This window comes from Sebastes umbrosus, chromosome 1, assembly GCF_015220745.1.
Source record: "Sebastes umbrosus isolate fSebUmb1 chromosome 1, fSebUmb1.pri, whole genome shotgun sequence".
Classification (NCBI taxonomy): Eukaryota; Metazoa; Chordata; class Actinopteri; order Perciformes; family Sebastidae; genus Sebastes; species Sebastes umbrosus.
The window spans coordinates 29,671,719-29,805,122 of NC_051269.1; the positions used below are offsets into that span (position 1 = coordinate 29,671,719).

Sequence of the window (133,404 nt, forward strand, 5' to 3'; positions counted from 1 at the left end):
TCATTCAGATCAGAAATGGACTGAACTATCTGTCGGATCTCCCTCTCTCGTTCTTCCACCATAACTGTGTTCTGTTCAACCAGCATCAGCTGGTCGTCTGTGAACCCCTGAAACCAAAGAAATAATAAAAGTAGGTGATTTTACAGTAACACATTTATTGCTCCACATGCAACAACACATGTAGCCACAGCCTCAGCTGACACTACTCCAAACCAAATGTCAGATCAATTTTCATTTGATGTCAAAATTGAAAGAAAAACAATACAGTAGTAATGCTGCATTTAATTAATTATGCCACTCAGTAGATTTTAGCATAGTCTGATAGCAAAGATAAAAAGACAACAAGTTGGGCACAGGTTTAAACCATCTTAGCATCATGTTTAGGACTGATTTCAAACTACTAAACTAAACTAAATAATGATGATAATACCATGCCAATGTGTTTTAAGTTTTAAAAATCATCTTAGGAATCTCATGAATAAGTCAATGCTTTAATAGCATTACAAATATATTTTAAAACAGCTTAATTATAGTTGGAAAAATTCATCAGTGAATTTCTTCTTTTTTTTGCCCAGTTTCACTGCTTTGTGACAGTAGAGATATTTTTTTTACTGTTTTATTTCACCAGACAAACTTTATTATGCCATTTCCTGTCTTCTAGTGGGGATTAATAAAAAGTGACAAAAACTGATGTGAAAAATGCTACAAATTTAAATTACACAGTGGAACCTGCAACATTATGTGAGTGTGCATCCTGAAATGTAATGGATGTCTGTTTTTCTTGTCTCATCAGAACTCGTGCTTATATGCTTATGAAGTATCTTTTATTGTATTGTATACAGGGTGCCTGAGCCAATGAAAATGGTGATGGATTTCAAAAAGCCGGTCACCTTGTCATATACAGCTAAATCTTCATCCTCTTCCATTAACGGTCCAGAGTCGAAAAAGTGCTTTGATCTCTCCTCACGATTCTTCATACCTGTGATATAAACCAATGATGTGATGCTTAGATGGCATGAAAAACAAACAACTTGAAGATAAAAGAGATGTAACCTTGGTAATGGTTACAAATATGTGAGAAGCAACAGTGAAGAATGAGACCAATCGCAGCTTTACTGCAGTTCTTACGTTTTAGGTAGCCGGACTGTGTGTGCCTGAAATTGGTGGACAGCTCCTGCAGGCTCTGCGCCAGCGACGAGACCACGTTTCTCAATAGCCTCTCCTCCTGCTCGGTACAGTGGCCACAACGAGACTGCAGACCCGTCACGGCTCGCTGGCATCGATGAAACATCTGCAATGAGCACAAAATTAGTGAACAAGCAGAAACAACCTCCATGTTTCATTTCAAACTCTTCAACATGAAATATTGTCAAAAGTGTTAATATCAACTCCCTCAAACATTCAGCTGTATCAGGCTCTATCATGCTCTCATGAGTTTGTGCTGAAGTAAAAACATCTGCCCATTAAAAGGTGTTTGTTTAAAATGTTTTTATCTATAAAAATAATCATTATATCTATTAACTAAACTGGTAAATGACTGTACCTGTGTAATCTCCTGAGTAGTGATTTCTATGGCATGCTCTTCCTCACTACTGTCATCAAGTGTGGGTCGATTCATATGCTTGTCATGAAGTACGGCCAGATCCTTCATCTTCTGCCGAACCCGTGTGATTTCATACTGGATCTGAAAGGAAACACTTGATGGTTAAAAATGTGTACACAAATTATTGGGCTCATACAGAAGATTTCACTAGTTTAAGAATACAGGATTCCAAACAGATGCATTTGTGAGCTTTCGGTCTTATAAATAAATTATTTAAAATATTTGTATGGGTCAGCCTTTTACAGATAGGTCTCTATATTTGTGTCCCAAGTGTTTGTTTCACCTCATCAACCCCCTCTATCCATTTGGGGGGCAGTTTCTTGGTGACTCCAATGGCTGCTTCAGGATCCAGACTAATCCCTGACACCAGGGCCATCCGATCATCAGCCAACTTAAAAACACAAACAACAAAATTTGATTAAAAATGTTTATATAATAATTCAACATGATGATGGTGGTGTACCATTTTATGTGTCTTAAGTAATTCTACCACGAAGGGAAACAACAGTACCTCATCAAGTTCCTAATGTGATTGGCAGATAGCAGATTGGTCCCATCCAATAGAGAACAAGGAAAAGGAGAGAAAGACAGAAGTAACAGAAAGTGAGCCCCAGAAAAATCAGCACTGAATAGTTACCAAAAAAGTGTTTTTGCATCCACACTCCCCCCTCAATAATTAATCAATTAATTAATTACTGTACAGCAGAGGTACATAAGGTTTGGCTGTTGAAATTAAATCTAATCATTTATTAAGTGCAAAAGTGTAAAACTAGAATGTGAATGCAAAAATAAATCATACTTAGCCAGAAACTAGTTTAACAATAATTTCACTTTAAACAAATCATTAGATGTAAGAAACAGTGAGAATAAAGAGAGAAAAAATGGTCGAGCCTCAAGATCACCTGAGATGGCTGAGTTTAACAAAAAGAGACATTTTTTTAATGCAATTTAAAATGAAAGTGAAATTATTATGTAATAGGAAATTTCAATAGACACTGTGCCTTGTTTAATAATTATGTCTCTCATGTGTCTTGTTTGAACTGGCAGAAGCCCTGCTGCCTTCTGGCAAAGTCAGTTATTTTAAAACAGCTTCAGCGAGCTGAATGTGTGTCTTTCTAAATGCAAACAAAGTAGCTTTAGTCGAGTAATTGCCTTCAAGTCAGTGCAAATATAATTCAGCCAGCGGATATGTATGCACATCATAATTGCACTACTGTAAAATGAAATGAAAGTGGCATACTGCTGGACAACAAAAAAACATCTGTTACATATTTTTTCAGTCTTTACTCTGCTCTAAAAATAAAGAAGTAATTAATTCAGAGTTTCAGACAGAATTTTCATGTACCAACAGCTTCTCTGGCAACACAGTTTTACAACATGGATGAACATATGGATGAAGTCTGAGGGACAATGGGACCAAACATACACTGAACAGACACAGTGCAAGACAAGTAAGATATTAGACTATAAACGTTATTTTTCATGTAACATTTTACATCTCCATTTGATCTACATGACACACAATGCGGTTGGAACAGTGTAAGTGTTAAACCCGCTGGAGACTGTCTACAGATGTTCTTAGAGATTTTTCACTATTCTTCACCACACTTTTTAGAATTTACTTTTTAGCTGACAGCTAAGGACCTACTAAGCAACATGATGGAGACCCGTTGGGCAAAAACACTTAAGGGTTTTTTCTATTAAAGAATATATGGAATGATAATGTATGTACATAGAGCTGAAGATAAAAAAGCAGGAACTGACAGCTTTAGAAACATCAATTCATGAGCCAGGGAGATCTAGCTATAACCAAATTGCTGGGCTGGTCCATGATAACTGCATCACCTACTGATGGAGAGCTCTAGTAAAAATGCAGGTGACTGAGTAACAATCAGTAACATGTTTTGCTCTCAGTAGGAGAAATTACAGACAGTGTATGAGCAGTGAATCTGCTGAACACAGCAGTTGCACCATCGGGCATGAATCACTTTTCACAAGATGTTCTCAGCTCTGGAGGACCAGGCCACAGCATCACTATTGGTTTTCTCTACTTTGAGGTAAACCCCAGCACACTACTCTACACTGTGTCATACACAGAGATGCACTAACAGACTGTGTCCGTCCAGGAGCCTCAGCCATTTAAAAAGGTTTCCACTCTGTACTTTTGGTTGTGCTGATTTGTTTGTGTGAGTGAAAGGTCAGCCTCTCCGAGGCATCAGGAACAGCAGATAAAAGAAAGAGAAGTCAGCCTGTTCAGTAGCTGAAATTCAGCAACATATTTTGGGAAAAATCATCCTCAACTGATGGGATTTCTTTGTGTTCAGTGCCTCTGCGTACAAGTTGGCACAAATGAATCTACCTCAGCGAGCAGAGCAACTGGTTAAAATGTTCACAACTGCACGTGAATGGTCGCATACACCCTACACCTGCTTGCTGTGCGGTGTATCCTGCACCTGGCCTCCTTTACTGGAGACGTAAGGTGAACTCCAGCGCAAACACAGTAGAGCTGTAACCTGCTCAAGCTTTGCAGCACTAAAAAACTGCAATGGAGCTGACAGTGCACAGGTAGATAAAGACAGGATGATTATATAGGGGTGAAGCATTCCTTTAAAAAAAAAAAAAATACTTAATGTGAATAATTTGCAGAGAACAATGTGACATTTTTGCACCAATTCCATCCACTGGATCTGTATCAACCCCGACACTGTGCCTTATCATGTACATTGGGTATTTGGCAAGATGTGACTGATCAACATAAACCAAATTCACCTTCTTAGTTTTCATATTTGGCTCCAGTAGTGATAAACCCAACTCAAGGATTATTAGTGTTTCTGAATGACAAGCAGTAGTTTTCAGGGTTTTCCTTACCTCAGTTTGTGTCACACATGTTTATATAAATACAAGAAAACACCAGCTACATTTTAGTGGAACAAGGGATTACAGGTTTACAGGCACAATTTCATCCAGGCTAAATCAAATGACCATGTAGTCGCCACAGCACACTTTTTACTACACTATGTGGACATTAACAAAACATGCTTTAACTTTCAAAACCCACCCAATCTAACGTTACACCATTTTATGACTTGTCGTTCTTTCAAAATCAAGCATAATGGCAAGCAATCTCTGACTGGTATTGGCATGATAAGTTGCCATCTTTGTCACAGCTGTACCTGTTTCTGACATGAATCCTCCTTTGTGGTGGAGTAAATGATATCCCCTGGTTTTAAAGGTCCCATATCATGCTCATTTTCAGGTCCATACTTGTATTTTGTGTTTCTACTAAAACATGTTTACATGCTGTAATGTTCAAAAAAACCTTTATTTTACTCATGCTGTCTGCTTGAATATACCTGTATTTACCCTCTGTGTGAAACGCTCCATTTTAGCGTATTTTGACAGAATTGCAACAGAATTGTGTTGCTAGGCAACAGCTTGGGTCCATGTGTACTTCCTGTCAGCTGATGTCATTCACATACACTGCAACCAGGAATAAACTGGGACACATTTAGAATGTTTACGTTTAAAATTGTGTCAAGGGTCTAAATATTGTAGATTCGTGACATCACGAATGGGCAGAAATCCTGACAGCTTGTTTCAAACGCACAGTTTTCTGAATACGGGGCTGTGTGTATTTCCCTGTGGATTGAATGTTTCGATACGTTCACAGTATTTATATAGGACTTAAGCCTGCTTTATAATAAAGAAACATGAAAATCGCACTTTTTTATAATATGGGACCTTTAACTGGTTCCTTTTCTAACATAAATTATTAAACCATATATTGTGTATTCAGAATGTAGAGATTGAAAGCTGTGTATTATGTATGCTTCTTAATTGTCATACAGTTTTGTCATACAGACGTGTCTTATGTTAGAAATGAAAAAAAAAAAATTATTTCCAGTGTTTACTGTAGACATTTAGCTGTTACAACATATGCCCTCTCCATCCTCCTACATCACCCCACTGAGTCACATAAAAACAGTCAGTCCTGAGGTAGAAATCTTCCTGAGTAAATGAATGACTAGCAGCTACTAACACACACACACCTGTATCTAATCTATCTACCACAGCTCAGTGCCTGTCTACATGCAAACACACACACAGTAACACAGTAAAATGTCAAAACGATGCAGACCACTCACCGCAGCCTTGCTACGTGTACTCAGACGGGGGTCGTATGTACTCACTTGCTCAGCCAATATCTGCCGGTTTTGGATCGCATTGTTCCGCATTAACAAGAAGGCATCGGTCAGACGCCTTGTGGCCATGACTGCCTTGTTAGATATCTAAGTTAACACTGAACTAAAATGCGGATCAGGTGATGATTTATTAAATGATGTCCAACCACCGCAGCTGACCGACACTAGCTTTAGCGTACTTTAGCTTAGCCTGCGATGAAAGAGGAAAACTCGCGATACAGCGCCTGTATTTGACAGCAAACGACCTTATTAATACTTATCTGTCAGGCTCTAATACTTAAGATAGAAATGAGAAACATGACCGAGGTTTCTTCTCAAATGTGGGATATTTAACGTTAGATTAGTAACGTTATACCGCTTTGAGGCAGCTACGGAAGTAGGAAAACGTAAACATCTGCGTCACACGATTCTTCTTCTACTACTCGTTTTACTGCAGCTGTACTGGAGCCCGTTATCACCATGGTGATCACCATGGTTATCACCACCTGCTGCCCTGGAGACAGTGTGTTGCAATACAAGCCAATATAAAGTTAAAGTACTGTGATTATCAGGGATGTTTTATAAATTATCACTTGTTTAAGATAAGATAAGATAAGATAAGATTAACCTTTATTAATGAGCGAAATTCAGGTGTCAAAGCAGCAAACATCAGTAAACATCAGCAAACAGAGTGAAACACAGGAGAGGTAAAGGTATACAAAAATGATAAAAACAATAATAGAGATATAAAAGATACAGAGTGAATGGGGGAACATAGTGTGTGCAGTCCGTCAATAAATAAATGTAGTATGTACAATAAATAAATGTAATATGTACATATGTGCAGTCTATAAAGTGGTATATAGGGTGTATAGTGTATGTTGTGCCGATGGGGGATGAGTCTGTGGCTGAAGGTGCTCCTCATCTTGACTAGCTCATCATGGAGGGGGTGGGAAGGGTTATCCAGGATAGAGTCCAGCTTATATAAGCATGAAAGTTCATTCTTAAAGGTCCCATATTATAAAAAAGTGAGATTTTCAAGTTTTTTTTTATTATAAAGCAGGTTTAAGTCCTATATAAATACTGTGAATGTATCGAAACATTCAATCCAAAGGGAAATACACACAGCCCCGTATTCAGAAACTGAGCTTTTGAAACAAGCTGTCAGGATTTCTGCTCATTCGTGATGTCACAAATATACAATATTTAGACCCTTGACACAATTTTAAACGTAAACATTCTAAATGTGTCCCAGTTTATTCCTGGTTGCAGTGTATGTGAATGTCATCAGCTGACAGGAAGTACACATGGACCCAAGCTGTTGCATAGCAACACAATTCTGTTGCAATTCTGTCAAAATGCGCTAAAACGGAGCGTTTCACACAGAGGGTAAATACAGGTATATTCAAGCAGACAGCATGAGTAAAATAAAGGGTTTTTTGAACATTACAGCATGTAAACATGTTCTAGTAGAAACACAAAATACAAGTATGAACCTGAAAATGAGCATAATATGGGACTTTTAACATTTGAGACAGTAATCTGACAAAACAATTCCTGTGCAGTGTCCACTTTCTGGCTTTTTTCAGAACTTAAAACCGTTTTAAACAGTCTTTATCAACAGGTCACTGGAAATTAGCCACTTCAAAAATACATTAAAAAAAACGATGAATTCAAGGCATTTTTGTTTTTTATAATTTGCCAAAAGTGAAAAACTTGAGATGTAATATTTAGGCCTTTCAAGATAAAAAGAGATCTTGAAATTAGCTGGGAAAACTAATTTTGAACTTTATTTCACTAGTATTAGGAAGTGTTGTGTGCTCAAAAGTAGTACTTTCTTCAGTTAAAGGGACTGTTTGTAACTTCTTACATGTATAATTCAATCCGAATCAGTGTCCTATGCGCGCTCGCGTGTGGCTACGCTGTTCAGACTCAGACTCCAACACAAACTACACGGAAGCACCAAAACCGCAAAGTTATATCTAGTGAAGCCCGTCTTGTTAAACAGTGTTGGCCGCGGTTGGAGGACGCGGGGGAGACCGTAGCTTTGGTCTACAGGGCCGGAGTCTCTGCCGTACTCTGCTCCTCTGATCCTCTGCCTGCCTGCTTGCCTTCACTCACACACCGCGCTCGTTCTCGCTCTTTCGCTCCACTCTCACGTGCATGCGCGCTCACTACACACTGCAGTAGAGTTAGTTTAGCTCTGAGAATATCTAGTGAATGTACAGTGGACATTTGTGCAGAAATAACTGCTGCAGCTCCTCCAGACCAACAGAGGTTTCCCGTGTCTTGTGAAGTGACGGGGCTCCGCAGCGAGTAACGTTATTGTCTCCGACCGGGTGCCGGTGACTCCCTCCGGCTACTCTGTTAGTTACACACAGGTATTTGGAGCATGATACCGAGTGTCACCGTCTCACCAGAAATACTTTGACCTGCCAACCGGTCCTCCACTTTCAGTTTGTGGTATTTTATCTTCATTGCATTCACTGCCTCATCATATCTTATCTGTGCTTCATGGACCTCAGCCTCCCTTAATAAACAAAATGAGCTCTCAGTTTGATTTCATGTCCTTCTCAAGGCTTGTTCAGGTATAGGCTGTCAGACATGTCCTCTAATAACAGATGAGGAAAAACTATTTACTGTCTCTTGTTTTGATCATTTAAAATTAAGATTAAATTTAAAAAAAAGAAAAATAAGTTTTATGAGCCATACATATGCTCTCATTCAGTCTGTTCTAACGCTGCACCAGAGAGCCTGAAACCTCATTTTGAGGCTTAAAGCTGCAGTATTTATAAAATGTGCTGACTTGTTGGCAGGGTGCAGTGAATCAAACAAGCGCGCGTGCGTGTCTATGGTGTGTGTGAGTGCGTGCACGCGCGAGGCGGTGCCACTAACAGTAATTATGTCAGTAAACTCCTCCTACAGGTCCTAATCCCTTATATCCGCTAATACCAACACAGACATTTACTCAGAAGCACCAGCTGCCGTCAACCAGCAGATCAAAGCTGTGTGTTGTGAAGAAGCTCCGAGTTTGGGACAGATTGTTGTTTACTGAAAAGTCTGAGGAAAGAGGAAGGAAGGAAAGAAGGAAGGAAGGTAAGGAGCCTGTAGAGTCCTCTTCTTTCTGTGTGGATAGACAAGGTGTGCTCCCCTGTGCAGCGTTTAGAGAGCAATGTAAAGTATAAAAGTGGTGCCTGTCACTCTGTCTGTCAGATACCCTGGTTTCAGATTATAATCCTGTTTGATGGACGCCCCTGTTAAAAGGTTGGTCTTAATTGATTATTTGTGATTTGCTTCACTAGTTGTACAGTGTGTCTGATTAAGCTGATGGGATATTACAAAGTGTTTTTGTGAGGTGTTGCAGAGGTGGACACCAGCAGCACAATGAATATTTCTGCAGGCTGGTGTTAGAATAGAATAGAAATAGAAAATACTAATATTGTCTGCTTTTTGTGTACAAAAGACAGAAATTTGTATTTTTTTTATTTAAATTTATTTTATTTTATTTTGTTTTATTTTAATTCTTTGGATTGTTTAAGTATGTGTCCTCCCTTTTTCTCTGAATTTGATTGAAATTATAGTTTAAGATGAAGTCTTGTTTTGTTTTTATGTTTCCTCTCCCCCCCCTTGTTTTAAATTGTGAAATTTGGTGTAAAAACAAAGAGACAGCTGTAAAATGAAAATACAGTAGGAAAGAATGTGATGATGATTGTATAAATTGCTGGAACTGCCATAAAAACTAAGTAAAAAAAAAAAAAAAGAGTACATTAAGACAACATATCACATCCAGACAGATCACATTAAAACACATTCACATAAAAACTCAATACACCAATAGAAGCTGCATTAAAAAGGAGCACCAGGTATCCAGGACTGAATCTAGGTTAAAATAATAAATAAATAAATATAAAGTGCTGTGTGCTGAGGTAGCAAACTGGCTTCAGAAAGTGGCTGTTCTCACAGATTAAGATGAACTTTATGGCAACAGGGACAAACAATAGACGTTAGATCCATTTTTCTTTTATGCCGGTGACGATTAATTATCCATAATTGGAGGGTGAACCTCTGCTACAAACAGCCTGTTGTTGTGTTATTACTTGTTATTACTTAACACCTGGAGGGCAGATCCTCAACTTGTCAGTTCTTGTCACAAACATTTGACAAATTTCCAGGTTTCTAAAGGTGTCACCTAAAATTTGCATGATGAAATGTCCTAAACTCATTGACTGTGGTACAATAGGTGTGATTGTCATGATTAGGATTGCTCACCCAGACTGTCTGAATATGTAGAACCAGACTCTGTGGTTGATCAGTGTCCTTACAGAGGGGATTGTTTGACTTACTACTAGCATTTGTAATCTGAGGAATGGAGGCAAACCAGTTCTTGTGAGTCACAACCAAAATAGTGCGTGACCTATCCTTCACAGTAAGACCTAAAGACATACCTCCATGTTTCTGCAGCTTTTCCTGAGCTAAAAACGGTGTTGTTCTCCTCCCTGTCCCCCGTCTCTGTATCAATGTTTTCTCTCTGCTCAGTCATCTGATCGGCATGGCCTCGCCCGACGATACTGAAGGGTCTCTGACTCCTGTGGATTTCATCCAGCTGCAGCATTACATGGAATGTAAGTTTCACCTTCTCACTTCTCACTTCACTTTATTTCAACAATTATTACAGTTTTCTCATTCGCCTTGGCTCAATTCTCGAATGAGAAAACAAATAGAAAATAGAAAACAATGAGCTCAAATCTCTGAACAATTAATTTGTTGTTCACAACAGGTTCGAATTTCTCATTCATTCAAGCAAATTGCATGTGTTTTGGCACATGTGTGCGAGTAAGTACAATTGTCTACATTAACCACAATAATAATAGTAATAACAATAATGATAATGGTTGGAATGGTTATTGCTGTTTTGTTGTGTATAGATGTGCGTGTGTGTACAGTTGTGCGGCAGCGGCACTGTCCCGAAGCTTCAAATACCTTCAAATATTTCTCACCGAAGCTTTGAAGCCCAAAAAATGGTATTCGGGACAGCCCTTGTTGAATCTCAGTGAAATTGTCACACTCTTCACAACCTCTATACATTCCTCCATCGTTTGAGCCGTCACATGCAAAATCTGTCAGATATACATGTATAATCCATAAATATCTATGACATAATATTACGTACTGAGGGGAGGTACAGTTTGTTGTTTTTGTACTGAACTATTGCAGATTCTTTCATTGTTGCAGGGTTTTAAATTATTTTTTTTATTTGCATGGACGTTATTTTGTGGCAAATTTTCTGTTCAATGTACATGACTTAACATGAAAGGTCAAAGATGATTTTTTATAATACATGTAACAAATTGCTACTTTAATACATGTACTGTAAACACAAATGTGAATATCCTGTTTCTGTGTACACAGTACTGTAAGACACAGTATTGACTTTTCCCAGTAAACTTTGACCTGCTGTTGAAACTGACATTCTTGTATGGTAAAGTAAGCAGTCAGTGTCAAGAAACATTACCAGGGTTGACTGCCGTGGTGAAATAAAATCTACAATAACTGTAATATTACAGGCATGTCAATACTGCACGTAAAACATAAAGAGACCAGCTGAAGAGGTAGTTTTCCTCTCAGTGTAGCAAAAACACAATCTCTCTTTTGGGAAAACAATACAGAGTCAAAATATTTATTACTGCCTTTATATCCACTTGACTGAATAGCTGTATATAAAGAATAATAATTTGCATTTGTGGACTGTAACTAAGTATATGAACTCAACTGACTCAGTGTTACTTGATGCTTCTAGTCCTCTACATTTCTGAGGCAAGGCAAGTTTATTTATATACAGTAGTACATTTCAGCAACGAGGCAATTAAAAAACGCTTTACATAAAACACAAAACAATATAAAACTAAAAATAAGATAAAATAAAATACATGGAATGCATGAGGAAAACAAAACCCACTGAATAATATAAATACTGTAGTTATACATAATCTGTAAAACACTTTTACTCTAAGACCAAGAGTGAGGGAAATATTGTACTTTTTACTGATAGATAGATAGATAGATAGATAGATAGATAGATAGAAGTACTGTATTTACTACAAATTTTAGTTACTTTAGTCTTTTCTTTTTCATGCCACATTCTACTTGTACTCCAGAAATAAATTGTGTACTTTTGCTCCACTATAATTGTTTTACAGCTTTAGTTTCTTTACAAATTGAAATCTTTACCTACAGAACATATTAACAGCTTATAAAATATAATGTTTTGATATAAATTTAACTAAACAACAGTATATACAAATACAGCTGGTTGGCTGCTATTTTTTTTTACAGTGTGGTGTTAGTACTTTTACATAAGCATAACAATGTGAATACTTCTTCCAACACTGATGATTTGAAAGTTGTGAGGAAATGAACACACACTGGTTGGATCAGTGACTTATGAAGCTAGAGGATAAATCAATCAGAGCACTCTTTTAATCTTATTATTTTAGTTTATATGTTCAGCACAGGAGAGTGAAGGGGAGTAAAAGGCTGAAACATCTTTGCATGTTACTCCTGTGTGCTCAATATATAGAAACTGAGATTTAAAATTGCATTCTGGTTGATAATGATGGGTGTGCAGACTTTTCTTATACCTGATGGACCACTTTATCGTGTTTCCAGCTACTTTCAAACTCGAGAATCTCTCCTTTGGGAGGTCAATAGATTTTCACAGAAAGTGAAAGCAGCAGTTAGTCAGTAAGCATCGGAGATCAAATAAACGACTGAGGAAGTTCCTCAACATTATACAGATCCTCTGAGGATCGTTCAGCATCAACTCGGAAACACAAACAACAACTCCAAACTGCAAGTGTGCATAATAAATGGGCCAGGACTTTGAGCTACTAGAGAATTGGTTAGACCTGTTGACAGGAAACAAAAAGTGGTACGGGGCTAAAAATATGCTGCTGTACACTCAGAGGCTTTGAAAGAAATGAAATGGGTCTGTAGGCTTTTAGTGTTGGGAGGGAGGGGGGTATTTGCACTGTTGGATAATGGATGAGAGGATAATACACTCGCTCCTCTCTGGACCTGAGAACAGCACATCTGTGTTGTACCTCTGACAGCACGGCCCAGATTTAATGTACACAGTGTATGTCCATGTCCGCAATTAGTGATGAGCTCACAGTTGTGTCCTGTTTTAGCACTCAGGAGCCATGTAATTAATGGCAAATAGACAAAGACCTGAATTAGTTACTAAGCTTCTCTGCTCTTAATTTGACTGTTTTTTCATCAGTCATGTTTGGTACAGACAGAGAGCAAAGATTCATATCAGAAAAGTGTTAATGGCATTCAATTTTTAGTATTTTTTTCGTGTTCTTTTTGATTTGTTAATTTACTCATGTTCCGATGTTCTCTTTGCAGACAGCAGTTTGAGGGTGAAAGATGTGATTAAGGAGTTTCACCCCAGAGGTCGGCTGGCCCAGCACAGCTTTGGAGAGGTAAGTCAGTGAGTTTGCAAACAATAACTATTTAATTCGGTATTAAAGGTACAGAGTGTGTAGGATTTTGCGATATCTAGTGGTGTGGTTGCAAATTGCAACCAACCGAGTACCCCTCCGCTCATTCCTCCCTTTCCAAGACTGCGGTAACGTGAGCCGCCGAGTGCAAAACCGTGGTAACGCTGTTCACCTCGCTCAGAGGCCATCCTTACCATAATAACATTATTTTAGGAGCAACGGAAGTCAGACGGCAGCTGGTGGTACCACGGTTTTGCACTCTGCGGCATATGTTTCCGCAGTTTCACAAGCATGTCAGAGAACTACGGTGGCCTTCAGGTAACGTAAAAACGTGAAAGGCTCTCTCTAGAGCCAGTGTTTGGTTTGTCCGTTCTGGGCTACTGTAGAAACACGGCGGAGCAACATGGCGGACTCCATGAAGAGGGCCCGCTCCCTATAGATACCAACGGCTCATTAGCTAAAGAAAACACAAAGATTCTTAGTTTCATTTGATTATACACTATTGAAAACATAATTATGAACATTATATTCCATTTCTGCTAATAGATCCCCTGAAATGTTACACACTGTTCCTTTAAAATATAGAGAAAACAGGAATTTCTTCAAAAGAACATCTTCAATTAAAACCATGTTTATATTAATTTATTATTCATTTGATTTTGGAACTTTTACTCTTCATATATGTTGAATTGTCTGCTTGACTGTAGACACATTTCACATTTTTGCGCTCTCTGTTGTGCCAGTTATATGGAATTTATTTATTTGTCTCTTTTTTACCATAATTGGTACAAAATGAAATAGCTTTATCAAGGAAATTGTTAGGAAATTATCTAGAAATTACAGTTGTGGTAAAACCTTGAGTCCCCTGACGATGAGTTTCATTTCCTTGCAGTCCGTCGATGCAGCTGGTTTCTGTCTCTTTCTCAAGACCTACCTAGAAGTGGACGACTTCCCTGCAGATTTCGGCCAACGCCTTTATCGCTATTTTCAACATGTGGAGCAGGATGGGTCCACAAAGAGCCCTCTGCCCAAAGGAGGTAAATCATTCTGAAAGCCTGATTTTGTTTTACATAATAGCATGGAGCAGGTGTTGAGAGGACACAGTCATGTAGAGCATATATAACCTGCAGGAAATAATCAAAGAAAGACAGAATGCTGCAAAGAGTATTTCCTGTTGGACACTTTGTCGAACGCCCACCTGTTTGTTTTTCTGTTGTTTATTTTATCTTGTAGTGCTGCGTCACAGGAATGAAGCCGTAGGCGTTTAGAGGAGCTTTGGAGATTAGAGCACCTGTTCCAATAACCAGCCTTTGATAGCATATTTGCTTTTATTGCTGCAGTTCTACATTTTCATCCAGAACTGAAAATAAAACATGCTATTTTAGACCTCAGTAATGTAATAAAGGTTCATACTGTATTTCTTTATCTTCAGGTGGCGTCTTTCTACGTGATGTGTCCTGTTACTTCTCAGTGCTGGAGGAAGGACAGCCACGGGAGAAACTTGAATGTTGGTTTCATCTTTTTGTGACATGTTTATTATAGTGCAACTGCCTTTAATGCACATTTTTACCACTGATAAATAATTAAGATTGATGATTTGTTAGGTCTGAGAAAGTGAAAACACAACGGATAGATCACTGACTGACTTTGTTTTGTTTCTAGTTACTTTCAAACTTTACGATAAAGACTGCAACCAACTCCTGGACAGCTCTGTAAGTTATTCACAATCACTGAACTAACCGCTCTGTGTTTATGACGTGTGTCTAAATTAACAACATTTAATCTAATTTTTTTATTCACTTACAACTGTTGACACATGTACATTTATTGTTTGCAATTAGTTCTGCAAAATGTAAAAAACATTTAATTTACTGCTTTGTTTTGTTGGTCCTGGACCCCAGAAGTCAGATTATTGAGGGGTCTCAATAAGTAAGGTGATTATTCTCTCACTATATGTAGGCTACTGTAAAGTTTATTTGTAAGTTGAAAGATGAAGGAGCAGCACAGAAAATGCCTCTGACAGTGAACATCCAAACTGTAAATAAAGGCTAATTAATACATTTAACCTCTTCAGTCCTGCTCCTTCGCTGCATATTTGAAAATATCTTTAGAGTCATAATAGTCAAATAATCATAAACCAGTCCATTTACAAAACAAAGGAAAAGCCAACCCATCCTACTACCAACCTCATCACCAAACAAACAAATATAATCAAATAATAAGACCGCTACTTGGATTTTTAGCTTCGTGTAGTTGTATACCTACTTAGATTGAGAGGCTGGTTTTTGGATGTACAGCACACAGTGGAGGTAACAGTATTTTGCATATTGATTCAGATGAATTTGGTTACCATGAATGTTGTCTCTCCATCAGGAGGTGGATCGTATAATCACCCAGATGATGCGAGCGGCTGATTACCTGGGCTGGGACGTGACTGAACTCAGACCAGTATGAGTCTCATTTTCACGTTTTTTTAATTTTTAAGCTTGTATGATTTGATGAAGGAATCTATTAATTTTCATAAAAAAACTGCATGAGGGATGTGATAATTTCATATTTTGACAAGTAGGAGGGTTAAAGTCTGTTTTACATCAGAAATAGAGTTTAATTACAGCATCTGAGAGATGCAGGTATGCAGAAGTTAGACAATAAATAACAAGCAGATGTTTTTTTTAACTGGACAGGTGCTCCAAGACATGATGACAGCGATCGATGTGGATGACAGTGGGACTGTCACTCTGGATGAATGGGTGAAGGGAGGCATGAACAACATACCTTTATTGGTTCTGCTTGGACTGAAGGTGACAGAACAAACGTTTGACTCCACATATGACACTTAAATTTCCCTACAACACCCACTTGTTTTGTTAAAAAAACAGGAACCACAGTAGAAAAAAGTTACCATTTCCAGTTGGTTTATTCTAAGAATAAACCAACTGGAAATGGTAACTTTTTTCTACTGTGGTTCCTGTTTTCTTTTATTTAGTGTTTTTGTCTTCTCCTCACCCACAGATGACAGAGAGGGATGGACAGCACATTTGGAGGATGAAGCACTTTAACAAGCCGACGTACTGCAGCGTGTGTCAGAGCATGCTGCTCGGCCTCGGCAAGCAGGGACTCTGCTGCACCTGTAAGAGCTCACAGCCGCCAGCAGGGAGCAGCCACGCTCCTCATACACAGTACAAATGAAGCGGAGTTCACTTGTACCATTTATTATTTGTCTATTATTACATATATTTTGCCTTAGAATCAATTATATTTTTTAGTGGAGTAAGCTCTTGAACTCATTCACCTGTACTATTTGTTCTTCCTCCTCAGGTTGCAAGTACACCGTCCACAATCAGTGTGCCAACAAGAATCCCGAACCCTGCGCTCGAACCTTTGTCAATACTAAAAAGGAGATTGGTGTAAGGACACTCACAACAACCCCACTTCATTTCCATTTCCTTACATTGGATTTATTTCTGTTGTTCAAATTTACAGTTACATTTACATAGAATTTGTTGACAATAACAACAATGCAGAATATCACCGGACTTATCCTTTAAATTAGAGCTCAAAAGCTCCTGTAAATGTAACTGTAAGTTTGAAAAACAGTCAAAATCCAATGTAAGGATTAAAGGATAACTTTGGTATTTTTTAACCTGAACCCTATTTTCCCATGTGTTTGTGTCTAAGTGACTAAACTTTGCCAACACCGGCACTCGTCTCTCCAACTCTCACTCACGTTTCCACCGAAACAATAATAACAATGATAAACTTTATTTAAAAAGCACTTTTCAAACAAGTGCAAGTGTGTGAGTGCTTTACATGGTTGAACAAGGATCAAAACATTTCTGGGAAAAAAAATGTAGTTCTCTGTAGGGTCCTTCTCATAATGTTGACACTTATACTGACAATCTCAGCCTGTCAGTGGCAAAAACAACCACCTTTAGTGAATGTAAAACGACAGGTTGCCCCAAATGATTACATTACAGCTTGTTTAGCGGCTGGCAGCTGCAGCGTTGTCCCTCAATACCGGGCCAATTTCAAAAATTGTTGTTCTCATTTGTTACTTAAACACAAAAACATGGGGAAATAGGGTCTAGGTTGAAAAATAACAAAGTTGCCCTTTAAGTTCTATGTTAAAGGATAAGTACAGTGATATTATGTATTTTTGTTATTGTCAACAAATCCCATGAAAACCAACCAAAAGACCCAAACCAAATATGCAACTTCCTCACTCCCTGAGCCAATTTGTTCTTACTGTTAATCTTCAAAAACATGTCACAAATATATTGTTTCATTTTTATTTTTTTTTTAAAAAGGTAAAAGTTATTTCCTAAAGCAGTGGGGCACAGCAGTTTTACAACACATAACAAGGAGTAAATAGTGAATTTCTTGGGGACTATTTTCAGCTGCGGATTGGTACACATTTGGTGCTCTAGTGAATATTTCCAGCAGCAGGATGGTGTTTGTGGGATTGAGTAAAAATAAACTACAGTGTAAATCGTAATTAAGGTACATGTCAACCAGTGCAACGGTGTGTCTCATTGGTGTGGTTTTGGACAACAATGGAGCTCTACTTTTAAAATTAAATCAGCCTGTGGATAAACAGATATGTTAGGGATCAATTAATGTTGGTTTTGGTCATTTCATTTGCTGACAAGAGGAAAAAAAAAAAAAATATATATATATATATATATATATATATATATATATATATATATATATATATATATATTATTTTTTAAAGTATTTTTGTCAAATCTAACAAGCTAGTAAGTGGACCATTTATTTATTTATTTATTTATTTATGTATTTATTTATTGTCAACTGTTTAAAAGGTAAAGAATGAACTTAAGGCTCATGCTTGTCGTGTGAATATATCCATGTCAGTTCTCTCTTTACTGACCAAAAACCAAATGGCAGCAACAGTAAACCCATTAACGACGGGGAACATCACAGTGCATTAATCGGTAATAAGTGCAGCTCATCAGTGTTTTTTAAGTGCAGATTACAGCCGGCACAGTCCGTTCTGCACAGCTGCTAAATGTCCTGATTTTGCACAAATGTACACAACGATGTGATCACTGTCTATTTCAGATTTAGTGTCACAACCACAACCCACAATCTGTAATAGATCACTGAACTGGCCAAGTTTCGCCAGCTGCTTCCAGAGGTTTGATGTGCCAGTTTGTGTGCTTTAGGGATATTTGATCTGTTGGTGCACGTCTGACCTGTCAATGGTTATCATGTAGCGCTGTCTGGATCTCCCACAGCTGCTCTACGGAGGGTGTGATCTCTGCTGATTCTTCTAAAGTTAACATAATTTGTCCTGAAGTCATTCAGGGCTGTGTTGTGGTTTGGCACCACTGTATTGGACATGAACATCGGATATCATCTTAAGACTTGCCTTGACAAGATAAGTAATAGTAGTGTATTACACTTTTTCTTAATAGCTCCTTTTCGGCTCCTCTTTGTCTCAGGTACCAGCTCACGACTGGATCAGAGCTGACTGTAAGTCCACCAAGTGTCAGGTCTGCCACAAGAAGATCAAGACTTCAGCGGGGAGGCATTGTGTGTGGTGCCAGGAGATGGTGAGCAGTGTGTGTGTGTGGACATTAATGAATGAATTAGAGAGGATCTCTTTGTTTTATATTCACTGAGTCTTGTCTCTTTTTAAGCGTCACGATGAGTGTATTTTGGGTGGCTTATCGACCTGTGAGTGTGGGCCACTAAGAGATCATATACTGCCTCCGTGGGCCATACACGCCGTCTCTAAGGTAAAATAAACAGCACCATAAAATTGACTCTAGTAAACTTCGATTTTTAGGATTACTGTCAGTTAATTGCTTGTTTGTTGGCTAATTGTCCCGTGTTTCCTGCAGGAGGAGGACACCAGCTTGTTAAACGTCACCCCTGATGGCCACATCCTGCAGGTCTGCTGTTATCAAATCTTCCTACACACTTATATTCCTTTTCCAACTGTACACCCATGTGTTTTCTCCAGGAGGTCTCTTCCAAGTTGCCTTCTCAAACTACCATCTGCATATCATTGCTTTTGGGAGAATCTCCAATTTTAGTGATTCGTCATGTTTTTTTTAAAAAAGATTTTTATGTCAAAAAAGGACTCTGCCAGGGTCATGTAATCTGTTTGGTTCTGTTCAGTGTGTTGGATGAAGTCCTGGACAAATACGTCATGGTTATGTCTGCTTCATCTGGGACAAGCCCACTGATCCAGTATTTCAATTTAAAGTACCAGATATATTCACCTCCTGTCACAAGATTGAAATCATGTTGGTTTCAATATATTCCAATGGTAACAATGATAAAAAGTACCAAAAGTTACAGAGAAACTTACTGCAGCATAATCCACTTCTTAAGGGGAGACACTACAGGGGAATGCGGTAAATAAAAATAACTCATAGATATCGCAATGAAACTTCCACAGTTTATTACTTACATTAAAATAATTGTTTTTTGTATTACAAGTTTTCAGTTTAAATATGTAAATTATGCATTATCTTATTAAATATGCACTAATTTGCATACATTTCCAGAACAGAAATATGAACATGGATAAAGCCAGCTTCAAAATACTTGTTTCGCGTTGTTGACATATTAGAGTCAAAGGTTTTCACAGAGGGGGTTTTCAATGTCTCTTTTTATCACTCCATAAGTCAGAAAATACTGTCAACAGCCATAAAAAAAACAACCATTTTCGCCATGTTTTTAGGAATAAAATGTTCTATAAAACAGACTATGAATGATATATAAACAAACCCCTTTGTAAAAACCTTCAGAATATAGATAGGAATGAAACTGGAAAGTTTGGTATATGTAAGTGCTACTGAAGTGGAGATCTCTGGCTCAGAGTGAGAAAAAAAACAGCCTTTAAAAATATGGATTGTACAATTCCATACATTTTGTAAGACACTACAGGTGAATAACTAATAGATATCAACATGAAACTTCTCCAGTTGATTACTTTCATTAAGGAAATTATATTTGTATTACAAGCTTTCTGAAATTGTATGTTTAGATATGCAAATGATGCATTATCTAATGCTAACTTTTGGTGAATTTAGGAGAAATCTACAGACACAAATAGACAAAGTGTAGTAAAATAAACACCTTAATGCTTAAAGATGTATTTTGGATGTTTTCTTTCCACTAGTCTGAAAGAAGACATGTTATAGAAGCAAAATAGCCCAAAATCAAAAAATTGGCCAGTGCATGAAAACACAATGTTTCTGCCTGAAGTGTCTTGCCTTAAAATATGGCTAAATGCACTGCTTCTGTTTGTAGTATTTCTCAGTTAGCTCTGTCTCCTTGTGTATGTACATTAAAGTACACTTTTTAACATTCACTGACACATTTTTTCCCTTGAATATTCCTAAAATCTCTTAAATATCTGCAATGTTAATTACAATATGTCATCATAAACAAATCAAACTCTTTTTTTTAGTGCTAGACAGGACACAAGAAATCCTGGTGGTCATGTATAAACCAAAGCTATTTCCTTGAAAAATTCCAAATCTTCTTTATTTGACAGCAGCAGAAGTTTGAATGATGCTGCCTCAAAGTCATTATATTTCATCTATACAATAGCCTGGCTCACAGCATGTGTCCATACACCCTTACATATCAAATATGTGTTTTTCAGATGAGTTGCATAATGCATCAGATCTTAATCTGTCATGTATTCTTCTTCAGATTGTTTCGCTTCCAGACATCCACCCTCTGCTGGTGTTTGTGAACCCAAAAAGTGGAGGGAAGCAGGGTGAACGGTGAGCAGCTTAAAGTCTTGATATGTTTGCGTAGCTTTCTTTTAGTGTAAAGGTATTTGTTCATCTGTGTGTGTGCTTCTCTGTGTTTTTCCACAGAGTGCTCAGGAAGTTTCAGGGCCTGCTGAACCCACGTCAAGTGTACAACCTTTGCAACGGCGGTCCTGCACCAGGGTACAGCACACTTTCACTACTATAACTGTACACTTTACACTACACCGTACATTAACACACTTTTGTTTTTTCAGACTACACCTCTTCCGTAACCTGCATAACTACAGGATCTTGGTGTGTGGAGGAGATGGCACCGTCGGGTGGCTCCTGGACGCTATAGGTACTGTGGATCTTTTTTGGGTTTCACAGAGGTGATTAAGAAAACCATCTGTAAGGCTAAATAACGTACCTGTGGTTTCAGACAAAGCAGATCTGCAGGTGCATCCTCCAATAGCTGTGCTGCCTCTGGGCACCGGGAATGACCTGGCTCGCTGCCTACGCTGGGGAGGAGGTAAAACCATCAGCGCATTAACTCTGAACAATCACTGAGATATTGACACTGACTGTGTTTACCTTTTCTGCTTCTTCTGTAATCCCATGAAAGGCTACGATGGGTCAGACTTGAGAGAGATCCTGAAGGAGATCGAAGGTGGCGAGTTGGTTCCCATGGACCGCTGGAGCATCCAGGTGATACCAGACGACCCCCAAGAGGCAGGAGACCCGGTGCCCTACGAGATCATTAACAACTACTTCTCTGTTGGAGTGGTGAGTCACACCGCCTCAGCAGGAAGGAAGGATAACATCACACATGGTTATCGACTGATTTCTTTAAAGAGGACCTATTATGCTTCTGTGCTTTTTCCCTTTCCTTTAGTGTGTTATATAGTTTTTTGTGCATGTAAAAGGTCTGCAAAGTTATAAAGCCCAAAGTCCCCGCCAAAGGGAGTTACTCTCCCCCACAGAAACACTGCTCCTGAACTGCCTGAAATGCCTTAATTGAAGTCCCGACTTCTCTTCTGTAACATGGTGATTTCACCAAGAACACATTTGCAAAATACCTGCCTGCCTACATGCACAGCCAGTATGAGAAAAGTAAAGCGTTTTTTGAACATTAAAGCATGTAAACATGTTCTAGTAGAAACCCAAAATACAAGTATGCACCTGAAAATGAGCATAATAGATCCTCTTTAACAACAAAAAACACAAAAAAAGTCTTGTAATTTCTTATTGACGTACATAGAAACGTGAATACATTACCTAAAATATGACTTCGACAGGATGCCTCTATCGCTCATCGTTTCCACTCCATGAGAGAGAAACATCCCCAGAGATTCAACAGCAGGTGAGGATTCACGCTGACTGTATGAACTAAGAGTCTTTTCTAATGAAAAGTGTAACAAAGCTTTGTGTTTTTTTCAATCAATAAAGGTGAAGTTGTTTTTGTTCTCTGTTGTTTTTAAGGATGAAGAACAAACTTTGGTATTTTGAGTTTGCCACTTCTGAGACCATCTCTGCGTCTTGCAAGAGGCTGAAGGACTGTCTCATGATCGAGGTGACAATATCTAATGCAGTCATGTAGCTGCAAAAGTAATTATTTGTAATTAACATAATTTCCATAATTTTTCATGCCAATATCAGATTGGGCTGATACTGATTCTAATAGGTGGATCAGGTATCGGTGACAATGGGGCCGATCTCTTCAATTCAGTTCTATGTGTATATACTATATACATTATATACTGGAATTTAAACTCCTGTTTAAGTTTTGACAGATTTGTTGCTGCATTTAAAAGGTTTACACTTGAATGTAATTCGGATTCGTTTTTGAAGATTTTTTTGCCAAGTTGCATGTGTACAATTTATTATTTTAGAACAATTCAATACATTTATATCTATGCATTTATTTATCAGTGGTTCCCAAACCTTTTCTGCAGGGCCCCTCTTTTGTAGGTAAAAAATAGTTGCATAGATGCATCATTGATATTTAGCCTCGCCGCTCCCCGGCTTACACATAAAAGAATGATCCCAGTCACTTCCACACAGTGAGGCATACAGCTTATTAATTAAACACTGGTATCGGATTGGTACTCGATATCGGCCGATACCCAAAGCCCAGGTATCGCTATCGCTATCAGGACTAAAAAAGTCAAATCGTTGCATATCCTAGTTTTAAGTCTTGTTTTTTTGTTCTGTTGCGTAAACAACTTGTTGTTTTGCGTCCACCAGTGCTGGGGGAAGTCTGTGGATCTGGGCAACGCGTCTCTGGAGGGCATAGCTGTCCTCAACATACCCAGCATGCACGGAGGCTCCAACCTCTGGGGCGAGTCCAAGAAGTCGGATGACGTGCCAGAAGTGGAGCCCAGTGAGGTTATCACTGACCCTGAACTTCTTAAAACAATCTCTCAAGGTCTGTACTCTCCTGAATCACATTTTTGACCTGCCTTCTTACATGCCGATACCGTCGAGCTGTTTGTTTGTAATCCTGATTTTAATCTTTTACAAACTCTTTGAACTTGATCTGTGTGTGTTTCGTCACTCCGCAGATATGAGTGATAAGCGCTTGGAGGTGGTGGGGCTGGAAGGAGCCATAGAGATGGGACAGATCTACACGGGACTGAAGAGCGCCGGGCACAGACTGGCACAGTCTTCCCAGATTACCATCAGGTTGATTACTTTTACCTACAGGCGGATGACAACAATAACAAGAATACCTGACGATATAAGACAGCAAGGATGTATATGGCTATTGCTTTGGATTGCATTTTATTGTCAGGTGTTCCTGGTATTGTATCCCTCTCTATGTAGTCTGGAGTAAACAGACACACATTTGACATAATGTTCACAAACAGTATAAACAGTGCAGTATAATTAGATCCCACTTTCTCTCCTCCCTTTGTGCAGGACAATCAAAGCCCTGCCCATGCAAATCGATGGGGAGCCCTGGATGCAGCCTCCGTGTACTGTAAGTGTCATTAGCCAATCTAATTCGATGCCAAGAGAGGTTACATATTAGATTCATTCAAGCCAGACAGTGGTTACAGCATCGTAGTGTACAACATTTATTCATAGATTTATTTCGATTATTGTGGCAGAGACACGTTGCTACAGATACTACAGCACAGATAAGAGCGATAATATCTATATATACAGTTAGCAAAACAACAACTGTGTGAGCCAGTAAAAAAGGGCTAAATCTGTGAGGGCTCAGGGCTGTCACACTGGGAAATCAGCCAGCGTTTGAGGGCACTCGTTTTAAACATCATAGCAATGATTTTATCCAAAGTGACTTACAGTTAGCGCACGGATACATTGCGGTTTAGTGGTCGTTGATGAGATGGGTGTACTACTAGGTAGATGGGTAGGTTACAGTGGAGGAAGTGCGTATACTCTCCTATATATATTTCAATGGCTTTTTGGCTGATAGGTGGGTATACCCAATATACCTGCGTATACCCACCACTACACCATGATACATTGTGAGCCATTTGAAGGCTATGCTTTGCTCATGTGGACAGGGGAAGCTTGAGGATCGATGCACCAACCTTGTGATTTATAGCAAACTACCAACTGAGTCGCCGTCCGCCAGCTACCCACAATTCACAATGTCCTAATATTAAAAACAATGGTAGGGGAAATCTTAAATCTTAAAAACAAAACAGGAACAGGTTTACATGCAAAATAGTATAATAACTCTACCCTCATTGATAAATATTAGAAACAGCTTTCAATATGACGCAATACAGTTCAACAGCAGCACAATCTGCAGCCTCAAAAATGACCATACAGTTAAATCAACACCTCTGTAAAACAGTTTGTACAACATTATAACCTTCATGAAGGGAGGATCTATTGAAGGACTGTTGTGTTAGACTTCATTAGTTTTAACCTAATAAACTGGCAACTGATTGTTTGGAGCCCTTGCACCCTTTTATACTCACTGATCATGCATATGACGTCATATAAACTCAGATAGGATTTGGTGCTCAGGGCTGAGGGTGGATAATGCAGGAAGTGATGTATCTTCAAAGTAAAAGTACAAATTGTATTTATTTTTGAATAAAGGGAACACTCTTGATTTAATAGAAGTGCAGACAATTTGGAAGTTTTTTTTTCTATTTTATCAAAGTTTTTTGGGCAGCTTATAAATTAGTTGATCAAATATGCATCAATTTAAAGGAATTTGAACACAATAATTATATTGTCATTCACCAACTTGTTTTATTTTTTTTTTAAATTTATTATAGATCCACATTTCTCACAAGAACCAAGCTAACATGATGATGGCTGCACCAACAAAACCAACCGGCTTCTTTCACCTCAAATAGATTAACGTTTCTTCTACATCCTCCGGTCTGCTGAGTGTCACAACACAACACCTGTATCATCGTGAATGATGCAGGATGAGTATTTAATCCATCGCTGAGTGTGTAACTGTGTGTTTCTATTAATAAGTATTCATGTGTATGTCTTTTGCACTTAATCCCTGATATAATTCTGCAGACAGACCAAGTCAAAAGTGAAAATTTCACTACTCAGTCTGATCGTTGCTATTGTGTGCCAACTTAAATGTAATGCATCCATTTTTTGTTTTGTTTTTGTAAATAGAAGAGCCGAGATGTTGTGTGTCAATATAATACAATATACGGATAAGGAATATATTTGCTTATTTTATGTTGTGATAGCTTTTTTTGTGGATAATGAAATGTATTTATTTAAAAACAATTTCGGCCTTCAACAACAAGATCCTACCTGTCTGTTCTCGTGTCTTTCACTGTCAGTGTTCATCCAACTGAAAGAATATTAATGTAATTATTTCAGTGTTGTTGACTGTTTCTTAGATAGGTGAAGAAATGATGTGAGAAACACTTGATTGAATGTGACCAAATATGGTTTTCTAAAGATTTGCTCTACAGTTATAGTCCTGAAAGTGCTGGACAGAGGGTGTGTGATTGAGCTTTTACCAAGTTTAGTATAAAAACTAAAAACAGCATTCCTTTGTATTTAATACATTAAGTTGCACACTGGAGTTATGTTAGTTTCCTAGATGTTGTTGTCCTGTAACTTTGCTGACAATTTATGTTTTTGCATCATCTTTGTAACAAGATTCTCGCATTGATTAGGCTTCTTAAAAACACAAAATATGCAGAATTCTAATGAAATAAGATATATCCCACCTAATAATACATTTCGTGACTGGATAAATGTTGGAGAAAATAATGCTGATAAGATTATGTTTCAGTGATTGTGCATTATGTGTCTCTCAGGAGTCAGTAGTCTTGTTTTGAGTCTGTCAGTGTACATTCATGCAGTATAGTAATTCATGTTTACATGCAACCCGTTTGCATGTTCATTTATTATGTTGTCTTAATGTCAAATTGTGTGGTTGTCCTCTGCATGTGTGTCTTGGCATCCGTTTCAGTGAGGCTCATACAGCATCATATTGACAACTTTTATTGAATTTTCCTCAGAAATAATTACATTCTGTCGTTCCACTACAAATCCCTTTATAATATACAGTGTCCTGTTTATATTAGTGCAGATCTTACTGTGTGTTGCAGCTGAATATGAAGCTCTTAAAGGTTTCGTCACACTGGAATGAGACAGACTTGTACCATAATGCACAACAGTATTTATTATAAGGATACAAAACCCCCATTTTCATCTAAATCTTAAACTCTTTTAAAGGACAAATGGCAGCATACCAGAATGTTTACATGGTCTTATAAATTACAGTTCTTGATAACATGCTGCTTTCACTGCTTTCAAAGTAGAAAAGAACACAAATTTGCCTGTAAAAACATCTATAGCACAGTATGAAGTGTACTCCCATGCTTATCTGTCATAAAGAATATGTATGAGCACTTAACAATGCTTATATTTCAAAGAGTTTACTTGTGTATTTATTTTAAGTATTGTGTGTATGCATGCAGCCCACTTATGGAAATTTGAAATCTAAGTTGCTTAAATCTCCCTAAATCCAAAGCATGACAGCGCACAGTGAGGCCGGCTTTGCTTCGATGTGGGAGGGAACGCAGGAGGACTAATCCAGCGGTGGTGAAGAGAGAGAGAGAGAGAGAGAGAGAGAGAGAGAGAGTGTGTGTGTGTGTGTGTGTGTGTGTGACACACTTAGGCAAATGCATCAGACACAAGGAGTGAGTGATACTGGATGATGGAGGGAAGAACAGAGATGGGAGTTGGTGGAAATGAAAGTTTAAACAAAAATATGTATATGTATATATAAAATCAAAATGCTAATCTAAAAAAAGTGGAATAATCATATATAATCTTACAGACAATGGATGGAAGGAACAAGACGGTCCATTCAGTCACGTGCCGGTTCTTCCCTCTTTGGAAAAACTCCCAACTGCTTCTCACCCTGAATGATCCCTCTAGCTTTCTTCATACTGAAAAGAGAAACCAGATCACTCCCAAAGATCCCCAGAGGGGTTTCAGTGTTAGCGTGTGTTGGGTTTTCTGGTTGTTGTGGGGGTATTAATAAGGGGTATTAGGTGATGCTTAAAGTGATGTTGACAAATAGACACATGCAGCTGTGGCTGTGACATAGTGCAAATTGCCTGATGATGACATGACGATGTAAAAGGGTTTGTGATTTCACATCTCTTGAATCTCTCTCTTGAAGTGTAATTGACATAATTTGTGGGGTCAGAATAAACATCTCAAAGCCACTCTCAGGATGTTGACAGATGGAAACGAGATGCAGTCTATCTGGATTGGAGGGACTCCTGTATGTATGGAGCTGGATTTTATTTTGTGATAATTGTCAATTGTGAAATTTACACAACATAATTGAAGTGTTCATTCATAACCACTCAAAAAGTGATACTTTGTCACATCGGCCAGCATTACTGAATTCATTGTTAATTGCTCTAACTGGATCGTAATCTTATTATTAGTCATTTTAAACTGCAAATTGCATATCATTTTTAAATGAAAATATTGCATTAAGTTGAGGAACAAAACACAGAGTAAAACATTTCAAAGTAATAATGAGTAGCCTATATATAACGTAAGACAATAAACAACACCATTTAATAGCTGTTTTTGAACTTTTGATCATATCACATTAGGTACATGTTAAAATTTCCATTCATTTGATTTATTAATGAGTCCATACTTTTTGATCATGTGATATGAGGGAACTTTAACTCTACATGGACAAGAAGCACTCAAAAGTACTTGGAAATTTGTTTACAATCCCATGCCAAATGGATAAACTCCATCTGCTGGTGAACATCATGTGATAGGATTGAAGGCCCCAGAAGAACTATTAATAGACCTTGAGATAAGATTGTTTTGTAAAAAGTAGGGCTGTCAATCGATTAAAATAGTTAATCAAGATTTTTTGCAAACTAATCACACATTTTGTATCTGTTCAAAATGTACCTTAAAGGGAGATTTGTCAAGTATTTAATGCTCTTATCAACATGGGAGTGGGCAAATATGCTTACTTTATGCAAATGTTGGAAATCAATTAACAACACAAAATAATGACAAATATTGTCCAGAAACCCTCACAGGTACTACATTTAGCATAAAAAATATGCTCAAATCATAACATGGCAAACTCAAGCCCAAAAGGCAACAACAGCTGTCAGTGTGTCAGTGTGCTGACTTGACTATGACTTGCCCCAAACTGCATGTGATTATCATAAAGTGGGCATGTCTTTAAAGGGGAGACTCGTGGGAACCAATAGAACCTATTTTCATTCACATATCTTGAGGTTAGATGTCAAAGGACCCCTTTGAAAATGGCCATGCCAGTTTTTCCTCGCCAAAATTTAGTGTAAGTTTGGAGAATTATTTAGCCTCCTTCACGACGAGCTAGTATGACATGGTTGCTACGCATTCCTTTGGTTTTGTAGTTTCATATGATGCCAGTATCTTCACTCTAGCTTTAAAACTGAGCCCGCTACAACCTCAGAAATATGGATTAAAGTGGCAGTAGGCAGTATATTTTTGGCATCATTGGGCAAATAATTCATAATAACCTTTCAGCATATTGTCCTTCAAGTGTTCTGAGAGATAACTAGACTTCTGCACCTCCTCATGGCTCTGTTTTCAGGCTTTAGAAAATCTAGCCTGTGACAGGAGACTTTGACCAATCACAGGTCATTTCATTGAGAGAGCGTTCCTATTGGTTGTGCTCCGATCATGTGACCAGAACTTGGCGTTCCTTCACCAGATTTCAAAATGGCGGTGGCGTCACAAACTTTCTCATTTTACAGCTAAACCGTGCACTACAAGATGATTCTGAAAACATTTGAGGCGAGAAATAGACATTACAGTAACAGAATATTGATTCATATGTGATCAGCGCTGCATAGTTTGACCGTTTGGTCGGAGTTCGAGAGTGATTGACAGCCGGCTCTCATAGACGGCAGCTGGACAGCAGACCTCAGATCAGCTCTTACTGCTTGTTTTCCTGTGAAATCTTGCAGATGCTGTTAGGAGCACCAAAGGACACAGAGGCACATGATTTTTTTTAGGTTACCTGTCTCATGAACTATTGTCATGATATAGAGACCGTTTTATCATATTTGCTCCAATCTCGCCTACTTCAGCTTTAAGTTAATGCGTTAAAGAAATTGGTGTTAAAACGAATGTGCATTATTAACTAGTCCTAGTGAAAAAGTAAAAATATGAACTACATTATTATGTAGATCCAAAGTGTTAAATATCAAACAAATAATAAAACATTATTAAAATGAATAATCATATGAATAAAAACAAAAATCAAATAAATAGAAACAAATAAAGAAATACATTTAATGATTTCAACAAACCCGAACATTATAACCATGAAGGAAGGATTTGTTGCAGGGATTTTGTAGCTAGGTGTATCTAACAAACTTGCTACTGCTACACAAAAAGGGAGGCTGATGCACATATGACATCTCTAAACATCATTTTCCATTAAACTAATCTGAGTATAATGTGCTAAATGTGAATGAAAATGGGTTCTATGGGTACCCACGAGAAAAATCAAACAAATAGAAATAAATAAAGAAATGCATTTAATGATTTAGATGGTGAATAGATGTGTGCTCATGTTACCTTTTCCTCCAAGAGGTTAGTTGAGGCTAGTAGGGAGTTTCTAGCTATTCTATGAAAACAAGAAATCCTATTTAATGAAAAAAACACACAGGTGTTTCCTGCTCTGTCATGTGATAACACACCTCCCCTGTTGTAAACGAGTATAACGTCTATATTTCCAGTCATAAAACGTCTGCACCTCCAAAGTGCGGCTATTTTTAGCACTTTTCATCCAGTAATAGCCCCACGTGAGCGCCTCTGTCGTGCTCGGGTTATATTTAGAACGCACGCTACCCCCGTCGAGTGCGTCAATGGAATCCCGTGTGTGCGTCACACGGAAGAACGTCTGTGTCGCCGCACGCTGATTGGCTCCCGACCCGGAACGTTCCACCGCCCCGTTTGCCATATTTGGGCATGACACGCCCTTTTTGTCGACGCAAAGCCAAAATAAAACAAGAGAGTATGGATCCTCCTGCGTTGGTCTGACCCAGTACAGTATGTGTGTGTGAGAGTGAAGTGTGTTTGAATGAGTGTGTGTTCTGACAGCAGCTGGCAGAGGTGACATTCATCAGTTTTTACTCGTTTGGAAATAAATGAAAAAGCTTCAAAATCCGGATATTTACATGAACCAGGTGAGTGAAAGTGAACTGTTTTATTATTATTATTGTATTAATATTTATTTATAACGGGGGGCCACATTAAGCTGATGTATATGCTTGCCTTTATACTTCATTATAGTGTAAATCTTTTTATTGAATTTTTCAAAGTATATAGAGTCAAAACAACATAAGGTGCACAGCACATCAAACAAGTACATAGGTAAATAAAATAATAAAAAAGTAAATACAACTAAGGTACAATACTAAAATAACATACATTTATACATCCATACTCGTGTGAATGTGAATAATTTCATAATAATATAAGCTCATAGGATTAGCTGACTGGACTGCTGATACAACAATTAAACATATGCACCCTTATACTCAGATTAGTTTGATGGAAAACAATGTTTACAGATGTCATATGTGCCTCAGCTTCCCTCTTTGGGTAGCAGCAAGTTTGTTAGATACACCTAGCTACAAAATCCCTGCAACAAATCATGTTTATAATGTTCAGGTTTGTTGAAACTATTTTAGAGAAGTGTTGATTCACCTACCTTCATTAAAGTAAATGGAGTGGACAACATATTACAAACACAGCCTCCAAAATGACCATAACGTTGCATCAATACCACTCAAAACTGAACATCAGTTTTAGTTCTGCAACTGTACTATAACTACTTTCCTAAAAGTTTTCATCCTGAAGTTTATAGCTGAGAGCTTTAAGGCAGTTATGTTTTCATCTTTACATGATTTCACATCATGTATGTTCTATATGTGGGTCTGTTGCCATACGAGAAGACGTATAGAGTATAGGGTATATTTATAGGACATATATAGGAGTGTGGGCCCCCCATATGTCAAGTTTAATAGCAAGTTTACGAATAAAATTTAACAATCAGGTTTTAAGTTTGAACAATGTTTGGTAGCGTGATCATCAGGTGAGATGTGCTTCACTTTTGTGTTGAAAAAGCCCACAGAGTGAGGAAGTTTACGCTTGTTAATACACGCCCATTCACCCTGCACACACACACACACACACACGCATACATGCAAACAGGCTTTGCCACCTTTCCCATTTCAGCTGGCATTTAGCCCACCCTGAAATACAATCTGCAACACTCCCTGGTACAGCCCTTGTGAAAGAGGGTTGCCCTCCAGTGAAGGAGGTTTTCAAAGCATTAGCAGCCAGTAACACAATATCTGACGGTATCTGATTGCTCCACTGGACCTCCCTCCGCATTTTATAAAAGAGGACCGCTTGGCCCTGAAGCCAGAGACATGGCATGTAGGGGGAAATGAGACCGTGTGCGTTCAAGGTGTTAATGTAAGCTACTGTTTTGGAAGGTTACAGAGGGTGGATTAAAAAATGCTGACTTAAACCAATATCGGAGTTATTGGGATGTCTGAACTTCATTGCATGCATTGCTGTATCACAGACTCCTTATAAGTCCTAGTTATCCCCAGTGATTCTTTATTTTACAATGCATTTACATACATAGAAACTTAGTTTTGAATTATTAAGACATCTGCTTAGATGTAATGACACATTTAGTGCATATAAATGTAAACAATATTCATCTTACAAGGGCAAACATTGAGGTTTATTTTCATCCGTAATTAATTATTGCTATCCTCTCTCCTAGCGATGCCCTGTGTACAAGCCCAGTATGCATCCCTGCCCCATGACAACTACTTCAGCTCTGAGTTCTTGAATCCTGACCTCAGTGCCAAGCTGATGATGGACATCAGTGGCCAAAAGGACCAGCTGTCTACGTCTTCGTTGCCCAGCATCAATACCTTGGTGGGAAATGGCTATGCGGGGGAGTTTGATGCTTATTCCTGCAAGATTACCACCTCCCCTCCCGCCTCTACGGTTTCCTTCGGCCACGCCGGGGTAGCTGAGAGTTCCTGCCCTCAGATGCAGGGCCAAGCCTTCAAGCTGGATGATCTCCAGGTGTACGGCTGCTACCCAGGTTCCTTTGCGCTGAGCTGCCTTGATGAGACGCTATCGTCATGTGGTTCCGACTACTATGGCAGCCCGGTTTATGCCGCCGCTTCCCCTCCGACATCGGGCTTTCAGGCCCAGTCTGCATCTGTGTGGGATTCCCCTTTCAGCCCCTACCCCTCAACGCCACAGTCCTCTGTGGCCGATAAGGCCGCCATGGCCCAGCAGCTCTCCTTCTTCACCTTCAGCTCTCCAGAGCAGCACTCTCCCCCGGGGCAGCATCAGGATGCTCAGCAAGGCCATGACGACCATTTCTTCCTGCCTCCTCAGCAGCAGCATGTCTCTCCACTTCATTGTCCCCCCATGTCCCTCGATCATGGAGCCCTGGAAAGCCCCAGGATAGTGGAGGGGGCCATGACCTCTCCTTCAACCCACAACATGGGATCCAGTGAAGGCCGCTGTGCAGTTTGTGGTGACAACGCATCCTGTCAGCACTATGGAGTCCGCACCTGTGAGGGCTGCAAAGGTTTCTTCAAGGTAAATAGCTGAAAAGCATTTCACAGGTTTATTCTATTGAGTAGATCAGATTTTAATTATATGATTATTGTGGCCAAAAGAATTCATTATAACGATATTATCCCAATAGGCCAAATAGAAAATAAAAAAATAAAAAAGAAAGAATAATGCCAGGTCAAATTCATCTTTAACTTTGTTTATTGTGCGTTTTTGGCAAATGAATTACACTGAAAATACGAGTGTAGTGATGTGGAGAGAGAGTCTGTAACCATAACTGTACAAAAGTGTACAAAAACAAAACTTATTAATGGATATTGAAGAAGCAACCAGGTGAACTGTTAAACAAAAAATCCATTAGGCCTAACATCTAGCTTTTTGCGCGTGCAGGTAAAGTGTCTAGCTCTCGTCCGCCATCTCCTCACACATGATTTTGCACCATCTGTCCTTTACAGTACGACCCTCTCATCGGATAAGGAAAAACTGTAAAATCTGAAATGTGTATTATCATCATGATATAAATATAATTTTTTTTAAATGTCACGGTTATCGTCAGTATATAAATTATATCGCAAAACCCCTAAATGACGCCATGCAAAGTTTGTCCACCGGAGAGCATTGACAAGTGTATTTTATTTTTTCAACTGTACAATGTGCCGCAAAGTACAAATCTTGGTCACAAGACAACTTTAAGGAATCCTTATTAGAAATATTTCCTTATGTTTGTTGTGTTTGTTTAAATTAGTTATTGGATTGTTTGAACTCTCAGATATCGAGTATCCGCCTCAAAAATCTAGTATGCATTTCTGTCATTTACATTGTGTGCAGCATTACAAACCCATATTGATGTATTTTTTTTTCCGTTTCACAGCGAACTGTACAGAAAAATGCAAAGTATGTGTGCCTCGCCAATAAAGACTGTCCTGTGGACAAGAGGAGGAGAAACCGCTGCCAGTTCTGCCGTTTCCAGAAATGTCTCGTTGTGGGAATGGTCAAAGAAGGTAATGCAATGTCAGACTCGCTTCAGTGACTAACGTATGACGACGAGAAACCCGGGCTTGTAATGACAGTCTTGTGAAACCAAAGCTAGGAATGACAGACATATGTAACCAGAGCCTTACAGTGCCAGCTGCAGAAAAAGAGAAACTGAAACAGATACAGCAGTTGTTTTTTTTAAATTGCGGGGTGCAGCAACATGTGACTGTCACAAACGTGGGCTTCAAGTGTTCCTCTTTTCTGTCCCTCTCTTAGTTGTTCGCACAGATAGCCTCAAAGGTCGCCGGGGTCGTCTGCCCTCCAAACCGAAGACTGTGGCCGAGGCTTCATCCACGACCCCCAGTGTCAACATCATAGCCTCTCTAGTCAGGGCCCATTTAGACTCGAACCCAACCATCGGAAAGCTCGACTACTCCAAGGTAAATCTAAAAAAAAGACTTGCAGATTGTCCTTTGTACCAATCAGATCACTTACAATGACCTCTACACAGATGAAGAATGAAAGCATAGACGGCGAACAGTTCTTTCCAGTAGCATTGACCTTCCCTTCTCTTCCTCCTCAGTACCAGGAGACAGTGGACAACCTGAAGGAAAAGGAGGACGCTGGTGATATTCAGCAGTTTTATGACTTGCTGACTGGTTCTCTGGATGTAATAAGAAACTGGGCTGAAACCATCCCGGGATTCACAGATTTCTGCTCAGAGGACCAGGAGCTGCTCCTTGAATCAGCCTTCGTTGAGCTCTTCATTCTGCGACTCGCATACAGGTCAGCTTCTTTTACAGTTAAAAAAATGCCATGTTAAAGGTCAGGTTGGTAATGCTGAGAAACCAGCAGGAGTACACTAGATTTTAAAAATAATCCAACCGAAAAAACTACCTCAGTCTTGCCAACCCTTCTCCAATGAAAGTAGCTTTTTTTTGTCAGAGCATTTGATTTATTGATTGTTGTCGGGATGTAAAGATAATTTCTACAAATATAACAAAAACAATTATTTGAACAGCACTACCAACCCTACCTTGAACTTATATGTCACCAGACTAATGTGCACCTTTCAGTTTGCTGATTGTACTGTTGGTTTGAAACTGCAGGTCAAATCCTGAGAAGAACAAGCTGGTCTTCTGCAACGGTTTGGTCCTCCACCGACTGCAGTGCGTTCGCAGTTTTGGCGATTGGATTGACTCCATCATGGATTTCTCCCAGAGCCTTCACCGCATGAACTTAGACGTGTCCTTGTTTGCCTGCCTCGCAGCGTTAGTTATCATCACCGGTAAGAGCTTCTGCTTGAATCTCATTGCATTCAAATTTGATGTTTTATATTCAGGACTGTGTTTCTCATGAGAACATGTTTTGCATCTAGATCGCCATGGCCTCAAAGAGCCCAAACGAGTTGAGGACTTTCAGAGTCATCTCATCACTTGTTTAAGGGAACACGTGAGCGGAAACGGATCAGAACCGAGCCGTACCCAGCCCAACTATCTTTCTCGTCTTCTGGGCAAACTCCCCGAACTGAGGACTCTCTGCACACAGGGCCTGCAGCGCATCTTCTACCTGAAACTAGAGGACCTCGTGCCCCCGCCACCGATAGTGGAGAAAATCTTCATGGATACTCTGCCGTTCTGAAAAAAACATGAACACAAATGTATTATTTGTGAAATGATACAGACAGTATATGAGGTTATATCATTGAACTCTACTGATGAACCTCCTTTTATCACACCGACTTGTGTGCTGACAAACGTCTGACATCGTTCAAGAGACCATTATTTTTCTAACATTAAGTTTTAAAATGGAATATGGTACCTGTGTGAGTACCGCATACAGATTTATTTCAGTTCAATGAAACTGTCACAGACAGAACTGAAATGGTATCAACAGTACAGTTTATATATATTTTTGTGTGCATTTGTAAAATGACTTTATTGCTGTGCTGGATGTGTGAATGTTGTCCTGCTATGCAGCTAGTGAGACATGGATATTTGGGTAGATGCAATGCATTGTCACATACTCAACAAAAGAAACACACTAATCTCTTAAAAAGTTTTTAAAGTTGCTTTCTGATCCCACAAAGAAGCTGAGATAGTAGATTGTTTAGTAGGAAAAGGGCAGGCAGAATCACAAGTCCTGTTTCTTTAAAGAACGGCGGAGTCCTACTTTACGAAATATTTACTAATTTCTTTGTATCACAAAAGATAGTTTTAGTCCTAATCGTACTCCTGTGGAAGGTCTCGGACCAAAGTTTACTCCTTTTTTGATACTATATCACTTACAAACCTTATTGCCTTAAGCTAAACAAAATGTTCTGCCATAACTCGATGCTGCCGTTTTGCAACGCCTTGTAAAGGCTGATGCTGGCAGTGTTCCTGTTGAACAGCATGTCCCTGTAACAAACCACTTTGTGGGTTATTAAGAACAAAAATGAACTAAATACAAAGTGCCTTTTATAACGCCTCACTCCTCAAACCGTAATAAGTGACACTAAGTGGATTTTCATTCCAAATATCACATACAGCGATCCCCATTTATTACAGATGTGAAATAATCATTTTCAATGATTTCAGATCGGTGCCAGATTTTGATATGAAGTGCCTGAAGCGTGCGATCGTCAACACACTTTGACAAAGAGAATACAATACTTGGAACGCACACTAAACTGTGAGGGCATCAAGTGATGACAGGCGGTTTAGGGTCTACAAGAACTAAATCCTGTTCACATGTTCCCGAGGCAGCGAAATTCATAACCGCAGCAGAGCCGTCCAGTTTAAGATTCAATTAAGTCAAAGCACATTTTCAGTCTCCTTTTATCCACAGTTAGATACAGTATACCCTTTAAATGATTTGTTTTTACCCAACAACACTTGAAAATCCACATGCATAAGCAGACATTTCAACTGGTTTCTTGTCTTTTGCTGCAGATGCATCACCCTGCATGTGTTCGTAAAGCTCTCCTACTGTCTTCCACATTCTTCTGAGTTTTTATATGTTGGATTAATTTTGTATTTTCACCTAAAAATGAACTAAAGAGATATCTTAAGGAATCACAGTGAGATGTGATGAGAAGATGAGCAGCTAAGACACAAACAGTGTTCAGACAATATGAAGAACACTTCTTTCTCCTACTGTATGTGTGTTTTGTTTGGGACGTGTGTGTGGACTTTGAAAAACACTGCCAGGGCTTTCGTAACATGGTGCAGAAGTGTTAAAAGACAGAGAATATTTGATATTAAATCCTTTTTTGAAAAAACACCACTGGCTGCCTTTGTTTAAATGTTGGGAAATGGAGCGATATACTTCTTGTACGCCATGTGGCATTTATTGATTATAGATTCTGTGCTGTCAAATATAGTATATCTTTAGTTTCCTCTGGTTTCTATTGGGGATTGTGTTTCAGTTCATCGAGGTATGATATTTACAGGGTGTATATTTGATATTCTGTCCTTGGAAACATTATGAAGGAAGCATATGGCTGGCAATATTCTATATCTTGTTGTCAACAAACCAAAACCAACACTCAATGCTTTCCAACTTCCCTGCTCTGGCTCTCAGCCCCGAGCCCACTAGTTCTTACTGAAGATGAATCTTTAAAGTATAACTACGTCCCCAAATCTGAGGGCCTTAACATTATTTTTTTAATATAAATTTCATGACATAGATTAGACCCAACCAGTCGTTTCAGGGCTGATTTAAAACAGTAGAAGGCGTGTTAAGACATTTTCAACCCATGAAATGCCGATTTTTCTAAATTTGGTAAGAAATGTCAATATTAAAACCAGCATTTATACGTTTCATCACAGTAAAGTCATATCATTTAGTTTACAGCTCAAAAAACACAATTAATTGTGCAGTATCTTTCAAAACAGGCCACTAACATATACATTCATTTTCAAAAATATGCTAAATAATTTCCTAAAACTGCTGGGCACTGTATCTTTTAACAAATGTTACTCAAACAGGAGTAAACTCTGTATTTTATGGAGACTTCTTTCAGCTGCGGATTGGTTGTGCTAGTGAGTATTTACAGCAGCAGAACTGTGTTTGTGGGATTGTTACGCCCCACCCTTGGGCAGCCCTATTGGGCCAAATCAACCATAGAAGACACCTTCAAAACACTCAAATCCACAAACAAGACAATACAGAATCATAGGCTGAGGGGCAGCATGACTACCTGTCTCCACACCGATGGCTTCCCCCGTCTGGTGGAGCTTTTAAGCACCTCCTCCCCAGGCCAGGTGCACCTGGTTGAGCGATGCAGCACACCTGGGCAGAGCTACTGGAGGGGGAATGCCAGCCGTAACAGGAGCGACTCAAAATAAACCGCAATGCAACATGTCACCCAGCGTAACAATGGGGATTATTTTGTCCCTAACATTTTCTACATTCATTCATCCCAGAAGATAATCCCAATGACTTTGGGGATCCCCTGACTTTTCCTTTAGCGCCACCATGAGGTTGACATTTGTGGTTTTGCCTGAAATGTCTCAACATCTGTCTGGTGTATTGCCATGCAATGCGGTACAGACATCGATGCCCACCCCTTCAGGATGAAGTGTAATGATTTAGTTAATCCCCTGACTTTTCATCACTGGTTCAAAATATTTATTTGTCCACGAAATGGACCAGCTAACACGCTGGTGGACAGGGTAAACATCCGCATGTTAGCATTGCCATTGTGCACATGCCAACATGCTGACATCAGCATTTAGCTCAAAGCACCACTGTGCTTCCTGATATAGAGTAAGCTTTATCAGGCACGACCTGTTTGTAAGATAAATTGATGTTTCTGGTCTTTTTATAGGGTTTGTTGACATAATTAAATATCACCAGACCTATCCTTTAAGAAGAGTTTATAAAATGTTCCCCAGTCAGTTGGTGCAACGCAGTAGACAAAGCTTCTGGCGTTATTTAACGCAGTTCTCAGCGTGCTGCAGCTTGTTACATATTAATGATGTGATGAAAAGTGTCCAAAAGTAGTCCTTCATCTCCTTTTCACCGAGTCTGTGTTGTTCTGTCACACATGGCGTTAATGTTGGCAGCATCCCCGACCAACGGTAAGACGACACCGTGCCACTCTCAGCCACAGCGGACTGCAGCACCGACTGCATTCAGGCGCTCGACACCCGATCCTACTGTACACCACGTTCCGGTCATCTGGATTTTAGTGTTGGCAGACAGAGTGGAAAAAAGGGACAAGGGGAGAAAAGAGGAGGAGGCAATATGAAAGCTAGCTTGCACTGAGGTGTTCAGTGTGTTACAAAATGGCAAGCACGCGGCCCAAGTCAGATGTAATGGGAACAGCAGACGAGTACAATTTCATAAGAAGCTCTCATAAGAAGGGTTTAGCTCAGAGAGTTCCTCTGGTTCAAACTAAAACCTTTTTTTATCAGATCTAACTGTGTTAATCCCTTCTGACTTTCAGTGTGACTTTTCATTCTTTATGGTCTTGTATCCATGACAGGTCAGACGTGTCGCCTCCTCACACTGCCCGAACCCAAACTCAAAATACATTCCCCTGTCAATATATCTCATCTTTGAACTCCCGGTGTTTCTTGACACCATCTTTTTCCAAAAGTGGAAGGTACCATCTGGAGCTGCCATTGACCCCTTTAACTTCTGCCCTGTGCCCTGACATGCAACACCTTGCACGAACGAGACATCATGTGCTGACCAGTAATATGTGGCTCACTTGTCATGGTGATTTGTTGCACGGATATGCTGAGCTCCGCGTTTTATGCTTTGCTTCTGCACCACCTCCTACTTTACGGGAAAGGTTTGAGAACATGTTACTAACATGTTAATAAAGTTCATCCTATGTTATCCCACCCTACACAGTGAAATGTTTGCTGCATGTATCTCTACAGGTGATAATAAGTACATTTACTCAAGTAGGCCGAAGTACAATTTTCGAGGTTCTTTTATTTTACTTGAGTATATCAGTGTTCCTTTCTACCTCAATTTTACTACTTTTTACTCCATGACGAACTACAACATTAAAATGCTGCTTAAATAAACTTTAAAGGGACTGTTTGTAAGATTCAGAAATGCTTGTTAACAGCGACACCTGTGGCCGCTAAGTCAACGAAAGTCAGCGTCGGGCTCGAGCTTGCTCGCTCTACATAGACATGAACGAGCATCGCTCAAAACAGTGAGGCGACACACGTCAGCTAAAACCACAATATCACTCTATAATTCACCTGCTTGGCAGTAATGTTAGCTGACCAGACGAAGGTCTCTCCATGAATCAATACAGATCCTAGTGTTTGCTTTTCCTGCTTCAGCCTCCGGGGCTGAAGCACGAAGAGAAACGTTATCGTCTCCGACCGCAGCTGCAGGGAGACACCGGCACCCGGTCAGAGACGATAACGTTTCTCTCTGCGGAGCCCCGTCACTTCACAAGACACGGAAAGCCTCTGTTGGTCTGGAGGAGCTGCAGCATTTATTTCTGCACAAACGTCCACTGAACATTCACTAGATATTCTCAGAGCTACAAAGTCTTCTGCAGTGTGTAGTGTGCGCGCATCCACGTGAGGTGGAGCGAGCTGAGTGAAGGCAGGCAGGCAGAGGAGCAGAATACAGCAGAGACTCCGGCCCTGGAGACCAAAGTTACGGTCTCCCCCGCGTCCTCCGACCGCGGCCTACACTGTTTTGCAAGACGTGTTTCACTAGATATAACTTTGCGATTTTGGTGCTTCCGTGTAGTTTGTGTTGGAGTCTTGTCTGAACAGCGTAGCCACATGCGAGCGCGCACGGGAAACCGACCCGGTTGATTTATACGTGTAAGAAGTTACAAACAGTCCCTTTAAATACATCGGTAACAACACAAAGAGGCTAATATAATGTTTATAGTACCCTTTTCACAACAGCCATTGTGACATGTCAATGCAGGGTGAACACAGGTGTAATTAATAACATTAATTATGGCCTTGTTCCATTTAGGTGGGCCAAGGATCTTTACTATTGTGCATGCTGGCTCACTGGAATGGCTGTGACACACTAAATAGAACGGGACCATAATTAACATGCTTGTGTTTACCCTGCTATGACATGTCAAAATGGCTGCTATGACAAAGGGCTTATTAGCAATAAACACAAAGTACAGCTGAGGCAGATGGGAATGCCATTAGTTTTTTGGCTATTTTGTCAGAAATGAAAGTATTGGAAAAGTTACAGGAAAAGTCCTAAAAGTTATTACAATTCATCCTGACTATCCAATAGTTGTTGTGACATTTCACTCAGAACCACAAATTTAAATGTCATGGTGGCGGACTCAGGCTGTCTGGGGGGGGCGGGGCCAATAATAACAAATAAATACCAGCTACATGCCCCAACATGCAGAAAGTGTTTTAACATGTAAGCAGTGGCGGAAGCAGAGCATTATTTTTTTTTTTACTTAACTAAACTAAACTAAACTAAACTACGTTGGGGCTACTCCTTACAGTGGTGGGGCTCAAATCAATATCAGAATTTTCATAACACAATACAATATACAATACACAATAAATGTCATGGTGGCGGACTCAGGCTGTCTGGGGGGGCGGGGTCACAAATAAAAAATAAAAATGGCACCAGCTACATGCCCTAACATGCAGAAAGTTTTTTAACATGTAGGCAGTGGCGCAGCAGAGCATTTCTTTTTTTTTACTTAACTAAACTAAACTAAACTATGGTGGGGCTACTCCTTACAGTGGTGGGGCTCAAATCAATATCAGAATTTTGATAACACAATACAATACACAATAAAATAGCCCCCCCTACACCACCACGCGTTAAGCTACTGTTAGAATCTAACAGTAGCAATGCAATCATCTAACAGTTAGATGATTGCATCGAGAGCAACAGACGTGGACGGTCGCTACTACTGAGCTCAGACAATACCATTCATGCTATTTCAACTCGTTCACATTGTCAAGCACACCCGTCCACTACAAACCCCACATATTGTACATTATGTTCCACACTCCTCACACACACACACACACACACACACACACACACAGAGAGAGAGACAGTTAACAGAGCACAACAGGTGGATCCGAGTGAAAATACACATAGGCGATGTGAATGTGTTATGTTGAGGCGCTGTTGGGGCAACGGGAGAGAGTAATGTTCAAAAGTATAGGCCGAAATGAAAATAGAACGAGTTGGCTTATTCTGCTCGGTAACTTTCTTGGTTGTTCCTGGTGGGGCTATAACACAATTCTTGTTGGTGCTGTATCCCAACCAACCTATTATGTGGCACTGCATCGTGTTTTCTACACTCAAAGGGCATCATAGAAGGCACTTTATCATATTTCTGACACATCGGGCCAGTGTCTAGATGTCACAGTCCCTCCTCCGTGACACCTGCCTGCCTGGTGTGAGTGTGTTTCTATTATTTATTATTTATGAGTGACGTGTGATTGGTGTGTTTTGGTTTTGTCTGTTTGCTCGTTTCCCTCTCTGTCCTTCTCACTACTTACCTGGACATAATCTGCAATCTGCGCCTCCTGCCCACCAATCAAGCAAGTTCACTTCATAAACGGCCAGTCTCTGCCAGATCATTGCGATTCATGATTTGTCAATGTGCCACGCTTCCAGCTCCTGCTAGTGATCTTGTCAGTTTGTTTCCTGTTCATCTGTTTGCATGCCTGCTCACCTCACCTGACTGCTGCTCTCCACCCTCCAGGAAAAACCTACCTGCCTCTTCAGCTCTCTTCCTACCCGCCTGCCAGCTCACATCCCAGGAACCCCCCTTTCCCCTTACCACCGCCAACACCAGCCTGCAATATCAAAAACTCCTGTAAATAAAATACTTACCTTTTTACCTACCTGTTGTCCAGTGTCTGCGTTTGGGTCCAGCCACAGAAACCCTGAGAGTACATGGAACCTTATCATGTTTCATGTACCATGGCAATATGTCCAATAGTTGTTTAGATATTTCGATCTGGACCAAAGTGGTGGACCAACTAACCGACCGTCATTTCCATCTATAGATCTGTGACGCTAGTTCTCACGATCTCATCCCAACTAGTCACATACTGACACTTTGTCAGACCCCTCGGCATCACTTTTTGGTCACACTAAACACGTGCTTAATGTTGTGAATTAAACAAAAACACTTGCTTAGGTTTCGACAACAAAACCACTTAGTTAGGTTTTGGAAGAAACAACATGGTCTGGCTTAAAATTACTGCGTTTTTACAGTGTAAATGTGACTTGACATTGTGAACACAGGACACGAACGTAAAGCCTTGGACCCGTCCGCCCTGTGTGTCTTTTTGCTCTATAAACTATGTCACCACAGCATTTTCCCTGCAGAGTTTACTGTTGCCGTGGATGGGTTTACATTGTAGTTAATGGAAAGCCTTGTGCAACTCCTACCACCGTGGTAGGGTGCTTCATACGGCGGTCTCGAACGCCGATGGCCGTTACAAAGCGTCGATGTTATGCATGTTATATTGATGCCCTTGGCATAACAATATAACACGCACAGGGGAAATTTTTCCACAAAAAATAAGAACTTCTGAACTTTTGGCACTGTGTGTATACAGTATTTTGCTCTGTTAAAGCTTACGTACTCAATTTTACCAGCAGTTAAGTCATCAACATTGTACATATTGGCCTGTCACAAAGATGAGTCACAAATGAGGGAGAGAGAGGGAGAGTGTGTGTGTGTGTGTGTGTGTGTGAGCAGCTGATTGCTGGAGAGGATATTGTTCCAGCGGGTGGAAAGCTAATAGGTTTGTTTGTGAGGATGCTGCACCTGTCGTTTATTGATGGATTGAGCTGTAAATAACTTTGTGAAGCTGCTTAGCGCTCGGTGGGGGCTTCTGTGTTTCCTTCTCCGCTGTTCTTCCTCTTCTTTAATGCAAAAGGACTTATACACAGGAGCACATATTTTATCTTATTTTTAACTTATGTATTTTCCAGAGCATCTTATAGTTCAATGCTGAATCCCTCACTATGAAAGAGAAAACTGAAGGTGTCTCAGAGAAGTTGCCATGATCATCTCATTCCAGTGATGACCGCAGAGTCTCCCATGTTCCAAACACATTAATTTGTACACGTTACTGTATATTTGTGCAACAGTTCTTGTGTGGGTGTTCTGTTGAGTGTGGAAAACCCTCCGTGAGTATATTTATAGCCGGCCATTGTTGAGCCCCTAGAAACCTCTGTAATTGGATCTAGTCTATCTTGCTAAGGGAGTCTGGTGATAAATGAGTTGACAGATGTCGTTGGTCATGCCGTCCCTGTGATAACGGTACGCCCCACATCACCGTCTTAAGCTCTTAGTCTCCGCTGGATTAAATTCATAAGTGAATGGTGAGCCGGCTGAATTATCATTCTGAGGAAGGGATGCTTTGCTCAGTGGACATTTAATGGCTGTCTTCGTTGTGTCCTTGGGTATTAACTTTATCAAGTGGCCACTTCAAAGACGGATAACATGCTTCAATGCTGTTTTTTTTGTTTTTTTTAAAGGACCAGTGTGTAGGATTTAGTGCCATCTAGCGTTGAGGTTGCAGATTGCAACCGAATACCCCTCCACTCACTCATCCCTTTCCAAGCTGTCGGAGAAGTGTTGTGGCCTTCAGGTAACATAAAAACGCTAAAGACTCTCTCTAGAGCCAGTGTTTGGTTTGTCCGTTCTGGGCTACTGTAAAAACATGATGGAGCAACATGGTGGATTCCGTGACGAGGACTCCCTTTGTAGATATGAAGGGCTCATTCTAAGCTAACGAAAACACAATGAGTCTTAGTTTCAGGTGATTATACACTAATGAAAACAGAGTAATAAATACTATATTCCAACACAGTCTCATGGCAGTTTGTGAAATAGTCACAACATTTAATCGATTCATGTACATAGACACGAATTTACCCTTTTTTTGTGACGCTCAGCACGACTTTCAACAAAGGATTTTTTGTGCTTTTTCCTACGAATGTCCAGCAACACGTGACGTGCGTGTCAATTTCCGCTCCCGTCTTTTCAAAATAAAATTACTTTGTACTTTTGTGAAGGTTCTGAGTCCAGGTCCAGGTCATGGTATCCGAGTAAGGGTTAAATCAGCAGCAACAGGACTTGGTTAAGATTCTTGAAGACGTTTCACTTCTCATCCAAGAAGCTTCTTCAGTTGAACTGAAGAAGTGAAACGTCTTCAAGAATCTAAACCAAGTCCAGTTGCTGCTGATTTAACCCTTACTCGGATACTTAGTTAGGTTTAGGAAAAGATTGCGGTTTGGGTTTAAATAACACCGCAAGTGTCTTAACTTAAGTACGGAAGTTATGTGACAAATAAATCAACGTTGACTTCTGGTTTCACACGGGGTATGAACGCTGGTCTCCTGGGCGAAAGTCCAGTGTTTTTTGAGTCACAATTATGTGGATTACATATGAATTGATTTCGTGGTGACCAACACGAAAAAATATGAAATTCATGTCTATGTACACGAATCAATACATTACATTTTTAAACTGCTGTGCGCCAGGCTGCATATTCACACGCTGTTCCTTTAAGATTGCACGGGTAAACTTTGGCTCTCTCTAAAATAGTTTGAATTACCTGGAAAAAAACAACTATATTGTGTTATGTTTCATACACAATATGCAAAGAGTTTACGGCTCTTTATTCTGTTTGCCTTGAGTCTCCTTTTTTTATTTATTATAAAACAAGAAGCAACACAGGTAAAAGAAAAAAAGACTGAAACAGTGAATGCAAACATAAACTTTATAAATCTACAGCTTTAAAAACCTGATTAATAGGATGTGAAGATGTGTGTGTCTCACTATGTTGGAAACTTGTCCGTGCTCAGCCAGAGAATATGAGAATGTTACAATTATAAAACAAGATTGACAGGATGGATCGTGTTGCACCAGCAGATGACAGCCCCTGGCTGCATGCCTGGAAGTTATTCACAGCAGAGTCCCCCCCCACCACACAAACACACACACACACACACACACACACACACACACATGCACACACACACACGCGCACACACACACACACACACAGGGATCAAGTGTAAAGGGACGGCGTTAGAGGAGTGGGGCCGGTGGACAGGGCGTGTTGTGTTCATGTGCGTGTGTTTGTGCGTGTGTGTGTGTGTGAGTGTGTGTGTGTGTACGTGAATGTGCGCGTGTTTGTGCGTGTGTGTGTGTGTGTGTGTGTGTGTGTGTGTGTGTGTGTTTATGGTGCGAGGAGTTCAAGGTCAGAGCAAACACATGGTGCTAACCAGCAACTAGTGCAGGCTGTTTGTATAAGGTACAACATAGATATAAATAACTGCATCAATCAACGATTCACACTCTGACTGCTAAACGGAGGCAGATGAAGCCTCTTTAACTGCGATGTGTATTAAAGTAAACCTGTTAGATTCATAACATTACGAGAAGAAACATTTCCCGAACACTTTTGGACACTTGCGTCCCATTAAGAGCTGCGGACGTGATAAAGTGTCACACATGTCCTTGGACACATGAGGAGCAGTTAAAAATAGGAATAAACATTCAGGCTTTCACACAGACTGTAAAGACGGAGGGTTATTTACATTTGTACATTGTACATTTTGTTGCTGCCTATTATTGTTGTCAACTTATTTTGGCTAGAAAACATCAGGATCGGTATGTTTTTCTTTGACATTGTCTTACCCTCGTTCTCACTGTCGTCTTGTTGTATCATTGGACTCACATTAGGATTAAATTATGTCTTTAACTGTTAAAAATCTTCTAAAAATCAAGGGTACAGCAAAGTAGTTTTGGGTAAAACATCTCAAAGAAAAGGGGAACAAATAATGGAATAATGAGGGACTTATCAATCATTTATGGAAATCAAAATACTTATATAGGGGACAGTTAAACGCTAGCACACTGCATAGGAGATTTATCTGAATTTACTACAGTGTTGTTCCTTATTGTGATTGATAAAGTACGATAAAAACAAATTCTTTAACCCATTTACTCATTGGAGTTGCCCCAACAGAAAATCTGCTCGCTATAGTTGTTCAAGAGGCGTATACTGACTCGCTTTTATGTTCAGTCACAATACAGCAATAATAAGTCACTCATTAAGATATTAGTACCTTGTTCGTGCTGTTTAATTAAAGAGTAAAAAGAGGAGAACCATCAACACTTTATATCATAGCCCGCATAGTTTGTTCCTTACTGTGTAAATACAATAATTAACAATAATTGGTTCTTCATGAAACATTAAAGATTAGCATCCATCTACATTTATCTAAAATACCCATTTGTTATTGTCGTTCTCGATAGTTGTTGTCTTACCTGCATTTAAGTGCCAGAAAGAACCTGTAGGTGTTTTATTGGTATTTGATTCATACAACAAAATTACACTTTAAACCAAGTGCTGAAGTGTTACCATACTGTTCCATGTCAGCAAGCAGATAATAAGTTTAACAACACAACGAGATGATAATAAGAAAGCACATACTGCATATTAGCAGCTGTTTTTTCAGCCAAAAATAATGCAATGACACGAATGGCTCCTCTTGAGGAGAAGCGATGTGACAAAGACTCGGTTATCAGAGAGATGAAGGCTGCCCATCCCTCACATAGAGTTACATAACCAGTCTGAAGCAAAGGGAGCTGGCACCCGTCACCAGATCACAAGGTGCTGGCTGTGATCTCAGCTGTCAGGGGTTGACATTGAGGGCAGAAACTGCTGCTCCCCCTGAGTGGATGGATGGATGGCATTGAAGGAGGTCTGCCCCCCGCAGGACTCTGCTGACTTAATGTTGGACTATTTATAAATCAATATCAGCTACAGCCCAACACATGACTGAACTTCCAAAATGCCACGCACGCACATACAGTGAATACTCCCTGGGGCAACAGTACTAAACATGACTAAACATTTTCAGAGAGAGCTCTCGTCACAGCGGCTCTAGGGACTTAGAGGGAATTATCTCAACTATTATTTCATGGATTGCCATGAAATCTGGTACACACATCCTCTCAGAATGATAACGGCGACACCTGTGGCCGCTAAGTCAACGAAAGTAAGCGTCCTGTTACTCGCGCTTGTGCGCACTCTACATAGACATGAACGAGCATCGCTCAAAACAGTGAGGCGACACACGTCAGCTAAAACCACAATATCACTCTATATTTCACCTGCTTGGCAGTAATGTTAGCTGACCAGACGAAGGTCTCTCCATGAATCAATGCTTATCCTAGTGTTGGCTTTTCCTGCTTCAGCCTCCCGACCGCGGTCGGAGGAAACAGGGGAGACACCGGAGTTTTGGTCGGAGACGATAACCTTTCTCGCTGCGGAGCCCCGTCACTTCACAAGACACGGGAAACCTCTGTTGGTCTGGAGGAGCTGCAGCATTTATTCCTGCACAAACGTCCACTGTACATTCACTAGATATTCTCAGAGCTATGAAGTCTTCTGCAGTGTGTAGTGTGCGAGCATGCATGTAAGAGTGGAGCGAAAAAGTAAGTGAGAATGAGCGCGGTGTGTGAGTGAAGGCAGGCAGAGGAGCAGAGGAGCAGAGTACAGCAGAGACTCCGGCCCTGGAGACCAAAGCTACGGTCTCCCCCGGGTCCTCCGACCGCGGCCAACACTGTTTTGTAAGACGGGCTTCACTAGATATAACTTTGCGGTTTTGGTGCTTCCGTGTAGTTTGTGTTGGAGTCTGAGTCTAAACTGCGAAGCCACACGCGAGCGCGCATGGGACACCAACCCGTAAGATTTATACGTGTAAGAAATTACAAACAGTCCCTTAAACTTTTCATCTATAGTGCCATCATCAGGTAAAACAAATTATTTGTCCAATACTTTGGCTCTAAACCAAACACATCCAAACCAATGCATTGTGAAGATCATGTCCTCTGAAAATTTCACCTGGTAAAATGTTTCTTCTTTTTCTACCTGTTTCACAGATGAAAAAAGGAACAAAACATTTTTTTTCACCTGTTTTTAAGTCATTAACACAGGAGGGAAAACTATTTATATCTGACTTAGAAAATGGATCACCAGATTTTTTTCATCATTTTTACATCTAAAATTGAGTACCAAACAAACAGACAAACAAAACGAATAAAGACTTAGTAGACAGTATTTTCCAAACAGATTGTTTTTTTCCTGGCAGTGTGGAGAAGGCTTTGAAACAGAAAGAAGACTTTCATAAGAGGATATCTAATTTACAGAAGATATAATTGAACTGTGAAAATAAAATATGCAAAATCCAAATTATTATATAAAACAGACTTTTCTGAAGGGTGTAGGGTTGGGGAGACTCATTACCTCAGTATTTCTAATCTGGATATTAGCATTAACAACAACAGTCAAAGTTATTATTATTTTATAATAATAATATTATATAATTTGTTTTCAATTAATGTTTTGTTTTGAATTATGTATTTATTTATTTATCTGTTGATACTTTCCAGTGCATATCTTTAAAACCAATAAAATTTGATCTAAAAAAACAACAAAGTTATTATTTATTATTTTTTTATTCTATTATATAATTTTTTTTCAATTAATGTTTTGTTTTGAATTATGTATTTATTTGTCAATAATTTCCAGTGCATATCTTTAAAACCAATACAATTGTATCTAAAAAAAACAACAGTCAAAGATATTATTTATTATTTTTTTATTCTATTATATATATATATTTTTTTAATTAATGTTTTGTTTTGAATTATGTATTTATTTATTTGTTAATAATTTCCAGTGCATATCTTTAAAACCAATATAATTTGATCTAAAACAAACAAACAGTCAAAGTGATGTGTTGCCTGTCTTTTGTCATTATAGTTTAGTTTAATGTTGAGACCAACTTTCCATCTAAAGTCTTTTATTTAGACTTTTGTTGCATGTCCACCAAAGTGTGTGCCTTTTATTTTGAAGGCAGTTTAAACAGGAAGTCTTATTTTGGCAGGTTTGTTGCTGTTTGACGCAGGTGATCTCGTGTTTTGGGTCGAGACGTCATCCTAGTAAAAAATGCGGATCTTGTCCAGGAGGAAGGAATCTGCATCATCATCATCATCATCATCATCATCATCATCAGTAGCTGCACTTCCTGCTGGGAATGATCGACCACTGACAGGGTGAGTAAATTATTATTATTACTTATTAGAATAAATGATTCTCTGAGGAAACTGAACTCACATGATTTAAGTCTCAAAGCAAATCTCGAGTTTGAGTTCCGCATTTTTTTTCCCAGTGAAACTGAGCAAACAAGTTAAAGTGTGACTTCATTTCCACTTGACAGAGACAATTACACAACAACAGGACTCCTGTAAAAGGTCGAATAGAGGCGAGAAAGTTAAACATCTAGAAACGGATTCTGTACTATTGTTCACACAGTTACAGTTATGAGTGTTGGAAAAAAAGGGAAGGAAACAAGAGAGAGAAAGAGCAGATCTGTTGAGACTGTCTGGAGACATGGAGTCATCTTTGTGTGAGACTAGAATATAAAAAACAATTGCTGCAAATATAGAAAACAAAATATAGGTTATAGTTTTGGACAGTCAACTCAGTTAGTTTCATGTAACATTGTTTCCCCTCATCTTTGTAACTTTGTGTTTTTCATTTTTAATTATTATATATAATTATATAATTATTCATCATCATTATTATTATTATTGTTATTATTATTATTATTATTATTATTATTGTTGTTGTTGTTATTATTGTTATTATTATTATTATTATTATTTTACTTTGACTATTTTCTTACATGAGTATTTCCAATGCATGCAACTTTAGACTTCTACTATATTTACATGACAACTCATTAAGATTGTATTTACAGAGCCTACAGTATAATGAGCTTATAAAATATGCTGCACTGGTTGTGATTAAACTGCCCAAATCTATCGTTCATTCTGCTTCACCCAAATCAACTACTACAATAAAAGGGCGGCTGTGGCTCAGGGGGTATACTGTAGAGTGGGTCTTCCTTTAATCACACGGTTATTGGTTTGATCCCCGGCTCCCTCCTGTCCGCAAGTGTCCTTGAGCGAGACAATGAACCTCAAGTGGCTCCTCAGGTGCTTTACAGCAGCCCACTGCTCCCAAGGATGGGTTAAATGCAGAGGCCACTTTTCATGTATATAGCCTAATGTATGTGATGATTAAAATAAAGTTTAGGTTGTTTCAAATACTGCTTACACACTAATGTGTCAGTAATAATCAAATTAATGATGTAATACATAATAATTTAACATCTACTGGGCTCAATCTCTATATGAGTACTTTACTTTTGAATTTTGCTGCTAAAACATATTTTACTTGATTAAAATTTTACTTACATTTTAACATTATTGCTTCTTTTACTCAAGTGAACTTCCTACATTATGCAGTTTAAAGCTTAAACCACAATATCACTCTATATTTCAGCTGCTTGGCAGTAATGTTAGCTGACCAGACGAAGGTCTCTCCATGAATCACTGCTGATCCTAGTGTTGGCTTTTCCTGCTTCAGCCTCCCGACCGCGGCCGGAGGGAACAGGGGAGACACCGGAGTTTTCGGAGACGATAACGTTTCTCGCTGCGGAGCCCCGTCACTTCACAAGACACGGGAAACCTCTGTTGGTCTGGAGGAGCTGCAGCAGTTATTTCTGAACGTCCACGGTACATTCACTAGATATTCTCAAAGATAAAACTAACTCTTCTGCAGTGTGGAGTGTGCGCGCATGAACGTGAGAGTGGAGCGAAATAGCGAGAACGAGCGCGGTGTGTGAGTGAAGGCAAGCAGGCAGAGGAGCAGAGGAGCAGAGACTCCGGCCCTGGAGACCAAAGCTACGGTCTCCCACGCGTCCTCCGACCGCGGCCAACACTGTTTAACAAGACGGGCTTCACTAGATATAACTTTGCGGGTTTGGTGATTCCGTGTAGTTTGTGTTGGAGTCTTTTCTGAACAGCGTAGCCACACGCCAGCGCGCATGGGACACTGACCCGGATTGATTTAATGTTTTATATAAACCCTCTTATACCTTTAATATAGAAGGAAGTGTTGACATGTTAGGGTGCACACACACAGAGCATTGCTGCTGCTGTCTAGTTTTGGGGGAATATCGTTGACATAGTTCATGCCTGTTGTGAATGCAGTAACCTGGATAGCAAACAGGAAACACCTTCTTCGTTCTGCCCCCTCTATCTTCTATCTTCCTTCTGATGCTCCTCATGAAAACCATTTAGAAGCAAAGATGGAGGGACATGGTGGAACAATGTCAGGACAAAATATTTTAAAATCTTAAAAAAATAGCACAGTACAATAATGAAGCCTGACTCTTTCCTGTTTTGAGTCTATGCTGAGAAATACTGTGCAGACTCTCATTAAATAGATGATGACAAGGTTCCTTTTTATACTAAAGTAGTTTCACTTCCCTGTTTTCAAGAGCTACTTCCTCAACACTATGTGCCGTCACATACTTTCCATTTGCACATCTGTGGGAGAAACAGACTCCTCATACAGTCACTGTGGTTGGTGAGGCCTTATCTGGACAATGGGTTTCACTGTCACACATGTGTTGTTGTGGTGCTCCGTCGATATGCTTTGAGTCTGGATTTACATACTGAGACGGTGTCTGATTCCTTGACGACAACAGGAAGCTGGTTGGAGATGGAGGAGGCTGTACACAGCTGTAAGAAATGACGAGGAGTCCTAGATTCATGGAGCGGCGACAGATGAGCTTATGAGAGGTGAGTAAATCAGTACTGATATACAAGACAGTGCATTGTACGTTAGAGGTAAGAGTTTGAAATTACTTTGCACACAGAGCCAGAAAAAAAGGAAACAAAAACCAAAGCATTATGATTTTAATAGGCCTTATGAAAAGTTAGATGAGTCTTGGTTTGTATTGAAAGGATCAAACTGTAAAAACTGCCATTTTTACAAGTGAGAAGACTTTTATGCACATTATTTTCTATTATAAGTAAAAACAATTATGTTTTGGTTTTTAAAACTTTTTTGTTTCCAACATCCCCACCTGCAGGGACAATCCTGAATCCTGACACTGATGTTATACATGTATATACAGTATATGTATTTTGTCAATTTGAGTGTTCTACACTAGAGAACATGGTGAATAGTTTACAAGCTGATTCCAGTATTTTTATTTAGTATATTGACTACTTATAGGCCAATAAATTAATAAATAAATAAATAAACAAAGAAAGGCTCCAGCATTTTTCACCCTGAAATTTATTCCCAGCTGTGTGGATAAGAATTTGAAAAAGCAGTTTAGCTTAGCTTTAGTTTAGCTGGAGACTCTTAGGGTTGGTTCCAAATCGCATCATTTTTCTTTTTACTTTTAATACATACTGTAGCTGCCCTTACAAAGTACGTTCTGTTGCATGCAGTATGCACACAATTACTACTTCGTCATAACATTGTGCCTTGAACTTTGACACTCTTGCTCATAGACAGAGGATATGTGGGTCAGAATAGCCAGAAAAGTATGTGTAGTGTCTAAAAGGGAACTGAATGGTTACGGTTAGGCATTGATCTGGAATAGTTAAGGTTGGGATAGATTGGGTAGTGAGTCTCACATGAGTTTTTGCAAGTTTTTGCAGATCTCAGATCAGATTTCACAATTTTCTGATTACCCTCTACGGCCAAAAGCATGCAGACTTGCATACTGCAAAATACGATCGGATGTAAGATAGACATCCTGGTATTTTTGGCATACTGCATTTGACATACTATGTAATGGGACATACAAAAATACATTTCTGGCATACGAGATAATATGGTAGTGGGGGTATTGGAACACAGAGTGAGTCTAATACGTCACCCATCTGTATATAGTGAGTGCATGTTAGATTAATGTAATTTCCTCTATTTACTAGCTGCAGATCCCTGAGCTGTGAGATGGAGGAAGCGTACAGTGAACTGTACCAGCAGTTTCTTCGTCTGAGGTCACTTTGCCTGAGACAAGCAGCTCTTCTTCATCAACTCACAACAGCTCTGCAGAAACAGCAAGGTCCATATAAAACCTATTGTTATTCCAATGCTCATAAACATGACACTCCCTTAAAACATCTAAAACTCTCTGTCTGCAGGTGGCTTTGTTCCTAATGGAGAGTTGAGTGATATGATGTCCATCCCCGTCCAGTGTTCCCAAGAACTCCCCGTATATCTCCGAGAAACGCCTCAACCGTTAACAGTCGCGGCACTCAACCCTGCAGCCCAACGTGATGTCGATCGTCTCCCTCGAAACATGGGAACTTTTTATGATCTCCTCACTGAAGATATATCTAAGCTCTGTGTGGATGTGCCTCGTCAGGGAAAGGAAGACGGGAAGATGTTGGAGCACCCTGTTGCGCCCCTGTTGAGCCTCGACGTCATGAGGTGGCAAGGAGTCTCCTCCAATGTCTCAAATAACCCCGGGGGAGCAGATCATCGTTGTGGAGACAGGACGATGCACACAGTCGGGGTAAGGTGTCTTTACTGGACAAAACTCCCAGGGTCTCTCAAATCTGTCCTCAGATTTTTACCATGTTCTTCCTCATGTGTTGTCCTCTGTGTTTGTGTCAGATGACTGCGACAGACTGTCACTCCCCGGTCGGAGACCCCCTGAGTCAGCCTGGCGGGATGCTGATGTCAGACGTGGCGCTGCAGTCTCATGTCTGTGAGTTCTGCCAGGCGATTTTTCCCGGAGACTCGACCACCAGAGGGGAGTTCCTACGTCATCTTTACACCCACGTCACCTAGACCGAACTGAACTGTCTTTTCCTCCTGATATATGTGTTCATGTGATATGCCGGGATTGAGAAGGTGTAACTCAGTTAACCTGATCTCTGGAAACAGCATTGACAAGATTGACCTGCTCTTCATGTGGTTAGCCGTTTGCCCAGATGAACTGTGCAGATGCTGATGCTGGCATAATTTTTCTGTCTCTGAGATGTAAAATCAAAAGTGGAAAACTTCCTATGCTTCAACTGTATGTGAAAATATTGAGATATTATATTTGCAAAGGCTCAGTTCACCTCACTTACATCTACATCTAGCCATGGTTTTATTTCTCCAGGTTTTGACATATCTATCCACAGACCTCATCAAGTCTGGTATGAGTCTGGAGCTGCTCCATAGTGTTTCGTTTTTATACCCAAATGAGTTTTAATCTATCGTAGTGTCCTCTGTTCTGAAACAGAAAATGGACCCATACTGTAGACCTTTTCAAACTTAACAACATAAACATTCTCAATGGGCCTCTTTGTATTTCCTGTTTCTTAATGACTGCGTCTGAAATCACATACTATCCACTACATACTCAATATGCGTACTGTTGTTCAACATACTTTTGTGTAAATAAACAATAGTAGTGTGATCTTTTCGGACGCACTGAGCAGCAATTTACGTCGTCACTTCCTGAGAGCCTACCTTGCCGGTTGGAGACGTGTAACCATGGTAACCCGTGCTAACTTCATGCGACCAAAACTATGATTTGTGAGAACCATAAAGTCTGAATTAGAGTTAAAATATATACTACGCCTAGTAAAGTGAAATCTTATACTTACACTTAAATTGAATTGAAGCATTATTGATGTTACAGAGCTGTCTGTCAACGTCTGTTATGAACGTTGTCGTCACTACCGCATTGCATTGTGGGATATTTATGACGCTGCAGTGTCCAGCGTTGCATACTGCAATATTTAATTTAAATAGTATGCAATTCACGTACTATTGGTTTAATACTAAGGTTTCGGACACACTAAAAAAAATCCCACATACTGTTTTAGCGAACTAAATAGCATGTTAGTGTGGAATTTCGGACGCAACTAATGCAGTAGCTGACAGGAAGAAACTTGGACCAAAGCTGTTGCCCTAGCAACAGAATGGCAATGAAAACGTCTATAATCAGAACACCCCTGGGTGCTCTCAGTGTCTTCTATAACATCTCTCCCTATTCATTGTCTATGGAGCAGTTCCACTCTTTATACCGGGTGACATCACTAATTTGAGTTGTAGCACTTCCGGTTTTGGGATTTGGGAGAGAGTTGTTCATGCATACTAATATTTTTTGGACTGTCTTAGATCATAGGAATAACATGAATTTTGAAAAATGGGTGTAGTTCAGCTTTAATTTTATTATTGAAAACTTTTGCTTTACAAGTTTTTGGGAATTTGCACAAGCAAGCAGACATCACAGACACTTCCTAATTTCATTAATAGTCTTCCTGCTGCTGTTTAAATGTTTGCTGTCAAGCGTTAAACTGATCGGCTGTCTGCTGCTCAGCTCTGTGTTACTGACGACAGAGCACGGGCTGAGAATAGACTCAAAGATTTAACTCCCTAATAATGGTGCTGACAGCTGATTGATTGTGACGGCTCCCTTCATCTGCTGTCACATTGGCTGTTTGTCTCATAATCACAGTAAAGGAAACAAACTTAGATATAAATGCTCTTGTCAAAGGACAGCTTTTTATATAAACATCATCTTTAACCTCTTAAGCTTTGACCTTGCATGTTAGCATGTTGATGTTTATTAGGTTAGTTTAGCTTGTTAGCATTCTAACAGTTGCTAATTAGCAATAAACACAAAGTTTAGCTGGAGCTGATGGGAATGTCATCAGCTTTGCAGGTATTTATTTATTTAGATATTTCAACTAATTACCGCCTCGCGGTTGTACAGTATGCCTCCACAATGCCTCAAGTTGCAATTTACCTCTATGTCTGTCCAAAATATCATCACTTCTTTATTTTATCCTGTTAGACATTACATTTGTGTGAAATTGTCATAATCTGCATATGAATTCTTGAGTTATGGCCAAAAATGTGATTTGTGAAGACACGGTGACCTTTGACCTTTGACCAACAAATTTTTATCAGTTCATCCTTGAGCCCAAGAGGATGTTTGTGAAGAAATTCCCTCCAGGCGTTTCAGAGATATCGCGGTCACGAGAATTGACCGACGGATGGATGGACAACCCGAATGCGAAGGCATAAAAAAACAAAAACGTCAACCTCATGGTGGCGCTATAGGTAAGTCTTAAAATACTTGTTGAGATACCTCAGTCTGAACTAAAGTGGTAGATCGACTGGCTGATCAGAAGACACTGCCATTCCTAGACAATAGCAAAGCTTGATTACTATAATGTTTAATATTCAAACCTTTATGATTTGTGAAATAAACTAACATTTGTGGTTTTGAAATACAACTGAATTCCTTGAGGCTGTCAAATGTTTGGATTGTGTGTCCTTATCTCCTCTGTCTGAAAATCGAGCAAGGGAGGGTGTGTGTGTGTGTGTGTGTGTGAGAGAGAGAGAGTGCTGATGACATCACTGGTACAGGTGAGTCATGCCGGCGTCGAGGCTGCTCGGTGCAGAACGTCAGTGCAACAAACAAGACGACAGCAGAGGTGTTGCTGGCTGTGTGACGCAGCTCCTGCAGCCTCTTCCACACATCCGAACTGCCAAGATATAAACGATTCTTTGTGGGAAACAATGCAACACGCTGTGACTTTAAGCAATAAAATAACATTTATTGAGATGTAACAAAATAAATAATCTGTTTTGCAACATAATAAACTGAGGAGGTTACTAATGCTCAAGAGACAGGCCGATGTAACTGATGCACAGCAAGCTACCTCACTGACACACATACTGTAAGTATACAAAAATCCTAACGTTTTTAGTCATTATCAACAGGAGCTTTGTCATTATACGAAGTTTGAATACATTTTAACCATTTTTAAACAGGAACTTGTGGGAGCTGCTGTATTAAGAGTCGAGCACCATGAGATTTCTTTCTGTAAACCTCTGCATGTGTTTTTCTAAAGCTTAGAAAGTAAAGAAAGATTAGTCACCCTAATGTACGATAAGTCTCAAAGGACAGAAGAGGGAAACTGACAGAAGGTTCACCTGGTAAATATCTAAGACTACAGAAATCATCTCAAAAGTTTCTGCTACACTTAACTAAAATAGCATCAAAAATTTACACTAATCCCCACATTTTCTGAAAATGTTGTGTTGTTTTTTTTAATTCTCTAAATCTTGCAATGTAGTTTTGAATGCAGTCTCCTCACAGGCTGTACTGTACAACATTGGGAACAACATTAAAGTATAGATGAGAGGGAGGAGCAGCTGATGACAGCGAGTATCCTCCCTGCTGAAGGGCCCTGGAGCTGAAACCTGATGTGAAGAGAGAGGCGACTGAAAAGTTAACCGTCGACTGAAAATCAAAAGCATCTGTGTTTTTTTATCTCATGCCACCCAGTTTGCAAAAGGTGTTTTGAGCACATTTTTTCACATAATTAAAGATAATGAAAAGCCTGAAGTATCAAAACACCATATCAGCCGCTTGTGCAGAACATCGTTACAGAAAGATGTGAGGGAGAGGATGATGAAGACTTTGTATCTCATGAACCTCAGCACGCCTGCTCACATGTCATGGTGATGCAGCGAAGGACAAAAGGCCTCTGAACCTGACAGCGGTTTGTGTGAACGCTCTGGTAACTCTAGATCAACATGTGCCACACACCCTCCTTTTCTTTCTTTTTTTTCTTTACAAATCCATCTACGTGGGCTTTATTTATCTTCATCTTTGAACCCTAAAGAAAACACTGACTTCAAAAAGCAGAACATCCATTTGTTTCCGAGGGTGAGGAGCTGCTGAGAACGTCATCATACTGTTTTTTAGATTGTAACTTGATTAAAATGTAGATAAAAGTCTTCCTGCTAAACCAACTTTCCTTTACACAACTACAGTATGTTACTGGAGAGTCAATTTCCAAAGTTGCAGTGCCCCCTGCTGTGTCAAACCAATTTCATCTGAAACAGGTGGCACTGTCGACACGCGGCACTTCTCACAATAAACTGACTAATTTATCAAAATATCAGATTTTTCCTAATAAAATCAGTAAGTTTTTCCGCTATCAGCTAAAATCTACGGGACATGCAGTCCATGTATTTTTTTTTTTTTTAAATGAACAAAAAGTGTCTCCCCTACATATTTACTGAATATAAAGTCAGAACAGAACATTTTTTGATCCACAATTTCAGTGTTTAGAAGTCACTGCAGGTTTATGATATCAGTCGCTGGTAAATTCGGATAATTACTGTTTGTCAGTGTCAGACTGTACAGCAGACTCTGAGTGGAGTTCAGTGGCAGGCGCCTGAGGACAAGTTCCCTGACAAAAGCTGAGCGTTTTCATTTCCCCCGATGATTAGAGTCGTCTTTGGTGATGCAGGGGCTGCTGCTCCTGCACGTTGTTATCAAGCTCCGCCTCTCCACTTTACAGTCATGGTCTGTGGAGAGAGGTAAAGTTTAAGATGAGAGCTGATACGAAAATTAACTTAGAAGTCACTTAAAGAACAAAATACTAGTTAAGATGAAAAGTATATAAAGAGCATTAATAGCAATTCCAGACTGAAGCAAGTGGTATTTAGGTTATGAATGGATCTACTTAGTCTGTAAAATCGACTGTAAATCTACTGTGAGCCGTGTCAATCAACTGGGAAATTAAAGGACAATAAAACGTCTAGTCTTTATGTGTGTTTAACACTTTGAAAGCAAGATGAACAGCACAGTTTTACAATGACCAGACAGCCAGTTATTATGATACTGAGGTAAAGGATAAATATAAGGCACAGTAATCAAGATGCAACCAGTGTTTTGAGACCTTTGAATAACAGTTTGGGGAATTCATCAAGAGACTCTCCCACGTGCAGTGAAGTCATCATGGTTTATATGACCAACCCAAGCTGTTGACTAACAAAAAGTCTCCAAGTATTCTAAGTTTAATTCGTTTTGGACTGGTGATAAGGCAGTGATGCAAATCAAGTCAACAAGACGCGTAAATAAACAAAACAAAAGTTGATGTTCATTGTGTATTCGTATTGAAACAATCACCTCTGATGTGCATTTATAAGAAAAGTGTTTCCCAAGTTAATGAATATTCATTTATTTATTTGCTCATTAAGAAAACATCTGTGCGCTTTAACAGCAAGCAGTAACATAATAACTTATGAAGAATGTAATTTGTGATAACACAAAAATTTAATAACATATTCAGTAACATTCATGAAAAAAAAATACATGTGGTTTTGTTTTCAATTCATGATTTAAATGTTAAAATGATGCATGAGGAATATATGATAAGTTATGTCAGAAAAAAGTGAGAGGAAGTGAGAGAAAGTTGTGATTAAAGAGCGAGTCAGACAAAGGAAACTTGGATGAGTGAGAGAGAGACAAAAAAAACGAGACAAAGTGAGGGAGATCGACGTCAGAGATGAAACATATGTCATTTTTTGTTATTTCCGCAGTCCTTTTGGTAGAGGGAGAAGATGTATAAAAAAGACTGTGCCATTTCCCTGCCCACAGGTTTTATTTTTGTACACTGTCGCTTGGTGAGTCAATGCAACGCCCCTCCAATTACCTCCCACTCCTTCGCCCCCACGCCCATCCATCCCGCCCTTCAGCCCACGCACCTAACACACTCTGACGTCAGTAGCTGCCGAGAGGGGGGGTCCGATTCTGCCGCCCACAGAGTACTTCCTATCCCCCCCCCCTCCTCCCTCCCTCCCTCCCTCCCCGCCCCCTCATGTCTTTGCTGGCTTCCTTCTCCTCGCTTCATCTCTTCGACTGGCTATCACAGCTCAGAACGACTAACTTGCCCAGATCGCTTGCTTTTTTTTTTCTCTTTCTTGTGAGAAGCTGTGATGCATCAGAAAAATGCTGCAGTAACAGAGTATTAAAGAAGTGCTATAACAGTGTAACACCCCTCCTCCCCTCCTCTCTCACTCCATTCCTCTCTATATATCGCTCTACACCTCCTTCTGTTTCCCCTTCTAACTTCTATCCTCTCTAATTTACAGTCTGGTGAAGTTCAGCTGTGCATGGTGGGAGGCGTCACCTCAGAGAGATTGTGACTCACTACAGTTCAAGCTGTAGAGCTATAAAATATTCATTGTTAGGAGAGGTTAAGCAGTCTCTGTCTGTCATTTTCAATTCAACCCAAACATCAACTTGCTCTCTTTTAATCCCCGCCCCCCAAATTCCAACTTTACGAAATAGTTTGATATTTTGGGAAATAAGTTTAATTGCTTTCTTGCAGAGTTAGACGAGTAGATTGATACCACTCTTGTAAAGTCTGTACGTTAAATATGAAGCGAACGCCAGCAGCTGTTAGCTTGGCATAAAGATTGTAAACAGAGGGAAACAGCTGGCCTGGCTTTGTCCGAGGGTAATCTACCTCTATAGCTCAATATTTAACACATTTTATCTTGTTTATTTAATCTCTAAAAAAATCAAAAGTGTGAAACTGCTTCCAGCCAATAAATAGTTCAGCACATACACACATGTGAAACGGCAAATTGTGATTTTTTTTTTGCACATTAAAGGTGCTATATGCGAAATTTGCCTGCACACGGCTCTCACCTCTGACATCACAAACAAACATGGAGGTGGCAGAGCCGAAATGGCGGTGGCTAGCAGTGCTTGCCGCGCTAACGGTGCTAACAGCGCCAACAGTGCTAACAACAACAAGAGTGCTGACAGTGCTGAGGGTGTTAATGGGGGTTAGCTCACACCGCAACGTCACCGTCCTGCAACCGTTATCATGTAACCGCCGCATGAGCACCGGCGTAAGAGCACTGCTCTCCCTCGCATGCCCAGCTTGGGTAGTGTGCAGTGCAGATGGGATATGTTAAACTATGGTACCAGAGGCTTAAAATTATCGTATTTTGAGAAAAATTATCGTACGCAACTCATAACCAAAGGAACATATTGGCGTAAATGTGTAATTTTAATGTGTAAACTTTTTGACGCACCTACAAAACTACCCATAAGTCCATCAGTCTGACAATTTTTTGTAATAGCCTGCTATTACAAAATTAAATTACAAAACAGCACGACTGGAAGCCTGTTCATAATCTGCATGAAAACAGTTAAGGCCATAAGCTAAGCTAATTAAATAAATAAATAAATAAATAAATAAATAAACAAACAAATAAATAACTGGGCTTACTGGTGCATTCAAAGCTATCTCTTGTGCAAACTCTCTTCGAGCGGTGGGAGAGAGAACGTCAGCCATGCTCGCTTGCGATATAGCATGTTCATTGTGAGTTTTAGAGGAGCTGATAGGTGGATTTTGTTACCTTTGGAAGGAGCCTTACTAGTAGTTTCTCCATTTCCAGTCTTTGTGCTATGCTAAGCTAACCAGCTGTAGGCTTATATTTACCGTTAAAAAAATAAAAGTATTGATCTTCTCATCTAACTTTCGGCCAGAAAGCAAAGATGCCTATTTCCCAAAATGTCAAACTATTCCTTTAACCTGAACAAAGTTGGACAAACATCGCAAAACAGACTTTTATTATGTGTCCATTATTAAGCACATGATATTGTTGAGTCATTATTGGAAAAGTCACCTGTAGAGTGAGCTCGTTCTGACCCTATGCTGATCTTGCCAGCCCGATCATGTGACACCATCCGAGCCAATCGCAGCCCTTCGTCCATTAGCGTTTGCTGTATGAGATGGCGACTCCAGCTGGCGGGGTTGGACGTTGTGTCGGTGTGGGGACGGGGGGACGGAGACTGGTTGCACTGTGAGCCGATGTCTAACAGAACAGACAGATTTGGATGTGAATGCTGTCTTCAAATGCTAACTTCTTATAGAAACAGGCAGGAAGAATGTCAGCAGTAGGAGATCAACTGATCAAATGAAGACCAGTTTACAGCTCAGCTCAGACAAAACGACATAGATCAGAAGTCTTTACCATGTGAAACACTGTCGAGGCTTTCTGCAGACAAGCTGTCATCATCTGCCCTCTGGGTCAAGCCCTCTGAGCCCTCCACTCCGAGAAGTGATGACACACCCTCAGGCACTATTACCTAAAAACACATCGCTGTCAATTGAGTGCTAACAACCCACTTCACATTACTGACACGTGACCTGAACTGTGGCTACGTTCACACACAAGGTCGGGTGATAGAATCACACATTATTATGTATAAGAAGTCACATTGAATATTGTTGCTGCTCTGAAAACTCACCTCATGTCTCGCTCTCTTCAGGCACAGTACGCCGATCTCATCTGCATTCGTCCTGCAGGAGGAAAACAGTCATGAAAGTTCGTTCTTGACCTCGGGAACAAGTAATTTGACAAAAATAAATCTTGACTCAAAGTCCACTGAGTTTTTGCAGAGCTTTCAACTGCAAGGTCTTCCTCAGCAGATGGAGGATGAAGGCTCTGATGTTTTTGTGCAAGATGCAGCAAGAGACAAGAAGTTACACTGAATACAACTTTTATTCAACTTGTGAAATGACCTGGAACATAATTGTAACTGGACTTTTCCAATAAACTAAGTATCTCTCCGAATTGTTTGTATGCAAATAGCACAAGGGGGACTTTTTGTCTTAGCATTTGTGTGTTTGGTTTTGATCATTTGACTGGGAAATATTTAAAGAATGAAATAAGTTAATAAAGGGCTTTTGAAATGCTCATTAAATCTAATATATTATAATAATCTCATGAGTACTGTGTTGTTACTTTCTGCAATCAATTCATCATGAGGGAAAACTGATATTTACTTTCCGAATTTTTTTTGTTTAAGTTACCGACCACAGATGGGATTTGTGTATTCCTGTGTGGCTCCAAAGTTAGCTCATCATACTAACACTACAGAGGTTGGAGTTTAATTCCCACTGTGATCTGAACCAGGTTCATTGAGAAAACAAACGCACTGGTGGGAAGATGACTCATAAGTGCTTTTTACAGCTATGATATGATTTAATTTATTTCACATGTGGCTCATTGTAACAAGATGCTACTATACCTCGAATGTATTTTAAGAATTGCTTAAATGTTCCTGTGGAGGGTACGGACTAAAACTGCTGTATATTCCTGATTCTCGAGATAGAGGAGGACAAGACACAGCAGGTGTGAGGTGTGCTGGTCGCTGGTGAGCAGATCACTCGCCTTCTTTATATAGGCAGCGGCCCTACCTTGCATGCTTTAGAGTGGAGGTGTAGGCACATTTTCTCGCCACCTGCCGAGCCAAAGAAAAGAGCTCCACCCGTCTCAGCAAAAGGGCATTGTCGCGCATGCAGAACTGGGCTGCAGCTTCATTGATGATCAACTGAGGAGGAAAAGAACTGAGTGAAGGAGGGACGGACACTGAGAAAACATCATGCAGACAATAAAGACATGACATACAGCTATACCCTCTGGATCACAATAGGAACTTCCCTATAGTACTGTATGAAACATGTGTCTTTGGTGCTTTTACCTCATGGTGCGTGAGCTGCTTCCCTTCTCTCCTCTTGGAGTCAAAGCGTCCATAAATGAGACTGTACTTCCTGATCTCCTCTTCCTTGTTCACATCCTGGGACCCCATTTTGAAGATGTGTCCGACAGTCTTTGCCATCTTCTTGTTCATCCTGAGCAGAGTCTTCACCTCTGCAGGGTCTGACCTTGGAAGGGTCCGGAGGAGCCTATCCACGCTGTCCACCACCGCCCTCGCCGTCTCCCCGTCCAGCTGTCCTCCGGGCCAGGCCGACAGGACCGATGGGGTGAAGGAAGCGGAGGGGCTGGGAGACGTGGAGGGACCTGGAGGACACGTTGACAGCAGAGGTGGGCTGGGCGGCTCCTCCTCTGTTCCGGATGCAGACGCCAAATTGCAGTTCCCATCAGGCTCTGGGCTGAGCCAGTGTGGGTCCATTGGGGATAGTTTTTCCCTGTAGTGTGTGTCTGGTGGCTGTGGGGACGCCTGGGAGCAAGGGCTTCTTGGACTCCCACTGTGCATCGGCGTAAGACACGCCCGATCTTCCCTCTCACACGGTGACCCCGGTTGCCCGTTGCTCACAGACTTCCTGGGCCCGCCCGCCGACCCACAGGTGCCTGTCCCGTCCACTTTGAAGAGCGGGATGCCCCCATGAGGAACGCTGGAGACGGGCTGGCTGAAGAGGGCAGGGTTCGCCGCCCAGTCTCGGAGGGCCTTCTGGAGCCTACGCACATGCAGCGGCTTGGTGGCCATGCCAACTAGTGCCATGATCTCCAGGAACTCCTCCTCTGCTGCCTCGCAGAGCTGTTGCACGTCGTCACCGCCTTGCTGGATGAAGGTTTCATAATAGGCCAGCAGGTTGGCCCTCTGCAGCACCCGATAGAGCTGCAACTCCCCGAGTGTGCGTGGCAGAGACATGGCACACACAGTTCTGGAAAAGTTTAGGCAGGAGAAAGGAAAGACATGAAACCTGCAGGTGGAGAAATCCTGGACGAGTTATTTTTTAGATAAAGATTTTTTTGCCATCTTGGACTACACATAGTACAACATGTTCCAAACTCTTTTACCTGGATGAAGCATTAATACAAAATGAATAAAGGAAGCATGCTTTGGAGCAGAATCCTCCAACTATTATCACCTTTTTAAAAATGTTTTTTTATTTAAGCCCTCATATGACTGATGGGTTGAGTACACATAAACCTCTCTTACCTTCTTCAGGTCAGGTAGATGGATGTGCAGAGAGGAAAGGTGTCTCTCCAAACCACAGATGTCTCCCGGAGTGAAACTGATGAAGAAATAAAAACTATTTTCGTTTTGATCTATGAGACATTAAGATTATTTGGCTCAAGCTCAAATAAAACCATCGACTGAAGGAGTCAAGTATTCCTGAGCCAGATGTTAACCCAGCTCTTAAGCACACATCGCAGTTTTTATGATCCTGTTCTTGTTTCTTACCCTGTTACCGATCGCCTGAAAGCTTCCCCGGCTCAGATTGGCGTAGTAAATCCCCTCTGCGTATCGTAGCTCGTCTGAAATCACTGGCAGAAATCCTCCTCCGGCGCAGCGTATTGGTTGCTGGCTGCCCTGTCTGTGTGGGCTGGAGAATGACGGGGGCGGACTGCAGCACGCCATCTGACCGAAAAAGAGCCTTCCTCTCCCGGTAGAGAGGCGGCTTTCAAATTGGAGATGTGGGTGGTGGTGGGGGCTTGAAATTAAACCCTGTGCGTCTTCAAGATTTTCTCTTTACGCAGTAAGCTGTTGGGGGTTCCCAGAGTTTCACCGTGTGATGAAAGGACCCCCTCAACAAAGCAGCCAGACATCAGCACTATACCAACACTATACAGACTTATTTAAAGAACAATGAGCAGATGTGGGGCTTTTTTTCTGATCTGTTTTTAGGAGGTGGGTGTAAATTATTCTGAGAGTACCAGGTGAAACGCTTAGCACATTTAAAGGGCCAATTCACCCAAATAATGTTATAATATCACCAACAATGTCAATCAGTGGTGGATGTAACTAAGTAGACTTGGAACTTGACTTGGACAAAAAAATGACTTGTGAGCATCTTTGCTTTTTAATTCATGAACGTATACTTTAAACCTGCAGTAGGCAGTATATTTTTGGCATCATTTGGCAAAAATTCCATAATAACCTTTCAGCATATTGTAATTCAAGTGTTCTGAGAAAAAACTAGACTGCTGCACCTCCTCATGGCTCTGTTTTCAGTCTTTAAAAAGTCTAGTCTGTGACAGGAGACTTGGGTCAATCACAGGTCATTTCAGAGAGAGAGAGAGCGTTCCTATTGGCGGTGCTTGGTATTTCCTCAACTGATCTCACAGTCTTTCTCCTTTTACAGCTAAACAGATGATACAAGATGTTTCTGAAAACATTTGAGGAGAGAAATAGGCATTACAGTAACAGAATATTGATTCATATTTGATCAGCGCTGCCTAGTTTGACCATTTGATGGGAGTTTGCGAGTGATTGACAGCCGCTCAGAGACGGCAGGCTCCAGCTCGGCTCTGATTGGTTATTTTCCTCCGGTCTGTGAAATCTTGCAAATGCCATTAGGAGCACCGGAGGACACCAGGGACACAGAGGCACATGATTGTTTTCAGATTACCTGTCTCATGCACTACTGTCAGGATATAGTTTATAATTTTTTTTTTTTTTAATCATATTTGCGCCATGTTCTACCCACTGCAGCTTTAACTTATAGTACTTAGCCAATGATTTATGTATTACATAAAGAGACTTGCTCCTTTTGCTATTTGACTTGATGATTTGTGATGAGATTTAAGAAAAAATAATAAAATGTGTTGTTCTCGCATGCCTCTACGGTGAACGGATGATCCAAAACTTGATTAATTGACGTAAATTCATATCAAAACATCCTTTTACAAATTCTCACACACTTTAATAGGCTATTCTATCAAGAAAAACGCAACTACAAGCCAAGTATTATTTTCTGTAGGAGGCAATAATACGTAATTATACTTTTCTTAAAGGAGACATATCATGCTCATTTTTAGGGTCATACTTGTATTTTGGGTTTCTACTAGAACATGTTTACATGCTTTAATGTTCAAAAAATACATTATTTTTCTCATACTGTCTATCTGAATATACCTGTATTTACCCTCTGTCTGAAATGCTCCGTTTTAGCGCATTTCAACAGAATTGCATGGCTAGGAAACAGCTTGGGTCCATGTTTACTTCCTGTCAGCTGATGTCATTCACATACACTGCAACCAGGAAATAAACTGGGACACATTTAGAATGTTTACATTTAAAACTGTGAAATGGTCTAAATATTGTAAATTTGTGACATCACAAATGTACAGAAATCCTAACGGCTTGTTTCAAACGCACAATTTGTGAATACGAGCTGTGTGTGTTTCTTCATGGATTGAGTGTTTTGATACTTTCACAGTATTTATACATCACTTAAACCTGCTTTATAATATAAAAGACGTGAACATTTCCCTATTTACAATATGGGACCTTTAATTATTCCCTTAATTGGAACTAAGGGACCTTGACCTGACAGGCTTGTCCAAATGCTTTTGGTAATGTTGTGTATAATATTCTGGGTATTACTGAAGCATCCGGAGATTTATAAAAGTGTAAATGGCTGTATTAACTGTATATAGCTTACTTAACAGAATAGGTGAGAGTGAAATAAGATAATACAATACTAGATTTATTAAAACATGTCAAGATTGATTGTTAATGATCAGCTATAGCAACAAATCAGAGGGTGGCAGTAGTGGTTTCTCTGAGTTGTTTTCTGAACAGTCAGATACCACCGAAGTAGAAGAAGAAGAGGAGGAGGAGGAAGAAGAAACTGGAAGAAAGTAGGAAAAGAAGCAGGAGAAGAAGAAGTGGCTAAAAAAAACAACACGGGCAGTTTGGCTGTCTGTTAACAAACAAGGTTACACAATTACCTGAGAGGTATATATGACATCTAGTTTGTTTGAATGCAACAATACTTTACCTTCTTACTGTGGGCATCGTCTGGTGTAATAAACAGTATAGCTTACAGCTTCATACACAGGAAGACGCGTTAGTCTGTTATCAGCTAACAGCTAGCTGCTCTGGTAGCTGTCTGCGAGCTAAAACACGTTAACAGTCGTCAGCTGTTCTCTCGTTTAATCTTTCATTTGAGACCGTATTTAGTCGAACATGTTGTCAGGTTTAGCCAGCCGAGCTAATTTTAGCCCCTTGAAGCGCCTGTCTGTCATCCTGCTGCTCCTTCAGGCTAACACTGGCTGCTAACATTAGCTAGCCGCCTTTTAAAAGATATATATCTGGTGATGTTATCAAGAGTTAAATTAATATCACTTAGTCTGTCAGCCGGTTCACCAGTTACACGATTAACCGCTTTGTAATGTCTGTTTTTCTCCTTTTTAATCGATTCTTTAAGGTCAAAAGCGTTTGTAGAAACACCGTCTTACTCTTTAGCTAACTGAGTTAGCAAACAACAACGTCTATTAACGTTAGTTTAACGGCTGTAACGTTAACCGAGTTAGCCAACATCTAACGTCTGTTAACGGTAGTTTAACGTCTGTTAACGTTCGTTTAACAGCTGTAACGTTAACCGAGTTACTAAACAACTAACGTCTGTCAATGGTTGTTTAACGGCTGTTAACGTTCGTTTAAAGGCTGTAACGTTAACTGAGTTAGCAAACAACCAACGTCTGTTAACGGTAGTTTAACGGCTGTAACATTAACTGACTTAGCAAACAACTAACGTCTGTTAACGTTAGTTTAACGGCTGTAACGTTGACTGACTTAGCAAACAACTAACGTCTGTTAACGTTCGTTTAACGGCTGTTAACGTTCGTTTAACGGCTGTAACGTTGACTGAGTTACTAAACAACTAACGTCTGTTAATGGTTGTTTAACGGCTGTTAACGTTCGTTTAACGACTGTAACGTTAACTGAGTTAGCAAACAACTGACGTCTGTTAACGGTTGTTAACGGTAGTTTAACGGCTATAATGTTAACTGAGTTAGCAAACAACCAACGTCTGTTAACGGTAGTTTAACAGCTGTAACATTAACTGAGTTACTAAACAACTAACGTCTGTTAATGGTTGTTTAACGGCTGTTAACGTTCGTTTAACGGCTGTTAACGTTCGTTTAACGGCTGTAACGTTGACTGACTTAGCAAACAACTAACGTCTGTTAACGGTAGTTTAACAGCTGTAACGTTAACTGAGTTAGCAAACAACTAACGTCTGTTAACGGTAGTTTAACAGCTGTAACGTTAACTGAGTTAGCAAACAACCAACGTCTGTTAATGGTAGTTTAACGGCTGTAACGATAACTGAGTTAGCAAACAACTAAAGGCTGTAACGTTAACTGAGATAGCAAACAACTAACCTGTTAACGTTCGTTTAACGGCTGTAACGTTAATCTGTGTTGCACTGTTGAACATGTACGTTACGTGTTAAAGCAAGTTTTGCGTTTATTTATGTTGAATTCTACAACGGACTAGACAGATAAGATCATGTATCTGCATTACATGTAGGTTAATCATTAATAAATAACATGACTCATTCGTTGTTAGTTTATTTATTGAGGAAAAGCTTCTCTAAAACAGTGTTGTTATACAGTGAACACTGTGTGTGGGTGGCAAAACATTTAACTCCACAAATTATCTCCTCTTCATAGTACTGGTAGCAGCAGGTGTAAGGTAAAACACTGTTATTTTCATGATTGATTAATTGTTTTTTCAAATGTTTAATATATATAACATGTCAGAAGATTAGTGCCAGTCACAGTTTACCAGAGCCCAAAGTTGCCATCTTCACGCCTTGTTAGACCCAAAGCCCAAAGATATTCAGTTTTACAAAACGGAGAAGCAGCAAATCTTCACATTTGAGAAGCTGGAACCAGTGAATATTTGATATTTTTGTTTGATAAGTAACTTAAATGATTAATCTGATCTTGGCGATTAATTTTCTGTTCCGTTAACTGAGTAATCGTTCCGGCTCTGCTGCTCTGTAGGCTGTGCAGTATGGATAAAATCTTTTGTTGTGGTAATGTTTGCTTTGTTTTAGTATTTGGAAGGTGTAAAAACTTGCATTGTAATATAAAATGACTACTGATAGAAGCATATTCCTCATTTAATTCTGCTTAGCTGAACTCTATGCATTGCTTTTCAGATAACATCCTGGTGCATGATGTGAGGTGTGTAAAAAACCTTTTTGACACCTGGAAGTGTGCTGCTGATATGCTGGACCTGAGATTGACCCTCAGGAGCCCCCACTCTCACTTTTTTATGAGAGCCTGGGGAACATGTTGCCACAGATTATGGATCTAGGATATCATCTTCCATGAGATTCCCATTTCACAGTGCTTCAATCAAACAGCTGTAAGGACCATGGAGAGAGAAGCAGCTAAGAAGGAGATGGATGGCGTTACAGACACTGACGAGGAGATTCCTGATGGTGATTCCACCTCAGTGAACGAGTCTAGTCAATGGGAGGCCAGAGAGACTGATGACGAATATGAGCAGGAGGACAGAAGAGCCTATCTCAAATCTCAGGACACCCCAAATCCAGCCAGCCCACAAGACTTTGAAATTGGTGAAGCAGAGTATTGTGGATCTACAGAGGCCAAAGAGGATGATGAGGAGGCTTCAGATGGGTCCGAGCAAGACGACACGGCAGATCACGATGTTATAGATCAAGAAGAGGATGAGGAGGCGAAGGAGCAGCACATGAACGGGGAGTCCGGTTGGAGGAACGTGGGACCTGGACGGAGATGCAAATTGAGGAGCAGCGGGTCAGTTTCAGAGCAGAGCGGTCAAAGTGCTTTTTCCTCCATTCAAAAAGGCAATGTTATGCCAAGTGGTGGTCGGCACAAACAGGCCCGCAGACGTAACCACCACCACCATCAGCAGAACCGAGGCCGCAGGCGGACAGGCAACCAGCTCATCTTAGCTTTCAAGGAGATGCTGTCGGGGTCTCTGAGCTTCTGGTGCATTTCCTGCGTCCAAATGATGATTGAGATTATTGTCACATTAACTCACAATTGTGGAGTCGGTGTGGAGACTGGAGGGGTGAAACTTTACACCCTTGGGCAGCAGCTCTTTGTAAAGATCACAGATACAGCAGGGATGAAGGCGGACGCTAGTCGGATTCTGAATTGGACGAAATGCACAGGAACAGACCTGGTGGATAAAATTGTTAGGTCGGTAAAGTGGGTAAAGACAGCTGCCTTATCTTGTTTGAGACTTTTCTGTGCTTTGGTTATTCTCGGTTCCCAGTGGGCAAAAGGTGCGTTGTCTCGCCTTGGTGGAGAGAGGGGAAAACGCTATTGGACAGCTTTTCAAGATTCAAGGTTTTGGAAGAGGGTAGTGTCCCTGCTGGAGAGAGTCAGAAGCAGGTTCAGGAGGCATGGCCGTGTGCCGCCGTCCAGCCCTGACTCACCCGGCAGAGCAGGGAGAAGCCAGCCAGGCCAGGAGCTGGAGAGACTGCTGGCCTTGGCTGAGGTACCGGAGGACGAGCTCGACCCCTTTACAGTGCTCGGTGTGGAGGTGCACGCCACTGAGGCTGAACTGAAGAAGGCCTACAGACAGCTGGCTGTCCAGGTGAAAAATACAGCTATTGGATGCCTGAATTAATGACTAACAAATTTGATCTGAGGCTGAGTTTTCTCTTTTACTCATACAACCTTTTCCTCTATGCTTTCTTCTTCAGGTCCATCCAGACAAGAATAAACACCCACGAGCTGGAGAGGCGTTCAAAGTACTGAGGGCTGCCTGGGATATCGTCAGTAACCCAGAGACACGACGAGAGTACGAGTTGTGAGTACACAGAAAAATCACAGGACATGTAAATTCTAAAGCAAAATAAAAATAAATCTATTTTAGCAGTAGTATTTTTTTAAATCTTTTTTTCAGTTACAATAAAAAAAAAAATTCTGCAGTTGTAAAGTTATATCATCAGTTTGGCAAAATTGAATATTCAAAGTTCTTATTTTTTTCCTCCTCTTGTTAACCACTGCAGAGTAAACAAACCCCTTAGTGGACACTATCCTTACATTATTTGTACAAAATACAAATACAAATTTGTATAAAAGTTTCCTACAATTTAAATATATGTAAAATAGTGATAATAAATAGAGACTGACTGGATCCTAGATATATTGTTTAAAGATATGTTTTTTTCTGAAATTATTTGGGTTAATGGGCCTAAAATTGTAAAGTGATTTAGAGTGAGTTTGACTCTTTAGGCCTGTTACGATCCTCTTTCATCAACCCGTCCGTTTGTTTCCCTTGCAGGAAGCGTATGGCGGCAACCGAGCTCTCAAAGTCCATGAACGAGTTTCTCACTAAACTGCAGGACGACCTGAAAGAAGCCATGAACACCATGATGTGTACCAAGTGTGAAGGCAAACACAAGTACGTCGCTACTCAACGCACATCAGCTGAACTAAATCAAACTGAAGTTAATCATTATGTATTATACATCGCTAAATCGTGTCTAATGTAGTAAACCTTCGTGACCTGTGTCTGTCTGTGCAGGCGGTTCGAGATGGATCGTGAACCTGCTGAGGCCCGGTTCTGTGCTGAGTGCAACTGTTGCCATAGTGCCGAGGAGGGGGACCTGTGGGCCGAGTCCAGCATGTTGGGCCTACGTATCACATACTTTGCCTGTATGGATGGCAAGGTGTACGATATTACAGGTGAACGTTTAAAGATCATCATCAGTAACTAAACAGTGAGACATTCTGTAGTTTGCATGAGCTCATATATGATCAGTATCCACCCCACTCAGTGTTATATTCGCAGGTTAAAGAAAAGCTTCAGAGCATTTTTTCTCTCAGTCATGTGACCTGTTGTGATGCTGTCATGTTTCAGAGTGGGCAGGCTGCCAAAGAATAGGCATTTCTCCTGACACGCACCGTGTGCCCTATCACATCTCTTTTGGTTCAAAGAACAACAGCAACTCCGCACGACACAGGTACGTCCCTTTCAAGTGTTGCTTGGTGCTAAAGCAAGTACTATTTCGTCCTCCTCTTCCTCATTCAGGCCTACATATTGCCTCATAAGCTGATTTTGACAGATAGTTTTGGGGAATTTTACATATTTGGAACATCTGGCATAGTTTTCCAGTTTGAATATTTGAAGCAAATACCAGTGGCAGACTAAAGAGTCCTCCTTTTAGACACGTGGTGCTGTAAAATGTATTGCAGTATATGATATCTCAATTACTGAAACAAAATTAAGACAAGGTTAACTGTTTTGTAAAATGTTTTCTTAAAAAATTAACTTAAAGGTCCCATGAGCCATCAGGATTTCTGTAAGGTTGTGATGTCGCAACTATACCATATACGTATAGTTATTACACCGCTTTGTTTAATACTCGATTCTGATTGGTCAATTACAGCATTCTACAGACTGTTATTTCTTTATAACGGACCGTTGCTATGTATAACAGACCGTTGCTATAGACGCAGTTCTGATCTCTGACTCTGGAGAACAATTTTTGTGTCAAATCAATGATTTCTTAAGTAAGTAGCTGTGTAAAAAAGTGGGATAATGTACAGCAAATAAATGCAGTACCTGTGAGGGTTCCCGGACAATATTTGTCATTAAATAATAAATATATACATACATTTACATAAAGCAAGCATATTTGCCCACTCCCATGTTGATAAGAGTATTAAATACTTGACAAATCTCCCTTTAAGGTACATTTTGAATAGATGAAAAAATTAGCATTAATTTGCGATTAGAAGCGATATCATCCCTCCCCTAATATCTTTACAATTTGCCATTATCTAATCTGCTCATGTGCTGTTGCCACATGACCATCTATAAAAGCAGAAAACACCATAATTTCACTTGAGGCTTCGGCACAAAAGATCACTGAACTTTCCAACTCTGACTTTCAGGACGCCCTCAGAGCCCGCCCCAGGTCCGACCAACCCTGCAGACTTACAGGACTTCTTCAACCGCATCTTCAAGGGAGGACCTCCCAACGACATGGCTGCCAACGGGGGCTTCTTCCCCTCAAGTCCTCCACCCCATCATCAACCACCCGGTGCGAGTGCAGCGCCCCCGTTCTCCCCTCCCCCGAGCCAGACAGGTTTCTTCATGCCGGGGGCTCAGCGGCCAGAGCCCAGCGAGACGTGGGCTGAAAGTGGCAAACCTCCCAGAAGGAGGAAGAAGGTTCGCAAACCCTTCCAGAGGTGAAGCCTGTCGACCTCTCAGTGTATCGACATAGCAACACAGGGACACAATAAATAATGGCCATGTTTGTCTCTCGCCTGCCTGTTGGCATGCCAAGATCTGAACTGGAGATAATTCATAAAGCTGCGGTCAGATCAGCCAGAGGAGAGAGAGAGAGAGAGAGAGACTGGATGACGAAGAGGAAGGAGCCTGTTGTCTGAAGTATTGAAGGAGGGTGGAAGAGGTGGCGGTGATGGTGCTTTACCTCTCATTTCACCTTATTGTTTTGTTGGTCTTTAAGACGACTGTAGCCTTGGCATTTAAATCCTTATCGGGATGCTGTAATGAGACGTTTTCCTTTCATAACTTCCTGCCAAATCCTGCAATGCATGATTTATTCACCTGCATTTTAACACTTTGGTTTTCTCACTTTTGTTGTTAATGTTTTGTATAAGCTTAGTTTGAGACGTTGGCTCCGGACTGAGTGACACCCGAAGAGATAGTTATGGATCACTATAATTAACATGAAGAAGATGATGATCTGGGCAGCTCCACTGTGTCAGTGGTTACTCATGTTGGATTTGCACCTCGCCCACCGTATTTCAAGAATGAATCGAAACCAGTTAAAGCCAACACATCTGAACTAAATTTACATAAAGTGCAAAAAAGTGTGAAACGTTTTTTATTGGTGATCTGGCCTGAGAGTTTCCAGTAAAGTCATAGTGGTGTGAATCTCTGGTAGTGTGTCTACAGACAGCAAGATTTCAATACCTCAATGAAAGTCACATGCAGTCAACCTCCAGCATTAAGGATCCAGGGAGGCTACTAGCATCTGTGTAATTCTTCCTTGTTCTTTATATTACTATAAACAGGCAAATTGTGTCCTAAACTGACATGATGCATAATTAAATATTACCTGAATCTTTCTAGAGTTGTGAAATGCTGTCTAGAAGTTCAGTTTCAATGGTGAGATATTACAAAATCCTTTCAGCATTATTACTATATGAAGATTTGGCCATTCGTGCAGAAATAGTTTTGCTAAAATTGAAGCCGATATGTGTGTGACGATTACCAGAAAATCACATCCTGCTTTTATCAACCTCTCTTTTCAAGAGCCAGTGAAAAAAATAATGTAAAATCGAAACCCAAATAAGTGATTTGGAGATATGCTGATTCAAACATGCTAAATCTACCTGCTGTTTATTGTTCCAGCTCCAGATTGACGTCCTAATTACAGCCCAGGTTCAGATGTGTTTCTATAATACTGAACCCCGACTGAGCTGCTCTCTAAACTTTAAAAGTGACACCTTGACATTTTGAAATGTTGATATTTTATTTTGCCAGGGATTCGTTGCTGTTTTGAAGACCACATAGAATTGATCTACACTGCCCCCTGTTGACTCACTGTTGGTCATAGTTAACCTGAGTTACAAAGCTTATGGTTAACAGCACATATATAATGTAATTTGATATCTGAAATTGTGCTGCTAAGCCTGACCTGTATGTAAACTTATAATGCTGTCAAATTACTTTTTTTTTGCCATCAGCATTGTTACTTTGTCTATTTCTATCTTCACAGAGAGCCTTGAGTAAGACGACCTTTAAAAACATAATGTTTGCGTTGTTTTTCATGCTGCTACTGAAAAACTAAACGTTTCAGTCGTCTAAATTTTAACACCATCTTCATCAGCTTGTTAAGTGCCATTTTATGCCAGCGATTATGTTTCCGGGCATATTAAGACATGTTAAGTCTACATCAGTGATCCGTCACCCAGCTCAGGACAAGTCTGAAAAATAAACATTCACAAATAATAGTGCTCCTCCTGAGTGTGTAGAGATCAAATCAGATGCGTTTCATTATTTTTATTTCAGCCTGCAGTGTCATCTCAGTGGCTCCTGGCGGTTTACAATTAAATTCATGAATAATCATACTCTTAAAGTTTTGCTTTTTTTAAGTCATGTGCTATAAACTGGTGTTTTCTTCTGGTTCTCGGATGTGGTTCAGCTCTCAAAATGTCAAGGTCACAGCTTCACAGAAAATCTAAATCTAAACAACTGATTTCCTTGTGTAACTATGTAACAACATGAAGGGGGTGAGAAAAATAATAATTTGTTGTATTTTGGGTTTTGTTTCTTGCATAGAATTAATTTAAGTTTCATCATAAGTTAATTTAAGCAAACAGCTGTTCTTGTTTACACCTGATATGTGAAGGTTGTGAGAGTGAAATGGCAGTTGTGTGTGATAAGGCATTTGATAAAGGCTATTTTTTATATTGACAGTTGATGATGAAAAGTACCATGTTCAATGTTTTTTTTGTTGTTGTGTTAATTTGCACACCCACCCCTGTATTAACATCAGAGGGATTTTGAACAGTCATCGGTGATTTAGCCTAACCGGACTCCTCCAGCTGCAGCTGAGTAGGAGGTGTAGCTCGCTAAGCTAACAGCTCATCTGCAAATTAAGATATTTTTTTGGGTAGAATGTTAAATGAGTGACAAATTTTTGGAAAACAACATTGGAGTCGACATCACACTCTGGAGAAACCCAAGTATCAGAAGTATTCTCTGATATTGTAATGTGGGTTTGTCTGGTAGCTTGAAAACATGAACCTTTGTTTCAAGCTTGCTTGAGTTCATTGAAGCAGGATGTTAAGTTCGCCATGTTTCTTTTCATGTGTCAAATTGTTTTTCGGTTTTACGCATTTGACCAGTTTCCCAGACCTGGATTGAGTTGTCGTCAACGAAAATGGCTCCTTTAAATGAAGTCATAATGAAAATAGTCCTGAATTTAGTTTATTCTGGTGAAAAACAAATTGATAGCATAAAAGAAGGTTAGAGCTAAACCCAGATCTGTGAGGCTTTAAATTAGTTTTTCATATTGGGCAAGGTTAAAGTCAGATCACTACTGTCTGATAATAATAAAGAAACCAACAAAAATTACTTTAAAAAATATTTAATTCACAGATTTTTTTCATTTTACATACTCATTTAAGCCTGGAATATCTAAATTCCTATCCACATGTTCAGAAAAACAGATTTTTTAGATCATATATGTCATCAAATATCTATCTCAACTTAACTTCCCTGTCTGGGAAACTGGATTCACAGCTGAAACCACGTTGAGCAGAGCGCGTTGTCGTTTACCACACCTTGACTTGAGAATGTACAGTGCTGTATGTTAAAGGTAGCAGCAGGTCGAAGTACAAAGAGGTCAACGAAAGAAGAGCCACACTACAGATTTTTTTCTTTTTTCTTTTCCAAGTTTTTAAACAGAATATGCAGAAGTATTGCAAAAAATATCTGACAATCATCAGGGTTTTTTTTGTAGGGAATTATGAGGCGAGTTCCCTGGCTGGCAAACAGTTTTAAAAATTTCACTGTTGGGTTTCTTTCCCCCGCTTTCTCTGGTTTTCAAAATAAAAGAGGATTTCCTATATGCACATTTGTTGTTCTGTTGTATACATACATTATTTCTCAGTTATTTAACATCACATATCAAAGTTATACCATTTTTTAACATACACAGTGACAATGAAAGCAAGGTTACATGTATCATTATAAACATTGATAAGAATCTATTAGAGGAGCCTGTTGGGTCACATCCTTCAATATTTCATTTTACTGTAAACCCACACTGAAAAGGGCTGAAAGGGTGTCACTGTTTTACCTCATATGGCTTTTCCATTCTCTGACCTTATTAACCAAACGGAGCTGTGGCCATGGAAAGAGGGCAGGGCACGTCTACCGTCTGCTCCTTAAAAGGAGTTGTTTCAGAGGAGGTGCAGATTACTGCAGGCAGCTTGATCCCAGCCTCATTCACTCACTTGACTTATTATAACCTTTCACAGATAAGATAAGGTGGAAGAATTGTAATATCATGTTTCATAACTGCAATTTAAACCCAAGAAAATCCTCCAGATCAGTCAGAAGCAGTTTTATGATGCCACATTATCTTTCCCTCTGGCAGTGAAGCGTTCCTCAGCTGACCAGCAGTGAGCACTGTTCCTTCTTCTAACTAACATGATTATCTTTCTATATGCAACATGTAGACACACTGTTACAAGGCTTAACTATGTTTAATAAATCAGGTCTGAGCTGAATAATGCTAACTTTGTTGTAGCTGCAAGGAGGAAGCTGACATGTTGAATCCGTCACAGCTCATAGAAGTCAACAGTAAAACTGACTGAAACATTCTCGTGATTGTCTGAACTTCCTGCCGTCCCATGTGATAAGTCCCACTCGTCTGGTAAGATGTACATCCGTCACGCCACCCTTTGACCTCCACTCCCTGACGTATCAACAGTTTTTATCAACTGGGAACAAAAGCTGCGTTACAAATCACATATTTGTTCTTTTTTACTTTTAATACGTACTGCAGCTGCCTTTACAAAGTACGTACTGTTGCATAGAGTATGCATACAATTGGGACATACTACTCTGTCATTACGTCTTGAACTTTAACCCTCTTGCTCATATATCTGTTGCACAGAGGATTGTGAGTCAGAATTGCCAGAAAACAAACCGGATGTAGGACATCCTGGTATTTTATTTTTTACAACATACTGCATATGACATACTATGTATTGAGACATACTAAATCTTTTTTTGCATACTAAATAGTATGTTAGTATGAGCAGTGGAACACACAGATAAACTGCATATTTCTTTTCCTGTGTGTTTTTTAAAATCAAAAAGACACACGGTTCTCTTCGATAATGACCTCCAGAGCAAGACAGGCTTCTATATATTTTGGGTTTGATTGATAAGCATCACCTGTTTTTCTTTTCCTCCATTTAAAAAAAGGGGATTACTTGTACTCTACATGTCATTTTGCTGTCAGAACATCTTTCAAACCTGAATCTCGACAGCCTTGTGAGGATCAAAACACTCTTGTGATTACATCATTTGGCCCAGACCGGATGTTCATCTTGTAAAATATACACCTGTAAATATATCTGGTTACAAATAAGACAATATTATTTATATCTAAAATATTTCCCCCTCTACCCCCCCATCCTTCTCTCTCTACTGATATAGAAAACATTTATATGATCGGATATGCATCAATAACTGCTTCAGCTCGTGCTGATTACACTTCAAACTACAGCTTGCCTTTCAGAAGTCCGATGACGCTGCTGAGCTGAGAACAGTCCCGATAGGCCACCAGGCCGCCTTGGTTAGCCCAGCGGTCTGCTCCTTTACACTCGGTGTACGGCTGGTGATAGGTCAGTTCTGTCTGGTGATCCGGTGCTCCAGACTGTAGACACTTGTTCAGGTCCACCACCCCCCCTCCGAGGGCTCGCAGCAGGGCGTGAGGAGCGCAGGAGTCCCACTTGAAGGTGCTTCCCTCTGAGAGGACGTAAACATCAGCCAGGCCCTGGATGACACACAGGATCTTGTAGCCGGCTCCAGAGGCGTACATCAGCTTGTCGGGGCCGCACAGCGAGGTCAGGGCTTCCTTTACCACCTGCTTCTCACTGGAGCTCAGAACCGCAGACAGCCCGCCTCCAGGTCCGTCTTTAGGCCGGGACACTGAGCAGATGTTGATGCTGCCGAAAGACACCCCCCAGAAATGCTTCCCTCTCCAGCTGTGAACACAAAGAATTAGTGGTAGGTTGAGAACATTTTACTTTACTTTTCCAAATGTTAGCAGTTATGTGTCTGTCTGCCATTTGGTGCTGAGCAGAGAGTGTACAGTGGGGATTTAGAGCTTTTTTTCTATGAAAACAGCTGCCTGCTGCATCTGAAAATGACGCTGTGAGAACAGTGAGAGTGAACCAAAACAATAAAGTTACAGACCAGACAGCTAAACGATGAGCTGAGACTTACTATAAAGCTCCGTAAAGCCGAGGGGAGCTGTTCATCACTACCAGCGACTCCTTTCACATTGTTTTTACGTTGTCATTTGATGCATTGTTATTATAAAAATATTGATTTTAGCTGCTGTGACGGCCCCAGAGTGCTGTTGCCTTGGTCCAGCCTTGTACTGTGTGTGTGTGTGTGTGTGTGTGTGTGTGTGTGTGTGGAGCTGTGGTGCCATCACGTTAACTGGGAGCACCTGGCCAGTGTCCCTGAGCTGTTTAACCCCGCCTGCCCAGACGCCAGTGTGTCAGTCTCTCTTCACCACGCTGATTGTTTCTTTGTTGACTTCCTTTGTTTTACACTGACAACATGCACCTCACATTAACCACTGCCTTCCCACACCATCATACACTTCTGACTTCCACGCCTCATTTTAATTTTAATTTGTAAACTAATTTCAATAAATTTAAGCTTATGTTTGCTAAAGTTTGGTGAGCAGCTGCGGCCCACGAGCCGGTCGTAACAGCTGCTTTAAGGTTAAACGCTGGCAATGCAATCAATGTTATAACATCCTGGTTGTTAACACGGTTCAGGAGTTTCATCAGGTAGTCAGTCACCTCATCATCTAAACACTCCCCCACAGCTTTCTGATTGATCGGACACGTAGTCGCAGCATCTGGTGAGACTCAAACTACGTAGAAAAAAACTGTTCTGACACAATATGAGTTCTGGCTTTGTGAGGCGAAGAGAACGAGATCCAGAGACAAAGACAGAGAAAGAAAGGTACGTACAGTACAGATACACAAAACGTTTCCTCAACACTTCCAACATGGCACAAGTCTGAACTGAATGCCGTGATATTAACGTAAAGGCGGCAGTAGCTCAAGCTGAATCACACGGAGTGTAAAGTGACATGCCTGTTTATCATAACAAATCATTATTAGACAATTGTTTGATTCGGATAAACCTGATTTAATAACTTTTAAGAAATCTGTTGAGTAACTAATGTTCAACTAAATATTCAGCAAGACGCAGCTGCAGACTATTTGCCAGAGTAAGAATTAACTGTTGTATTTTCATTGGAGTTTGCATGTTCTCCCCGTGTTAGCGTGGGTTTTCTCCGGGTACTCCGGTTTCCTCCCACAGTCCAAAGACATGCAGGTTAGGTTAATTGTGGACTCTAAATTGCCCGTAGGTGTGAATGTGAGCGTGAATGGTTGTCTGTCTATATGTGTCAGCCCTGCGATGGACTGGCGACCTGTCCAGGGTGTACCCTGCCTTCGCCCAATGTCGGCTGGGATCGGCTCCAGCCCCCCCGCGACCCCTAACGGGATAAGCGGTTGCAGATGGATGGATGGATGGATGGATTTTCATGTCCCTCTCTTCTTGTTGCTCTCAGGTGTTCCTGATGTGTGATTAGTGGGTGGCCCTGCCCCCATATTTAAGGGAAGCTGGAGGAGAAGGAGCTCAGCCTTCTGTCCATCTGGGTTTTTCTTTTTTGCTCCTTGTTTTTGTGTTAATTTCTTTTGAGGATGGAGGTCTGAGGCCTGTACTACGAAGCGAGTTCAACATACCCAGGGTATTGTCTCGTTATCTGGCTTAACTAACCCTACACACGAGATCCCACTAAGCGGTCCTACGATGGTGGTTATCAACTCGGTAAGTCAATCTTGCTCTGAGCGCGTTTACATCAACGGGGTGGTGATTGCAGCATCCGACCAATCACAAACATGGACGAGTCTACTGTCAGCAGAGCGGCACATTTAACAAACGAAGAGCAAACTATAATATTAGACGAAGCACAGCTGGCTAAAGAAAAAATGTACAATGTGTGAATGCGTAAATTACCAGATTTATTCATTTAAAGGAATACTCAAAAGTCAGATATAGTCGTCTAGATGGGGCAGTGATATTATAAATAGCTTTCAAAATAAATCGGATGAATAAATAACACTTCACTACACACTTTAGTAAGCATATGGCGTGTATGACTATTTCATCCTTCTTTCAGCTGCGTCCCCGACTCCGGTGGTGTGAAACGGACTTAAGAGCAAGTAAGAAAATAAAAAAAAACACAGCATGCAGCTGTCATTTCTGCATTTCTCAGTTTGATCCGTGTTGCTGGGATTATGACTTAAACTTCTTCGTCTTTGTGTAATATTATCATAGGATCTGCGCACCGAGCTCTGATTGGTCAGTAGGCGGTGCTTTCATACGAGTTGATCTCTTATCTGGAACATAACCTGCTCCGGAGCAGGTTGTAGCAGGTTGGCTTTATCTGTAGTTTAGTTTCCTCACTGTTTTTATAGTTTGGGAGGGGGGTGCTCTGGGTCCTACAGCGTCTGGTGTGGCTGGCCCAGACTCCCTCCATCCTTTTGTTCTCCTGGCCCAGCCTCCAGTCTCCCATAGTTTTTGCATTATATGTAAATACAATTTTTTTTCTTGTTTGAACTAAACTCTTGGGTACGGTGTCCTTTATATGTTGCTGTTCACATGATTGAGCCAAATGTTTTCCTGTTGTGGCCGTAACAACCTCTCAATATAATGTAGTCCAGTACAACACCATCACTAACTATGACCTCACATTGTAGAAGAGGACACACTGCAGATTATATTTTTTACTTACCCTCCACTTGATGGGTCTTTGTAGTTGAACGGCTGGTTGATGACGCCCATGACGGGCTCGCCTGTGCTCCGGAGATAAACCCCGATGAGGACCAAAGCACAGTGCAGACCTGAAGGAAACAGGTGGCCCTCCTCCAGCACCTCCTCTCTGCCCTCGATGTACTGGCTGGTGGCGTCTTAAAGGAAAAACAAGAGATAAACAGTTCTCACTGACTTGTTTCCCAGATAAATTCACTGCATCACACAGGAAACCAGTGAGCCTCTCACCTATGGGGTCGATCCAGATACCGAGCTCAGAGGGGCTGAGGGGCACCGTCAGACCGTCTGTGCTGGCGTCGACGGTTGCCGAATCTTGGTGGATGGCTCGAGCCAGCAGAGACGCCGCCGTGTGGTCGCCGTCCAGCACCGTGGCCAGCAGCGCCGCCGTCTCCTCCTCTGTACCGCACACCGTGACAGTCACACTCTCTCCTGGTGACACAAAGTCAACGAGGCTAAATTTGATTTACTTTAAATATTTACACAGCGCAATGTGCTGTGAGCTTAAATATTTGGACAGTCACACGTCGATGTGCTTCATGTTCTGATTATTTTAGATGAAAGATGTTTCGGTCGCTGTGAGGTTCAAGTGCAGATCATTAAGTCAAGTGTATTTTTTAGTCTTTCTAGTCTTTACTCTACCCACATGAAGCTTGAGAGATTATTATTATATACCACTTCTTAATCTTATATTATATTTTTAACTGATAAAGTCTCCTATGTTATTGCAGCGGCAAGCTTAAATCACATTTTGGTCGACTAGTTGTTTTTATAATGCTTTTTTCATGCTGAATGATTTATTTCTAAGATACTTATGAATACATCTCTGGTAAACACAAGATTTAAAATTGTGCTTTTGTGGGATTCTTTGTAGAGAAACTTAGTTTTGCAGATCTGTCGATCAAGTCAACCAAATGATTAGTCGACAAAATCGTATGAGTGTTAGTCGACTAAGAACTTCTTTGGTCGTGGAAAGCCCTAATTTCATTTTTATCAATCATTAACAAAACCAGGGAAACTAGTAATAAAACGAGCCTCCTACGCTGGAACAATAACTGGCCCCATGTTTTCTGTGTGTCAATTAATTTAAGCTATTTTGATTATATACAACTTTATTGAGGAATATGTGCCATCTGACCACAACATCAACGAGAGCTGAAACTAATAGTCGATCAACAGACAATTATCTGCAACTATTGTGAAAATCGATTAACCGTTTAAGTAATTTATTACACAAAAACGCCAAACATCGTCAGGTTCAAGCTTCTCAAATGTAAGGTCGATAAATGTAATGACTGATTCTGTTTGTATTATGTGATGGTAAAATAATTATTTGAAGGCTTTGGAGTTTTGGAGTATTGGTATAACAAAACAAAACATGTAAAGACGTAGGGTTAGGCTTTTGTAAATTGTTAGTTGCAGCCTTAATATTAACTAATTCAAGAAGGAAGTAAAAACTAGATTTTTTTGAGATAGGGCCCATCAAAAGAGTAGGTAATAATGCAGGATCTGACTTTGTTGAACCTCGGGCTGTCCTCGATCAACAGAATTCTTAGTCGACTAACACTCATATGATTTTGTCGACCGATTGATTAGTTGTTTTAATAAACTGAGCTTCTCCACAAAGAATCGCACAAAACCACCACTTTAAATCTTGTGTTTACCAGAGATGTGCTCATACGTTTCTAAGAAATAATTCATTCAGCATGAAGAAAGCACAAAAATCAACTAAAGAGATATTAGTCGACTAGGACCAAAACAACCGATTAGTCAAGTAATCGACTAAGAGGGGACAGCCCTACTTCATAGTGAAATTACCACGTGGTTTATCATAGCCTATATTTACAGGAATACCGCATGTCATAATGGAGGGGTCAGCCCTAGTTGAAGCAGCAGTACTGTAATGGTGCACCCCAGTGCAGGTGCCCATTTTGTCCAGTTGATAATGATAATTAACTGCTTAAACTGCTAATCTGAATGTCAGCCGTTGCAGAAACAAAAGGATGATAATATTCCCGTGCATGATCCTGACTCACCCCGAACACACGCTTCAGGATATGGACTCTGTGTGGTGTTTGGACAGATTAGATTTAGACAAACTAAAGTCTGCTTTAAGCTTAAAGTTATCGCATCCAAAGTTAACAAGAGAACATGAACATGAACATGTAGTGTGTTATCAGGTCATTACCAAGCCCGTTTTCAAACTTGTTGGACTCCTCTCCATGGATGAAGCCAGCCATCTCAGGGAACTGAGCAAAAAGAGCAGACACGACATGATCACAGTTGATTCAGTGACAGTGACAGTCCATCCTTTAAGTCCAGACGTCTCCTCACCTGAGCACCAACATCATGCCGGATCATCTCCTGGATCACCACGTCCGCCAGCGTCTTGAAGTCCTGGACGAACTTCTTGTTCTTGTCGTCTCCGGTCTTCTCTTGTACGAGGAGCTGGAAGAGGGGAGCCTCCTGCCGGCAGACCCGAGCCACATTAGCCGCCTTCTCAGCCACCCGGAGCAGCTGCCTCAACAGATCAGCCATGTCTGAACAGAAACAAAACACAAGAGAGACGGAAACTGTGTGAGTGTTAAAGAGAAAGAGAGAGAGAGAAAGAGGCTAGGCAGGTCACACATTTGCACATACCGAGCTAATTATAGCCTTAAAATGAAAACAGGGCATTTCTGAAAAAAGAGTGTGAGGGAGGAAAGAGTCTTCTGGTCTTTTGCATGTGAACCAACACATTATAGAATAGAAAGCTTTATTGTCATTGTATTAAATACAACAAGATTCACAGTTGCCACTTCTGGTCAGTGCTTTAAAACAAAAACTTGACAAGAGTAAACGAGGCAGATAAAACATATAACAGGTAAAACACACACACAGTATATAAAGCAAATAAAACAGGTAAACTAGATGTAATAAATACATATAAACAGAAGTGTTACACTAGAAATATAAAAATAGATGTAATGTAAACAGAGGTAATTGCACTTGTAAAATAGGTAGGGTAGATGTAATAAATAAAATGTAAATAAAGGTAGTTGAACTTGAGGTGTATATTGCATCAAGGATATTACACAGACAATATATATATCTGCAGAAGACAAATGCATGACAGATATGCAGCTCACTCACAATTGCTCTCCAAAAACACACACAGTTTCCACATAATTACTCATAAAGTATGGAACACTTTATAACCAATCATCTCATAGTAGGAGAAAAGCACACTAGGGTGTGTAGGAAGTGGTATAGTGCCACCTACACACACTGTTGAGTGATATTTAGAGTATTACACTGTTGTTATGGGGATGGAAAAAAAAGGCCTCAATGAAAACTAAAATGTTAATTTAGTTGTTTTGACTTGTAACTGCAGACAACATCACTCCAGTCTGATAAAACACAGGTTTAATAGAGTTTAGCTTAACATTTACGATGCTACATATATAATAAGGGAATTTAAGCCCTGTGAAATGATTGAAACCTTAATAAAAACCAGGTTACACACCGTTTAGTTTCCTCTCGTCTGTCGCTCCTCGGTAGCTGAGTGTTTCCTGTCCGACCTGCAGTCACTAAACACGGATGATGTTGGTGAGATGTGAGGATAGATTCAGTTAAACAGTGATATATTAAAGCGACTAATTAACACTGAGCTCTCTCTCTCTCTCTCTCTCTCTCTCTCGCTCTCTCTCTCTCTCTCTCTCTCTCTCCCTGGTTTCTTGACGTCAGTGTGAGTTTCCTCTCTAAAGGAAGAAGAAGGGCGGACGGTCCTCTCACATCGAGGCCTGCAGAGAGGAGGTGAAGACAGACGCGTCATCAGAGCGTCATCAGAGCAGAGCACGGTGAGATGTTTATATACAAGGAGAGGACAACCCGGAAATGCAGCCAGGCTATGTTCACTGTAAATGGGAAATTCAAGCTTCTGAGGTCGATTAAAAAGTGCCATTTTTACATTTTCTTGTAAATATCAACTTTAAAGCAGCAGTGGGTAAAGTTGGAGCAAATATGATTTGTGTGAATTCAAGATCTGAAACAAAAAGTTATATTTAAAGGTCCCATATGTATCATGCTCATTTTCAGGTTCATACTTATAATTAATGTTTCTACTAGAACATGTTTACATGCTGTAATGTTAAAAAAACACATTATTTTTCTCGTACTGTCTGCCTGAATATACCTGAATTTACTCTCTGTCTAAAACGCTCCGTTTTAGTTAATTTCAATGGAATTGCAATGGAATTGCGTTGCTAGGCAACAGTATGGGTCCATGTTTACTTCCTGTCAGCTGATGCTATTTACATACACTGCAACAGGAAATAAACTGGGGCACATTTAGAATGTTTACGTTTAAAACCACGTAATGGTCTAAATATTGTATATTTGTGACATCACAAATGGAAATTTCTGAATACGGGCTGTGTGTATTTCTCCGTATATTGAGCATTTTGATAGTTTAACAGTATTTATATAGCACTTGAACCTGCTTTATAATGTAAAAGACATGAAAATCTCACTTTTTACAATATGAGACCTTTAATGAAACACACTAACATATTAACCTTGATTTTTTTAATCTTAGCCCAACAGCTTTATTATGCAGAAATAGGACAATAACTGTTGGATCATAGTTATTTTAGTAAGAATACAGCCAACTGCACTGCCGTAAAGTACCTCATAAACAGTATGTCCTTAGCTTAACAGATGGAATAAGAGACATATAGGCTAGATCAAAGGAACACAAAATTAAAAAAGGGTCTAGCCTTAATATAATTTTGGAGTGCCTTTTCTCCATTTGCCCTTGCACTCTTACAGCCCCTGTTATTGTCTTTCATACATAGACACAGTATATTATTTCCCCCTCTTGCCTCTGCTCCATATACAGAATGTGAGAGGTTGCCATGGCTCTTCTCTTTATCAGATTGCTGAAGTTCCCAGAAACTAGAAGGGTGATGACTTATTGTCACTTTCTGACCCATATTCACTCCAAATGTAATAACTAAATTTACTAATTAAGCCCCGGTAATCGTATCTACAGATTATAAGAGAGAAGAAAGGGAAACACACTGTCATGTCGACTAGATGTGCAATGTGTTTTTGGGCAGATATTTTCAGACTGGCATTGTGTTCATGTTTGACAGAGCATCCAGTTTTGGCTGTTGCAATAATATAACCTAATTTTTTAATATGGTGAAAAAATGTATTTGTAACTTTAATTTGGATGTGCATGTGTAACTTCAGTGTGGGAACTTTGAGTTTAAATACTGCTTTTGTACTCAGATGTTCACAAAAGCACTTGTTTGTTTTTCTTAGTTTCGACAGGTTATGTAACTTTACCGTGGATATAATTAGTGCTCCATTTTTTTGTTCTACTTCCTCATATTTCTTTCTGTTGCTACAAATCTTGTCTGCACATTCACAGACTTTCATTTATCACACAGATTTGTTTCACAGGTTTATAAAGGGTGATATACAACCTTGTAGGCTTCGAAATTGTTTCTCATATATCATTGAACCTTATTTATTTGTGCCCACAGAAGTGCTGAAAGATGAAAATGCGTTCTGTAGGAATTCTGAAATGTTTTCAGCCCACCTGTAGCTTTTACAGTCACCTAATAACGATAGATGTTTTGGATAACAAACTGCACACTGACTATGCTAGACATGAAGACTCAAAAGCTAAACGCAGAAACTTGATCACAGTGAAATGGTACATTTTCAGAGCAAATGGTTTTTGGTTAAGGCTCTGACCGCTGATATCCATTAGTCGTGCATTATGGCAGATGAGAAGCCTTCGTGTGGTTGATCAATACTGTTTAGTGTCCACAGTGAACTGGGCGAGGCAGCCGACACACTGCTGGATGAGCCATCAGTCTCACTTTCAGTAGGATCCTTACAAGACGGAGCAAGTTCTTCAGATGGAGGTAAGAAACTAAATGATTGAGGTAAATGGTTTTATTTTCATTTGAAATATTCCTAGATGATAATAGTGGATGCATCGCGTTACAATGTATTTAATGTATAAAAACATACAGAAAAAGAATGATCTCTATCACAACGTCCTAATGTGGGGGTAAAACATATGATTGGAATTGATTTAAATTGTTTGTTGCAGGCCTCAAAGAAGAATATGTCAGACCTGGAGAGTGGCATGGTCACTATTATCAAAGTTTTCCACAAATACTCGGGTCACAAGTGCAACCTGAAGAAAGCAGAGCTCAAAGAGCTTATCAACAATGAGATGAGTCATTTCATAATGGTGAGTTATGGAAGTAAACAATTTACAGATAATGGACTCTTAACAAGCATGTGTTATTTGAATGTCTACTTTGAGTGTGTAACATCTACAACGTGTTGTTGTAAATCAGATATGTTGACCAGTAGTGGAATGTAAGTACATTTACTCAAGTACCGTACTTAAAGGTCTTATAGATAAAAACATTTTGTAGATGAATATTTTTTAGGGCTGTCAATCAATTAAAATGTTTAATCGCATGATTGTGCATGATTAATCACAATTAAGCGCAAATTAATCACACTTTTTTTTTTTATCTATTTAAAATGTACCTAAAGGGAGATTAGTCAAGTATTTAATACTCTTATCAACATGGGAGTGGGCAATTATGTATGCTTTATGCAAATATATGTATATATTTATTATTGGAAATCAAATAACACAAAACAATGAAAAATATTGTCCAGAAACCCTCACAGGTACTACATTTAGCTTAAAAAATATGCTCAAATCATAACATGGCAAACTGCAGCCCAACAGGCAACAACAGCTGTCAGTGTGTCAGTGTGCTGACTTGACTATGACTTGCCCCAAACTCCATGTGATTATCATAAAGTGGGCATATCTGTAAAGGGGAGACTCGTGGGTACCCATAGAACCCATTTTCATTCACATATTGAGATCAGAGGTCAAGGGACCCCTTTGAAAATGGCCATTTCAGACTTGTTGTGAAGCCAATGCAATGGAACAGGGGAGGGAGAATGTGACATCTAGTGGCTGAATTTGATCAATAGCACCTTTGAGTACAATTTTGAAGTATTTGTACTTTTGTTGAGTATTTCCATTTCCTGCTAATTTATACATCTACTTCACTACATTTCGGAGGCAAATATTATACTCCACTATTTATTTGATAGCTTTAGTTACTTAGCAGATCATTAAGTAAGGGATAACGTACGGCGAGCCGGTCATTGTTGTGAAAGAATCCCCGACAGGGCGATGCCACACCCTGACGCGGAGGGGAGGGGTCTCTCATCGCCCTGAAGAGGATTCTTTCACAACAATGACCCGTTATTGTACATTATTATTATTTAAGAAATCAATAATTTGACACAAAAACAGTCCGCCAGAGTCCGACATCAGAGCTGCGCCCATAGCAACGGACTGTCATACATAGCAAACGGTCTGTTATAAAGAAATTACAGACCGCAGAACGCCTTAATTGACCAATTAGAATTGAGTATTCAACACAGCCGTGTAATAATACAAAATATAAATCAGCTAATATATTATGATGTATTCATTAAGCCTCAGATACTTACTGAGCTTAAAGTTAACATAACATGTACACGTTTCAGCTTTGAATGTCACTATGCTGACCAGTTTAGTCTAAAATATGGCAAATGTACAGAGGATTAACAAACTTTTCTCTGTCACCACCTTCAGGCCAAACAAGTTTCATCCTATCCAACAATGTTGTTTTCTGGTGTGTAATGAGCATTTCAACCTCATGGTGTCTCTAGCACAAATGTTTCATTCTATTTTCCTGCTGAACAGAAAATCCAAGAGAATGAGATTCTGGATGAGCTGTTTGCGGACCTCGACCAGAACGGAGACCTGGAGATTGACTTCAAAGAGTTCATCGCCCTCATCGCCATGGTGACCTCCTCATGCCATGAGCTCTTCCTCCCAAGCCACCCCAATGATTAGTTAGCACGTATACTCATTAAAAATGTGAGAATCATAGAAAAAGAGTGTCTGAATTTTTTTTTAAGGTGTCTGAGAAGATTTTGACCATTTTCTCATTAACAAATCTTTGTTACATGTTTAGTATTATAAAAGTTGTTGCATAAAATAAAATGCATATATGATGACAAGGCACAAAGAACCAGACATTTACTACGAGGGCACTGAGTGTCAGTGACGTAGAGCACCTGAAACCAGACAGCCGACATCGTACGACTGCAGAGCCGCACCTGCATTTCTGAATTTACAGTGCCAGTGTGACTTGTGCTGACTTTTGGCAAGAGAAGTAACAGCAGCAACATTTTAGACCCGCAAACAGCGCTCCCTTTTGGAGAATCTGAAGCCTGCTAAATAAGAAGGAGTGAGTGTTTGTTACACACAAGTTCTAGGAGGTCCATTACATCTAAAAAATAAAAAAACGTCTCCTCATTTCCTGCATTTAAAACCACAAATTCACTGTCTCAGATTACTTTCCATAAAATCCAGGATCTTCTTCCAGCTATCCTCCTGGGCAGCAGCGTGGGGTGCAGGGTGACCTCCCCACCGAGTTATCACTGCAGGAGGAATAAAACAGAGCAGCATTATGATTATTATAATAGTTACATATTCTATATTACAATGACCAGTCTCACATTAGAAAATATAATTACAACAAGTGTAAAATAGGATTTTGCTCTGGTATAGCGCTCACGTTTTGTTGGTTTGACCCTCCACAGGGACTCTCTTGAATTTGGTGTGTAGGGCGGTTCAATCAGGTGACCAGCACCGGGGTACGACAAGCAGGTGTAGAGGTGGGATTTACCTGCAGCCCTCAGGGTCTCCTCAATCTGATGACCAATAAAACAGCGTTATATCTAGTATTCAGGCACATGATGAGACTATTGCTTTTGCAATAGACTCCATTATATTTTAAGAAAAAACAGTAGTCCCATGTGCCCAAAATACTAGACAATCAAGTATTCGGTATCTATGAACAATAATAACAAGTTGAATATCAAAGATATGCACACATATGCAGTTTAAAAATATTTCATATGGAAAACATTTAATAAACAACAATTTCAGCATTTTTTCTATTATTTTTTTTTTTTAATATTTACCTTGACTATTAATAAAAGTGTGATTTTTCATGTGTGAAGCTGTACTGCTAGATACCCAGAGTATGGCCATACCAAATTTCAAGACTTTAGACCAAACAGAACAAATGTTTTCCTTATCAAACTAAATATAGTCAAGACTGCTCAAATGTTTGACTTAACAAATACCACACATAACAAACCCCTATCCAATATGATTTGCACTGACTACTTATCGAGGACTACCTAATAAATGCTTTCCAACATCAATAATTTGTAATACTGGGAGAAAAACAGTAAAATAAGACAGTCTACCAGGTTTGCGTTCTCCACACTTGCAGCGCTCAGGTCATCTTCACTCACTATGTACACTAATGGACAGGCGATGTGCTCTATCTGCAAAAACACAAGATGTCATTCTGGAGCAGAGTTTCTCTTTTATGATTATAAATATCAATATGCACATTGATTTGATATTTCGTATGCATGAGTGTGTACAGTGTGTAGATGTGTGTTGTGGTTTTTACCTTCACATTGTTCTCAGGGGGAAAGTTTTCAGGCAAGGAGACATTTCTGAAACTCACATTGCCTTGATCATCGAACATCCAATTATTCTCATCGCTAACAGGACAAGTTAACAGAGAAAAACACAACTTATAATCAGTCTTTGTTGAAAACAGCCTTTGTGATTCACATTTTTGTCTCTCAAATTCATAAAGTCTATTTTACTAGATCTCAATAGATTAAGACAATTAAATCAACAATGCCCTGCTTTATCTGTAAGACTAAAACTAGTACTTTAGTCTATAGACTTAAACCTGCAGTAGGCAGAATGTTTTTGACATCATTTGGCAACAAATCCATAATAGCCTTTCAGCACATTGTAATTCAAGTGTTCTGAGAGAAAACTAGACTTCTGCACCTCCTAATGGCTCTGTTTTCAGACTTTAAAAAATCTAGCCCGTGACGGTAGACTTTGGCCAATCACAGGTCATTTCAGAGAGAGAGAGTGTTCCTATTGGCTGTGATCTGACTGGTGGGCGGTGCTTGGTATTTCCTCAACTGATCTCAACATGGCTACCGGGTCAAAAACTTTCTCATTTTACAGCTCAACAGTACACTACAAGATGTTTCTGAAAACATCTGAGGAGAGAAATAGGCATTACAGTAACAGAATATTGATTCATATTTGATCAGCGCTGCCTAGTTTGACCATTTGATTGGAGTTCGCGAGTGATTGACAGCTGCTCAGAGACGGCAGGCTCCAGCTCGGCTCTGATTGGTTGTTTTGCTCCAGTCTGTGGATAACATTTTTTAATCATATTTGATCCATTTCTTCCCACTGCAGCTTTAAGTATCACGCGTGATACTAAACCCGACCAGATTAGATGGATTCCTGCAATAATCCCACAGTGATTTCTTGCCAATAAAATCCTACAAGTTGCATCTTTATTTACATGTAATTTGATTCAGTCCTGCCCTCTCCATCTGCGAGCTTGATGGTACTTCCTGTTGGGCCGTTGATACAAATCAAGCAGGATGGCTGGAGGGGAGAACATTCATTGTTAGGAAAGTCAACGTGAATTCACCAAACTGAATTAAAAGTCATTATTAACTTTCTATTGCTTGGTATATAGTATATTTCATTCTAAACAAGCAGGTGTGATCTTTCATGTACACGGAGCTCTGCGTTGATCAAACTGTAGATTAAGAAATGGATGACAGAGAAAGGCCTTTCTGACATACTTTGACACCATCCTGCGTGGCAATCCGAAGAGCCAGGTAGACTCCAAAGGAGAGACCTATGATCCCAATTCTGTCGGCACAGATCTGACGATGTTCTTGAAGTAGCTGGAACGCTGACTGTCCAAACAGAAAAAACAGGACATTTTAAGGGATTGACAAAATAATCAAAGTAAATGTGAGCTTTGACGCAGAAAGAAAGAAATTAAGGGTAACTTAAACTTTACGTTGTAAAGCATCTTATCTTACTTTGAAATATGAATCACCAACATTGATACTGCTTTGTGAGCCGGGCAAATCTTTGTGCCCCAGGTAGGCAAGGGACAAGCTAGCATAGCCTCTGGATGCAAGAAGGGCGGCGCGGTACTCTATCAGTCCTCCACCCATTCCATACAGGTCCAACATGGCTGGAAATGGGCCTGGGCCTGCAGGAAATCAGTACAGTGGGTGCTGTTCAGAGGACACAGTTTGTCCACTTCAAGTTTGTTAGTGAATGCTTCAAGACTTGTGCTCACCAGGTGGCAAAAACAACATCCCCACAACTCCATCCTGGCGAATCTCTGTTCTCTGCACGCCTGGCGCCATGTACCAGCGCTCAGTAGTTACTGCAGCCAGCTCGGTGCTCTGTCTCTCACTGGGTGAAACGTGGCCCTCCAGTAAGGACATGAGCACTACGTATGGAGTCTCTACGTTTCTTTTCCTCAGCCTGTAAGAAAGAGAACATTTCCGTCAAGAAACTCTCATCAACCACTTACCACTTATTGCCAAAATGACAAGCGTTTGTCAGTGTCTGTGTGAACATCACAGGGACTTAAACAAGACATAATTAAATGGACATGAGCTGATATTGATATGATATCACATTTTATTCAAATTAACCTAAAATTCTAAGATGGGTGGGTGCTGGAGGGAGTTGCATTTGTGTAGTCAGTCTGTCACGAGTGCACCTTCATCATTACGGCCCAATTCCAAACCACCCTCTACACTCACTGCTTAACCACTTCCACTCCTTTTCCATTCCAAACCAATTAGCAGGGACTGGAAGTGGGTTATAAAATCCTCCAACAGCGAGCCTGCATCGATGCCGACTTAACGAGCTGCCCTCACTGACGACGTGCAAAGCTGTTTTGTGTTTGTCATGGAACACGCTCCATTGTCAGTGTTCCGTGCGATTACCAGTACAAACATTTACTCGTAAACTGCTCAAACTAAGATAGACATATAATTTATTCTAATTTATTGCCATACAGACGTTATCAACTTGAAGTAAATAGATTGTATTTAGGATCAAATGTACCCCTGTATAGTCTAGAAAACAAGAATATCATAGACTGTTTAGTTCTGCCTGCCTGATGCCTAACAGGGTTTATGTGGAGTTGTTGGGCTTTGCTACAACTGTGAAGGACAACTCAGAGTTGGGTTCAATGCCACAAACTGTTTTTCTTGAGCTCTCAGTGAGCTTGTTTTCATCACCTGCCTCAAACCTTCTCTTGAACCAGGAGCCGGCTGCAGACCCCAGAACAGTCCCATCGGCTCACAGCCCAAATATGAACCCCCGACTGAATGATCCCTGGTCACTATTGAGGAGACAGAGAGGGGAGAAGATTACTAACTGCCTGCATAAAAGTCTAAATGCTTCAAATAATCTGATTTCTAAAAGTTACATCGTGCAATGTGCTTTCTTTCAGAAGTTGTAACAAGCTAATTCATTACATTTGTAATAATTATTACAAAAGCATTACATAAAATCCAATAGGTACTTCGAAACTCAGCGACTCACAGTTGACGGTGCCATCTGCATCTGTATTATAATGGGCGAATGCTTCCCACAGGTCACCATCATCACTTTGCATTTGTGCGCACACTGTGACGGGACACTGTGGGGGCAGGAACCGCCCTTTAATGCTGATCGGTTCATCTATGAGCGCGCGAACAGGAGCGGCTGACAGTAGGGGCGGTTGTCTAAAGCTGCTCTTCCACCGAACTCCACCTGCGAGTAGAAGAAAAATATACATGTGAACTTTAAAGTATTACAAAATAAACTCTAAGAGGTATTGCAGATATTTAAAATGCTCTAATGTCAAGATCAAACAGACCTTGATGTGGAGAAATTTTAACAGTTTGCACGTATTTGGCAGACGATTTTGTCCACAGCAATTGTCCTTACTGCACGTACACACCTATCGGGGACAATTAGGTTCATAGTCTAGCTGAAGATCACGTGACATGTGGACAGGAAGAGCTGGGAATGAAATCCCTAACCAACCATGACCTGACCTTCAGTCACCCTCTGTTACTACTACACTTTACTACTGTTTCTGCATCAAAGTCTACATAACTATAGCCAAAGAGGAGAGACGTGTGCCAGATTGTTTTCACTGACTTAAGTGCAGCATTCATGAGACAATAGCAAGAATGTAAAAAAATATATATCTTGAAATGTGTGCAAATATCCTTTAAAAAAAGGACAAAATCACACTTTGAAACATTTTTTTTAAGCTGCTCATTTGCAATCAGTCATAAAGATAAATGGTGCCGAAAGATTACCTCTTTATAGACAAGCAATTCAGTCTAAATATGAATCCTAAAATTCACTTTTGTATGATTTCTAGAAAATGTTTTATCATTATTTGACAGTCTCAGATGTTCACATACTGTACATATACATACAATCAGACCTTTGTGTAAAAGTCAGCAGGTTAATCCCTGCAGTATTACAGTAGCGCATTTAGTTCAAGTAGATTTCACTGCTCAACTCACACACAAGCTCTCTAATAACTCCTAAAAACAAAGAACAACATTCTTACCCACAGCACGATGCAAACATGCCAGGCTCCTGTGTGCACCGACACATGGTATCATCTTCTTTAATATAAGCTGTTGTATCATCGTCATATTTGCATGACCTCTGACCGTTACGGTGTTTCTGTCTACCCTATAGAAAGAAATGAATGGAAGTCAAATGCATGAAACACTTCAGTGCCTTGTCTGTTTCATGAAATAAGATTCTTCTTCCCAGTCAACGGAGGTGCAGAGTTAAGTACTAAATCTGACAACTGATCCCAGGGTGAACGGTTAACTTTGATGCAAAGTTAGGCTACTTGCTCCTCTCTTGGCGATTAACCCGGACTTTGTCCTGCTTAACTCCCCAACCTGGTGTTGTGTTACAAAACAATACACTGCTGCTGAATGACTGACTAAGTCCTGAAAAATGTGAATTTTTCCAGTTTGCCTGCAGGTTTTTACTATATTATACTACACATTATATTCATTTTTTATTATCATATTTGCTGCATTTCTACCCACTGCAGCTTTAACTAAAAGAAGACTAGAAATGACAAGTATTAACACATATTTCAAAAAACGTTTTCATTTAAAAAAAAAAAAAAGTCAATTGTCAAAATTAAGTACAAGAAGTTATCGTATCTTAATTTTAATCAAAATGACTGTACATTGAAATGCTTTCAAATCCTAACAGTAAGGATACTCAGCAGAATTTCACTCTGCAAACCTGTGATGGAAATGATTTATTAGGCCTATTCGTTTGACATAGTTTTTAAAAAAACAAAAACAAATAGGGAATTTCCCATGCATTATAATGGAGGTGAGGGGGAATTTATATTCTAATAGGCCATGTTTTAGTTTTTTTGTTTTGTTTTTCAAAAAGGCAGCCTAAAGAAAAACGACATTCAATAAGACATATTGAAAAGTAATCTAACTACTGTAGGAACCCATTGTTCAGGAAGCCACTAATTCACACAACAGTATCTGTTTGGTGACAGCACATTTTAAACAAGACACATTTCATACGTGTAACACCATGCTGCAACATAACCATGGATGTACTAGAACATAACACTGAGTAATCCAGTCTGCGAGGCTGACATTGCACTTTTTCTGTTTCCACACAAAAAAACAAGGCAGAGTTTAACTATCGGTCAATGTTTACAAAGTAATCTTACCACTAGGAGCTCTCCCACATAACGGGCTCATAGCAGAGGAAGGTCCTGAGAGGGACTTCCCCCTCAGACATGTGGGGAGAAACGAGGTCCAGTGAAAAGGGGAGTGGTTGACCTAATTTAGCTCTGGATGACGTTGAGGTTTCTCAAAGTGTCCAAACATTGTGTTTCATCATAAACTATAGTTTTCATCAAATGTTTTATATTAAAATTCACAACAGCCTGAATGCAATATGTAGGCTAATAATACATTTCCCCCACATTTTGTAGCCTCTCTCTCTCTCTCTCTCTCTCTCTCTCTCTCTCTCTCTCTCTCTCTCTATATATATATATATATAACAACCATGCCACGTTCAAAGTCACTTAAATCCCCTTTCTTCCCCATTCTGATGCTCGGTTTGAACTTCAGCAAGTCGTCTTCACCACGTCTAGATGCCTAAATGCATTGAGTTGCTGCCATGTGATTGGCTGATTAGCTATTTGTGTTAATAAGCAATTAAACAGGTGTGCCTAATAAAGCGGCCGGTGAGTGTATATATATATATATATATATATAGAGAGAGAGAGAGAGAGAGAGATATAGATATAGATATAGAGGTTTTTAAAAAATAAAATACATATATATATATAGAGATATTTTTTATTTTTTTATTTTTTGTTTTAACTTACATATTTATTATTATGTGCCTTTTTATTTCATTTGTTTATTTGTTTATTTATCACAATTTTAAAGTACTGTTACATCCTCCGGTCCTGAAACTAAAACGGAAAGGATTTCAAAATAAACGTTGCGCTTGCATTAAACGAGTGGAAAGCACAATTATAGCTATTATATAATTAAGAGTGGGGATTTTCTTCCTTATTTGTTTTCAGAAAAATATTTTTGCTGGAAAATCAGTACAGATTGTCTCAGTAATACAACTAAGGTATTTTACATTGAAAAGAAAATATAATTTGTTTAAAGTTTTCCTTCCGGGTCCACCGTCGTGACTTCCGTGTTGTGAACCAGGTTCAGCTAGCTGACTACAGGCCGCCGGCTGATCGACTGTAAAGTTTATAAAACAGTAAACAACCTGAAGGGATCATCATTTATATAACACAGCACCCTGAAACCTTTGTAATCCAGCTCTCAGGTCTGTACCAGCTGTCTGTGTGTTGTGTTGAAACGACTGCTCGTAAAGAAAACAACCAGCATGCTAACATGCTAGCATGCTAGCATGGTGTCTGACTTGTTGGTCATCTCGTACCGTTAGACCAGAGAGATCAACTCACTGCTGGTGATGTGGTTAACACACACAGTTAGTTAACTATCTGCGTTCATATGTTTGTTTGAACCACTGTGGACTTTGAGCTGTGTAGTCAGCAGCTAAAAGGTGCTAGATAACGTCATCATTTAGCTGATGGGTGAGTTTGTGTTGGTGAACAGCTGCTAGCTGCTCTGTTAGCCTCCTCTGGGCTTTAAATACAAGCAGACGTGACACAGTCAAGGCTACTTTACTCCAGGTGTTTCATGTACATTGAAAGGACGCTTCACTTCCTTATAATGTTATCACATGAGGTGTTACTGAGCTTGAGGTATATACTGTAGCACTCAGTGGGAGCTGAAGCTGCTATTTCACTGAGATCTGAGCTAAACCAGATGTTGTCATAGAGAGGCAGATGTTTGCAGTAACTTATGTTTTCAGTTACAGCGTTTTCAGTTGTCTATCTTCATATTAATTAATTTCACCTTTTAGCTGTATTTAAAGTTTAATATATTTAAAAGATAAAAAGGGATAAGATTGCATTGATTTCATTCCTGGCCTGTTGATAATGATAAGTAGTAGTTGCTCATAGATAGATAGATAGATAGATAGATAGATAGATAGTAACTTTATTGATCCCAAGGGAAATTCAAGTTTCCAGCATCACAGTTCCATAGTGCAAAACATGTTAGTAAAAAGGCAGTAAAAAAGTTAGTAATGCAAAGAACAAAGTACAAAAAAATATACCAGATATAAAAATACAAGGAGATGAAGAAAATTGTTTTTGTTAAAAAATGTAATTAAAATTAAAAAAGTGAATATAGTGCAGAGGAGACTGTTAAAAATGAATATAGTGCAGGGTAACTCCAGTAGCTTAGTCTTATTATCTGTCCTGCAGACCAATAATACAATCTGATGGCTCAGGGTACAAAGGATATCCTGAGTCTGTCTGTGGAGCAATCCTTATTGTAAGGTAAACAAGGACTGTTTGTACTGCTTAAACTAATCACATGTTCTTCACACACCAAATACCCCAAGAACAAAATGCCTTAAAGCAGCAGTGGGTAGAAATGGAGAAAAATATGATTAAAAAAAGTTATTTTTATAAAACAGTCAGTATGTCCTGACAGTAGTAACTGGAGCCTTGCCGTCTCTGAGCAGCTGTCAATCACTCGCGAACTCCGATCAAATGGTCAAACTAGGCAGCGCTGATCAAATATGAATCAATATTCTGTTACTGTAATGCCTATTTCTCTCCTCAAATGTTTTCAGAAACATCTTGTAGTGTACTGTTTAGCTGTAAAATGAGAAAGTTTTTGACCCGGCAGCCATGTTGAGATCAGTTGAGGAAATACCAAGCACCGCCCACCAACCGGAGACCACTTTCTCATTTTATAGCTAAACAGTACACTACAAGATGTTTCTGACAACTTTTGAAGTAAGAAATAGGCATTACAGCAACAGAATATTGATTCATATTTGACCAGTGCTCTGTAGTTTTGCCAAATGATGCCAAATATATTCTGCCTACTGCAGGTTTAAGTGTCACACAATAATTACAAGCTAATATAATCAAGTCAATTTATGTATAAAGCGTCAAATCATGACAGATAGAGGTTATTACATTACTGCCTTTAAAGAAAAAAACAAAACATTAGAGCTCATTGTGAGCTCCAGCACTCAGCTTTCCTTGTTTTCAAACTTCTACCTCATGCAACCCTTAAATTTGTGTTCCTTTGATTTTAGCATATGATTTTTATTCCATCTGTTCAGGTAAGGAGACAACTGATCATGAAGTAATTTACAGCAGTGCAGTTGGCTGTATTCTTACTGAAATAACTATCCAACAGTTATTGTTCTATTTCTCTGTAATAAAGTTGTTGGGCTAAGATTCAAACCTCAAGATGAATGTGTTAAAGCGTTTCATTAAATATACTGTGACTTTTTGTGTTTCAGATTTTGAAATCACACGCAGGTCAAACTGGATGGCCCAGCTGGTAACAGTTGGGGCCAGCTGTTAACATCATTTGGACCTGTACGTGTAACATCAGTCCACAATGGCCAGTAGCTTCCGTAGCTACATCTGGGACCCGGTCCTCATTGTGAGTCAGATTGTGTTGATGCAGTGCATCTACTACAGCTTCTTGGGCCTGTGGTTAGCTGGAGTGGACAGTCTGGTGCAAACTAGTCGGTCACTGGACCAGATCTTCAGCTATGAAGTAAGTTATAAAATCTCTGCCAGCTGCGTGATGTACGTTTGTGACACATTTGTAGACTTCTGAAATGGTATTTAAATCTTCCTCTGCTTCGGCAGGTCCTTGGTTTTGCAACAATGCAGGGCAGGCTCTCAATGATGGCATTCATCTTGAACTCTCTCACCTGGTAAGTAATTTCTTCCATTTTTCCTCTGTACATCCAAAGAGATGAGAAGTGTGAAACGAAAATGGATTTATTCACACCTGCACAACTGAAGGATCTCCACCAGCGGGACTAAACACTATTTGAGAAGATATTTATTTACATAAAAATAAAATAAATCAGTCAATCAGTCAAACTTTATTTATATAGCACCTTTTGAAAAAATCAAATGCACTTCAAAGTGCTATACAAGCGATTTACAAATAAATTGACAAATGTCATAATGATCAACAGTTACTCAAAGTAGTAAAATGTTGATAAAACAAAATAAGTAAAATAGTGCACGTTTAAAAATATCAATATTTTCAGGTCCTCTTAGATCCTCTGGAAGGACCTCTGGCTTAAAGCAGCATCGCCAAATCTTTTTGTTCTGCTTTGTGGAACAACTAAAAGAGAAGAACCAGAGGATCGGAGAGGTCTTCCCGGTTCATAAATAATAGATAGAAGACTGGAACATTTATAACTTTGCAGGAGTATCTTTGTATCTGCAACATAAATGAGCACGGCTGATAACGTAATTTGTCTGTGTCATTATTCCTGCAGCGCCATCGGTCTGTGGTTCTTCATCCGTCGGGGGAAACAGTGCCTGGACTTCACAGTCACCGTACACTTCTTCCATATGATCGGCTGCTGGATCTATAATGCTCATCTTCCAGCTGCCTTGTCCTGGTGGCTCGTCAATATAGCCTGCATGGCCTTGATGGCTGTAATCGGAGAGTACTTGTGCATGCGGACTGAGCTCAGGGCCATTCCAGTCAATAGTGGACCCAAATCTAACCTGTGATTTTTTTTTTTTTTTTTTATATTTTTTTTTGACACCAAGCTGAACATCTGTGGACGGTTAACCCCCGAGGAACTCGCTCAGAGGAGGTTTTTTCACTGCTTGCAAAAGAAATGGAGCATGAACCTCCATCAGCATAGATGTTGGATTGTCATCCGTCTCCTCTTCAAGTGATACACCAGATGAACTGATCTATTTATTCATAGCTGCCGCTAAATGTTGGACAGTATTAACTCTGCAGCATATTAAGATACATGTTTTATTGCTTATAAAAGCAGACATCAGTTTACACCTTTCTCTGAACCGAATGACAATACATTTTATTCTTAGTAAATCTTTGTGCTCATTTTAAGTACATTAGCACGAGAATCCCCATTCCCTTGTTTTAAGATTTGCGATATTTCTTCTTTTTTGTGCTCATCTTCAAATGACAAATTGAAACTTCAGAGCAAATACAAACTGTCTTAAAAAACAGCAGAAGAGCAACAACAGGGACATTTTCTCTCTCTCTCTCTCTCTCTCTCTCTCTCTCTCTCTCTCTCTCTCTCTCTCTCTCTCTCTCTTTGTGTTGGTATAATTAATTACAAGCTGGATGGGTTGGCAAACAAACATGACCATCATGTACCAGGATATTTTGAAATGAAAATGTTCCATTTACACCTCGCTGCAGTTTAGAGATGCCAATGTGCAAAATGACCTACACAAAGCTTTTATCATGTTTCCTTACAGCTGCATCTTTAAATTTAAATGTTGGGTAACAAGTTCAAACAGGTATACTATAGTTTTCTGACACAATAATCAATCATTGTGTAAATCCAAATGTGGGAAAGAGTTTTCTGCTTTATAATCTCAACACATCATTAATCAGAATATATAAAATCTGTTTAATTTTTTTACCTTTCTGGATTAAGTTTGTACATTCAGTCTCAAAATGCTCAGTTTTCAGGCCTTTCCTGTCAAGCGTGTTGCACAGCTAGCGTTGTTTGTTTCCGTCTCTTTATGTCATGATGTATTATGCAGACATGGGGGCCACTTTGGGGACAGATTGTCAGACACCAGCTGTGTTCTGACAGCAGACTGTCTGTGTTTCTGAAAACACTATTACTGTTTGTGGGGACGTAACGTTAAAAACCCCCTGAAATGTGCAGTACTGGTGGTTTCTGGAACACTTTCAGCTTTCTCATTTAACAATGGCTTTTAAGACTCAGTCTAAATTAACGGCGTATTACTCGAGTATTATAGGTCCTGTGACACATACGGGTATCTTTTAATTCTGTGTGGTGACTGTCAGATCTTTGCAGCTTTGATAGTGCAGACTATGCCGTGTCTGGTTTTGAAATCAGATTTCTAAAGTGTAGTGTAAGTACATCATTATGCTGCAGAGGTTGATATTTAAAAGTTGTACAATAGTTGGACATTATTGGGAAATACATTTGTTCGCTTTCTTGCTGATAGTTAGATGAGAAGGTCCAAAGGTAAAGAAATTAAACTAAGCACCTTTTTACTACTTAACTAATTACTTTTATTGTTACTTTTACTAGTTCACTAATTAACACATTTCTCGGCCGATTAAAACTCAAGTGTAAAAATGAAAAGTTATGGTTTTACCGGGGTTACGTGTAGAACTATTTCTTTGCTGGAAGCAGTGTTATCCTGGAGTCCTGTTGGCAACCCCAACTTTTCTTTAGCTGTTTCCTCCCTATTTCCAGTTTTTATGGTAAGCTAAGCTAACTGGCTGTATTGGCGTAAACATGAGACTCGTATCAGTCCTCTCATCTAACTCTCGCCAAGAAAGCAAATAAGCGTTATATCCCAAAATGTCAAACTATTCCTTTAAGTTGTGTTCAAACCCATGACGATTCTTTCTAAGCCAGTGTCCCCTACTATTGGATTATTTCTTGTAACGGCTGCTCTGAAAGTTTTCACATGCAATGCCAGCTTTGTATTCTTTAACAAAAACTTTATAATGTATTTAAATACAAAGAACTGGAGAGATGGACCTATTCATGTGATTAAATTCTTGTTTCTAGTGCAGAAACATCAAAGATGAGGTGTCCATATGTTTTCCTCCTCTCTGAACATTTAAATACAGGAGGGTGTCGGCACCAACATCAAGGAATTGTGGTACAATGCAAGTGCTTTTGTGCATATGCTGTTTAATAAAGCACGGTAAAACAGTCTCAAAAGAATCCATACAAGTAGATTCACAGATATATTTCTTAAAGGTATAATATGCAAGAATGAACTGAAACCAAAGTATAGCCTTATACAAAATGAATCCCTCTCAATCATCACTTATGCCCCGCTAGCAGTGTGTGGCGAAGTCTGTTTCTGCAGAGACCCTGCAGCCCTCTGCCTGTATTTTCTCTTTTGTTATTATTTTGCTTTACTCGGGATGCTTCTGGGCGTCTGCAAAGTGGCTTTGTTCCCCACGTGGGGGTGTAACCCCCAGCCAATAACAGCACACAGGATGTGCAGCCCATTCAGGTGGTCAATACCACCACTTTGTCACACACCTCGGCTTCTGATACCGAGGCACAAGTCTCCACATACAAAGAGGCCGTATATCACGGATGATAACAGGTTGTGTTATGTGCATGTCTTCCAGTGATCCCGCTGCTCCTCTCTGTGCTGTGAGTGCAGCTATGATCAGTGTGTCTGTAGTTTGACGAAAGAGCAGCGCTGAGCCACAGCCAGCAGAAAGGAAGCCTGCATTCATTCAAAATCCGGCAACTTGGCACCTTCCCGCGGGGTTATGTGGAGTTAGTTGTGTTTATTTGTGTTTTAGAACGTAACCGCCGGAAACAATCAGAAAATAGCTTTTTATTTATCTGATTTGCTGCTTTGTGCTCACTAACGCCGCTCTCTCTCTTCAGTCACTCTATACCTCGCTTGACGATAGCTGCTCTCTCTCCCTCTCGGCCAGTTGAAGAGTGGTGGAGGTGTGGCCAACTTTGAATGTTGTGTGTTTACAAACAGCAACCGACAACGGTTACATATTATACCTTTTAAACTGAAAAATAAACTTTTATTAGATTCGTCATACATGAAATCTGACCTTTCCATTTAACCTGTCCTTAGGATGTAGTGGGCTGCTGTAAAGCACCTGGGGAGCAACTTGGGGTTCAGTATCTCGCTCAAGGACACTTCAACATGCAGACAGGAACAGAGCCAGGGATTGAACCTCAACCTTGTGGTTAATGGACGTACCCACTGAGCTACCGCCCCCCTTTCCCTTTGAAATAAGTTGACGTACAAATGATGATATACGAGTTGTAAATTAGAGGCACAGATGGAGAGTTACAGATACAGATCACTCTGCATTTATTTGTGCATAACGTTTTACGAGTTACATAACTTGACATTTGTTTGTGAATACATACGAGACTGTTTTAGGTCTTCTAATGAGGGGCCACACCACACGTGTGTCTTTATATCTCTGAGAGGTTTCCACCCTGGGCCCTGATCCCTCATTTTCTCCAACCACTGCCTCATCTGGAAGTGTCCAGGTGGAGAGAAGCAGATGGTAGAAGCACTAACGAGTTGAAAACCACTGGTTGCGATCCTCATTACCAACACTTTGCTTCAGGGAGGGCTAAAAACAGAAACTGTGTAGTAAGTGAGTCGTACAGCAGAGGACTTACCACGTCGATTAAAGCCTCCTCTATTTCACCACTTTGTATTTCTAGATCTTTACTATCCTTTATTTAGTTGAAGGTGATGCACACGCACACACACACACACACACACACACACACGCACACACACACTCTGTATGTTTTAAACGTGGTGCTTTATTATTACAAACACATTACTTTGCCATATATTGCTTTATACAGTCTTGTAAATAGTGTGCTTTTCTATCAGTAAACTGAAAAAAAAAACACATGGGTACTGAACATGTTTTTACATTCAGAAGTTCTTTCCATGTTTAAACTGGGTTCATCTCTTTATGGTATAATGTTTATGATAACACAATCATTTTCATGCTTTCTTCAACAGCATACGAAGGGATAAGAGTCCTCTCTTTAAGAAGTGACCGTACATATTGCTCATGCTTTGAGGACATCACAACTGGGTTTTTTTTGTGTTCTCACCACCAGACACACAATGGATGACGTAATGCGAGCATGAAATAAATAGAAACAACTAGAACAAACATGCTATGGGAGGTGGAGGTGGGCGGATAATGAATCTGCTGGAACACTGAGGACTTATAGGCTAACTTCATGCACAGATCAATGCCACTGTACATGTTGTCCAAGGTAAAATCAACATTATTCTGAAGCACCATCACTAAAGTTATCATGCATTTGGGATCAAAGAGATGACAGGAAATATTCAGGAAATCATCCATAATTTGATAAGGCCTTTGAGGACCGTCAGAACTAAAGGAAATATGCAAATGGTGACACAGTTTTGGAAAACAAACAAAACAAATCGATGCGTTCGCTCATTCATTTTCAGTTTGCTCTGAATCTACGTGACCACTGCAGTAAAAACATCAGTTTTCTGTGAAGGAAATTTTCACCTAAATACTAATTTATTAAAAGACCATTACAATTGGTGATATCTCACATGGCTTATTGGATAATCGCGGCAAATGAGCGGGAATGATGCCGAACCATAACACCCTATTGGCTTATTTCTGTGGAGATTCACTACAGTCGTTCTTGGCTGCTTTTGAAGCTTCAAATCAAGCCGAAGTTTCTCAGAATGAGATTGACTAAAAGCATGAAACAGATAATTGTTATTCCATTTTGTTTGATATCATAATTAAGCAATGCTTTAATGGGCTTTCATTGAAATACTATTGATACAAAAGCGACTGTATGGATATTTTACAAAAATAAGCTTTTGCTATTGCATATAATTTGTCTATTAGAGATTAATTATAGCTGTTTAAAAGTTAAATATATTATTATACAGATTCTTTGAAAATCTCTGTGTAGTCTATCTGAATACTGTATGAAATACTATGCAGTACTTAGAGTACTTTAAAGTAAAGTGTTAGTAATATCGTGTTAATTGCACATGAGCATTCTCACACAAAGTGGAGCAGGACTTCATGAAACAACACTGAACATTCACACTTCAGAATGTCTTTTTACACAAACATCAACAGGTCAGAGGTTTGATGGAGCGTAAGACTGAACCGAAGCGTGGGGGCGAGGCTCCGAGAGAGCAACGAGGAAAGGTGAACGCGTGATGTCGTGTCAAGATGTCTGTTTTTGGTGTCTTTATAGCAGCCGCGCAACATCAGCCACAGAGGGCTGAAGTGTTGGAGGGAAAAAGGGGTCAAAAGTGTTTAAATACAAGTGGCTTGATTGTCACTTACACAAACATTTACTACACTAGGATACCGATTAAAGGGGCATTTCACCTTGCTTTAAATCTGTCAGATTAATGTCCGGTTTGGTCCTTTCACTGATCAATACGTTAACAACATATTCATATAGTTTTGTCGTGATTGAAGATATTGCTGTTATTTTTGGTGAAGTGCTCCTTTAAGTGTTTTTCTTGCAATGTGACAGCTAATGACATCACGATGGCTTGGCTGTATTTATACAAACTCACTGGAGATTAAAATCTGTGTTTTGGTGCCTAACATTGATTTAATTAAAGGAATAGTTTAACTTTTTTAGAAATACGCTTAAATTCACTCTCATGTCTATACACTAAATATAAAGCTACAGCCAGGAGTTAACTTGGTCGTGTCTAGAAGGTAACCTGCAAATTGCGTAAATTTGCAAAAACTCTTGCGAGACTCTCTGCCCGACAACTTACATGTATAACCTTAATGATTGTAGGTCAATGCCTAACCTTAACCATCTCGCGAGAGTTTCGCAATTTGCGCGTTACCTTCTAGCCACGACCAGTTAACTGGACGTAGCTAAAGCAAGGAAACGGGGAAACGGATGGCAAATCTCTGTCCAAAGGTAACAAAATCTGCTTCCCAGCATTTTTAAAGCTCACTAATTAACATTTTATTTATTTAATCTGTACAAAAGTGTAAAAAGTACAAGTTGTGGTTTTACAGGGAGTGATGTGTCAAACTATTTCTTGGCAGTGAGCAGCCATAGGAGCAGTGTGCTAAGCGTAGCTAATTAGCTGCTGGCAGTATAGTAAAGTATTGCACTGTAAATTGTGTATATATATATATATATACCACAAAATCAATTCATATGTAATCCACAGAATTGTGAACCAGGAAGGATAAAGACCGACAAATGCTGCATAGGGAGGAAGTCAGAGTGGATGGGTGGGTCAAAAAACACCAGACTTTCCTAGACTTATCCCGAGTGAAACCAGAAGTCAATGTTGATTTATTTGTAACTTGCGTACTTTAGTTACGCCACTTTCGGAGTTATTTTAACCCAAATCTCCTTAACCTAACCAAGTTATTTCCTGTGAGGTTTATTTTGAAAAGACGGTATGCATTTAACAAGCGGGAATTTACACGTGCGTCACATGTTGCGGGACATTTGTAGGAAAATGCATGAAAAATGAGAAATAACTTATACGAACCATTGTGTGAGGATACGTTGTTAGTGTACAGACATGAGAGTTGTGTCTCCTCAGCTAACTCCCAAAATGTCAAACTATTCCTTTATGATAAAACCATACAATACACGGTACAGTGAGTGGACACAAAAACATGAGCACCTTGCTGTATTAGAATATAATGAAAACCAGTATGACTCCACAAATACTGCTTTAAAAATGACCTCAGAGTTGAATGCACAAAAACTGAACATGATAATGTCATAAAATATAGTATTCATTGCATTAGATTGTGCAGGTGTTCATGATATTGTGCCCACACATTGTATATTGGTAACCCAGAGCCACAGGTGTCTGACTGTAGACTTGTTTGTGTCTGAAATCCCTTCAATACTCGTTTGCTTTAGTCTGCCCATGGACTGATAAGTTGGCTAAAATGTAATTTTATCAGTTTGGAGACATGAGGGAGGATCAGGCTGAAGTATTTGAGGAGATTTCAAACATTACTCATCACAGCAAATATTGATTGCCTTGCCACAGACCTCCGTGGCTCTGTGTCAAAATAATCCTTATTAAAACACTCATCCCTCTTAAATCCTTGGCTTTAAGTTTGAACTCAGGGGGACTGGACCCATGAGGGCCCTCCTCGTCACCCCTCCCATCTCCTCACCCCCCATCTATACAGGGTACCAGTCAGGCCCAGTCATGATTAGCACGACTATCAGTGGCAGGGCGAGGGCAGCGAGAGGTGAACTGATGCCGGGCGAGGAGCTGGGGCTGCACAGGTCGAACAGACTTCCCTGGAAGCGCATCTTCATGGAGTCCTGCCTCAGCTTCTCCCAGATGGAGCTGACTTCCACCTGACAGTCGGACAGCGCCGTGAGGGCACACGTGTGGAAAGCTTCCCAGTGCCTGTGGCAAACAAAGGATCATCAGATCAACAATTCATCCCGGCTAACAGCATGCAGACGTGCGCCGGCTGGCTGTCGTGGATTAATTCACTTGCCAGTAATCTATCACTCAAGACGGCTACGGTGGCCTCGAGTAAGTCAAACTGAGCTTTAATTACCATGGCAACTGCATCCGAGAGTGAAACAACATCACAGACGATATTGCGAGAGGGCAATTTTCAACAGAAGGCTTATGTGTAAATCTTTGTCTTCAATATACTGTGCCGGGGTTGTTGAGTGCGACTGTAACAATGACAAAAAACGTCCCCGGAATTTCATTACTCTCTGCAGCAAAAGTCATAAATTATTTAGTACAATGGCTCAGTGTCTCGGCACCATTCATTTCTCTATTCTCCCTCTGAGATCATGGCATCTGCTCTTTTCCTCTCCAGCATTTTGTCGAAAGATGCATACTTCATGCTGTATCTGTCTGTATTCATTCACTAAATCATGCACTACTTTGTACAAATTTAACTGAAATACAGTTTTGTGCCGTTTTTACTGAAGGTTTTTTATCCCAACCCATCATTGTCTTTCAGTTCTTCTCTGGTTAAAAGTGATTTAAATAAAAAACAACAGTCTCTATTGAGGATGTCCCATGTGCACAAATGGATGCTGCATGCTGTGCACACACTCCCTCACTGATAAAGTTATTATCACCTGCACACGGCCGACACTCCTCTCTCGCTGGTCACGTTTTCCTGGTAGTTGTCCATGCTCTCTCCCAGCTCCAGGACGCAGTCAGAGAAGTCCTTATAAATGTTCTCACACTTCACATCTGCATCTAACTCTGCTGACACCACCAGGGACAGGAACACTGTAAAAACAGACACAGGTTATTTCACCAGGCACAAGCGAAAGTTATTTGAAATTTTCATAATTTAGTATTTTTCTTGTGTGTGAAATAGTCTGGTTCATCTTTCTCTCAAATACTGCTTATATGATCATGCAACTTTTTCTACAAAAACACAATATTTCATTCAAGTTGTGTTTGATTTTGTTGTTTCAAAACTGCTTGCAAGCGTTTTTTGTCATTCCTTTTTAATATGTGAATTTACAGATTTTGATTTTGTGAACTTCACCTTAGCCAGATGTCAGTGGGCTGTGAAGCAGATGTTCCCACAGATAATAATCCTGACCACTGCACCCCATACATACATACATTCCTTTCACATGGGGTGCAATGCTCTGCTCAGAGCTATTTGCATTTTTTAAAATGCTAAAATGTGTAGATAATATAATATTCTGCAGGATCAGCACTATCAAAGCACCACATATTAGTAAAAGTAGCATTTGAGAAGCATAAATCAATTTGTGTTTTTTTTTTATTTTGGGATTTTGCACGACCAAAAGCTTGCACACTAAGTATAGACACCCAGTTTCTCTACCGTCGATGGGTGTACTACAAGCTGTCGGCCACGGTGCAGGTCTTACAACCACCATGCAACACTGATGGAGATAAATAAAGATCACAATTATAGCGTGACATTTCTGATGCAGGAGGAGAGGATAAAAAAAAGGCAGTTTTTGTTGTGTCATGCAACTTTTTTCCACAAAAACACAATATTTCATTCAATTTGTGTTTGATTTTTGTTGTTTCAAAACTGCCTGCAAGCGTTTTTGTCATTCCTCTTAATATATGAATTTACAGATTTTGATTTTGTGAACTTCACTTTAGCCAGATGTCAGTGGGCTGTGAAGCAGATGTTCCCACAGATAATAATCCTGACCACTGCACCCCATACATACATACATTCCTTCCACATGGGGTGCAATGCTCTGCTCAGAGCTATTTGCATTTTCAAAATGTGTCGATAATATAATATTCTGCAGGATCAGCACTATTAAAGCACCACATATTAGTAAAAGTAGCATTTGAGAAGCATAAATCAATTTGTGTTTTTTTTTATTTTGGGATTTTGCCTGACCAAAAGCTTGCACACTAAGTATAGACACCCAGTTTCTCTACCGTCGATGGGTGTACTACAAGCTGTCGGCCACGGTGCAGGTCTTACAACCACCATGCAACACTGATGGAGATAAATAAAGATCACAATCATAGCGTGACATTTCTGATGCAGGAGGAGAGGATAAAAAAAAGGCAGTTTTTGTTGTCATGCAACTTTTTTCCACAAAAACACAATATTTCATTCAATTTGTGTTTGATTTTTGTTGTTTCAAAACTGCCTGCAAGCGTTTTTGTCATTCCTCTTAATATATAAATTTACAGATTTTGATTTTGTGAACTTCACTTTAGCCAGATGTCAGTGGGCTGTGAAGCAGATGTTCCCACAGATAATAATCCTGACCACTGCACCCCATACATACATACATTCCTTCCACATGGGGTGCAATGCTCTGCTCAGAGCTATTTGCATTTTCAAAATGTTCAAAATATAATATTCTGCAGGATCAGCACTATTAAAGCACCACATATTAGTAAAAGTAGCATTTGAGAAGCATAACTCAATTTATTTTTGGATTTTGCACGACTAAAAGCTTGCACACTAAGTATAGACACCCAGTTTTCTTTTTACCATCGATGGGTGTACTACAAGCTGTTGGCCACGGTGCAGGTTTTACAACCACCATGCAACACTGATGGAGATAAATAAAGATCACAATCATAATAGCGTGACATCTCTGATGCAGGAGGAGAGGAGGATAAAAAAAAAGGCAGTTTTTGTTGTGTCAAACCGTCTAAAATAAGTGTCTCCCAGTCTAAATAAAACCCTGTGGAGTAGCTGAAGGTGTATCTTACCCAAGGCAAAGGCAAGGATCCCTCCGATCTTCGTCGACATGAAAAATCCCATATCATCCCATCTCAAGCCAGGCGGAGGGCGCGGGATGCTGCCGAGGAGGAGCTCATGGATGGATGGAGGGAAGAAAGACGCGCAGCTGAGTCACACGGAGCCGATGAAGCTGCCCATTATTAATGCGTGTTGTCGGTGTGTAGCGGTGGTTAAGAGGGCGGTAAACACTTGGTGGGTGTGTATGTTCAGTGTTTTCCTGCTCCGGACTGCTGACGTTACCTGCCCCCCGAGGAGCGCTGAGCTCATCTTTCATCGACACCGGACAGCTCCTCTCATCAGCTCCCTGAGAGAAACCTCCAAACAACGCTCCCGCAGCACAGCCAGGGAGGACCATCAGGATGATATCAAGACACTTAACTCCTCTGATGTTATCTCAATGTAGAAATTACACTCTATAGTTTTACAGAAGCTCTATGTTATTACACCTGTATTATAATCCATATGTGTTTTAAATATATTTTATGTTTTAAATATATTTATATTTTTTTAATATATATTTTTTATATATATTTTTAATTTTTATATATTTTTTTGTACTTTGTACTTTGCACTACTAACTTTTTTTCCTGTCTTTTTACTAACATGTTTTGCACTATGGAACTGTGATGCTGGAAACTTGAATTTCCATATATTTTATGTTTTAAATATTTGTATATATTTTTTAAATATATTTTAAAATATATTTTTAGATATTTTATTATTTTTTTTGTACTTTGTACTTTGCACTACTAACTTTTTTACTGCCTTTTTACTAACATGTTTTTCACTATGGAACTGTGATGCTGGAAACCTGAATTTCCCTCGGGATCAATAACGTTACTATCTATCTCTCTATCTATCTATCTATCTATTTTCTAATAATTTTCTGGGAAGAACTATGTAATGTGGTGCTAATTATTCATTTAATTTAATTCCAAAATGTATTTAATTTTTATTTATTTAAGACACTTAACTCCTACTCTAGAGGATTTTTTCTGATGTTTTCTCAATGTATAAATTACACTCTATAGTCTTACAGAAGCTATATATTATTACACCTGTATTACAATACATGTGTTTTAAATATATTTTATGTTTTAAACATTTTTATATATTTTTTTTATATTTTTTTCAATAAAGTTACTATCCATGGAGTTACTAGTCCATTAATCGATTAATTAATCAACATTGTTTAAATCATTTTAAAAGCAAAAACTGTGATGGTTCCAGATTGTCAAACGTGATCATTTTCTTTTTTTTCCTTGTCTTAACATTATAAATTGAACATCTTTGGGTTGAGCAAAACAAGATATCTGATGACATCTATTTGGGCTCTGGGAAATTGTGAATTTTGGTAGACATTACTTTGATAATGAAAATAATCGTTAGTCGGAGACCTACATGTCATTTCCTTTCAAGTTCCCATGAGTGACACACACAGTCAACATTTTACTGAAACTGTGACCTGTAGATTGCACGGACCACAAACTATCAGCGAAAGCAGAAGATGGCAGTAGAATAATCAGGAAATAGTTTCAAAGAGAACTAACAGGACACAATAATTTGTTCACCCTTTTATTGTCATTGAGAACATATTTTTTCCCAAAAGTAACGGCATGCAATCTGACAGACTGCGCCACCGGCACTTAGTAAAGAGTTTAGAAAGCTCCACCAAGGAAAAGTCACATTACAACGGTAAAGTGAAAAAAAAACCAACAGGTAAACTAACCTGCAGAAACCTCCAGAGAACACTGTTTAATGTTTGTGGTAATTGCAGCTGCCATTGCTCCACTGAAAACCTCAGGCTATGTGTTTACTGGATGTTAAAAGCAGAGGGGTATCAGTGGGAAACCTTTTAATCAATTGCATCTACTTTTGTCTTAACACCAAGTGTTTGCAGGGGCCGCAGATACATAAGGCACAATGGTGTTTACATGATAGAGAGGAGGGGGATTCACCTTACTCAACACATGAAATAGGAATAGTTTGAAGCCTAAAAATCCAAAAAACAAATCTCAAAATTAAATGTCATTAAACACCAATGCAATCATTAGGACTTGACAGCATTCATACAGGCAGCAGGTTGGTGTATTCAGCTTTCTTTTGTACCACAATCTCCTCGTTTTCCCATAAAAAGTTTAATGACTTTTTGGTTCATCTTTTATCACCTTTCACACACAAACTAAAAAAGTCCCTTTAAACTGAACTGTCCTGTTAGTGTATCAGTGGTCAGCTCTGATCAGAGCAGTAGAGTCCAGGATGGTCGTGGTTCCAGCAGAGCAGCAGAGTGAGAGGATCTTAAACGCATTGCTCAGGCTGGAAATGTTGCTCCATTGGAATCGGGTTACTTGCGGTGAGGAAATGAGCTTTGAAAGCCTGATGGACGGCATGATGATGGATGGAGACGGACAGTTTTATTGATCGGTTCCAGCTGCCCTGTTGGATCGTTTCCGTGGAGATGGTTTAGGGGAAGCCTTGTCTGCAAGACAGGATGCAAAGATCACATTTGTGTTGCTTCATTTTCATGGAGAGTGACAGTAATGTGAGCAAACAAATCACTTCTCTGTTATCACTTGTAACAGTTGAGGATAAACATGAACATACTCATGACATTGAGAGTCTCCTGAGGAATCCAGCTGATGTCCACGTCGCTCATCCCACCGGTGCCCTTCTCGATTTTCACTGAGAGTCTCTTTTTCTGCAAAAAGACAACGTGTCTAATGTTAAAATCGTTTTATTCACGAGCCTGCTTCAACTTCAATTTATCTGTTTAAGGAGAAGATTGTACAGGGAGGAGGAGGAACGACACCTCTTGTTAATGACTTTATACACAGACATATTTGAAAGCGGAGGAAATTACTCATCTCATCTCCCAAGTACATTATGTAGACCAAACATACACGTCTTAACATAAAGAATAAAACGTGTGATAGAAGACAAACACATACCGTCCTCGTCTCCAGGAACTGGTAGATGCCAAAGAGCGCAAGGGACGCCAGTCCAACCATGAAGATGTACAAGAACATCCTGCAGGAAAACACACAATGATTTATTTAATTAGTGAACGGAGGAGTTCCACAGTTACTTGGTGTTTTTGCATATCATACTCTATGAGTGAGACCTTGACTGAAATTTACTTTACCTACATACCCATCACAATGCGTGTTCACATATATGTTTCAAATGCTTTTTTTGTGATGCTATTTATTTAAATATCTGTAGCAACCAAGCTAGTTTAAGATGGTGGCATGAAAACATTTCTACAAAATCTCCTAAATATTCTGCAGTTTACTTACTAAATAATGTATGCAAATTATATTGGAGCACAAACAAGCCTTCAAAAAAAGCAATATTCAAGCAAACAGCTCCCTTTATCAGCAATTGATTAACATAAAGAGCAGTCTATTGGCCCCTTTGTGCCCTAAAATGACCTTCAAGTGATCCGTATCAGCAACATTTTCTGATCGGTTTTGAGATTTTAGGATGCAAAACACTTTGTTTTGCCTTGAATAATTAGCTGGTGACAGTTTCTGCATCTCACACCAGCAGCACAATTCTGACAACTAATCTCTTTGTGCCAATTTCACACCTCCTTTTACAGGTTCTTACATGTGCTGCAATAGTCTGGGAAGGCTGGTATTGTGAAGCTGTAGAGAGCTGCATGGAGCCTTCAGGGACATTTTTAAATAAATAATAGGTGGGCAAAATAATTATTATATATATACATTATGTACACAGAACTGAGATGTAGAACTTTATCTACATTTTAGTATGTACGTTATAGGATAGAACATAGTAGAAAGAAGGAAGCCTCACGTTTCTCCGTCCAGTCCATCTTCTAGCTCAATGATGTTGACAGTCTGGTTGTAGATGGCGGTCTGGAACACGTTGCCCTGAGGAAAAATAGAAATACTCTAAAGTAAACAAGTACCTTGAACTTTCAAGAACTTTCTTGAAAGTTTTTAGAGCTGCTCTTTAAAAATCTGAATGTCAATATGACTCAGCATCTGTCACATCATTCGTTAAAAGCGTGGAAACAGTCAGAACTCAGCAGAAAGAAATAATGACAGGAAGGAGCCACCTGTCATCCCAATTATACAAAAAATGGAGAAAAAAAATATAGCTGTTACATGAATATAAAAGACAAACTGCTTTGCTGACAATGGCTTCTTTAGGTATTAATTTCCATGACTCATCACAATTTGAGGTGTGAAAAAGCTGTCGACTGTCACTGTCTAACATCATCACACTACATCTTTCATCTAAAACGTCAACCTGAACAAACCTCAAGCTCCACCACAACAAATATATATTCTTTATAAATAAATGATGAAAAACCTTTTTACCTCAGTGTCAAGGTAGTTGAGGAGGATAACGAGACCAAACGGGCGACCGGCCATGGGCTGAGCTGGGATGAAGGAATACTCGAAGGAGGCCTGAGCCTGGGGCGGCACCACGGTGCTCAGAGGCAACGCTGTGAACTACACAACACACACAGCATCGGACTTTGTTGCAACACAAACATACACATACAGTAGATAAATGCAAACATACAAATGCAGAGCAAAATACTAGAAATTCCCGTGGTGGCATCAAAATGAAATCAAAAAGAGCAGATGTACAACAGAGATGGGGACTTGGACTCAAGGCGCACTTAAGTCGCACACAGAGTGACTTGAGACTTGACTTGGACTTGCAAAAAATGACTTGTGAGCTTCTCTGGGTTTGACAGGCTAGAGGGATGTGTTAAATTACATTATTACACAGCTTTGTTGAATACTCAATTCTGATTGGTCAATCATGGCATTCTACGGTCTGTTATTTCTTTATAGAAGACCGTTGCTATGTATAACAGACCGTTGCTATGTATAGCAGACCGTTACTATGTACAGCAGACCGTTGCTGTGGGCGCAGTTCTGATGTCGGACTCTGGCGGACCGTTTTTGTGTCAAATTATTGATTTCTTTAGTAAGTAGCCATGTAATAAGCAGGATAATGTACAGCTAGCGGGTCACTGTTGTGAAATAAACCTCTTCAGGGTCTTCGCGTCTGGGTGCCACATCGCCCTGTCGGGGTTTATTTCACGACAATGACCGACTCGCCGTACATTATTCCTTACGCAGATAATAAGCTGTCATTAGTTGGAGACTCTCAGTGTAATTATACAATACGGTTGTACTCTAATTGTTATTAAAAAACAGGTTACAGTTATTATTGCATCCCTAATGATGTTAGGAATATTTTCCTGTTACCCTGAGTAACGTTGTGTGTTTTCTTTTCATATTACATTGCAATAGCGTGTTTAAAGTGATCATACACCAAACAACTAATCAGTGCTGATACTGTTTGCTAATAGATAAAGGAGTGATGATACAGTACATGCTTTGTGTTAGAAAATGTTTCATGTCCGCCTTTATCCTGATGAGCTCTGAGAGGAGCCACAGGCTCACCTGTGCTGTTCAGAGTCAACTAGGCACAGGTGAGTTCAACCTGCACACAATCAGGGCTCCTATAAGTAGAAGTACATTTCTCCGTTTGCCCTGCATGCAGACCTGTTGCCTTGTCTTCATCGAGTGCGTCATCTAAAGGGAGTTCTTCATCTCTCTGTTCACTTTATAACCAATTATTGTTTGTTTGTTCAATATAACCTGACTTTGCTTTGATAATTAAGATTACATTGTAAAGTAAATGCATGTGCAATGCTGCTGTGTTGATGTCATGTATCTTGCCGGTAGATACAGACACCATGTGATGAGGTTAAAGGGGAAACGTAACTGAAAGAAAGTCCTTTATGGTGGAATTTCCTGGCTCTCTCTCCCTGATTCAGGTTATCTTGCGTTTGATACTTAAATGTCCAGAGTCTCCAGCCCTCGTCACTTTGGTCACCTTAACACTTTGAATTCCTTAGATAGAGCTATGCAGTGTTATAAGCAGTAGGGATGCATCGATTCGACTTTTTCAGTCCCGATAGCGATACCTGGGATTTGGGTATCGGCCGATGCAGACAATGATAGAATGTTCATTACAACTGAGACTTGACTTGGACATGCAAAAAACTGAAGAACTGTAATGGTTTTATTTACTACATGTGAGTATTTTATAAACCTCTATATCATTCAGAATTATATTTGAACATACTATTATTCAATCCCTGTGATAGTCTGGCGCCCTGTCCAGGGTGTACCCCGCCTTCGCCCAATGTCAGCTGAGATTGGTTCCAGCTAGTAAAAACAGGTGGAGCAAATGTTTGCCGGTGTTTGTTTTTTTTAAATTTCAGATCAAACTTACATTCTGGATGTAGAACTGGAAGTCTTGGGGGTAACGGAAAGAGGCCTCCAACGACTGAACGGTGAATTCCTGACTTCCCTTGTTGGTGAAACCCACCATGAACCTCACAATCTCATTGGCAGGAAACTCTAAAATTAATTATAAATAAATACAAAAAATATAATTAAAAGCATACAGGCTAAAATGAGAAAAAAAACTTGAATACAAATAAAGTACAAGTTATAAAATGTACAACCAAAGGCCACAGAACTGCCTGATATGTCGCCCCATAAAACAAAAGTAGTCTATTATGATGTATTAACTAGGGTTGCCCCGTCTTAATCAATTAGTCGACTAATTGGTCGTTTTGGTCTTAGTTAACTAAGATGTCTTTAGTTGATTAGTAATTTTTTTTGTGCTGAATGACTTATTTCCAATAGACTTGAGTACCACTTTGGTAAACATGAGACTTAAAGCGGTGCTTTTGTATGTTTCTTTGTGGAGAAACTCACTTTTACAAATCCGTTGATTAAATCACCTAATCCATTAGTTGACAAAATCCTATGAGTGTTAGTCGACTAATAATTTCTTTGGTCAAGGACAACGCTAGTATTAAGCTCACTGAATGAAAATCTGAAAAGAACCGACCTTCTCCTGTCGTGAAGAGGATGGTGGTGTCGGCGTCGGGGTGAGACAATAACCCTTTATCAGCTCCTTCATCTGCGTCCTCTTCTTCTGCCTCCTGAGGATGAACATCACATGACATTGTTACTTGATCATCAGCATGTAAATAAATCTACGATTTACTGCTGTGATTGAAACACACATACCGAGGGTACTATCTGATCTTCCTCAACGAGCACCTCTTCATCATCTTCCTCCTCATCTACTGCAGCATCTGGGTCCTCAACAACGTCCTCAGCAGAGTCGGAGTCTGCAGAGACCTGGCCTACATGGAGCAGAAGACACAACGATATATATGAGGAAATCATGTTTGTTTATTTTGTCCAGTCTTTTTACTGATGAACTGTGTATTTACTGGTGTTTTTAACCTTTTTTATTTTTTATTTATTTAAGATTTTTGGTTAATATATTTAATATTTATTTATTACTTTTTTTCTGTTGGTAAAGCACACTCTTCTGTAAACTGTAAATATGTATTATATGATAGATTATTTATTGTATTATTATACTTTGTATGATCTCTCATGTGGAGAGTTGTGTTTTGCAAGTTATAATTGTTAAAAGCGCAATAAAAACGGTGTATTTCTGTATATGTCGTCTACAAATGCCAACAAGCATCCCCTAAAGTATCGCCACAATTCATCAATATACTAAATCAAGGTATTTGGTCAAAAATATTGAGGGATTTTTGTCAATATCCCCAAGCCTTAACTGTTTTGGAGAAAGAAGAGCGTAGAGGTGAAAATAATATGATTTGCTCTTCTGAAAAAATGTAATATCATTTGTTAGTGGTAGAAGTGGACTATTAAGAACAAAACATTTGCACACTTTACTAATGTATATAGTGAGTTATTCTATGTTTATAATTTAGATTTTTTTTATGCTAGTTGTAGTAGTCAGGTATATTTATGGTGTATTCCAATATTCTTTATATTTTCAGAATCGTGTTTATTGCCAGGTGTATGAGGTATACACTAGGAATTTGCTTTGGTTTTGTTGGTGCAAATGAGCAGTAAAATATAAAAAGAATAGATAAAAACATTAGAATAAAATAAGAATAAAAAAATTTAAATTCTAACAATATAAACATAATATAAACAGATAGTGCAAATATTTGTATTCTATGGATATATTTCTTTAGTGTTGACATGTACATTTTATGTTCTGTTCCTGTGCATTGCTTGGATAACCTGCTGCTTTATCACAATCCCAATTTGTGATCAATAAAATCAATTTATTACACACCAGTAAGACCATTCAGCAAACCAATCAGTGAATTAAAAAAAAAGGTTTTAAAATGTTTAATCAGCATTGTTCACAATAATTCTCACACAATATGTAAAATGAATGGCTGAGTCTAACTTGAACACATTGCAACTGTTGATATTTGCATTATCAGATATTATTTCCACTTTGTTGCCAGTTTAAAACAACAGCAGGACAATAAAAGTCCCCATTGTAATATAAATCAGATAATAATAGAGACAAACACACACAGTGAGTTAACTATCTGATCTATGGTGACGTGTCCCAGACAGAGGGAGCTGTTATAACTGTTAACTTCATCAATAACGACTTTTAGACTTTAAATCACCTCTAAAAGTGGATAAACTGTCTATATACATTGATGTTAGTATACAGATGTGGTGAATACTTAACAGCTGCTCTGTGATCAGCTACCAGACTACTATGTGCCACGTCAATGTGTGAGTCTGTAACTTTAATAACTTTAACTGTGAAGTGAAGCGACGACACAAACTGCTTAAAACATGAATAATGTGACTTACCGATGGATATTAGTCCACAGGGGAAGGCCAGGAGGAGCAGAAGAAGCACTTTGGATCCGAAATTGAACATTTTTAGTCGGAGTTGTAGTCTGAAGTTAGTAACACATCAGCGTTCAGGAGAGGAGAGGAAGAGGAGGAGGAGGAGGAGCAGCAGGAGGCTGGACCCGCCTCTAGCTCACTGTCTGTCTCTGGAGGAGGAGGAAGAGGAGGAGGCTGGGAGGGAGGGACGAGCTTAGTAAAGCTCCAGTGGGTTGTGTTTACTCACAGAGGAGGAAGTAGTGTCAGAAAACGTGTAACAACCTGCTCACATTTTTGCTTTCAAATAATACTGTGCAAACTTAAAAAAATGACAGCAAGCTGCTTGTTCATAGACTTTAATGGTTAAATAATGATAACATCTGAAATACTTCTTGTATTTAAAGGGACTGTTTGTAGGAATCAGAAATGCCTGTTAACAGCGACACCTGTGGCCGTTAGGTCAATGAAAGTCAGTGTCCTGTTGCTCGCCATCGCCCGTGTGCACGCGCTACCTGAATGTGAGCGAGCATCGCTCAAAACAGTGAGGAGACACACGTCAGCTAAAACCACAATATCACTCTATATTTCACCTGCTTGGCAGTAATGTTAGCTGACCAGACAAAAGTCTCTCCATGAATCAATGCTGATCCTAGTGTTGGCTTTTCCTGCTTCAGCCTCCCGACCGCGGCCAGAGGAAACAAGGTCGGAGACGATAACGTTTCTTGTTGCGGAGCCGCATCACTTCACAAGACACGGAAACCTCTGTTGGTCTGGAGGAGCTGCAGCATTTATTTCTGCACAAACATCCACTGTACATTCACTAGATATTCTCAGAGCTGAACTAACTTTTCTGCAGTGTGTAGAGAGCGTGCATGCACGTCTAGAGGTGGAGTGGGCTGAGTGAAGGCAAGCAGGCAGAGGAGCAGAGTATAGCAGAGATTCTGACCACAGCCAACACTGTTTAACAGACGGGCTTCACTAGATATAACTTTGTGGTTTTGGTGCTTCCGTGTAGTTTGAGTTGGAGTCTGAGTCTGAACAGCGTAGCCACACGAGAGCGCGTATGGGACACCGACCCGGATTGATTCATACATGTAAAAAGTTACAAACAGTCCCTTTAAACCTGCAGTAGGCACAATGTTTTTGGCAACATTGGGCAAAAGTTCCATAATAACCTTTTAGCATATTGTAATTCAAGTGTTCTGAGAGAAAACTAGACTTCTGCATCTCCTCATGGCTCTGTTTTCAGGCTTTAAAAGATCTAGCCCGTGACGGGAGACTTTGGCCAATCACAGGTCATTTCAGGAAGAGTGAGAGCGTTCCTATTGGCTGTGCTCCGGCTGGTGGGCGGTGCTTGGTATTTCACTACAAGATGTTTCTGAAAACATTTGAGGTGATAAATAGTCATCACAGTAACAGAATATCGATTCATATTTGATCAGCGCTGCCTAGTTTGACCGTTTGGTCGGAGTTCGGGAGTGATTGACAGCTACTCAGAGATGACAGGCTCCGGCTCGGCTCTGATTGGTTGTTTTCCTCTGGTCTGTGAAATCTTGCAGATGCCATTAGGAGCACCGGAGGACACATAATGAGTACTTTTACTGCTAAAGTAGCACTTTAAATGCATTTTGCTGATAGTACGTCTGCACTTTTACTTAAGTAAAATGTTGAATACTGATTACTAGAACATTCATGTACAAGCAGTATAAAAAATACCACAATATGAGTCTATTAACATTAATTATCAGATCACTGTGACATAAATCCTGGAAATATAGGGACAGGCTATGATAAACCATACTGTAATGTCACCGTGAAGATAAAATCTTAATGTCCTTGCTCTCCTTAAATTAAAAAAAAAGTTGTCCACAATATTTAGTCTGCTTCAGAAATAATGAGTCTCTGACTTGCCTGAACTTCAGGAGAGCGGCGGAGGAAGAAAATGAAAACAGTGTAGGATGTGGATAGAGCAAAGCACCTCAAGATGTCACTGCAGCTCATCTGCACCATACTGGAAATTGAAATCTAAAGAGAAAACAAGCCTTTTATTTCTCTAACTATTCCTTTGACCTCACGCAGAGCCACAAAACAATCTTATTAGCAGAAAATAGTGATCATGGAGTCACAATACAGAACATGTTGTCACCAGGATGAGCTGTGCAATCTGATATACAGAGTCTCTAATAAAACCCATCATGTCAGATATATTTATTAAACTCTTATGTGTCCATATGCCCCCTGACTTCTTCTTCTGCAGACCCATCTCTTTAAATAACTGTGTATCATGATGTGAAGGTGGACATGACTTGACCTCTAGTAGCCCACACACCTTACAGGAAACCAGTCATCCAGTGTTGGTGGGTGGGACGTGTAAAACAGACCTGAGAGCCAGCTGGAGGATGTGTCAGGGCTGAGCTGCCACTTCACGTAACTGACATTCATTTCAAATGTGAAAAAGGCTGCATGTGAGAAAAATTAAATAATTAGAGAACTACAGTGAAATAGTGAAAATGTGTGATTTAAACAGAACAATAATCCAAAGGTTACACTGTCATCTGTTTTCAGTCATTATTCAAAAACAAAATGAAATATCAATCCATCTTTAAAGGAACAGTGTGTAACATTTCAGGGGATCTATTAGCAGAATATAATATTCATAATTATGTTTTCATCAGTGTATAATCACCTGAAACTAGGAATCGTTTTGTTTTTGTTAGCTTAGAATGAGCCCTTCATATCTACATAGGGAGCGAGTCCTCTTCACAGAGTCCACCGTGTTGCTCCGCCATGTTTCTACAGTGGCCCAGAACGGACAAACCTGGCTCTAGAGAGAGCCTTTCACGTTTGTACGTTACCTGAAGGCCACCGTAGTTCTCCGACACTATTGTAAAACTGTGGTAACATGAGCCCCAGAGTGAAAACCGTGGTACCGCCAATACCAGCCGCCGTCTGACTTCTGTTGCTCCTAAAGTAGTGTTATTATGAAGGATGGCCTCTGTTTGAGGAGAATGGCGCTACATTACGCAAGCTACGCACGCTACGCACGCTACCACAGTCTTGGAAATGGAGGAGTGAGGGGAGGGGTACTCAGTTGGTTTCAATCTGCAACCACACCACTAGATGGAGATGTCGCCAAATCCCACACACTGCACGTTTAAAGACAAGCAGTCTTTAGTGTAACCACTGAAGGTGTACATCAGCGGTGATATGTGTGTTTGTGGCTACGACCTTTGTGACATTTCAGCCCCCCGTCTCTCTGATCATTTTCTGTCATCAGATGAAGGTAAATCCAGAGTCTAGAAAACTAATTGGGTTTGTCCTCAAATGTTGAGAGGACTCAGTCATAGCAGAAATCAAAGAGATCTGAGCAGCCAGTATGTGACAAACAACTAACTCTAATGCAAACCCATCTGCAGGGTTATTTGACGGCCGGAGCAAGTGACGTATTATTAATAGCGTCAAAGTTCGCTAAGGGCCGGGTGGGAGGGATGGTGGATGGGTCAAACAAACACAAAGAGATGCCACAACACAAAGGCTGCACCAACAGATGATCAGAAACATGGATAATATTAGAATCAGGCATTCAGAGAGCTGCATAACCGGGTTAAACTGTGGTCCATTATATCCACAATATGATCCAAACCAGAATAGTAGTTTACATGTGAAACACAGTCATCAATGGATCTATAATCTCTGGGGACCTGCTATAAGATCTCCAGTGTTTAATACAAAGTGTGTTTAGCAGGTAAAGCTACAGAGAGAAGTTTGCTCCAGTTAACATGATAAAAGTTAAATAAATCAATGTTATCTCACCCCTGTAGGTGTTACATCGATAATGTCATTGACACTAGAGTATTTTTATCCTAGCAGCGCACGACTGACTTTACAGGTGTTGAAAGAGCTCGGGGGTAACAGCAAATGTGTCATTGCATTTACTGATGTGACATTTTTATTTGAAATATATCCTGTGTCTTTGAATGCTGAGGGTTGAAGGGGATTTTACCCTCTTGAAAAATATTGAAAAATGACAAAATGATAAGTATTATATGGGGTGGTGTGATCTTTTACATTCTCAAGAAGGAATTTCAGGGTAACTTAAGTGAAAATGGGTTGTTTTAACTATCATATTCCTTAATACTGTCAAAAGAGGTTCACAGTTTCACTACGTGTTGCCTTGATGTTGTTTGCAGTCTAAAAAAAGTTTGTGGTTTTCTGCAAAAGCAAACATCCTGTAACGTGTTAACAGTCCTTAGGAGAAAAAAAACTGTTTCTTCTCTCGAGTATTTGCATCACACTGTGTGAGGATAAACATGCAACAGATGCTCTTGTTTAGCACATTTACAGTATAGTAAGAGAGACACAGAGAGACAGAGAGAGAGAGAATTGTTCTGGTTAAAGCTTCATTACCATGGAAGAACATTGCAACAGGACAGCACCAGACGGTAAGTCTTTTATAGAAAATGTCATCTAAATGTGAGACGTTAACGTGATCATTCTTGATGTGAGGGTTGATGTGAGATTGAAAAGGCATTTACTTTTTGACATATTCAGCTGCATTAAGTACGTCTTAGAAAACATTGAGCCAGTGATCACTACAGCGACTAGTAACTAGTAACATGGCACATTTAGATAGTGTAGAGACTAGAAAGGTCTCAGTCCATATTCTTTTTGAAGAGCTGAGTCTAATGCTAGGAGATAATAAGTACACATTCCTCATTATGCTTACATAATTAATGCTGGACTTAGAGTATTTTTACAGTGTGGTATTAGCACTTTTACTTAATTAAATGATCTGAATAAATCCTCCATCACTGGATGCTACCATGGTAACAATGTGATCTAATTATTCCTTTCAGAAACTCTCTGATGAAACTGTAACTAAATGAAGGCAGTCAGTGAAACACAGTCAGATGCATGTTTAAGTATCACTCACGGGGTTAATTAGGTTGGTGCTGCTTTGCCTAAAGGCGACGACATGCAACGCCATGCACAGAATGGATTTAATTATTTATTAATTTATTTATTATCATGGCACAATGTGAATAATATTCATATTATTTTATGTATGTGTATTATATTATATATACCGTATTTAATACACAAGGAGGATACACACGTAGGCAAAATTGTTGGTACCCTTCCGTTTAAGAAAGAAAAACACACAATGGTCACTCAAATAACTTGAAACTGACAAAAGTAATAATAAATAAAAATTCACTGAAAATTAACTAATGAAAATCAGCTATTGTTTTTGAATTGTGGTTCAACAGAATCATTTTAAAAAACAAACTAATGAAACTGGCCTGGACAAAAATGATGGTACCCCTAGAAAAGATTGAAAATAATGTGACCATAGGGACATGTTAAACTAAGGTGTGTCCTGTAAATACCATCACAGGTGTCTTCAAACTTTTAATCAGTCAGTCTGCCTATTTAAAGGGTCAAAAGAAGTCACTGTGCTGTTTGGTATCATGGTGTGTACCACACTGAACATGGACCACAGAAAGCTAAGGAGAGAGTTGTCTCAGGAGATCAGAAAGAACATTATAGACCTTCATGTTAAAGGTAAAGGCTATAAGACCATCTCCAAGCAGCTTGATGTTCCTGTGACTACAGCTGCACATATTATTCAGAAGTTTAAGGTCCATGGGACTGTAGCCAACCTCCCTGGACGTGGCCGCAAGAGGAAAATTGATGACAAATCGAAGAGACGGATAATACGAATGGTAACCAAAGAGCCTAGAACAACTTCCAAAGAGATTAGAGGTGAACTCCAAGGTCAAGGTACATCAGTGTCAGATTGCACCATCCGTCACTGTTTGAGCCAAAGTGGACTTAATGGAAGACAACCGAGGAGGACGCAAATCATAAAAAAGTGAGACTGGAATTTGCCAAAATGCATATTGACAAGCCACAAAGCTTCTGGGAGAATGTCCTTTGGACAGACAATACAAAACTGGAGCTTTTTGGCAAGTCACATCAGCTCTATGTTCACAGACGCAAAAATGAAGCATACAAAGAAAAGAACACTGTAGCTAATGTGAAACATGGAGGAGGCTAGGTTATGTTATGGGGCTGCTTTGCTGCATCTGGCACAGGGTGTCTTGAATCTGTGCAGGGTACAATGAAATCTCAAGACTATCAAGGCATTCTGGAGCGAAATGTGCTGCCCAGTGTCAGAAAGCTTGGTCTCAGTTGCAGGTCATGGGTCCTCAAACAGGATAATGACCCAAAACACAGCTAAAAACACCCAAGAATGGCTAAGAACAAAATATTGGACTATTCTGAAGTGGCCTTCTATGAGCCCTGATCTAAATCCTATTGAACATCTGTGGAAGGAGCTGAAACATGCATTCGGAGAAGGCACCCTTCAAACCTGAGACAGCTGGAGCAGTTTGCTCACGAGGAGTGGGCCAACATACCTGTCGACAGGTGCAGAAGTCTCATTGAGAGTTACAGAAATCGCTTGTTTGCAGTGATTGCCTCAAAAGGTTGTACAACTAAATATTAAGTTAAGGGTACCATCATTTTTGTCCAGGCCAGTTTCATTAGTTTGTTTTTTAAAATGATTCTGTTGAACCACAATTCAAAAACAATATCTGATTTTCATTAGTTAATTTTCAGTGAATTTTTATTTATTATTACTTTTGTCAGTTTCAAGTTATTTCAGTGACCATAGTGGGTTTTTCTTTCTTTAACGGAAGGGTACCAACAATTTTGCCTACGTGTGTATATGAGAAGAAGAGTGTATCAACATTTTCATCAACTCTTCTCTCATCTGGACTAATGATCTCTGGACAATAAGAGAACAACTTTCAGAGAGACTTTATTAAGAAGATCAGCCCTAAACAATAAAAGTTACTGGGAAAAAAATAGGATTTTGAAAAGCATATTTCAATTTAATGTTGTGGTGAAGATAAAGAAATAGTGTATTGATTGAATATTTTATTTTATTCAAGCAGTTCAGTGACATGTTAGAGTTTACTGCAGTACGTTGGACTGAAACGAGGCTTTGCAAATGTGTTTTTGAGATAGGAAATGCATCCAACAATTTTTGCTGAGCATGTATTCTTGCAACAGAAACCTTCTGCACTGTGCAATCACACAGCTCACACTTTCACACGCACGAGCATCCCAGTAGAAACCACATCTTCTGCTGCAGACGACTGAGCAAATCCACTCAGGACACATATAGTGCTATAGGTGGTGTAATCTAAGGGCAACACTGCTGTGTTGATCCCATGATTTGTTTTATTACCTTGTTTTGCCAGCAGGGATTGAAACAGTCCGCTGACCAGAGGCTCACACCTCTAACTGTTGGGCATCTTTTTAAACAAACCTTGTTTCAGCTAGCATTGCAGTCCATGTGACAAACCCAACAAAGGACTCAGGACCCAGATTTAAGCTGCATTCAGTCAGCTGACCACTGTGGCCTACGGTTTGAACGACACAAATCAGAGCCTACAGCTCTCTCCTATTATGTGCCCAACTATCCTGTCCTTATAATGAGGATAGGAATGGGCTCAGACATAGATTTTGTTATAAAATAGCAGCAGATGAACCAAAAACTACATGATATTTTTCCGACAATATGCATGTGTGCATACTGACTGTAACAGTGGACACAAATCAGTCTTTTACAATATTGTCTAGATGTTTTGTCCTTTTAAAACTATTTTATACTGTATGTCATTTGTGCGTTCAACTGTCTTTGTGAACGAAATGTGCTCTATAAATAAACTTGCAATTTCCTTTCGTTTCTAAAATGTACGATTTAATTCTGAGTTGGCCACATTGTGGTAGAGGTTAGTACTGTCACCTCACTGTGCAGACTAAGAATGGACGTCTCATGTTTTCATAGATTCTGGTTTTCTCTGAGGAGTCAATGTAATTCTATGAATTTTTAAATAAGTAGCTGAACTTTTTGGTGTAAAACCCAAATCCAACACAAATGATTATTGAAAGAGGAGTATTTTCACATGTGTAAAAACGTGTTATTTCAAATGATCCATAATAATATGATATCATATTTTAATATAATAGCATAATAAATATAGTTTTTCTCTGTTTCTCCAGGTTCGGACTTTCATTGTATGCCAGCATATCTACGGGTGCTGTTCTGTGTTGTCAGCGCAGTGCTGGTCCTCTCATTGTTTGGGAATATTTTTTGCTGTGTATCAAAACTTTGCTCAGGTAATTATGTTATTAGCTTGTGAAAAATCCAGTGAAACCAAACTCATTTTCTGTATCTGATGTGAGTGTATTATTCTTTATACTGCCACAGGAAAGGGGATATGTAAACTAAGGACAAGACGAAGGTATGTAGCCCATACATTCACTGTGATCACAATGATCTCCTCTTTAATGGTCTGCACTTTCAGAAGTCATTGCCAAACTGAAAATTAAAAAAAACATATTTCCTCTTTGTTTGTCTAATTGAAGACGGGGCCCGAGGCAGATGGAAGAAAATCCCATTTATGGAAACATAAGCTTCATGCAGACAAGTAAGAGCATCGTCCATGTGTGTCTCTTTCAGTATACTCCTTCATCTGTGTGTGTTTACAGTGTGGTGTTGTTTTCCACAGGCACAACTTCGTTCACAGGAGTTGATCCACAACACTTTTCATCTTTGAGGGATCCACACAGAGTCAATCCTGACTCACAGGTAGAGACTTTAAACTGCTTTTTAAAGGTTGAGGTCTCACCTGATGGAAATTTGGTGCCGAAGGCTTTTGTAAGGACAGGACAAGATTGTTTTGGGTCATATTGGACCTGTCCTGTACATATAATGTTGTGTAGGGACATTACATTATTGTTTTTTGTTTCTCCCAGTCCAAAACTCAGGAATGCTATGCCAACCTGACCCTGAAGCCTCCCAGGCCGCAGTCTGGCCGCAGCTCTCCACAGATTCAGTACTCTGATGTAGTTCATCTACAGGAGCCGCCGGAGTCTGAGAAGGAAGATGAAGGCAACGCAGACACCGTCTCCACCATGTCTGATCTGTACGCTTCTGTACAAAATCAGCGCACCAAAACCGTCGACACTGCAGACAGCGGAGAGGGCTACGCCAACCACCTCTGAGGATGCCATGAATGGTCTTCGTGCAGCTTGACCTGCCTCCACAGGATGGCACTGTTTATATAAAAAATATATAAAAAATGACTTATAGTGCATGTCATATACCGCTCATGCACACTAACTGAATTGTACTTGTTATTAGAGAATGTTCTATACATTTTTTTGGACCTGCTTTGGTGTTGCTGATGTTTCTGTAAGAGCGACACATTTGATTGTTGATTTCCTATAAATCACACTGGGATTAGTTAATTGTGTGATCTTTACTGAAATGTACAGATTGTCTCCTGACATGTTTGAAGACATAAAAAAAATACTCTGCTTCGAATAAAAATTTGTTTATGAAGTGGGTTTTTTTTCTCCACCAAAAAGTTAAGTTTCAGGTTTTCTCATCATCACACTCGGCTTCCAAACTAGTTGTGATGTCACAAAATCATGCCCGTACGTACAAGTTAAACTTAGATTTAAGGTGAGCACAGAGAAACTTTCCCCCTTCAGCACATAATATTATTTTTCACCGTGAAGCTCCAACAGGAGTAACAAAGAGCAAAATGCAATTTTGAGTGGAGGGGGACTTTAAAATTTGTCTCATGAGCTCATCAATCAATATCTGACTAGTAAAAGGTTGCTGACCCTTTAATTCTCTACTGATGAGGTCAGTGGTGTTATACTGTACATGTCAGCTCCTTCTCCTTGCTGTAATCTTTCCTGAGGTTCAATTAATGTCACTTTCTTTTGATAGGTTAATGTTTAAACCTGTCAGATCCGACCCAACACAAAGGGTCACTGCAATAATAGGCAGCTCTAAATACAACTGAATGTGAAGAGTAAACTTTGTTTAAAGTAAGTCTTTATCTTTTATAATTTTTTTTCAGTGTTTCAGTGGTCAGTTCTGTAAAAATGTATTGTGGCATACATAAAAAAAATGCAAGTACATTAGCTAGAACAGAAGATATTATATATACTGTATGTCCATTTGTTTTTGCACCTTTGCACCTCACTCATTGCTTCAAGCCATAAAATCTAATTATATTGTTAAACATACCTTCATTAGGCCTTGCGGAAGAAATGTTATTTTGTTCTGTACTTTGTATTTTACAGCACATAATCTCACATGGTGGCAGCGATAGCAGTTAAGGAAGCAATAACTAGGAAGATAATAAGCTTATTATAAAGATAATGATTGATGGCTAAGCTGTAAACAATTGCTGTTAATTTACAGCAGGATTTCAACAGTGTTAACCTGTTATTGCTAGTGCTTTACTGTTAATACAAAAGAAAACCTGTTATATTACGCTTATAGGCCGTTTTTTAACTGAACTATAATGCATTCTTAAAAAACTTCACTTTACTGCTGATCAACTGTCTAAAGTATCATCAGTAACAGTTTCATGCAGTATTTTTCTTAATTCTGGGACCTGATCTGCACATGTGAGGTTTGTACATTGTACATGATTGTAAAATCAGTGAATTATCTCTATTCTTCACTCACATGTTGTTCTGGTTTGTATTCTGTGCTTGTAGCCAGCTATAGACAGACATTTTGGGAAAAGTGTCAACAAGTCTATTATAGCCTTTTTCCTAACAAGTGCCTTTAATTGTATTTAGTGTGACTATTCCTATGTCTGTAACCTGCTAAGTCTATTCATCTAGGCAAAAAATAATGTTTATTAAAATGTATGTAAAAAATACAACCTAAATAGTGCATTAAAACAAATCAGTGAGATAAAAGAAAGGTGAGAAACAGCTATATAATGTATCTTTAAACAGTAAATTAACTGTAAAATACTGTGAAATTAATAAAAAAAAACAGTTCAAACTGTATTTTTCATTAACAGTACAAAGCTGTACATTTCAGCGACAGTATAATAATGTTAATTTTACAGTAACATAAAGGCAACACTGCTGCCAGTTCTTTACTATTATTTTACTGGGACATTCTTAATAGTGTAGTTGCAGCAGGCTAGTTGTTACATCGTCCTCCAACAGAGGGAAGGGGATTGCACTCCATTGTCCACTTCTTTTTGTGATCCCCATTTCAAATAGTGTGAACTTGAGTTTCTAAATCACTGCAAAATCTAATTCAGAATCAGTGCTGTCGCCATAGTCAGTGATTTGAAATCAGTCATGCAACAAGAGTGAGAAGCCAAAAAGCAGAGACGCTGAAAACACTTGATTGATGTGTGTGCTTATTTAGTACCCCAAATTATCCTTTATGATCAGTAAATGTGACACACAAATTCCAGTGGGGTAATTTTCCATGAAGAGGACCAATTAAATCAACATCAAAGTATGTATCCATAGCACTATCAAAAGTTATAAACTTTATATCAATGCAATTTACATGGAACACACTGAGTAAAAAATTGCTTTCCCATTGTCTGTGATTAGATAAAGCACATTGTGGACCGCAGCAGTTAATAAAAGTGACTGATAAAAACAACTTGATAAAACAATACCTGTTATCTGGTATCTATAACCACAATAAACATTTTGTGGACTCAAACACGTTGCTGATTTTACTAAGGTACAAATCTAAAGAGATAAAGAGGCCCAATAATCTATAGATAAAAAAAAATACAAGGGCTTACAGTGTAAATCAATAAACTTTCGCTGGAGATTTGGCATTAAGTAGGTGTTTATAGGTGAGATAACGACATCTCAGACACTTGATGTTTTACAGTCTTTGGCTAGCATGAGCAGGACATATACTTTATTATTAGGGCTGGGTAGTGATATCAAACTGTGGCCTAGAACCAAGTATTGAAAACTGTCAAATGCTGTCAAGTACTTGTTCAGATTCTTAGTCTTGTTGGCTTGTTAATTGATCAGATGTTGCCTGATTTACAGTAAATCATACATTGGTCCCCATCAGGTACAGTAAGGTCTACAACCTCAGGATAAAAACAGCACCCCATCAACTTATAATATAAGAATGACCTGTCGTGTCATATTGTGATTGTAAGTGTTCTAGTGAGAAAGAAAACAACTCCAGTCACAGTCCAAGATGTGACTGAACTGTCAACTCATTCAAATGTCTAGTTTCAAATCGTAGCTTATACATTCTTACACATCAAATTATGTATGTGTAACCGTAGTGACGGTGCTCAGAAATACTCAATTAAGTAAACCACAAAGTCAGGT

The 133,404-nt window shown here is 39.7% G+C and overlaps 12 protein-coding genes and 1 long non-coding RNA gene across 24 annotated transcripts in view; 6 read left to right on the top strand and 7 right to left on the bottom strand.

The window, feature by feature from the left end:
- stx16 (syntaxin 16) overlaps positions 1-6,196 on the bottom strand; it is a 9,168-nt gene extending 2,972 nt beyond the window's left edge. The window contains exons 1-7 of one of the 4 annotated variants that reach the window (XM_037746132.1): positions 5,749-6,196; positions 2,115-2,126; positions 1,887-1,994; positions 1,544-1,684; positions 1,129-1,291; positions 891-979; positions 1-107 (exon numbers count right to left, since the gene is read on the bottom strand). The exon at positions 1-107 is cut by the window's left edge and continues 37 nt beyond it. In XM_037746132.1, coding sequence (XP_037602060.1) covers positions 1-107; positions 891-979; positions 1,129-1,291; positions 1,544-1,684; positions 1,887-1,994; positions 2,115-2,126; positions 5,749-5,874 — 746 coding nt within the window. In that variant the 5' untranslated portion in view covers positions 5,875-6,196. The remainder of the gene's footprint in view (positions 108-890; positions 980-1,128; positions 1,292-1,543; positions 1,685-1,886; positions 1,995-2,114; positions 2,127-5,748) is intronic. The other 3 variants (XM_037747691.1, XM_037746909.1, XM_037748516.1) reach the window with 3 other exon arrangements.
- Positions 6,197-8,724: 2,528 nt separating this feature from the next.
- dgkab (diacylglycerol kinase, alpha b) lies at positions 8,725-26,933 on the top strand. 3 transcript variants are annotated; one of them, XM_037770768.1, is made up of 24 exons: positions 8,725-8,880; positions 10,321-10,406; positions 13,192-13,268; positions 14,179-14,323; positions 14,719-14,793; positions 14,949-14,998; positions 15,660-15,734; positions 15,971-16,087; positions 16,299-16,416; positions 16,605-16,693; positions 18,755-18,865; positions 18,953-19,051; positions 19,157-19,207; positions 20,985-21,058; positions 21,155-21,229; positions 21,304-21,389; positions 21,471-21,560; positions 21,654-21,814; positions 22,327-22,391; positions 22,511-22,601; positions 23,276-23,456; positions 23,593-23,713; positions 23,951-24,011; positions 25,294-26,933. In XM_037770768.1, the coding sequence occupies exons 2-24, from the start codon at positions 10,334-10,336 to the stop codon at positions 25,372-25,374; spliced, it is 2,166 nt and encodes a 721-aa protein (XP_037626696.1). In that variant the 5' UTR covers positions 8,725-8,880; positions 10,321-10,333; the 3' UTR covers positions 25,375-26,933. The 3 variants fall into 3 exon arrangements, with proteins under 3 accessions (XP_037626696.1, XP_037625885.1, XP_037627483.1); XM_037769957.1 differs by lacking the exon at positions 8,725-8,880 and adding an exon at positions 8,910-9,048; XM_037771555.1 differs by lacking the exons at positions 8,725-8,880; positions 10,321-10,406; positions 13,192-13,268; positions 14,179-14,323; positions 14,719-14,793 and adding an exon at positions 15,188-15,220.
- A 145-nt stretch (positions 26,934-27,078) lies between these two features.
- Positions 27,079-30,387, bottom strand: LOC119484221. Its single transcript, XR_005206003.1, has 3 exons — positions 30,125-30,387; positions 27,340-27,453; positions 27,079-27,211 (listed from the first exon to the last, which is right to left on the bottom strand). It is a non-coding gene; the product is annotated as an uncharacterized LOC119484221 (long non-coding RNA).
- Positions 30,388-30,563: 176 nt separating this feature from the next.
- LOC119493016 (probable nuclear hormone receptor HR38) lies at positions 30,564-37,405 on the top strand. Its single transcript, XM_037778387.1, has 7 exons — positions 30,564-30,735; positions 32,352-33,190; positions 34,038-34,167; positions 34,418-34,581; positions 34,725-34,927; positions 35,251-35,429; positions 35,520-37,405. Exons 2-7 carry the CDS (start codon positions 32,354-32,356, stop codon positions 35,780-35,782), a joined length of 1,776 nt encoding a protein of 591 aa, XP_037634315.1. The 5' UTR covers positions 30,564-30,735; positions 32,352-32,353; the 3' UTR covers positions 35,783-37,405.
- Positions 37,406-50,055: 12,650 nt separating this feature from the next.
- Positions 50,056-55,323, top strand: zgc:113184 (uncharacterized protein LOC553745 homolog). Of its 3 annotated transcripts, none has more exons than XM_037752816.1 (5): positions 50,056-50,213; positions 52,718-52,811; positions 53,961-54,094; positions 54,174-54,547; positions 54,649-55,323. In XM_037752816.1, the coding sequence occupies exons 3-5, from the start codon at positions 53,983-53,985 to the stop codon at positions 54,823-54,825; spliced, it is 663 nt and encodes a 220-aa protein (XP_037608744.1). In that variant the 5' UTR covers positions 50,056-50,213; positions 52,718-52,811; positions 53,961-53,982; the 3' UTR covers positions 54,826-55,323. The 3 variants fall into 3 exon arrangements, with proteins under 3 accessions (XP_037608744.1, XP_037607912.1, XP_037609557.1); XM_037751984.1 differs by having other exon boundaries at positions 53,967-54,094; XM_037753629.1 differs by lacking the exon at positions 50,056-50,213 and having other exon boundaries at positions 52,554-52,811.
- Positions 55,324-57,571: 2,248 nt separating this feature from the next.
- On the bottom strand, positions 57,572-66,494 carry nab2 (NGFI-A binding protein 2 (EGR1 binding protein 2)). Of its 4 annotated transcripts, none has more exons than XM_037784658.1 (8): positions 65,792-66,494; positions 65,546-65,621; positions 64,343-65,267; positions 64,059-64,192; positions 63,107-63,158; positions 62,830-62,944; positions 62,482-62,670; positions 57,572-59,361 (listed from the first exon to the last, which is right to left on the bottom strand). In XM_037784658.1, the coding sequence occupies exons 3-8, from the start codon at positions 65,252-65,254 to the stop codon at positions 59,264-59,266; spliced, it is 1,500 nt and encodes a 499-aa protein (XP_037640586.1). In that variant the 5' UTR covers positions 65,255-65,267; positions 65,546-65,621; positions 65,792-66,494; the 3' UTR covers positions 57,572-59,263. The 4 variants fall into 4 exon arrangements, with proteins under 4 accessions (XP_037640586.1, XP_037642210.1, XP_037641419.1 ...); XM_037786282.1 differs by having other exon boundaries at positions 64,343-65,306; XM_037785491.1 differs by lacking the exon at positions 65,792-66,494 and having other exon boundaries at positions 65,546-65,785.
- Positions 66,495-68,126: 1,632 nt separating this feature from the next.
- dnajc14 (DnaJ (Hsp40) homolog, subfamily C, member 14) lies at positions 68,127-76,803 on the top strand. 2 transcript variants are annotated; one of them, XM_037777126.1, is made up of 8 exons: positions 68,170-68,290; positions 70,015-70,036; positions 70,509-71,938; positions 72,048-72,154; positions 72,632-72,751; positions 72,875-73,035; positions 73,211-73,313; positions 74,248-76,803. In XM_037777126.1, exons 3-8 carry the CDS (start codon positions 70,727-70,729, stop codon positions 74,546-74,548), a joined length of 2,004 nt encoding a protein of 667 aa, XP_037633054.1. In that variant the 5' UTR covers positions 68,170-68,290; positions 70,015-70,036; positions 70,509-70,726; the 3' UTR covers positions 74,549-76,803. The 2 variants fall into 2 exon arrangements, with proteins under 2 accessions (XP_037632331.1, XP_037633054.1); XM_037776403.1 differs by lacking the exon at positions 70,015-70,036 and having other exon boundaries at positions 68,127-68,290.
- A 660-nt stretch (positions 76,804-77,463) lies between these two features.
- inpp1 (inositol polyphosphate-1-phosphatase) lies at positions 77,464-86,744 on the bottom strand. Its single transcript, XM_037795863.1, has 6 exons — positions 86,493-86,744; positions 85,322-85,527; positions 85,176-85,236; positions 83,219-83,419; positions 82,953-83,127; positions 77,464-80,112 (listed from the first exon to the last, which is right to left on the bottom strand). Exons 2-6 carry the CDS (start codon positions 85,523-85,525, stop codon positions 79,626-79,628), a joined length of 1,128 nt encoding a protein of 375 aa, XP_037651791.1. The 5' UTR covers positions 85,526-85,527; positions 86,493-86,744; the 3' UTR covers positions 77,464-79,625.
- Positions 80,002-90,968, top strand: LOC119483545 (protein S100-B-like). Its single transcript, XM_037762169.1, has 7 exons — positions 80,002-80,134; positions 80,970-81,109; positions 81,726-81,985; positions 86,714-86,826; positions 88,802-88,905; positions 89,097-89,240; positions 90,774-90,968. The coding sequence occupies exons 5-7, from the start codon at positions 88,900-88,902 to the stop codon at positions 90,924-90,926; spliced, it is 303 nt and encodes a 100-aa protein (XP_037618097.1). The 5' UTR covers positions 80,002-80,134; positions 80,970-81,109; positions 81,726-81,985; positions 86,714-86,826; positions 88,802-88,899; the 3' UTR covers positions 90,927-90,968.
- Positions 90,969-90,970: 2 nt separating this feature from the next.
- On the bottom strand, positions 90,971-98,007 carry LOC119498789 (peroxisomal succinyl-coenzyme A thioesterase-like). Its single transcript, XM_037788224.1, has 12 exons — positions 97,744-98,007; positions 96,589-96,716; positions 95,562-95,771; positions 95,259-95,358; positions 94,297-94,487; positions 94,031-94,206; positions 93,785-93,901; positions 93,496-93,581; positions 92,566-92,659; positions 92,354-92,434; positions 91,654-91,789; positions 90,971-91,516 (listed from the first exon to the last, which is right to left on the bottom strand). Exons 2-12 carry the CDS (start codon positions 96,674-96,676, stop codon positions 91,416-91,418), a joined length of 1,380 nt encoding a protein of 459 aa, XP_037644152.1. The 5' UTR covers positions 96,677-96,716; positions 97,744-98,007; the 3' UTR covers positions 90,971-91,415.
- Positions 98,008-98,707: 700 nt separating this feature from the next.
- On the top strand, positions 98,708-104,362 carry sys1 (SYS1 golgi trafficking protein). Its single transcript, XM_037757945.1, has 4 exons — positions 98,708-98,873; positions 100,941-101,203; positions 101,299-101,366; positions 101,946-104,362. Exons 2-4 carry the CDS (start codon positions 101,042-101,044, stop codon positions 102,184-102,186), a joined length of 471 nt encoding a protein of 156 aa, XP_037613873.1. The 5' UTR covers positions 98,708-98,873; positions 100,941-101,041; the 3' UTR covers positions 102,187-104,362.
- A 4,789-nt stretch (positions 104,363-109,151) lies between these two features.
- LOC119481631 (neuritin-like) lies at positions 109,152-112,713 on the bottom strand. Its single transcript, XM_037759146.1, has 3 exons — positions 112,399-112,713; positions 110,298-110,454; positions 109,152-109,599 (listed from the first exon to the last, which is right to left on the bottom strand). The coding sequence occupies exons 1-3, from the start codon at positions 112,448-112,450 to the stop codon at positions 109,365-109,367; spliced, it is 444 nt and encodes a 147-aa protein (XP_037615074.1). The 5' UTR covers positions 112,451-112,713; the 3' UTR covers positions 109,152-109,364.
- A 1,277-nt stretch (positions 112,714-113,990) lies between these two features.
- Positions 113,991-121,319, bottom strand: LOC119476847 (translocon-associated protein subunit alpha-like). Its single transcript, XM_037750855.1, has 9 exons — positions 121,168-121,319; positions 119,527-119,645; positions 119,345-119,438; positions 118,718-118,845; positions 116,776-116,910; positions 116,246-116,322; positions 115,378-115,456; positions 115,034-115,127; positions 113,991-114,908 (listed from the first exon to the last, which is right to left on the bottom strand). The coding sequence occupies exons 1-9, from the start codon at positions 121,235-121,237 to the stop codon at positions 114,844-114,846; spliced, it is 861 nt and encodes a 286-aa protein (XP_037606783.1). The 5' UTR covers positions 121,238-121,319; the 3' UTR covers positions 113,991-114,843.
- Positions 121,320-133,404: the final 12,085 nt, after the last annotated feature.

Bases quoted from the DNA above. Each gene is read 5' to 3' on its own strand.
- dgkab (XM_037769957.1), top strand. From the start codon at position 9,029: ATGGACGCCCCTGTTAAAAG. The intron at 10,407-13,191 runs GTAAGTTTCACC...TTCTCTTTGCAG, and splicing joins GCTGCAGCATTACATGGAAT to ACAGCAGTTTGAGGGTGAAA. The intron at 21,230-21,303 runs GTACAGCACACT...TTGTTTTTTCAG, and splicing joins AACGGCGGTCCTGCACCAGG to ACTACACCTCTTCCGTAACC.
- LOC119493016 (XM_037778387.1), top strand. From the start codon at position 32,354: ATGCCCTGTGTACAAGCCCAGTATGCATCCCTGCCCCATGACAACTAC. The intron at 34,168-34,417 runs GTAATGCAATGT...TCCCTCTCTTAG, and splicing joins TGTGGGAATGGTCAAAGAAG to TTGTTCGCACAGATAGCCTC. The intron at 34,582-34,724 runs GTAAATCTAAAA...CTTCCTCCTCAG, and splicing joins GAAAGCTCGACTACTCCAAG to TACCAGGAGACAGTGGACAA.
- zgc:113184 (XM_037752816.1), top strand. From the start codon at position 53,983: ATGGAGGAAGCGTACAGTGAACTGTACCAGCAGTTTCTTCGTCTGAGG. The intron at 54,095-54,173 runs GTCCATATAAAA...CTCTGTCTGCAG, and splicing joins AGCTCTGCAGAAACAGCAAG to GTGGCTTTGTTCCTAATGGA. The intron at 54,548-54,648 runs GTAAGGTGTCTT...TGTTTGTGTCAG, and splicing joins GGACGATGCACACAGTCGGG to ATGACTGCGACAGACTGTCA.
- nab2 (XM_037784658.1), bottom strand. From the start codon at position 65,254: ATGTCTCTGCCACGCACACTCGGGGAGTTGCAGCTCTATCGGGTGCTG. The intron at 63,159-64,058 runs GTAGGGCCGCTG...TTCCTCCTGCAG, and splicing joins TCCACTCTAAAGCATGCAAG to GACGAATGCAGATGAGATCG. The intron at 62,671-62,829 runs GTAAAGACTTCT...CTGTTCTGTTAG, and splicing joins CCTCGACAGTGTTTCACATG to ACATCGGCTCACAGTGCAAC.
- dnajc14 (XM_037776403.1), top strand. From the start codon at position 70,727: ATGGAGAGAGAAGCAGCTAAGAAGGAGATGGATGGCGTTACAGACACT. The intron at 72,155-72,631 runs GTGAGTACACAG...TTTCCCTTGCAG, and splicing joins ACACGACGAGAGTACGAGTT to GAAGCGTATGGCGGCAACCG. The intron at 73,036-73,210 runs GTGAACGTTTAA...GTCATGTTTCAG, and splicing joins CAAGGTGTACGATATTACAG to AGTGGGCAGGCTGCCAAAGA.
- inpp1 (XM_037795863.1), bottom strand. From the start codon at position 85,525: ATGGCTGATCTGTTGAGGCAGCTGCTCCGGGTGGCTGAGAAGGCGGCT. The intron at 83,420-85,175 runs GTAATGACCTGA...TTGTGTCACCAG, and splicing joins CAAGTTTGAAAACGGGCTTG to GAGAGAGTGTGACTGTCACG. The intron at 83,128-83,218 runs GTGAGAGGCTCA...TTTTCCTTTAAG, and splicing joins TATCTGGATCGACCCCATAG to ACGCCACCAGCCAGTACATC.
- LOC119483545 (XM_037762169.1), top strand. The intron at 89,241-90,773 runs GTGAGTTATGGA...CCTGCTGAACAG, and splicing joins AGATGAGTCATTTCATAATG to AAAATCCAAGAGAATGAGAT.
- LOC119498789 (XM_037788224.1), bottom strand. From the start codon at position 96,676: ATGACGATGATACAACAGCTTATATTAAAGAAGATGATACCATGTGTC. The intron at 92,660-93,495 runs GTAAATAAAGAT...TTGTCCTGTTAG, and splicing joins AGGACTGAATCAAATTACAT to CGATGAGAATAATTGGATGT. The intron at 91,790-92,353 runs GTAGACTGTCTT...ATTGGTCATCAG, and splicing joins GTGTGGAGAACGCAAACCTG to ATTGAGGAGACCCTGAGGGC.
- sys1 (XM_037757945.1), top strand. From the start codon at position 101,042: ATGGCCAGTAGCTTCCGTAGCTACATCTGGGACCCGGTCCTCATTGTG. The intron at 101,204-101,298 runs GTAAGTTATAAA...CTGCTTCGGCAG, and splicing joins ACCAGATCTTCAGCTATGAA to GTCCTTGGTTTTGCAACAAT. The intron at 101,367-101,945 runs GTAAGTAATTTC...TTATTCCTGCAG, and splicing joins ATCTTGAACTCTCTCACCTG to CGCCATCGGTCTGTGGTTCT.
- LOC119481631 (XM_037759146.1), bottom strand. From the start codon at position 112,450: ATGGGATTTTTCATGTCGACGAAGATCGGAGGGATCCTTGCCTTTGCC. The intron at 110,455-112,398 runs GTAAGATACACC...CTGTTTTTACAG, and splicing joins GATCCTTGCCTTTGCCTTGG to TGTTCCTGTCCCTGGTGGTG. The intron at 109,600-110,297 runs GTGATAATAACT...TGTTTGCCACAG, and splicing joins GGAGTGTCGGCCGTGTGCAG to GCACTGGGAAGCTTTCCACA.
- LOC119476847 (XM_037750855.1), bottom strand. From the start codon at position 121,237: ATGTTCAATTTCGGATCCAAAGTGCTTCTTCTGCTCCTCCTGGCCTTC. The intron at 119,439-119,526 runs GTATGTGTGTTT...GTTCATCCTCAG, and splicing joins AAGATCAGATAGTACCCTCG to GAGGCAGAAGAAGAGGACGC. The intron at 115,457-116,245 runs GTGAGGCTTCCT...GTTTTCCTGCAG, and splicing joins GATGGACTGGACGGAGAAAC to GATGTTCTTGTACATCTTCA.